We start from the raw sequence: 144,179 nt of genomic DNA on the forward strand, positions 1-144,179 counted from the left end.
CGGGAATTGCTTGGGGGATAAATTATTTGTCTGCCTAAACACTTCCGCAGGGGCGGGGCAAATGCCCCTTTGCCCCCCCCCCCCCCCATAGATCCGACGCCCCTGATCTTCCCTGGGTATGCCCATAGATGTATCCTGACTGAGTCATTAGTCACTGTCGTTTCTCAGGAATGATTCAGGAAATGGAGGGGGTTCAATATATTATGGCGATATAGTTTTTGATATTGTTTGTTTGTTTGTTTTCGTACATATTTTGCAGATGGTCCCGAGTTACTCGCGTCATAGCATGTTTAGGCCTACATGTAGGCCTATATTGACGTTGTCAACGTCTGAGCCATACCTTACAGTGTATGTCAATGTTACTTTCTTCGCGAGCGAGCGAAGCGAGCGAGCGCTTGAGAAAATTATGTATACATTTTCCTACAAGATGAAATACTGTTCAGCTCTGTTACCTGTCTGAAGGCCGGCGTACAAACGTCATGCAATATGCCAAAATTGATACAATCACATTTCTGCTTCCTCCATTTTCCCCCTCAAAATTCAGGGGGGGATGATTGTACAGGCCATCCCCCCCTCCTCCATTTCAGGGGGGGATATATCCCCCCCATCCCCCCCGGGATTTACGCCCATGGTTCGCCCATGGGCGCACATTTGTTATGTTCGCCCATGGGCGAACATTTCTGTAATGTTCTCCCATGGGAAAACATTTTCACGTAACAAATGACAGAAGGCTTAGGACCGCGCGCGCACAGTGAATTTGGCTCTGCAACACGCGAGCGAGCGAGCGAGCGAGCGAGTGCGTTGTGCTAGTGGTTGATGTTGACGTATTTAACTAACCCATATAAAATAATATAACAGATTATAACTTTTGTTGTCGGGAACATGTACCAAACGTTCCACCCCCAGGGTTTGAAATAATATTTCGGGATTGAAATGCTATTGATGGAGGCTATAAGTCCCTCGATTTCGTCTCGGGACTTACAACCTCCATCAATAGCATTTCAAACCCTTCGGGTGGAACATTCGGTATGTTCCCTCCCCGCCAGTCATCATCTATATAATGTCTCTGTGTCCTTTTTGCCTTTGTCTTTCCAAGGATCATTGGACCAAGTAGTAAAGGAATGCATAAACGACCTGAAGGAGTATTACCGCAAGTCACGACGCGAGGTCACAATGGATCCACTTAACTTTGAGGAACGTGTTAACTTGGATGAAGTTTACACACATTTGAGTCTAATAGACCAAAGTGACATAAGTAAAACACCAATAACGTACGAGGATCTATTGGTCAATGATGCGAGCGGACGGCTTTCAAAACGCCTTCTGATTGAGGGTGAGGGAGGTGTCGGTAAGACAACGCTTTGCGATAAGATCGCCTGGGATTGGTGCCAGGGAAGGATTCTCCAGGATCTGGACATGGTGATCGTAATTCCTCTTCGATATGTAACTGCGAGTAAAAGTATCGGTGGTATAATACAAACATATTTGTCTGATTCAAGCTCAGCAACACCAGACAAGATAGACGACTATATTTCATCAAATCTAAGTAAAATCCTTTTTGTATTTGATGGTTTCGACGAGTTTGACGGAAAATTAGAAGAAAGGAGTAACAAGGAGATTATTCGCATTTTAACATTAGAGCAATATGAGTCATGCACGGTAATTGTTACGTCAAGGCCGTGGATAACACCTGAATTCAAGATGAAGGAGAGTCTTTACAGAGCTTACACTTTTATAAACGTCGAAGGATTTAACAAGGAGAATTTGTCCGCTTATATTAAAAGGTACTTTGGGATTAGACAAAAGGACATTTTTGCAAAAGGCTTAATCAATTTTATGGAGGAAAATGATGTCATCTGTTCTAACGTTGCCCAGTTTCCAATTTACTGTGCCATGCTTTGCCTCATGTGGCATGAATACAATGAAGAGAGAAGAGAAGAAATGAAAGAAATGCAAACATACTCAGTGATTTTTGTAGAAATTATCTTGCTTTTGAAAAGACACTACGCAGCAAAAGTATGGGAAAGTAAAGAGAGTAGTAAAGCTGATGAGCATTATAATGTAGCTGGCAGGGCAATTCAAGCCATAAGTGAAATAGCCCTGACGGGTTTGTTTCAGAAGAATCTTTCATTCCCCGAAGAACAATTCAAAGAGTGTCGAGATGCCATGGAAACCTGCCGTCGAGTCGGGGTTTTGACAATAGAAAAACGTGTCACCAGAGGGGAGCATCAGGGCGATGTCAACATTCCATCCCCTGTTTCGTCAATGGTTTCGTTCCCCCACAAATTGTTCCAAGAATATGTTGCAGGGAAACATGTTGCACATCTATACGCTATTGATCGTGCCAAATACGAACAGCTGAGAGAAGAACTTGTCTCTCGATATCTGGAGTTCCGCTACGTTCTCTACTTTGCCTCAGCTTCAGGGAAAGAACTCGGTCTTGATATCATCAAGGGCTTGGTAAAACGTTCCGAGCGTTATTTTTGCGTTAATGTTGCTTTTGAATGTCATACTGAGGAGGCCGCTCGAGCAGTGGGAGAAGAATGGAAAGAATATGAAATTACACCAACGTCATATATTCCGTCAGAACATACAACTTCAGGAATCGTGTTCATGGTGCACTGCAACCAAGTGGTGAGTGACGCTGTTCGAACATCGACGTAAAAGTCTTAGAAAGACTACCTGAAACGTCAATGTTATTTCGAGTTTCTTATCTTGGTTTTCTTCCTTCATACTGCCCTGTAACATTGTATCCATTCAGTTCTTTAAAGCCTTAGCCGGATTACTGGGAATTGTTCTCATACATTGAGATAACGGTTTATTTTCACTTCTGCTTACTGAACAGATGTTCAATTAAAAATGAAATGGCATGTGAGGTGATTCGAAGCTAATGCCATCCGTTTGTTATAAGCCCGAATAACACATCTTGACGGGACCATTGTATAATCACAAAGACACTTGATTGAACCAAACAATACCTTTTTCTTCAGAGAATGACTAGAGTCCATCGGGAGAGGCAAGTTCAATGATGTAGGGCCTATATTCATTGCGATTTTTTTTTTGTCAAAAAGTTCTCATACTCTCGAGGCAAGAAGCCATATTTTGCAATGCATTCTGATTGAGTACATGCACTAAGGGTACCCACTAACTTGTTAATGAATTCATGTCTAGTACCTTCAACCCAGACTAATGTACAAGAAATTAAACAACTGTTCCTTCATTCTCAACCGTTTCATTCCTGAACGACGTTATCAAAGATATCAATTGAATAGAGACCATCATTTTCTCTGGTCCCCACGAGCAATACAACTGTGTGTGCATTTTCAGCCTTCCACTTTAATAAATCATTACTGGTCACTCTATCAATCAATATTCGTACCCATCAGGAATTGTTACAGATTGAGAAAGCCACCTGCGGGAGAACTGTGTCACGTGACCTAGCGGAAGGAATGTGTTCCAGCCATGTACTGCGCGAAGTGATAATAACGGACTCGAAATTTCACACGGACTTCTACAAGATCGTCGGAGACAAAGCTTCCACCTGTCAGGTATACGATAGCGCCACAACATTGCGTTATGCAGTAAAGAGTGAACTTGAAGAGTTTGACAGTGCACAATATTATGTCGGAAAGTTTTGTTTTCGGTTTCCACCTTGAAACAACTCCCTTGCAAATTATCGCCTTATTCGTTCTTTTCTTTCTTGTCTCTTTTTTTCTTACCATCAGTCAGTAAATTCAGTCGCAATTCTCCGCGATAGGTTCATGTGGATCATGAACATCACTATGTTTTGCTTCTTGTTGTTTTCTGCAACACAAATTATGAGAATCTGTTTTATATCGTGGCATGTGATAGATATGCATTCATTAAATGGCCTGGGTGTGGGAGAAAGACCAGAGACTTGAAGGGGAATTAACCCCTCCCCCCCCCCAAAAAAAAAAAAATAAATAAATAAAAAAAAAAATAAAAAAAAAATAGAGAAATAAAAGATGAAATAAAATAAAATGAAATAAACCCCCGCAAAAACACACACACACACACAAAAAAAAAACACCTGTCGTTTGAGTAAATGGAGCAATATCATTAGAATAAATAAGTGAAAGTTTGAGGAAAATCGGGCAGTCCGTTCAAAAGTTATGAATTTTTGAAGTTCTGGTGACGAGACCGCTGGATCGGAAGACTACTATGGCTCATGACAACAAATATGGACTACCATATAAAGAAAATATAAAGAAAGTGTAACCCTTTTTTTCACTTTTCTAGCATGATGAAAGAGCATTAGACTAATCTCTTTCAGAAAGCAGGGGAATAATATTGCCCTTAATATTGTGTTAGTAACAAGTTCAGGGATTGTGTACTTTTCATATGAAATGATATTTTGTGGAATTTCTTTATACTTTCTTTATCATGATTGTCCATATGTGATATCATGATCTCTAGTAGTCTTCTATTCCAGTGGTCTCGTCACCAAATTTCAAACATTCATAACTTTTCAACTGATTGTTCGATTTTCCTCAAACTTTTACTGACGTGTTCTACTAATATGATAACAATAATAATAATAATGATAATAATAATAATAATAATAATAATAATAATAATAATAATAATAATATAATATGATACTAATAAATGATATGAAATGAAATATTGATGCATTCCCTCATTACACATGTATATTTGGGGTTAATTCCCCTTTAACTGATTGTGTGTACTTCGGCGTCCAGGTTGATGCGACTGATGCAAATTATATTGTACGTACTCTTTATGTGGTTTCAGTAAATAATTATAATGATGATTATGATAAAAATTATCATTATGATAATAACGATGAATTATTCTAATAGCAATATTAACACTAAGGTCTTCTTCATCCAGGGAAGCCTTTTTATTGTTGCCATTGCTCTACAAGAGGGCTCTTCCATTATTATTACCCAAGCGTTGTAGAGGTACCCATTTTAACACCAGGGTCAAGAGGGACACGGTGGGTAAAAACATCCTGTCCGAGGACAAAAGCACTAAGCGGCAATCAAACTCGCGTCCTCCGATTTGGAAACCAGTGGTCTAATCCAGTATGCCACAGAGCCCCCATAATGTTGAAGCGTTACTTATGAAGTTCCAAATAGAAACAAACATAAACAAAGAAAACGACAGTAACTCTGTTGTGTGACTTGTAATATCAAAGTAAGTGTGACGGGACGGAAGTAGATGTGAAGTTACGTGAAAATGAAAGTGAATCAATAACTTTTCTTTGTTTTAATCTTGGAATTTTAGTAACTCTTTGGAATTACAATACTGATTGTGCCTATTGCCAACAAATGCCCGTAAATGTCACGATAGATACTTGTTCACTGCTTCTGCCTCAACATTGGCCATGTGTAGGGTCTACTTTATTTAAATCAATCTTGATTTCTTCATTTTATTAGTTCGATTTGTGTTACTCCTTGCTTTTTTTTTAATTTGTACAGATTCAAGATCTGGAGTTGTCTTTTACCAGATGGGATGATGGCTCTCAGACTCAATCCTCTATGGGGGGCGACTTGGCCAAATGGGTATTCACTATACCAAATCTTTCGAGCTTCCGTCTGAAATGCCCCTACCTGGACGGTAATTTTCTCTCAACAGCAGTCGCCTCGGCAGCATCATGCCAGGTATGTCACCTGGGACTATGCATGATTTACATTTAGCCACTATTATTTGTGTGTGTATGTGTGTGTGTGTGTGTGTGTGTTTGTGTTTGTTCAAGTATTCTCTGTTTCTAAGTTACTCATTTGCTCATGCTGACCGTCACTGATTGGGCTGTGCTTTCTTTTATGTATATGGCTCCTGGGGTACAGTGCACTCCCGTTATAACGAACACGGTTACAACGAAATTCCGGTTGCAGCGAGGTAAAATTTCAAGCCGTAATTCATTATCCGCTCTATGTGTTTTTATTGTTTATCAGCATTCTGTACGATTATAACGAGATTTCGATACTTTAATAAAATGATATCTGAAACAGAAAGAAAGAGAGAGAGAGAGAAAGAGAGTAACCATCCTCCTGTGATGATGCGTGTAAATGTTCCATGGCACATTCGCGGGCTTCACTTTTACATTAACTTTGTACGTATTAGTTTTTACATGTTACATCACTTTCACATTACATTGTACATAGTACTGATAAGAAAAGATGGATTCTTCAAATTTTACCATTTTGACCGACATTTTTGTTGGTTGGTTTCTTATTCTACAGATACAAAATCTGACGTATATTACTAACAATTGGAACACCAATGCAGCAGAATATGCGTCGTCAGTGGAAAAAGATTTTGCTGAGTGTGTGTGTACTATGCCACGTCTTTCAAGCTTCAGTTTGGAATGTAACTTCTTGCCAGCATATGATTTCTTCTCAACAGCGGCAAAACTGGCCCAATCCTGCCAGGTATGTCACTTTTAACTGTGCACAGTGAAAAGATGTATCATAATCTCTCTCCCTATCTCTCTCATTGTATTTTCCTATTTTCCTGTTTGTTATGTATTATGTATACATACGAGGGCTGCATGCAAATCAAGCATGCTTAAGCTGTAGCGGAAGATGCTCTTTTTAATGACGTCAAAAAATATATCACTTTTAGAACGCAAGGTACTGAAAATCCACCGTTCCGCTTTTTTTGGGACACCCGGTATACACACACACACACACACATATATATATATGTATATATATATATATCATATATATTAGGATATATTTTTTATTTATTTATTTATATATGGCACCAACAATATGCAGGAACCAATAAATCAAATCAAATCAAATCAAATTGTCTGACCATATATGATAATATAGCTTCCTTCTGAAAACATTGACCATCGTGGTGCATCATAATTATGGCTTTATAAGAGGCAATCGTTTGTCTCGTTGCTATATAGTGAGCTTCGTCGGGTACATTTGAGCATTTTTGTCCAAATACCGCCGTAACAAGTAAATGCATCACTCCCTGTTCATTTGAATACAGTTAATGTTTTACATAAGCTTGTAAAGCATGCATAGGTCACATATAGAGTATTGGTTCCTATAAAGTATAGGGCCTACAAGTAGAGTTTAGGTTTGCTATAATTGAAAAAAAAGTCTTTGTCTAGTTTTGCATAGTGTCCATACAGGCGAAAACATAAAGAACAATGGTGCTTTTCCTATCTACTTGTATAGTATATCAGTTGCTGTGCGTGTGTGTGTGTGGGGGGGGGGGAGGGGTGGCATAACAAATCCAATCCTGTTTGAATATCATTTACTTCGAATCACAAAACAAGCACTTTACGGTTAACCTCTTCCAAAAAAGTAATAGGCAATTAATATGCTCATCTACGTTACTAATTTGCATGAAATCAACATGAAAGATAATGCGGTCACTAATTCCAAAAGCAACGGAACGTTACACGGATCGATATAACGTGATCAAGAAATGCGTCGGAATACTCTGATAATCCCTTCATAATCTTAGCTTAGGATTAATGTTTGAACTTTCATTGCAGCCTCATACTTCCAAGTATTTCATATTAAGATACTCTAATCCAAGTTGACACAAAGTAAACAAAAACAAGAACAAAACAACAACAACAAAATCAAAACGTTTACTCCAAACTTTATGTAATGGTCAGAAAGCTTTAGTCACAGCTGCTAAATGCCCTAAACTAGAAGAAGCCCCTATACTGCTCTGATGGTAGTTCTATACTTTTTCCACCTGTAATTGTTGATTTTTGTATTCTGTCACGTCTATGGGTTGTCTCCGATTTGATTTTCAAGCAAACTCGTGCAATCATTGATTCATAGAGTGAAATGAGACCACAGTAGCAGAATAACCCCTTTCTATAATAATTATGTCAAGCTACCCATTCTTTTCTCAGGCCTTTCTTTTTTGACGGTTTCACGATTAAAAGCGATTATCGACCAGTCATTTGTTAAGTGATTTTTTGCTGCTGCAATAGTTTTAAACAGTCCTGCTGCACGGAATTTTCTAAACTAATGCCTCATATCGTTCTTGTGCCATTTTTTTTTTTTTTTTTTTTTTTAGGAGAGTAATTTTTTTTTCTCTATAAAGAAATTATGTCTTTTTTCCTTCAATGAGCGGATGAATTTTTCACGTACAAAAGTAATAGAAATACATGGCAAGGACAGGCCGGATATAAGGGCGTTTTGCTTGAAAGTGTGTGTATTTGTTTTTGTTTCTCTGTTTGTTTTTTATAGATCCGTCATCTCTCGGTGAAGATTAAAAGAGATCGGATTTCAGAGCAAGGAGCAGCAAGTTTTGCTGAATTTCTGTGCCGTATGCCCTTTCTTGAATGTGCCCTTGTCAAATGTGACACTCTCCCTGAGACATTCTTTGCGCACATTTCTTCAGGGGACACAAGCTGTAGTGTGAGTACGAAACTTTCCAATTTTTGTATTAATATGTTAAAAAGGGAACAGAGTTATTACGTTGGTAGGACTTGAAAACGACACAGAGGAATACTGCACAAGTTTTTGTGAAAAAAAATGGATACCTGTCTTCCCGAAAGAGGATATCTGAACTAATATTAACATTCTGGTGTCTGTCATGATATAGTGCTGATTGACTCACTCACACACACACACACACACACACACATACACACAAACATAGAACAAAAACAGAATACCTTTACTTCAACGGCAATTTTATACCCGGTACTTTCTGAAATTGCACGTTCCTCTCCGCTTCTACAAATCGCACAATTAATACTAGTCTCGTGTTGCGTCAAAACGTAAAAAAAAGAAAGAAATCAAATGAATTAATAAAAACGAATGCAATTGTCTGTGTTATTCCTCAACAGGGAAACAAAATGCAATGATTCCTTGTCACAATTTATCACCGTGGGGAAAAATAGTTTATTTTGTTACATAATTTATTTCTTTTTAAATGTAATTCGTTTGTTTTGCTTCTTTTTCTTGCACATGCTACAGCTTGAAGATATAATCATCAATGATAAGCCGTTGAACCAGATACTAAGTGACAATTATGACGGAGGCATGGCATAGGTAAGCACTTTATCATTTTTGACCGTACATCACAGAACCAACAAAAAGTCGTACCACTAGATTTTGCGCAAGGAATAAAAAATGGTGAAACGGGTCAACTATAAGTTCAATCTTGAGTTGTTGTCTTTTTCATATTTTCTGAAAGAGCTATTCCTCGTTTGCATATTGTTGAATTTGGGATCATAAAACGGACGAATAAGTCTCAAGCAGGTTTTTCTGGAGACCCATTTTGGTAGAGTAGTATGATTTAATACAGGCCCCATTTCATTTCTTAAAAATCCTTCGCACACTCTTCACTTTCAACTCTAATAACTTTGGAAAGGAAAATGCTATTGCTTTGAAAGTTAGCATTAATTATTGGTAGAATGTGTTCAAAGAGCATTTTAATTTCAGCTTAATCTGATAATCCCTTCATTGTTGTTGCTACAGTTGTTTACATCCGGCTTTTTGCCCCATTTATCACACAGCTGACAACGTCTTCGGAAAGAGTAAGCGCTGTCTGAGCCCAATACTTCCGAGAGCCTCTTTTCTCAGTTCACACTTTTCCAGACTGAGTGCTTTCTTTCCCATATTAAGATGGGTTAAGAGAATGCATTTGAATTTAGTCATAGCTTATTTTGAAACTTTGAGTCTGCTCTTTCAGAATCTGCCCTTGATGAAAAATCCACGTCTGGCGACTTTTTGTTGCTTTTTGTGACATTTAACACAGTCACATTTGGTGTTTTAATGTTGACAATATTTCTCAGCTTATTAGTTATAACAGAGTGTGTTTTGAGAATATTAATGAATGGATGAATAAGCTTGCAACGATCGTATATGATCTATCTATCTGACAGCCTTAAAGATAAATTCGCATACATATTGGAATAATGGCGTAGAAACAACAGTAAATAAACGAACAAAGACAGAAAACAAAAAATCCACGCCGTCCGTTAACATCGGAAAACATTTTACCGGAACATTTTATCTTCCTTTTGCAACGTTTGCATGAACAATTCTCTCTTGTTACGAATAACCAAACTGTTTTCGCCATATAAGAAGAAAAATTAGACTAAGAAAGAGGAAATAGTCTGTCGGGCTTCTTTTCTCCTACATTTTATTCTTATCCCCCAATAATTGTTCTCCGAAATGTTATCGTGATTCTTCTTCTTTTTCTCAATTCTGCATCTTCTCCTCCTGTTATTCATGTTGGGTTTTTTTTTAGAATCCTTCCTTTTTATGTAGGCCCTACCTCTGAGTGTCCAAACATTCATATGGATTAATTATTAAATGAAGACAAATTATTTGCCTCATGACATTTCTAATGTTGTTTTGTACTTGTATTTTCATCATATAAATATATTTTTTTCTTTTCTGCTTGAAGGTAGGGCTGCATCTTGGTCAAACTTTAGCACGCAGGAATATTTAAGGGGGAGGATGGTGGAGAGGGGATCACGGTTTGTAAGAAAAAGCATGTCGAGGGTACCGGATTGGGACCAACCTTGAAAGAGAATCAGCAGTAACGGTGGGGACGAAGTTTGCACAAATGTCATACAATTTAGGTCAAAGGTAATTTCTGATCATGTTTGACTTTCAAAACTCGATAATCTCTTTCTTCCCATGCAACACTACTCCACCGATCGTGACTTACTTAGCAGTGCAATAAACATCTGTTTATTCATGAAATTGTTAACGTATCTTTTATGGCGAAAAAGATTATTTGCATGCCTTCCATATCTTTATAAGTTTTCTCTATAGGGCCTATTTTCTTAATTTTTAGTTTTCTCACTCTCCCACAAATGCCCACATAGGCTCATGCAGCTACAGGGATTGCTGCAGTGCAGAATGTGAGGGAAGACACAAAGCATGCCACAGATCTGGGCAAGAAGAATCGATCCCTTCCGAGCAAACCTTGAAGCAGAGGAAATGGACGAAAAAAAACCCCAAACCAAACCAAACCAAACCAAAACAAACAAACAAACAAACAGACAACGCAGAAAGGGCGAGATGACAAGTGTCTACGCCATGAAGAGGAGAGCAACAACGACCAGGAGAATGAAGTCAAGACATCAGATGAGAACCGCCATTACCCAGACTGAACATTATTACAAGATAAATTGTCACTGGGTTGTTGGGAGAAATAAGAAGTTGGTCCGATGAGGACGATATACAATTTATGCGATGTAGCGGGGGTGGGAGGTTGGCCAAAAACACGGGCAAGGCTGTAAATGCTATATAAGTGGTCAAGTGACCGCACAGAGCGTGAAGGAACAGGAAAAAAGGATATGATCGATATGGGGCTCACACCTGTAAATATAATGGAATGTCCCTGACTGCTTCACAAAATCGTATATACCAAATATACTAGAATATAATATGAAGAAAAATAATAATTAAAGTTTAGAAGTTTAGAAATGCAGTTTGGCGAACAAAAAATGAATAGCTGTACGTATTGAGTATGAATTCTTCTACAAACTGCATTTTGGTTGGAAGATGAAAGGTTTTCTCATGGAAATAGAAGGGACTATATTTGATTGGGTGCATGTGAAGGAAAAAAGTGATTTTTTGAATGAAAAGAACTCGTAGTCTGGCTTTGCGAACCCTTGGACAGAGTTTGAGCTGAAGGAACCCCCTTGTGAAATTGATGGATGAAAGGTCATATCTCACCTTTTCAGGCTAGTGAAGATGACACACCTCATTTCTCCCTATTTTACGGAATTTTAACACACGTCTCTGAGGAAATGATTATTTACCCGTGTGCGTCCTATATGGTATGCACGTAATGCACACAAGTCAATGGAAAGTATTCATCCCATACAAGCTCTCCTGGTTTATATGTTGATCTATTCTGTCAAATCCCTCTCCCCCCTCCTCCTACCCCTCCCCCTCCCCCTCTCTCTAACTCTGCTTAAATACATTTTGTTTGCTTATTATGTTCTCTTAGTACTAGATCCTAGTACACAAAGTTTTTGAATTCATGAATAATAGCGTAGTCATTATCACACAAACTTTGAATGATAGTTGTATCTAAGTTATTTCTTTGTTTTGGCTACCACTGAAACAGTTCAAAGTTAAACTTTGTGATAAATCAAAGTCTTTTACAGTACTTTGTAGACAATAAGGTGATGATGATACCCCTCATGCAAGGATAACTGCATATATGTATCTATATTCATTTTATGTAGAACTGTATCAACACTGCAAGATTTGTTTTTGAAAAAAAAATCCAATGTGCATCATTTTCAAAAGTGTCACTTCGAGAAGCTTTACAACCCTTCAATGTGCAATTTCTCATGATGTATGGCTAAATATCATCAAAAACACATTTATGATTTTAAGAAGTCAATTTAAGAATGTGACCTCTTCTATAGGGCTCACACCTGTAAATATAAGGGAATGTCAGTGACCGCTTGACAAAATCGTACCAAAGATACTAAAATAAATGAAGAAAAAATAATTATTAAAATTCAGAAGTGCAGTTTGGCAAAAAATGAATAGCTGTAAATATTGAGTATGAATTCCTCTACAAACTGCATTTTGGTTGGAAGATGAAGGTTTTTCTCGTGGAATTTGATGGGGACTGTATTTGATTGGGTACATGTACAGAAAATAGGTGATTTTTTTTTTAATGAAAAGAACTCGTAGTCTGGCTTTGCGAACCCTTGGAGAGGGTTTGAGCGAAAGAACCTCCCTTGTAAATCTGATGGATGTAAGGGTATATCTCACCTTCTCAGGTAAGTGAAGATGACACACCTCATTTCATATTGTGTATGGACACGAGTCATGTAATATAAAATTATGGTGGAAAGAATAAAGTATATCTTAGCAATCATAAACTGTGTCCGCATGCTGTATTTCATTAACCATGGGACCCTTCAGAAATTTCAGATATCAATCCAGGACTAATTTATGAATGAATTTCAAGTCAAAATGATATAACACATCAGAAAAATAAAGACAGTCCTTTAGAAAAAAAGCTCTAACACTTAATTAACTGTAATGGAATAACAAAGAGAATCGGCAATCACCCTACATTATACAACGATTTAGTAAATTTCGTTTCATATTTGCCTCGACTGAGAATTGACTAGAAAATATTTTGATACCATTAGGAAGACTATTTTTCAAGTCAGGCCCATAATGTCTTTCATATGCTACTAACAATTTTGGATTCGTGTTTCAAGATGAAAATTTCTAGCATTTCCGAGTTGGGTATGAATGTATACTGTTATTAAAACAACAACAACAAAAAAAGATGAAGGAAGTTGTTTATTAATTTTTCTAAACAAAAAAACTGCGACGTGGTAAATGTCAGCAACTTTTAGTGTTTTCAATTTATAAAACAATGGACCCGTATTAGCAAATTAAGATGATCTTGTTCAAATGCGGACTGCTCTTTTTTGTAATAATAAAATTTGATTAACTTTAGTTATACCACAATTAGCCCGAACAATATTTCAATAATATATATGGTAATATCATGGTATTATATAACAAAAACATAGTGCTTAAAGGTTAAGTAAACTTTAGTTTAGAGTTAATTCCGACACCTCTAGATATTGAACTTAAAATATAACATATATGAGCGTTCCATCTTAAATTTTCGATAACTACTCCAAGAAATTTGGAATGTTGTTTCTGTTGAATAAATAACTTGTCCATCTTAATATTTAAAGCAGTAGTAACCGATCTAACATTGTAATGTTTAGAATGTATGAAGTGAGTTTTATCTATATTCAAGGATAATTTATTACACCTAAACCATTCAGAAACTTTCGGTAATTCCAGATTTAATGTATTAACTAATATTTCCAAGCTGTTATGTAAATAAAACATATTCGTATCATCAGCAAATAAAATGAATGATAATAAAGGTGACACATTAGATAATTATATTATTTACATACAAAAGAAACAGAAGAGGCACGAAAGTTGAGCCTTGTGGAACTCCGCTACTAATTGGGAGAAAACACGATTCTGTGCCATAACTTAATGATACATGTTGTTTTCTATTGAGAGATAATCTTGAAACCATCCACGTATAACATATGAAAGGAGTTTAAAAATCAAAATCGCACGGTTTAATGTATCAAACGCCTTGCTCAGATAAAAAAAGATACCAATCACACGTTTCTTATTCGACATAACGTTTGGAATTTTATCATAAATTTGCGATAAAGCTAAATCGGTAGATTGCTTATATCATATATGGATCATCTTTCTTATAAACTGGGATAACTTTTGCTATCTTTAATAGATCTGGGCATATACCAATGAAATAAAGAGATTAAATATAATATGACATAAAGGATCTGCTATAAAATATATAATCTGCTTAAGCAATGAAGAGCTTATTCTGTCATAAACCTAGATATTTACTCGAATTTAATGCAGTAGCATAGTATTGATGATTTCAGCAGGATTCGTATAGGAGTTAAAAAAGAGACCCTTCTGGTGGTTCAGAGAGAAAATCAAAGAAACGCACATGGTCCGTGTTGGAGATTTTACTTGCTAATTTTGGACCAATGTTACTGAAAATTTCATTAAATTGGGAGATAGAGCATTTATGTCAGCAGCTCCCCGCCTATGGAACAGACTCCCGGACTCTGTGAAAGATTGTGACTCTGTCAACGACTTCAAGAGAAAACTAGAATTGCTCATTTGGTCTACTTTCCTTTAAGGAGCAACATGTTTGCAGCTGTAGTAACTCAGATGATTATGTGATATACTGTCAGATTGTGTGTCTGGTTATTAACATTAATTATGTACCTTGAGCACCTTTGAGTGGATATTTTGCGCGTTATAGATGTCTGTATTATTCTTATTATTATTATCACTATCATTATTATTATTATTATTATTATTATTATTATTATTATTATTCTATAATCAGTTACACAAGGAATAATAGTCTACCACCATACAAAGTGAGCCCGTTCTTAGGCAAGGGATCTGGTTTATTTCCAAAAGTTTCCTTAATCAAACGCCAGGTGGAGCTGGAATTAGAAGATGCTTTGGCTAACCGTTGAGAATAATACAGCTTACGGGATTCACAAATTATACTTGTCAATTCATTACTATATTTTTGTACAACTTTGATGTAAACGAATGCAATATTTTTTGTGAGTCTCAATTTGGATTTAGGAAAAAACACTCTACTACTCATGCTGTGCTTGCTTTTATCGATAAAGTAGCCCACGCTATTGACGACTCGTCACATACTGTTGGTATATTCCTGGACCTGTCCAAGGCCTTTGACACTATCGATCACGGTATTTTGCTATACAAACTCTCGCACTATGGGATACGTGGAAAGGCCTTGGACTGGTTCAGGAGCTACCTAACTAACAGGAAACAGTTTGTAAATATCAACGGCTTCAGTTCCAACTTAAAAACACTATCTTGTGGGGTCCCTCAAGGATCCCTTTTAGGCCCACTTTTGTTTATTCTTTATATAAACGATTTCAAAAATTCATCTAATGTTTTATCTTTTCTTCTTTTTGCCGATGATTCTAATATCTTTTTTTCCCATCGAAACCCAACAACCCTTTTAGATGTAGTGAACAGAGAATTAAAGTCGGTTCAAATGTGGATCCAAGCTAACAAGTTGTCTCTTAATATAAACAAAACTGTTTATATGTTATTTAGTAATTCTGTGATCCATTTGCCTGGCGATATAGAAATGAATAATAATAGTTTGATTCAAGTTGAATCGTTTAAATTTTTAGGTCTTCATATTGACCATGAATTATTTATCTAAAATGCTTTCGAGAAATACTGGGATTTTAAATAAGCTAAAACATTTTTTTCCAAAGTATATTTTGAAAAACTTATATTCAACGCTCATTTTACCCTACCTCTGTTACGGAATACTTGCCTGGGGAAACTGTGCCAAATCATACATTGATAAAATTTTCAAACTACAAAAACGGGCTATTCGTTCAATAAATCTAGCCGATTATTATTGTCACACGAATTATTTCTTCTTTGAAAACAGACTCCTTAAGGTTGCTGACTTGTTTTTATACAACTTAGGCACATTTATGTTTCAGTTATCAGCCAACGGCTTGCCTGACGTATTTACTCATATGTTTCAGAAAAACTATGTCGTCCATGCTTACCCCACAAGACAAAGAGAATCATTTCACCTTCCACGTACTCGCACACTCCTTGCTCAAAAAACAATTGTTTTTACCGGACCTAAATTCTGGAATGATCTTCCCGCCGATTTAATCAATTGTTCTAGTATGTTTACATTTAAACAAAAATTGAAATTAATGTTAATAAATGAATATAATCAGTCTGATTAGAATATTTCAATATGTTATATGCGCAGTATCCTCGTTCAATGTATATTTCTGGTTTATGCTCCCGTTATAATCACTGCACCCGTATTTGTATTAACATTTTGAACTCATTATGAAGTTGATTATAGATAATGTGCATGTATATACTTGTGTACCTAATTATATATGCCATATTTTCATTCAGTTCTTATTCTTTGGGTTCTTGTTTTTTGTTTTGTTTTTTCACTTTTTCTTTTTATTCTCTTATTTCTTTTTCCCTTTGTACTTTGATATTTTAGCTTTCATAATCGTTTCGTCATTATTACTTTGTGTCCTATCTCCATTGATTGCATAGCAAATTTACACCGGTATTTTTTCATGGAACCTGCGTTTACAAGCTTTGCTTTTGCGGTTCCATCATATTTCACAAGTTATAGAGAATAGTCTTATGTACATTATGTATGCTGACACACTTTTTTCTGTTCATGTCCCGACGTATGACATATTTTGTATCTTACTTGGTTTGTATTCTTTTTTTGGATGTATTTTGATGTCAAGTGAAATATGAAAATAAACGTGCTGGAACTGTTCACTGTGTCTCGAGTGCAAGACCAGTGCAGTTTCAGTTATTCAATATTCAATATTCAATATTCAATATTCAATATTCAAACTTCAAATAAGATTTATAAAACTGATTCTTCGTAATAATTGATTTCATAATTGTTTTCGTTATCCATGGATTCTTAGGTTTTCTGGGATTAATTTTTGATCTTACAAATGGAAAGGGTTTTTTTTTCATAATAAAACTGAAGCTTAGGATTAAATTTTTCATAAGCAACATTCATATTATTCTCATTTAACACATCATTCCAATCTTTTAAAAATAAATTTTGTTTGAATTGTTCAATATTCCTCAAAGTTTCTTTATGATACATTGAAATTCTGATCGGTTTGGAATAACATGTATTTATCTTGTGAATAATGACTATAGGAATATGATCAGATACTTCTTAACGCATTAAACCTCCAATAATATCATTACTGTCAATATTGGAAATAATATTGTCTATAAATGAAAGTAACAGAATTCTCACTGACTCTTGTAGGTTTGTTTATATGGGAACAAAATCCATATGAATACATACTGAATAAATCTATCAGATTTTTTATTTTTTTTTATCAAGAAGAAAATGAAGATTGTAATCACCCATGAAATAAATTTACTTAATCTAATTACAAAGATTACTCAAACACGTCTCAAAATTTTCTATAAGTCGATCGAATTGTGTATTCGATGACCTATATACTATTCCAATAATCGCATTTTTACTTCCAAAATCATTCAACTCAATAACATCTCTCATTCTTCCAAAACTATATCATGTCGTACTTTAAACTGCATGTGATCTGCAACATAAAATGCAACCCCTCCTCCTCTTCTTCCTTTTCGGTCGGCTTTGATCATATGATAATTTGATAGATTGAAGAGCGGAAGAGAATCTGCATGTAACCAAGTTTCACTAATACCAGTTACTGAAAACTGTGAAAAAAAAGGTTTTGCACGTACTCAAAATTTCGGTTTAAACTTCTGGAATTAATGTATAACGAACTGAAGTTGCCTGTAACATCAGAAAATCTGTCATTAAAATCAGTAATTGTATAATAATCAGCACTTGATTTTGGTTCATCTATAAAATCATCAAAATTTATCAAATTCAATTGATCAGGGTTCATCACCATTTTGTAACAGCAAAATTACAGAGGAAATTGACAAAGGGTTGCGTGTCCCAAAGAGCGTAATCGTATACGTGTTGGGTTGGGATCGAACATGGTTTTGTGATAACGAGGGTGTGTGTTTGAGTGTGTGTATTTTCACGTATGTGTGTGTGTGTGTGTGTGTACGTGTGTATATGTGTGCGCACATGGTTGTGCTTGTGTGTGTGTGTTTTGTGTCTATGTGCAAGTATGGGTGCTGGTGTTTGTGTTAGTATAGTGCATACTACATGTCCATGTCGAGGCATTTTGATTCAACATGCTTGATAAAATCGCGTCATATCCCTACATAGTTTGCTTTCGTATATTCGGAACAATAGAATATTAGCAAACCTATTATGCATTTAGTGATTAGCATACATTCGAAAAAGAACAGGCCCAAAAATTTGGTCATGCATGTACATGTATATCTACATGCCCATTTATGTGTATATATAATATAATATAATATATATATATATATATATATATGTAGATACATGTAGATACATGTATATATATATGTATACATATAGATACATATATATATATATATATATATATCTATTCCCACTCCAAAACAACAAAAGGGCAAGAGAATATATATATATATATATATATATATATATATATATATAGACAAAATCTGTGTGTAAGTCCCAGACAAATTAAAAAAATTGTAAATTAGCAACAGATTTTACCGCGTAACTATGTCGACTCTTGGTTCATATCCAGCTCAGAGTTAACTATCTTATTAACTCAGTCTGGCGCCTTTACAGCTTATAGGCATTTAAGACAACATCAAAATGTCGTTAAACAAGGACCAACGACTACAGTCAACGTAAAAGCAACATCAACAGATTTAAGCGGAGTGAAAACTGTGGCCTTGTCAAGTTCTCAAATTTATTTCATCTGACAGATCATTGGATTATTCGTGTGTTGACCTTCTGTGCGTCACATTATTTCTTGTTCATATTATTTGTGTGAACTTTGAGTACGTTGGTCTCTTTTGCACACAAAGGGTTGATAGATGGGAAACAAGAACATGAAGAAAACAAATGAGGCATGAATCCTTAAGATGATTCCATCTTTGTCAGCCAGGAGTTATTGCACCTTGTAGAGTACACTAGGATAATGTTAAAAGGGATATTCACCATGGCCTATAATGTACTTTTAACACAGAAAGCATACTGCAATCAGCATTTCATTCACAGTTACATTAACAATTATCATATATCATCACAAATAGCGTGAGTACTTGCGCAGCTTCAAGTAATCATTACAACCAATAATTCCTTTGACTTTTCTCCCCATGGTAATCCACTATTGCCATCAGAGGAGACTTTGAATAAGAGAGAATACGCAGGCATTAATCATCAGTTGTGATCTTCATGCTTGAGTGACGACAAATCTGAAGTGAAACAAAAGGAAGAGCACTGAATGATAAAAACGTGAAGGCACAAGAGATTAAGTGAAGGAGAGTTGAAAATGAGCAAAAGGTTCATCTACGAAATTCTATCTTAGACAAACGTATTATAATTGTACGGTTATTAAACCACGTGTATGATACAAACATATACATACACATTACATAATTATTTGTGTATGCGATGGAAGTATATCTTATAATAGGAAAATGTTCATGCTATGAAAATGATCTGAAAATTTTTGTAGATGGATCTAGATTACTTCATACTCTTTGAAAAAAATGACTTATCAGCAAGTAGCATCCTGGAAAACAATTCTAGATGTATACTTTTTGTGGCATTAGTATAACTCTTGCATTTTTTCCCAATATACATATAGCTAACCTTGTCGATCTTGGTCTAGACAAGAACATTAGATTTGCACAGCTGTATGTCTTCGAAACATTATAATGATCGTTACAATCACGACTGGCACTGCAATGAAGTGGTTTTGAAGCTGTATTTTCATTTGGAGTTTTTGCTGTAAGCCCAAAAGATTTCAAACATTTTATAAACCAGCCATTCCACGAGCACCAAGATCAATTGCTGATATGATATCGTCACACACACACACACACACACACACACACACACGCACACAAAGTGAGGATTACTTCGTTTCAGTTGCCTTTAAAGACATTGTTCATCACTGGAGAGCAGTGATTTATGAAATGTAACTACATTTGATGCATATGTGTGGGTCAATTGTATCACAAATTAATATCCTACCATATAAGAATTTTGTAATAAAGCCTGAAAATCAAGGAGATATCACTATCTTTTTTTCTCAATAAACTATAACTATGGACGGTTTATTCCAATAACAGTTTGATTATAACTACTGTTCACATTTTGTATATTCAACAATACTTAACATTGAATACACCGATTAAAATTTTCACGTTGGTTGTTGGTGAATGCCTTAAATGTTTAATTTGCTTCAAAACGGCTAGTTTTTACCTTTTGACAGGTCACCCATGTGGTAAAGTTACTTCAACTTGAAGTAGACAGGGTAGTGATCGCTGACATCTTCTGCCTATATTGGAAATCGAACAATCCAATCCAACGAGAAAATGGGTAATTGTTAATAATAATGTCCCTATCATTGTAACTATTCTTACTTTTATTGTTATCATTATCATCTTGTTATTATCACCACCATTGTAAGTCATCATTTTCATTATCATTCTTCTTTTTATCATTGTTAGTGCTCTCATTATTCAGGGGCCTACTTCCCCTACTTTTAGTTTTGAAATAAGAGAAAGGAAAAGCAACGGATCTTTTAGGAAATCACATCAAACACGTGTTAAGCTTTCAAGTGAATGGCATATTTCATTCGAAATTGACGATCATTAAATTAAAGCTCAAAAATGAAATTAAAGGTCCGGAAAAGCAGATACAGCGTATAAGTAAGGGACATGACGAACAGGAAATATTAAGTGTTACATTCTGGTTCGGTGACAGGTGGTAGACGGTATCAAACTGTGTATGTAGAGCACTGAGATTTTGACAATTTCGAATGCCGCATACACAATGATCATGCCTAAAATGGTTGCCACGTGAGTTACTGTCAATCACCTGATAAAAGAGGCAAAGTTTTAAGGATGTGCTACAATATACAGTAGGATTTCCGCAGTTACCTGGCTTTAAAGTTGGCCTACGAAATGTCGGGCATTGTGCGAGTTAAACTCATTATTTCTAAGTCACATAAGTAGAAATAGTCTCCTGAACGGAAAGAAATAATAACGACTGGCTACGGATTTTATCTACATCCAGATAAGATGATGAGCGTTGTAGATGGTGCAAAAATATATGAAATCAGTTCCTATACACCGCACTCTTGTAATTGGTAAGATCATGGTGAGCACTGGCATCGTTTTGGGGAAAAAATGCCGTAAATTCGACTTCGTATATTTTTATGGTCAATCGGAGCTTTGTTACCCTAATCATTTTTTTTTGTGTGCTTAATTTGATTTCACACAGCACTTGTTTTGGGTGGTCACAGGGAGGCAGAAAGTGAAAATAATGTAAATCAGGGCATGAGTGTTTTGAGATTGTTGTTATTGTCTTAATTCTATCGGAGCTCTGCCAAGTGGGCAATTCGCTCCAGAAATACAGTCAATGATTACTTCAATAACTTAAGTTCACAAAACCTACAAATTATCTTATTAAATAACTTACTTTATTCATATTTTAAGTTTAATGTGTAGAAACTGAGTTATCACAGGAAGTAAAGTGGATAGGTTTAAGGGAAAACATCATGTCACCTGCTTACTCCTGTACCGGAGTGCAGGGTTACGCCGTTCCCGTCGGCGGGTGGATTGAAGAACCTCCCGTTGACGCCATTGAAGATTTTGTCTTTCCGGGCGACGGGCGCCTATAAGATCTTATCGACCGAGGGTTAGTACTAGCCTAAATGTTAAATATGAAACACCGAGCTAGTGTTAAATTTCCGGTGCTCATTCATGGTGTCATTTCAAAATATAAAGTTGTTGTTTGAGCAGTTTCTTTGTTACGGTTTTTTTTTTGTTGATTTTGAACTTCAACATGACGATCAAGAATTTTCCGATAAAGTACTTGATTTTTGAAAAAAAAAAAAGGTGTGAACAAATTTGTACACAACAGTAACACCAGTTGGTGTGGCCTCCTATTGAAACTGGACGGGTGTCATACCATTGAAATTGACACCAGCAATATCAAATCAACACCGCGCGGTGTCATTGTTGAATTAACACCAGCGCAGTGTCAAAAATATCACCGGCTACAGTGTCCCCTACATATTGACACTTGTTCGGTGTTAGATTTAACACCCATAGTGTTAAGTCTAACACCGATTTTTTCTTCTTTTTTTCAGTGTAGTAGGCAGGGACATCATCGAAAGAGAGGGTGATTGGAAGAGTAGCGGAAAGGGTGAAGAAAGTAAAGGAGGACAAGCAGCTGGGTTTTGAGAGTCTACTTGTTTATTATACTTGGATGCCATCAAAAGCTTTGAAAGAAAACGCTCATGCTACTCACAGAGATATGTCTATGTCAGGACTTTATAATAAAACAGATGTCGTTGCGAATGACACAGACGCATTATATCATTGATGAAACAAGCGATTTTGTCACTCACTTGCTGCTTTTACTATTATGTCGTATATGACAAGCATGCAGTCTCTGCAAAGTGTTCTAACGTTGGGTCTTTCGGACAATTTTTTTTCGCACAAAATTGAGAGTAAAAAAGGAACATGACCCTCTAACATACCAGATCGTCGCTGAGCCCATACGCTGTTTGATAATCGAAGACACCGCCTCCATAGCCAGCAGACTTCATAGCACTACCAGCAAGCACGATCCTGCAAGCAAAATTTAAACAGCGTGGATAATCTAGCTATATTAAGGTAACAGAGCAAGTGTGTCATCATTGACTAGATTCAAAAGCTCCTTTTTTGGGCAATCCGACTGATTTTTAACAAATCTACAAGTGTATCTATTTCGGATTAAAATGCATGAAAATTTGGTAAGATGGAATCGGCATCACTTTAAAAAGAAGTCGTAGGCGAGGTTTTACTCAACGGAGAACCAATATGAGTCAAAATTATTCTATTCGCTTTGGAACAGAAAGACCAAGCAGCGGCAGAATCACCTATCGTAGGCACAGTCGGTGGATTTTACTGTGGTGTCAGCATAGTCGGAGATGAGCCACTCAAAGCTTGAGTCCATCCTGATGCTGATGCTTGACCAGTCACTGGACCTCACGTAGTTGCAATCGGCGTTAAAGTCCCCCATCAGTATGGAGTTCTGTGTGGAGAAGTTAAGGACCAAAAAAGAAGAGTGCGCAGATGAGGAAGAAAGTAAAACAGAAGAGTTCCCAGTCGTAAGTTCGGTGAGAGAAATAGAAATCATAAGAAGCTTCGGCGTTCCTTTAGATTTCCCCTGTTCATTGACGTAATCTTAGCAAGAACTTATAGTGTAACATAACAAATGTAGCCTGCCTGGCAATAACCACGAAAAAAGAAAATGCTGTTAGAAACTGTCAACTTTTAGGACGTTGTTACACATGTATTCTTAATATGCATGATGATACATGATTAATGGAGAGAGAAATAGTACGTGAGCATGCTTGTTCACATTACTTTGTCGTTGCTTTGATCTTTGAGACTGTCACATTAAAAAAAGAAGATGTTAAATGAATTGTCATAATACTTCTAGAAACAGGTTTCGTTCTCGTCGACTTAAGGATTACATGAGACTATAGTCAAAAAGAGAAAATTTAATATCGTTTCTCCCGAATATGTTTTTACGTTATAACAATCTTGGTCCTATGAGTAATTTCCAATCGAGCCTTCCATCACTTCTGAGAAGAATTTGGACGAATTACTATTATATAGTTGACATAATCCTTGCTTTGAACTGTATAACACTGGATGTCAACTTTTTTTTCAGTATATTAACCCGTTCCATACGGGAACCTGGTGGCCAGTGTATTAAGTCTATTGGGATTTCAGAATTCAGTACGGGACTGGTTGATTTGTGTGTGTGGGGGGGGGGGGGGAGGGGGGGGGGGTAACATGATTCCCTTTGTTTTGTTGTTGTGTGTTCGTTTGTGTGGTTTTTTTTTTTTGTTTTTTTTTTTCTCGTTTCATATACAAATCGGGGCAATAACCCCCGGCTAAATACTGGTTAGGCATAAGGTTAGAGTAAAGATTAGGGTTAATGTTAGGTTTAGGGTTAGAGTTTGGGTTACGGTTGGGATAAGTTCCGGATTAGGATTAGAATTAGGGTCAGGGGAAAGTCTGGGGTAATTGACCCGGGAGTAATTACCCTAGACACTTATAATTCTATGTATAATGTATAATTTTTGATCTCACAGAAGAACAGCCATTCGCTGCAGTGGGTAACCGTAGTAAAATCAAATAAGCTCAAACTCAAACTCAATTGGAAAGTGGACTTCAATCTATTTTTAACGCACCTCGTTGCCGAATTTGGACTTGGCAGCCTTGTATACGTTATTCATCTCGTCGAGCTCGTTGACGGCATCGTCAGGTTTTGAGTGAAGACCGATCACGGAAAAGTCATCAACTCCTAAAGACAGATATTTTAGTTAAAACGTGGAGCTGTACATAATTATGTATAACGTAGATCTCCTATCTTTACAAAATCGTGAGTAACGTTAGATCACCATGGCGCTGAGTAGCCATCTCAGCTCTGCTTGAACGGCGAATAAAAATGAGGAGTTTATGGGTGATGATGATGGAATTGATGATGATAAGATTATATAACTAGCTAATTACATTGTTTTAAATAACACATGCAAGAAGTATCATCATCGCGGCATTAAGTTATTCTTATAAATGGTTAGGAAATTTATTGTTTGAAGTCAACAGAATGTTATTTTTTGTCATCGCTATTAAAGCAGGACTCAAATTGATAAAGAATTAAAAAAAAAGAAAGAATGATCCTTATGCACACTATTTCATTCATTGCAAGTCTAGGCTTGCAGAATAGGTAAAGATGGCGTTTAGTAATTGTTACAATGTCTGAACTATACTGCATTCTGTGACTTTGTTCTCTTCTGCCCTTTTCACTCACCTGTGACAGCCGATGTCTTGATACCGAAATGCACGACGTATGGCTCTCTCTCGAAGAGATCTCCCGGGTCTGAGTAGGTGAATGAATCCTTTACCCAGAACATGTCCGTTCTATCGGAATGAAGACAAGACGCATAAGAGATACAGCTTGTCATGATTTCCCATGCAAGTCTATAAAATATGTTTGCTATATATTTCATCATCCGACGAGACAGTAGCAAGATGGAAAAGCTCGTAGGCTGAAAAGGTAATTTCTGCAGAATCTTAACAACCGTTGAAAAGGGAAGCAAGTGCCGTATCTGTCTGTCTATCTGTCTATCTATCTATCTATTTTCTCTATCTATCTATCTAATCTATCTATCTATCTATCTATCTCTCTTTCTATCTATCTATCTTTATCTATATATCTATCTTTATCTATCTATCTTTATCTATATATCTATCTTTATCTATCTATCTATCTATCTATACATAGAAAAACATATGGACATATGCATGATGATTACACATACTTTGAGCTTCATGTTATGTGTTGCAGTCATTCACTTGGTAGCTATGGAGGAAGAGTGCAAAGAGATGGAGAGAGCCAAATTCAAAGTTGAAAATTAAACCAAATGTATCGAAAATGCTCACCTGTAGAAATAAGCATACTGCTCTTTGCTCGATGTTCGCCCAACCCGGGGGCCGATGTCCATTGCGTAAGTATTACTTGAGTGGCTGTCGGTTTTCAGTGCACAGGAGAGTGGTCAAAGTATAACTCAAACATAACTGAGGAACAATGATTATTATTTTACAATAACATTTTGTCTTTTTTGCATAAAAAGGTAACAGAACGTATGTACCTGAACGTGTTCTACGCAACAAATGCGAAATAGTCATATTGACCACATGATATGGGGGGGGGGGGGGTTGCTAGGCCCGCATTAAAAGCAAAGATTGTATTAGGCCCCCGAAAATGCAACTCATAACAAAGTTTATAACACATTGGCTCGAATGAATATAACTAAAGCTGAATCTCATTTTAAACAGAATATTTTTGTAATCATTAATTCTTCATGAAAAGAATTGTGCAGCGTTTTTTTTTAGTTATTTGAGAGTAGCATTAAAAGTAATAAGGGAATAATAACCCAACATAGCTGAATAAGCTATTTTTTCTCTTTCCCCCTCTCTCACACACATGACTACACATTTATACATTTGCTATATATGTAATTTTTCTTGATGTCTTTTCTTTCATTTTATGGCATCTTTCTTGATGTGATTTAGTATAATATTGGATAAACTTACTCATTTACTTTATCCAGTAGTTCTACAATGGCGGTTCCCGCACTGTCGCGAATCTCTTGAATCAAAACCAGATCATATCTTGAAATAATCTGGTTAAAAAAAGAAGATGACAAATGCCAGTGTTAAGTGCAAAATGTCGCGAAAAATTCGTCAACAGAATACGTTTGTTGAGAAAAAAAAGTACTTCTTATGTAATCACGAAAGTACTGTGAACCATCGTTTTGAAAAGGGTAAAATAAGATGCGATAAGTGCTAATTATGGTCTGATTCAACTTAATCCAAAAGAAGAAACACAACCCTAAATGTCTTTTAATTATTTCTCTACTCTGTCAACGTGTGTCTATGTATTGCTGATGTAAAAGGCATGATGAAATGAAATCATGGATATGATATACGTACGAGCACTTTTTGTGTCTGATTGTACTTAATACAGTTTAATAAGTTAAAACATTTGTATATAAAGAGTACCATATTGGTTGATTGATCTACTGTACGTGGCAAAGTAACGTTTAAAAAAGTAATCATTAATCTATTGATCTACTGCCCCCTCTTTTCATCGCCTTGTCTTGATACACTTCCATATCAATTGAATATGCATTTATGTAGAATTTCACTTAATTTCAGTTCATTTGTTTCATTTTCAAGGACAAAAGTGCAATGCAGTAGGCTTTTTGAATATAATAATGGCAGGGCCCTCTGGTAGAGCAGTAGCAACACTGAAGAGGCTACCCTGGATGAATAAGACATTATCATTATCATTGTTATTATTATCCTTACTTACACAAAATCAATACGACTTTGTAACGGGAGGAATTCAAATGAACGATAAAAACGTATATCAAAATTGTACTTCAGTTTATTGTAATTTTTCTCATTACATATTTTGATTTTGTGTAATTAAGTATATTTAGATATCTGTATTTTTGTATGTTGGAATTGAAATGAATGAAATGAAATGAAGGTGTCTTTGTAAATCATCTCAACCAATATCGAACCTTTTCCAGCTCGTCAACGACGTCGGGCTTGCCGATTTTGCTCTGGCCGAAGACCTGGATGTTGAAGGCCGCAATGTTAGCCACACCAAAGACAGACGACACCATTCCCAGAGTAACGAGAAATGCGAGAAGTACGGAGTGCCCCGTTGCCATGACGACGTGTCGAGGAAGTTCGGACTGTAACTGACTATAATGAGCACAGAAAGAGAATATTTCAGTTGAGATGAAAGGTAGTCTAGTGATATATGATTATCACTACTCTTGGTTTTTTTTTTCTAAAGATCAAATCAATTCAAAATCACCATGGAGTTTTAGTTGTGCATTTTCGTTTATTGTTTGAGGACTACCACCCCTAATAAATGTTTTTAGATTAGATACATGTATGTATACAAACAAAATATAAAGCAAACATCTCCTCTAAGAATGCTTATCATGAATATACATGATATTAATTTGTAAATGCGTAAATGCCTAATTGTTCACCAGATACATTTTGAGTTAACACTGTGATGGTCGAAAATGATAGATATGCGCGCCTGGCAGGATCCAAACACACAGGCTCTTCTGTTTAAACCCTTTGAATGCCAAGAATTTGGACGGTGTGTTCAAGGCTATGGGGTTTTCTGTGCCAATCGTCACTCAAGCACACAAAGGGGTAAGCGTCTAGACAGTCCTCGTCTACTATCTGAACAAAGCTGCACTGAGTAAACTTTTCACCAAAACATGGAATTGTTTTTCTCTTTTCAAAAGTCAATAACGCAGTGCTTTTTTAAGCCGAGTGTGCCATGAGGAAAAATTTGTATTGGTAATGTCAAGGTAAGGGGGAGTGGGTGAAGTGCAAGTTTAATTGTTGCGTCAGTAATAGTGTTACATTCAAAATATTTTTCCCCAACTTAACAGCTTATCCAACATATGAATAAGCTCATAAAGAATTTTGCATGCACTATACCGGAAAATTGATATGATGGAATAGCTGGTCATTATCCAGAAAGAACATATCTGTCAGTACAACGAACTAATGCCCATCAGCCAGCAAAATCATCTTGAGTTATTGTCGGAAAATTGTGACAGAGCGGATAGTATCAACCAGAACGATAAGGGATAGCAACAGGTGCTTAGTTAAACTAATTCGGACTTTGGTTTATGCTAATGGTTGCGAATACACCGATGATTTTCTGATTGTTGTCAGATGGTGATATTGTTTATAACACACCCACCTCCCCCACCTCAACCCCAAATAAATAAAATGAATAATGCTGATTATTGGACATATTTTGGTTTTCTTTTGCGTGTTAATTTTGTCGTGAATTGTAGATCTGCGAATTAGTATTCTGATTTCAACATCTAATCCATGCTGAACAATAATTTTCGATACACTGCATAAACGCATATTATATGTGAATTTATTCCCTCCAAGAAACGCTGTGATTTCGAAGACCAAGGGACGTTCTTAAAAGCTAAGTGTTTCATTATTGCTTTGTATTCGAAAAAAAAAAATCTTCAGAGTACAAGGGACATTCCGGACGATTTTCATAATTTTACATCATGTAGTACATAAATCAACAACTCCATGTATAGATTCGTGGAATTTCTTGTGGTCTTTGAGCAAAGAAACCAATAAATTGAAAATCTTCAACAAATTATACTGAACAGTGTTGATGACATCGCCTCATATATTTCAGAAATGTAGCAGTGCAATTCCATTACAATACCACTTGCTCAACAAGTTCACCTGTGAAGAATCTATGCATGCCTTTTTTGCTTTGTTCTGCTTCCTTGAACCCCAAGTCATGCATTCTTATGGTGAGGCTGCCATGTCATCATCTTTGTTCATTGCAATTTGTTATAAATTTTGAAAACATTCTCATTCCTCATCCCAATCACTATAAATTCTGAAACTCTGTACTCAGTTTAACTGATTTATAGTTGTTCAAATGTAAAAGTCTGAAAATCATCCGGAGGTCCCCTTTAAGGACTATTGTCTTCTAGCAATCCACAGGTTCTCATAAATACCCTATCATCTGCAAAACTTGCTCCCCCCCCCAAAAAAAAGGGAGAAAAACAGCTAATATAAGCAATTAGGAGTATCAGCAAGCATTGATTGACAGTGACGCGTGACGTTTCCTGAGTTGGTAACATTAAAGATACCTTTTTGTATCTTTCTGCTAGGACTAGTAATGTTTTCAAAATAAAACTCATGTATGACACAGCCACACTGGCTAACAAAAGCTTAAGAGTCTTGCATACTTCGTGTATAATCTTGGGATTGCAAAGTGTATACGCGTATAATCTGTTTATGTCTGATGAAGAAGAATACAAATGTTTGTTACCAACCTGCTCTACGAACTGCCTTTAACCTCACCATTTCATCACTTATATATTTCAAAGAGATTTGCTTTGTAAAGCATCTACATCTTACCATATAGACGCGAGTTAGACACTAATGTCAGTATTCATGAAAGACAATAACATAATGAACAATACCAATTGTGCAGTTATAGAAACAAATCTAAGAAAGATGTTGACATACTGCATGTCGCGAACAGTAACTCTGTTTTGATTCAAACTGAACAAAATTAGACCAGGGGGTTTAGCGCTTACTTGAGTTCAGCAAGTTCGCCTTCCACACATTCTTGTCCACTAATAACTAGGATGAACATAAACAGCAAGGAGGGGGGTCATGGTCCCCATTCGAACAAATATGTATTCTATCATCCTATACCATAAATGCCTGTCAAGTACGGTAAAAATGTAACTATATGTGTTTTTCGAAAAGATACAAATTGAAAAATATGGCTCTAATTTGCCACACCCGTTCCCTAGGTGCACTCTAAATTTACAATGAACAAACCTGAAACTACAGTCGCCTATCTATGCTTACTTATAACATTAACTCTATTACGTCTGGTTCTAGAGAAGAAGATTCTGAAAAGTTCCATCATTCGATGACTTAGGGTCCCCGGCGGTCATTTGAATAGATTAAGACCCTATCATCCTAGGGATGCTATGACCGTCAGGTTTAGTGAAAATTTGACCGTGCATTTTTAAGAAGCAGATGAAAATGTGATAATTAGGCCTTATTATTTGGTTTCCCAGAGAGCTCATCAGGACGGGGGTGGGGGTGTCCCCAGATCTGCCATGAACAAACTTGAAACTACAGTAACCGAACTTCTTACTCATAACATCATATTTAGATCTCTCACTTCTGTTTCTAGAGATGAAAATTTGCAGAGATTCCCTAATTTGCAACTTTGGCTCCCCCTCCCCTACTGAATGGTCGCAGTAGCTCACTTGGGTCTTTGGCTCAGGTGTCCTAGAAACAAAGAAAGGAAAAGCTAAGCCCTGATTTAGGGAGTAATCATACTCACCAAGAGCTGTAGAAGAGGAGACAGCTTCGTTCAATTGAAACGACAGGATCTGACGTCTGCAACATGTCACAAACACTTTTGATAGCTCGTCTACATAGCTATATCTCTGAATATAGTTTATTGATTAACCAAGGCATTTGATAGCAGACAGGGCACTCACCCTGAGCAAAGTCTGTTAGCTTAACTCTTTCCTCCTCAATATTATTCTCACATGACCATACAATCTATTATTGCTAAATCAAAAACTGCATCCTGGAGAAACCTTAACTGTATGGACTGCCTCTTTCATTGGACAACAATCACCAATTTTTGAAAACAAAAACAAACAGAAACAAAAACAAAATCTGAAGAGGTCAGTTCAAGGTAACACGCGAGATAGCTTTGGATATGGACTTATTGTGTAATGCTGGGAAAGACATTTTTAAAATAAGTTTGAGTCAGAATTAAGAGATGTTTATACATCCTGCACATGGATACTTGGTAACGTATCGAAAGAGAACAAATATGTATATATATATATATATATATATATATATATACGCACATATGCAAACATAATCATCTGCGTGAGCAACGCAAGCTAAAGATTGTGGTACTTATGGAGGAAAAGTGTAAAGTACTTATAGCAGTTCTAGTGTGGGTTTTTTTTTTTTGTCCTTTCACTGACGGAAATGCCGAAAGAGAATTAAGTCATGGTATATGGACAAAGATTCGCTGTTGCAACCGATTGACCAATTAAAGAGCAACACTGAATGATTGGTGCTTACTTACGTCGCTGAAAGGTAATTTGTCAATCAGTTGCAATAAAAACAACTCGACGCAGTAATTCATGAATTTGAATAAGATCCTATGTCTCTACACGAATACATTAACACCGAGGACCCATCGAAATTCTGCGACTTACTTATCTTTTTGTATGTTTGTCGATACTCTTGTTGCTAAAAGTAACCGTAACCCTTTAAGGTCATCGTGAATTCCAGTCTTCGTTTCATTAGGACTGAAATAAACTGAAATGATATGGAACCTGCATGAATCGAACGTAACTGATCTTTGAAGTGTGTAGGAAATGAAACTTATGGCTATGAAGAAACCACAACAAACAGGAAGAAATTACGTGCACTGCTGTACACTCCACCTCTCTCTCTTTCTCTCTCTCTATACCCATCTCCTCTCCATCTATATATCTTTCTAACACTCTATATCTCTTTCTATGATTATATGTAATATTATATATGTATATATATCACCAATTCTCTCAGAATAGGAAATGTAATCTTGAGTTATGTTTGCATGATTGATGATGATAATGATGATAATGGCTTCTTGTATACGGGAGGTATATCTGCCTTTGAAGGGCGTTCATGGCGCTTGATCTAAAATGTCTCAACTTAATAAGAATGAAACAATACCAATCTACACGTTCTGATATACGTCTATATGTGCAAGATTTGCTGTCAATAGATTCACTGTCCTTGCACCGCCCCGCCATGTTGTGGTTAAGTCCTTTGATGTCAGTATATATATATATATATATATATATATATATATATATATATATAACATCAATGGAATCTATACAAATATGTAGCTACTTTTTAATGGTAACGCTGATTAATATTGGCAACATTAAGACGGACTTTAGAAAGTAAAATGAAATCATGCAGGCATTTTGCAGAATTGACTACTGGTATTAAATCCATCTAAATCCGACTAAATCCATCAAATATCCTGGACAAACTCTTTGTTATTGTGTTCGTCATGTGACAAAGCATGCTGAACACATGGGAAAAGCTTCCCTTTTCATCCTGCTCATTGGCAAAGAAAATAAGTTGGCAAGGTTGATCACGCACTGAAGGAGCTGATACCCCGACATTGTATCATTGATATTTTTTTTTCAACTTGCATCGAAAGAACACCTGTTTCAAACATCAACATTTCTCATAGTTTTAGATATAGCCCTCTGATAATAGGTGGCAATGATAGCGCTATATCCATATCTGGTTAAGTACCACTATTTGTCCTTGATTGCGATCGTACAAGCACGGGCTGGCATCAGCCTAGTTAAGTCGTATCTGCTCCCGTCACATGCGCGGCTAACACTGCATCACATGTCCCGCCACAGCATCTTACCCCATGCAACCTGACAGGACTTAACTTGTAAAAAAAACAATGCACCTCCTTTTGTATACTTAATATATCCTTGTGTGAGTTGCGTTGTTTTTGCGTTGTTTTTGATGAATCATCGCTGGATATTTCGTGGATGCTTGCATATGATTTCTTAGTTTCACCTTTGAAAAGTATTTTTTTTTTGTCTGGGTCACAGTAAAATGTGTTCTGTTACATTACGTTCATTGATAGTAATATGGTAAATTATTATACATACAAGCCACTTTTTCGATACAATAAAACCATGTATCAATATTCCTGCAAGGGGTTTGCTTAATGACATGCAATATTGTAAGCATAATACATGTCCTATGCATTTTACATTACCCGTATCAATGGAGAAAAAGAGTACAATATTGTTTCCAATATTGTACTCTGCTGTCAGTAACGCACTCAAATGTTTCTTTATACGCATGCGCAGTATCGCTTGCAAAGAAAGCAAAGTGCAGTGGCATTGCGCGATGAGGTTGAGAAATGCGCGATGAGGTTGAGAAATGCCGGCCATAGGAGTAGGGTTGGGGGTACCACGTAAGGATCTGTAGCTTGTTTATTCTGAAAATATAACACAAATCCGCCTAATTCTTACCTCAAATATGCCATAAATACTGCAGTTTTGAATGTCGTGACCGTCTCGTTGATTATGAATCTCCGTTTTAAAATAGCGCAATTTTAGTGCGTGCGTTCCGTTTTCTTCGCGCAGCTAAAAAGGGAACCTTGCGATCGGCACCCCCTCCCCTCCATAGGTATACGCGTGAATTTCACAGCATAGGTAATACACGTGAATTTCACAGGCCATAGGTAATACACGTGAATTTCACAGCCATGCGTCGTTACGGAGCGGATGTGTAATTTTTAGCTTGGTCTGTTTGAGTTTGATTTTCGTTTCTTCGTTTTTATTGTCTTTATAGCTAATGACACTTAATCCCGCGCGTACATTTTCGTTCTATACCCAAACAGCCATGATACGCAGGGTGCCGATGGGAAGGTGCCCTGCCGATAGGTGGTGCCCCAACCATACACGTTGTCGTGGAAAGTGGTTTGTATGTATAATAATAATGATATTGGATTTCTTTCGTGGTGTATCAGATATATTGCATTCATCAACATGAATATTGCACTCGTCTTCGACTCGTGCAATATTCATGTTGATGAATGCAATATATCTGATATACCACTCAAGTGCATCCAATATTATATAAATATACATATAATATATTGTGCATATATACAAGTGGAAGCTATAGGTAGATTTCACTGTATATAGATGTATAATATACATGTATTGTATATAGGCTAAGTATAATATGTATATATATATATATATGGATATATATATGTGAGTGTCTATGTGTGTGTGTGTGTGTGCAATGTCTACCTAGTGTATAAAGCATATGTCGATACATTATTATGTGTAATGATAGATAAATACACAGATAGATGGAATAAAATGTCTGTTTATCTATACTTTACATTTACTATAATTCACTATCAAACTTGAGTCTTACGCATACTCGTAATGTACGTTGCATTATTATATGAGTATCTAATTTTTATTTCAAATCTCAAATGGCATGACAATTTCCAGCTTGAAGCAATCGTCATTATAACCCCTATTCCACAGAAACATTTAACAAGGTACATGAGTGAAAAGACTAACCATATACCTCTTTTCTTTGCCCTTATATTAGTACGGTTATAAATGACTTCACTGTATTATCAGAAAGGATGATATTAAGATCTGTGTTAAATAACTGTCTGTATAAATTGATGGCCAGAAAATTGTCAGCTAAAGGGTGAAAATCTTCTACAAAATTTATATCATTCTGCCCGTTCCTCTCCTCCTCTCCAGCATTGAATAGTTTGTAACCTAAGTATAATAAAGCAGAATGTATTTCAAGTCAAAATTATTATAACAACAGGTGTATATCACGTGAACTTGGAATAACCACATCTTGAGCTTAAAGGGGAAGGCTAGTAACTGATCAGTGGGAATCAGTGGAAATGCTGGGAGATGATTGTTCCAATCCTTATGGGATTCATTCAAGAGTTCATTGTATATCTATTGTTGTGTGAAAATGATTTGCTTCAGAATGGTCTCATATTCAAGTAATGTGCAGTTTAATGCTTCCAGGTTAGCGTCCCTGGTCAGTGACGGAGCATTAATCTGCACATTACTTGAATATGTGACCGTTCTGAAGCAAATCATTTTCACACAACAATATATACAATGAACTCTTGAATGAATCCCATTAGGATTGGAACAATCATCTCCCAGCATTTCCACTGATTCCCACTGATCAGTTACTAGCCTTCCCCTTTAACGAAAGAAAACAATATCTCTGTCTGACTAGATTCTGCTGGATTCTCATGTTCAAAGGGTCTTACTTACTATCTAATCATTGTTAGGTCAAGGCCACTTCTTATTAATTGCTACAATAAATTTCCTCTACCGAGGTCTTAGTGCTATTTGCTTCTTACCCTCCCCCCCCCCCCCCATGAAAGACAAGAATATTGCGAGATAATACAGATTAAGTTTATGGCACCTCTGCCTAATGACTGATCCTTCTTTAGAAAGAACTGTCGGCCAATATTCGTTGAGTATGGAGTAGCACTGCACCGTAATAAAAAAAATGAATTCCGTTGGATTTCGAAAAAAGTCAATATCATTAATTGTCGACTGTCGAGACTTAAAACCAAGTTTTAGGGGGATTTCCTAGCAATGCAACGTTCACTGCAACTCCTCCAGCAAAAGATGGCGAAGCTGATTTACATTTTACATTTGCATCAAGAAGCCCCATCTCTTCATGACAATCATGAATCATGTAATCATTATTATTAAGAATAGTATCATTATGATCATCCTTCTTATGCTTTACGTATTTGACATAATTTATATTATGACCACATTTTGCTGTTAGGAGGTATGGTGTGAAAAAAAAGCATGTCGACCACACGGCCAAGATTATCGCTTTGATCACTTTTCTTTGTAGTCGGGTGTCAGGTTGTGTCTCTCTGGTATTGAAAAGGTGTGTCTTTTTAACTTTGGCATGTTTCATCACATTAAATTGACAGAAGATCAAAGGCCTGCATTATCCGTGCCGCCTGAGAGCATGGATAATGTAACGAGTTAGGTTTGAAACTATATGTATACATGCTTTTAATTCGTTAATTATCTTTATTTTTTCATCGTACAGTCGACTTTTGTGTACCAAAGAGCATTTGTAATTTTCATTTTTTTTTTGTATACTAGTAATATGTTATAATTTTCTGTGGAAGAAAAAAGTGGAAGAAATTGATTAAACCCAGACAGTCAGGTTCCGAGACTTCAACAATGTAAGGTAACGTGTCTGAAGGATTATAACGCCTATATTACAATTCGAACGATGTTAGGTTACTAGTTCTAATTTTAGATATATTTTGCTCTATAACTATATTTACGACATCTATACGTATGGCATTTCATCGTCACATTTGTGTTCATATTTTTTCGAGGAAAAAAAGGGCAACCCCCCCCCCAAAAAAAACAACAAACAAACAACCAAACAAACAAACAAACAAATCTGTCTGTGTCAGTGAAAGTGACGATGAATTAGAAAGGAGAACGGTCTTCCGTGCAAAGGTGCACGGGTTAAAGGGATGATATAGATTTGGTCGTGATGGGGATTCAGCTTTGAACTAAGATAATAAGAAACCACGTATAATAGTAAAGAGCATACGATTAAAGATAATATAAAGTTTTGGTACTTCAAAAGTTTCCCTGAGTTTCCTTGTCTTAGTTTGTGTTTCAGGTTAAAGTACCTTTCATATAACTAACACTGTGAGAATTACTCGCCCCAAAGTGCTCTCATGTCTTAGTAATCATGCAATAATGGTTTCGTACCAGAGCAGAGCGGGCTCTGAAAAATTCGAACGAGCCGTTAGTTTGACTCGACGCGGTACCGCGACAATCAATATACACGTATTGTACGAAACCATTATTGCATGATTACTAGGACATGAGAGCACTTTGGGGCGAGTAAGTCTCACAGTGTTAGTTATATGAAAGGTACTTTAACCTGAAACACAAACTAAGACAAGGTAACTCAGGGAAACTTTTGAGGTACCAAAACTTTATATTATCTTTAAGAGGAATTCAAAGTTTATTTGATGAACACTGTTTTGAAGTGGCTCAGATACCAGCAAATCAAAACGATCCTAATGCCTTTTTTAAGGACCTCTTTGTTTTTGGCTATATCAGCCATCTCAAAACCGATTTTCATCAAATAAACTTTGAATTCCTCTTAGTATCGTATGCTCATTAATATGTCATACACGTGGTTTCTAATTATCTCGCAAAAAGTTAAAACCTGCATCCCAATCACAACCAAAATTACATCCCTTTAACTCCTGTGCGTGAATCTTCCTCTTTTCAAGTTTCAAATTTCTCCATCCAAGGTATATAAGGATATAGAAGTGTTCATTTCTCCGTCACAGAACAACTCCTTAAGTTCTGATGAGATCCTTCACGAACACTTAAACTGGAGTTCCATTGGAAGAAAGCCAGATATCCATGATATTCATGAATGAACGGACGCCTTGTACCGCCGTAATGAAGTCATATTACCTGCGTGCTCTTGGTTGTGTAAGACAACTATGCAGATTATTAATGTGAAGTGGGTGCTAAAATCGTCAAGAGTTCGCCTGAGATTATCAAACTGCGATGCGGACTCATCTGAAATACAGGACAAAGTATATTATCTTCTTTAAATAGGGCCTATACGGTATTTTGCAATCATAACTATATGAAATTATAGCATCATATCGCTTTGCCAATGTCTTTAAATTCATTATTGAGTTTTAATTGATTGAGGGAATGATTCATCGATTTAAGTATTTGTTAATTCATCAATTGATTTGGTTGTTTAGAAAAAAAAAAGTACAAACCAAAGTGTGTATTATCTTTTCAACATTGGCTTGTATCGTGTTGATAGTGACATTTCATTCTGTATGAGTGATTTATCGTTAGTCTCGAAGTTGATTCAAACCAATATAACAGAACTCTGACACTCGGTATTGGTTCTCTTTATAATAAACATACACCAATACACTTACTCTGTCGGGAGGTCTGTGCTTACATGTTACTAGCACACACGGCAGCACAGACAAAACCACATACAAACTGGCATACATTCCAAAACACCAACGTAAAATGTTCATTGAATAACAGCAGCCAAATTACTGATTCGACAATTTATGCGTTTATTCAAAACGGGAAGCAATTCGCATGAAAAGACTCGAAACGCATTTATTCTTTAAACAGACTTTTATTTAATGTTCCATTGTAGAATTATTTCATCAAAATGTCATACTGTAATGAAGCCGTCACACTTTGCCATTAGTCAGTATTATTTGTTTCGTCCGTTTCCAAACTACCAAGACATAGTGTTTGTATAGGCAAGGAGGTGAGAAGATTTTTGTCTCACCTCCCTGGTATAAGGGAGCAGTTTAACTGTCTATATTTGTCTTTTTATTATTTCATTCAGCATGATAGGACATTGTGATCGCAAATCCCTCTCAAGATTTTGTCATGACAGAATTTGTGTGCGTCATTATATAACAGTCAATATAGTCAATTTCTATGATATCTTCTTGACGCTACCAGTAAACACCATTTTGAAACTCATGGTGAAAAATAACACGATGCCAATCTACAATGTCCTTGGAAACGTAGTCTTTAACCAGTTAGCAGAGTTCAAGCCGATATAGTTGAGGACTGATTTCATATCAAGAATGCACATACCGTTCACTGCTTATGCTTGGCTTTGAACCGATGCTTTCTCGATTTTGTAGGTAGCTTTACTGAGTATGCAATCGTATGGACTGCACCTATTTAACGAATCTGCTGATTTCTAACGGCGGTAGTTTAATATATTAGGTGTGATTCAATTAGTCCCTTTAAATCGACTAATGCATTTATTCACCTACTGATTTACTGATTGATTCATTTTTGCTCACAATACTTCCCGTAGATATCTTTAATCTAGGTTCAATTCCACTGGATAGTGGTCGCTGACATCCTTTGCCTGTAATAAAAAAGAAAAGAAAATATGGGTCACACAGACAAATAATGACAAACAAAATAGGGATTAAGGACAACTAGGTGTGTTGATTAGCGAAAGTGCCCAATTCTCTGTCTCTGACAGCTAGTTAGCCGAGTGTGATTCACTTGCTACACTTCATGCCTCCTTGAATGAGGTATACCATTCTCCTATGAAAAATTAGCAAGATGCGCTTCGTCTTGCTAAATGAAAAGTGACTGTTACATGTGAAAAAGTATAAAGGAGAACTTCGCCTCGGATTCAACCCAGGTACCAAAAAAAAAAAGTTTTCAATCAAGAAAGATAATGTACATCGATCTTTATCCCTAACGCTGCACACTGCGTCTGCAAGATGTATGACTTTACAAGTTTGAACTCACAATAATTTCAATTATTCATTATTTTCAATTTCGTCTTTAGTTCATTGATATTGATATGAACGTGATAATGTGATATGTAATGTGTGTCATATGCAACAAGAACAACACCATAAGAAAACATACCTTACTTGCCATAACTTTTTAATCGATAGAAAAAGCCTTGTCATTTTAGACGTAGCGCCATAAAAAATACTAAACTTGATATAACTCAGTGAAAGAGAGGGTGGTTGAAACGTATTTTCGCCCCTGCGTATTCTTTACGAAACTGGACAATAAAAGAAAGGGTCAGACTGCGGAGTTATATGTTTTCGCTAACCTTAGTAAAATATGTACAGAGCCAATGATTCCTTTCTACAGATCACAACCAGTTCGGTTTGCTGTAAGAGAACTGCTTATATAGCTCAAAACAATAAGCCAATTCGGGGTTCCACTTTGAGCATGAGCAGAAAAAGGTATCAGCAGATCATGGCGGTATTCAAATTCACTGAGATAAGCATATTATGTGATGTAATGATAATTCAAGTGATCCTTCTGTTTCAAGTGGTGCTTGCCAGCACATCCACCTGACAATATCAATAGAAAGAGATTATTATTACATTCAATGCAAAATAATGAAATGGATGCTTTCCAAATGCCAATGGAAGGATCATTCTGGTCACCTGGTCTGCGCAAGTTTATCCTTTGTTTCAACATGACTGATGAATTCCATAAATCGTTAGGTTGGGCAAGCTTATGCCTTCTGTCGCTTGAAACTAGTGGAGTTCCCAATCAATTGAGAAAGAAGAAAGGCCACTTGTACTCATGTGCCCATGAGCTAACCCCGAACTGGCTTATTGAGCAGACATGAAGAAAAGAAAATTCAAACATCTAAGCTTCCAAGATTAAATGTTCCCAAATTGAATGCAGGAGAACAGGAGAGAATGACAAGCAACATCCGATTAGAGTAGTGGACACTCATTCGTGTTATCAGTCAAAGGACAAAGAACTCACCGCGTAGTAGTCAAGATTATAGAAGTCGTCGAACTTGAAGACGGCGGGTTGGGAATAGGAGTTACAAAGTTGGGTTCCCGCTAACACGAACCTGGTGCATGAACAACAACAACAAAAAATGATAGTAATAACTTTCGATATACACGGGGACAAAGGCAGGCGTGCTAGAAATTCAATCGATCAAGACGAACAAATTCAAATGGGGGGAGGGAGATAGAGATAGAAAGGAAGTGCAGAAGAACAGCTAGCAAAGTGATCACTAACAGCAATGAAATAAACATATTAGTTCATTAAGAATTAATGACCGGTTACTGCAAACTGTGTCATGTGATATAAGTCGGCGCACTGCTTATTAATGAGAATAAAAGATAGATTGATAAAGAGAGGCAGAGAGAGAGAGAGAGAAAGAGAGAGAGAGAGAGAATCTCTGTTATAGTTACGACTGAACGAGTTAGTGTATGTCACCCTGCGTGAAATGTAATACCGCGAGAGTGAATCAGTGTTTATTCTACAGGAATATGTCCACGCGGTTATACAAATCGGCTCCTATTGAACACCCCCCCCCCCCAAAAAAAAAAAAAACAATAAAAAACAAACAAACAAAAAATGAAAAAAACCAAACACCAATAAACCCCCACAAAAAATAAAAATAAAAACACCCCGAAATGCATAATAAAATGTAAAGCAAGAATAAAGATACATATTACATAACGTGCCTTAACGTCAAAAGGCAGCATGTACATGGAAGACAAGAAAGAGTGCACAACTGACCTGTCATACGCACAGTCGGTGTTCCCAGAGACTGTGGTATCAGCGTCGTCCGGTATAACCCACTCAAAGCGACTCTCGCTTCGCAATCGGATGTTTGTCCAGTCTTCGTCTCTGACGTAATCGCAATCAGCGTTCAGGTCTCCCATAATGACAACATCCTGAAAAAAAAGGTCAAACGAACACAAACAAAGCAAATGACACAAGGTTGATATGAAGTTCAGTTACCTTTTCCCATCCCTAGTTATAGAATTTGGTGTTATAAGCCTTCTTTCAGTCGTCCTGTGAATTTTAACAGTCTGTAACACAAACCGGCCAGTCATGAGGGTAACGTTATGGGTGAAATGATTTAGTCCTACTTACAGGGTCGGGTGAGTGAGCCTTTAATCACAAAAATACAAAACCAGATACTTTTAGTTGTCAACAGGTGAGAACTCAATATTCGGAACCTGAAATTATACTGGAGACTATTTTCAGCGTATAAGGCCTATTATAGAACACCCCGTGTTCTCTTGTGTACACAATGTTCCCAGACACAAACAAAGTGTTCAATGGGTGACAAAATTACCTTAAGAATTTTAGTGAAAAATAAATAAATGAATAATGATATTTAGTTGAATATTGACAATAGCGAGTAAAAAAAGTAAGGAAAGTCAAGTTCCATTGAAAAGGAGTGAAACACGAATCGCACGAAATCATAGGAATACATAGATTCAGAATCTTACGTTTATACCCCACTGACTGACAGTGTAGTCGTACACGTCAGTGGTTAAGTCGATTTCAGCCACGGCGTCATCTGGTTTTGCGTGCAGAGCCATCGCTGCGAACTGTCCAACGGCTGGGAAAGACACAAATTTAACATGATAGGGTGAAAGTCAGCAAGCATGAAATAAGTGAAAGTGAGCGAAAATGACAGGTGTAGATTTCACTAAAAACTTAAAAAGCCAACAGCTTGCATATACGTTTGTTATAGATTGAACATCAAATTGATATGTGAAAAACTGTTTCCCCAGCAGACCTTGTGCTCGACTGGCACTTACTAACCAAAGAAGGCGGGTAATATTTGTTGTTGTTATTTTGTATTGTTCTACGTTTTTTTATTGTTTTTTATTATAGTCATATTTATGTATTGAATAAGACGCACAATACGTCTGGTATAGGTGTCTGTTATAAAATGCTTATCATTGCTTGCAGTATACATGGACTTTTATATACTGGCGATAACAACCGTGTGCAAAAAGTTGTTGAGAAACTGGTGTGTATCTGTCACCAAAACCGTGGTTGTTTACATTACAGCGTACATTAATATGTCATTTCAAATGAAATTAAAATAATCATGTGTATACGATATGCTGTATGCAAAAGAGACGGGTGCGGAAGGCATTGCGCACTCTAGAATTGTGCATGGTGAGTTTCATGTGTGTCATGAAAAAGCATTTTGTCACACTGGCGTCTCACAGGTGTGTCAATAAACAATGAACTCATATCTGTTTCTATTGTTACTGATAGTCATATCTACTCTATTATTCTTGCAGTAGTTACTATTATCATTATATTAGTAGAGCACCAAAGTGATCGGTAAGAACATCGTGTTTTCATATTTATTAATACAATCATGGTTATTCTATGAATTATCATCTAATCACTGTTACTCTGTTTCATTAATTTTTATTGGATTGTCTTTGTTGCTATTGCAGTGGTACAATCACCAATTTAAAATCATCTTGATATCAGTTGTGTATAGCGGGTGTTGGAAGAGAAACAATGATAAAACGGTATCAACCACGTTACTGGATTATGGATGTATAGTCGCTTGCGAGGATGCTATTCTTCGCCTTGGTGTTGTTAGAACCGTTCATTATTTCTTTTTAACGAACGAGAGCTGGAAAACGATTTTGTTTGTCTACATCCGAGTTACGATTATTCGCCTCCTATTTAATTATGGTTTGCAATCGGTATAGTAAGGTATGCAAAACGTCAATGGCAAACAAGCTGTACGGATGTTAAAGATCAGTTTATTTGTGTATTTAATTTCGCTTTACGTATACTTGTTGCTACTAAATGCCATTTCATATTAAGAATAAAGAGCTTGGGACAGAGCTAGAAATGTTGATCAAGTTCGCAGGTGCTCATGGCAATATATTGGGGTGTGATAGTTGGGTGGAAAATAATACAGCTTACCTATGTAGTCAGTTGATTAAAACAGAATGAAAAAACATGAAACGTGCTTACCTGTAGAAGGCGCATCAAACAACACCACGAATGGTTCCCGCTCAAACTTATCCCCGTCGTCAGGGTACTCGAACGAGTCTACGACAGTCATATTGTCTGTTCTGCGAGAGCAACAGAGAAAGTGATAATGTTCTAAAGTTCTAATGTTTTACCATCAGCACAAATATCGCAAATATCTTTGTGACATAATGATGATGTTTTCTGGTATGTTTAAATCTAATGATTAGTCACAACACACGAAACAGTAAAAAACATAATTTTATTTAAAGTAGATAAGATGTATAATGCTCACACTCAGACATACTGGACACTCATTATGGAATTCTTTACCAGATACAGTTACAAGTTCTCCAACTACAAATAATTCTTAAGGAGAATCTTAAAAGATATTTCCTATGGTTAAAGTTGCTATTGTGGAATACACGATGATTATAGATAATTGTGTGATTTTTGTTTTCTAGGGGTATGTATGACTTATCACCATTACTTAATTTTATAACGAAAATGTATTTTTTGTGTCTGTTTTTGTAATGTTTTGATCATAAAGTAATATTATTTCCTCTTATTCTCTTTGTTGGGGACTACCCCGACAAGACCCTGGTCTTTTGCAGTTTCCATGTTTCATTTGTAGTTATCATTATAGTTATGTTATGTATTGCATGTTTATGTACTCGTTCCCTGTCCTTAGTTTGTTATTGTACAAATTATATGTTTTTTTTAATGAAACAGAATAAATTTCAAGTTCACGTTCAAGTACAAGCTATCAATACACATTATTCATGGCATCTACCCGCATTTCCATAATGAGTATTTCAATCTCAAGAGAAGGGGGGGGGGGATGGTACCAAACTGTTGATGGGCCTTTCAGATGTATTCTTCAGGAAGACATGTCCTAGTCGTTTGAAATTATACTTTTCCATCAATGTTCATTGCTGTGTTTATACTTTGCGCATACGATGAATTAAACCGGTAATGGAATCATTATTAATTAACAATGTGCCTATGGTCATAAAAGAGTTGATTTTCTTGCAAAGTAAAGGACTACGGTACTTACTTGAAGAAAAATGCATATTGCTCCTTGTATGAGCTTCGACCGGCTCGTGTGGACATCCTTATGTCATATTGCTGGGATGAAACACTGTGTATTGAGCAATGTTGATGGGATATTAAGCAACAGTTTTTAAGTTATGCACATCAATCAAAGAGCAGTGGTTAAAAGTATTACAAAGCAATGTCCATAGGACCATTTCTGAGATCACATGTTGGTGGATAATTTCTATTTACAGTCTAGGACTGACAGACACATCCTATGGCATAATTTGTTTATGAATTCAGAAAACCTCAATACATATCACTTCAGGCCTGTGAAGTTGCATTGAACACAAAGCACGGCAAATGTCATGCATGAAGAAGACCGAACTTATCACGGCCACTGAGTAAACTGATGTCTATAATCATTCATGTTTTGTTACTTCGATCATGGAAGGTATTCTTTAAATAATTTCATAAAGTCAGTCTGTAAGAGAGTGACTAATTATAGATTAGTGTATAAAACCTAACCCTATTTGATTTCCTGAAAATAATCAGTTTATGATATGTGCAAAGAACAAAAGGTTCATTCAATTAATTAATATTCCTTAATACTGGGTCTATGTATTCTTGAATTACAGGAAACAAAGATAAATAAGTGAAAAGAACAATACGAGGTATTTGCTACAGACAGATGTCTTGGAAGGCGGTAAAGTGACATGCATACCATCACAAGTCATTGTTAGGGCCGGTGTTTAGATGAAATAAATAAAGATAAAAAACAAGGATGTATGTTTGAGTCCAAGACCTTTCCAAAATATACCAAAAGCTTTGATCCAATATAAATAATTAATAGTTACTTGAAAAGATAGCAAGCTTGCTGGTGACGCGGAATCATAAACGATAACAATAAAAAAGACTCGTTTTCATAAAAAATTCTTCAATTTGTTCACTATGCATGATTCCAGCAATAACAGTCTTATCGTGTACTGAAGAGCACCGACTTTACAGCGTTACTAGAAATGCTTGTAAGAGGAGCAACAAGGATTACATCAAGAACAACAACAACAACAAACAGGTTTGATGACATTATATTCTACCTGTTAACCTCGTCCAGCAGTTCATAGATAGCCACTTGGGAACTATCTCTTATCTCTTGGATGAGAACCATGTCGTATTTGAGGATTATCTGCATCATATGAAAGCACGAGAAAGGGTGGCAAAGAAATGGCAGATCAAATGATTGTAAAGAACTCGAGAATGTGACGTAGACTGCTGTGTTGAAAATGTCACAATGGATCAGCCCCATACAGGAAGTACCAGGGGAAAAAAATCTTCGACATTCGTCTACGAGAAACATAAATCTTTCCTCCTATATCGTCTATGTCAAATTAAAACAGTGATATCGCTTATTTAAAGATCCCACTTCATTCATTCATCGCAAAGAGGAGGGTGCCAACCCGGTGAAGGGTCCCCCTACCCACCCTCACAAGAAAACGGGCGAATGATGCCGACCCCGCCTCGTGGTTCACCCCAGGTGACTTGTAATAGTCAGCAAAAGGTATCAACCGGGCACACTCTGTGCCATACGCTTGAATGAATGAATGCTTATTTAGGACTTATGTAATTTATGTCATGTAGCGGAAGCCTCACTGTTTTTTACTCATAGCCCTACTTCACAAGAGAAGACGTCTTATGATAATGCTTCACGTTTTTGCGATACGAAAGTAGTTGAAGGTGTTTAGACTTAAACGTGAAATCTAATTTTGAGAAAAATATGTTACAAAACCGTGAAAAGAATCGTTTACTACGAGATTTACAAAAAACAAAAAACTCTTCAGGGCCTTTGCAGTGGTTCCAACTAAATGGAGCATGAACAGATACATTTTTACGAAAGTAGCTGAAGGTGACATACGTCCGTCAGAATAGTGACCACTTCAGGTTTGTCCATTTTAGCCTTTCCCATGGTCTGGACGTTGAAGGCAGAAATCTTCAAGGAAGATGCCGGAGACCAGCACACCGTCCCCAGGAGGACCATTAATAGAAGGATCCTGGCCATTTTCATAGAAAATGTTGGTCTCTGAAGCAGTCAAGACTGGAACAAGAAGCCTCACAGTAGGTCCGATTCCGGCAGGAGAAAGATTTCTTTTCTGACCCAGCATAAGCCAGCGATGGCAGATATAGATGCGCTTTTCCGAATGTTCATACTAATCTTTGGAAACATATGGCGTTTTCTCATTGGTAAAGGTATGTCATATTGACACTAGGCTGTTGTGGCTGAACCCCGTGCAGATCGTTCCGCAAACACGTGTGCGACCATAAACTGTCCACACCAACTGTGTCTCATATCGTACTCCTCTCAAACAATGATAAACCACCGGTAACGAAGTTGAAACTTCATCTTTTTTTCTTTGTTATTCATGAAATGTAATTTTATATTCATAAAGTTAGATTGTAAAGGGCCTTTATGTAAAACAGCATTCACCTGCTAATCTGTTACCCTGCCAAAATATATTGAAAACGATAGATTTGTGAATTAAAAAATTATCTTTCCAAAGATGTTTGTGTCTAGTCATGAAATATCCAATCTGTTGGCTATTGTTGCTGTTTATCGTTTAGATCGCTGTGTATACTCACAGTTTCCTGTGGTCGGATTTCCTCCTGAACGTCCTAGTATGATAAACCTCTCTCTCTCTATCTATCTATCTCTCTCCTTCTCTCTCTCTCTCTCTCTCCCGTACTTATATATATATATATATATATATATATATATATATATATACAGTATGAGTATACAATCCCATGTACATAATACACACACATAATCCTGTTTATTTTCATTTTTATTCATTTAGTGAGTCCTTCACACTATATGCGGCATGATTTATAGTGCAATTCCATACCAAATTAAAGTTTTACAAGGAGTAAAAGCAGACATTGTGGACAGTCCATTGGAACACTTGCGAGACAATAACATAGGTACCTCTACTAGTTTAGGAAGTATATATACACTTAATATAGTTGTGACTTTTATCAGCAAATTATGAAAACATAAATTATTTTAAATTCCACTAATTTTTAGATGTGATTATAATCAAAACCTGTACCAGTATTGTTCGTCTGACAGAGCTTTATTTGTTCTCAACGTGATCATGGTGTGAAATATGATTTCTCGGCCATGACTGATCAGGTAGTTACTTTCAATTCAATTCAATCATAGTTTATTTCCAATCATCGAAAATCAAAAAACATAGTACAAAGTATACATGTGATGAAATATCGTTTAAACGTTTGCAAAAGATTCATGTAATATATATACGAGACAAATTATAGAACAACATATAACATGTACAATATTTAGGAAAACAACACTGTATAAATACTTCGTGGGCGAGCGGAAAATAAATTCGATTATGGAAAATAGTGATCCACTAAAAAGCTTAGCTTGTCGGACGTGGATCGCTAGACAAATAATGAGTAAATTATATACTATTCTATAACAATATACATGTAATTATTTTGAGATACACCGGTTGGGAAAAAAATATAGAATACCAATGCTAGTGCCCGGACTTTCAACTTCAGAATAATCTCCCTCCTTTGCTCCTAGGGATTCATGGTCATCCCACGAGCTCTTTACACCCATGCACGACTCAAAAAAAAAAAAAAAATCCATGAGTCTTACAACCCACGAGCGTATGAACTAGACACCAAGTGAAATTGGCCCATTATATAGACACGAGGCAATTAAGGCCCACGAACTCGACATTGGGCAAAAAAAAAAGAAAGATCCACGAGCATGACAATACGTATATTATGCCTCGTGGTGTACTGCCAAGCTCGTGGGTCTTTTTTGGTTAGTGTTGAGCTCGTTGGCCTTTTTTTTGCCTAGTATAGTGTCGAGCACATGGACATTTTAGCTTGATATCCAACTCGTAGACCGTATAGCTCGTGGGCCTACTAGTATTTTAGTTGATGTCGAGTTCGTGTGCCTTGTTCACTAGCTCGTGGGCTGTATGATTACTGGTTATTGAGCTCCTAACATGCACTCGGGATTCTTGGAGGCATTGTCACTGATTGTGTGCGGAGTTCACGAGGAAAGTCGTTCTGGTATAGATGTAATGTAGAGTGTACGTTGCCTGTCTGGCATCAGACTGTAATGTAGAGTGTACGTTGCATATCTGGCATCAGACTGCGCGGGAAGGGCTTGACGGAAGGCGCTACGACACTTTCCAACCAAGTTACGGGATATATAATTTCCAATCTCTTATTATGCAAACATTCTCCAAATTCTGTAATCATCAAACAACTATGAGTAACTCAACATATGTTTTTGCAGATTGTCATTAGTAACACCAGGGATAGGATTGAGTGTAGTCGTGTATTCATGTGTTTAAAGTTTGGATGTGATACTTATTCTTCCGATGCACTCACTTGAGAAGATGGATTATGTAAACAACCACAAATGGTCCTTTCCGTCTTCCTCTTCATCCTCTACTGCTCAGCACATAACCATGGCTTTTAAACACTGTTTGGCTTCATACAAACTCACAGATGTTTTATTAAAGTGCATAATAAGCACTTCAAATTCAGTACGCACCAGCATGGCGTCCAGGGGTGATAAAGATGGCGCAGCACCAATTAAAACACTTCTTCTGAGCAGCTTTCAAGTCCCGACAAACGCCACACACGAAAAGTTGAACAACAGTAAAACGATTCTAACTGCTTGACAACAACGTTAAGATCTGTTGTAAGAACAACGACGAATTCAATAACAACAATAACAACTATATTAAATCTGGTTGAAATAGAGATTACGACAAGTCGTTGCCTTGGAAATGTCCATGAAGAGAACTGTTAGCCGTCTTCTGTCATAATCGGCTTGCATATCCGCAGTCACATACATTGCATCATTTTGTGACGTCAAGTTATGGAATTATGCGTCTTGTTTTGATAAAATACGACAATGTACACAGCACTGTTCTGATAATGCGTACGCATAATAAACAGAAGTGTTTGCGTTAGGCAATTTAATAAGTTAGACGTTAAGAGTTTTCAAAGAATAATCGGCCATTAATACGGATGTAATCATCCTATAAAGATAGCCTTACCTTCAATGGGAAATGAAGGATGGGGTTTGCAACCTTTTTCACTTTTTGAAGCCATATAACAGTGGACTGTGATAAGCCACGTATAGTGTCCAGAACGACAATTCATCCAATCTTTTCATCCACCCTTACAAAATATGTTTAATACAACTTTACAGCAACTGTCAAAGTGTGATGCTTATTTGTCCCCCCCCCACCTTTACACACATACACACAAAAAACAACCCTAAAACTAACGAACATAATCATCTGGTATAGAACCAGTCATTGTGTTTTATCTCGTTGTCCTGGTTTCAGTTGTCAACATAATAACCAGCAGCAGTTTAAATCCATAATGTGAAAAAAAATGCAAGGGTGTCATGTTAGACTCAGAGTCAGATACCTGGTTTATCTCTCAGCCCTATAAATGTAACATAATAGAGAATGGCGTCAAGCATTAGCATGCAAACCCCATGCTATGTGACACTCCCTGTCACAAGTAATGCCCAGAGCCTTCAACGTGATGAAAATCGTGCAGTAAAGTTGTTGTTGTTTTTTCTTTCCTCTCTTTCGTCATGTTCGTCAATTACACTCTCCCCGTGCAAAAGCGAATCAATTACAACATGATATCAGTCACCGATGTCTCCAGAATTGTGCTCCAACTTACCTCCAGAAACTTATCTCACGCCATCAGTCTGAAAGACAAGAAATGCAGTCTGGCCAAGAAACAACCCTGTTATCTGTCCCAAGGACTCATACTCGTACAGGAGACAAAATCCCACTCAGCTGCTACCTCACGCCTTTAGAATCAGCTCACCTTTATAGAGTATCTGGGAATTACCAATCTCTGGCAGTTTTCCAAAGGTCCTTGGAGACTTCTCTCTTTAATCATTAATCTGTCAATCATAATATACAATTTTGTTCCTTTCCATATGTAATTTCTCCTCCTTAATTCAAATTTGATTTAGCACCCTAATTTTGTGAAGCGCTGTGATACATATTCACTCGTTGTAAAAGCGGTATAAGTACCTCATTATTTCATTGTATTGTTGATAGAAGGTAAAAGCATTATAAAGCATAAAGTTTGTTATGAAATCATCCAGACGAAATGATGTTATGTTTTAAGTGCACTAGTATGCACCTCATAAATTGCTGTTGTTTAAGATTTAACGTTGACATGGTCGGGATGTAGGAAAAATCTTTAAGACGGCGGAAACTGCACTGCTGTTCATACGTAATCTGTCAACAGTCTCGAGGCGAAACATCAATGATAGACAAATACTCACGAAAAAAAGAGTGAGAGTATGTTGTCCAGCAAATGCCAGTAATCCATAGGTATTGTGTGGGTTTTTTTATGGACTGGTGCGGAATCAATAAATGAAATGGAGAGAAAAAAAAAGAAGTTGCAGCAAAACGCAAGACTTGGGTCATCATTCCAAATAGCTTCTTCAACGATTGATTTCGCAAATATGTATTTGCGGCAAATGTTTGAATACCAGGAACAAAAATAGAACGCAGGTGCGTGAGACCACTAAAAACATCTCCCTCCCCCCTCAAAAAAAAAAAGACAGAGAAAAGAGAGAGAGAATTGAGTTTTGGTACTGTGACTGACTGGGTCGATGTATGTATGTTTTCAAACATTAATAAATACTAATCTTGTAGAAAAGCCGTTGCTCCAAGCATTCTCACCAGGTCTGCCCGCAACTAGTCCAATACAGCGACAACTAATGCACGAAAGCTGATTTATTTACTGTGTAAAATGTATTAATTTAGTTGGAATAAATGTGACTTGGATGACTAGTTTCTAGATCGTCAAGGGGAAACATTCCTGAATTCGAAAGCGTCCGTAAACCAAGCTATTGAAACAGGACAGTTCCCATCGTTAGGCACAGCATGTTGACTCATCTAATGCTCACTAATGTAGTTCTTATATACATATGTAATTATATACACTTGTATTTGTAAGACAAAGGAGGTTATGACTGTACTTTCACATTACTTGAAACATTCATCCAAGAGACTGGTCTATGAAATAAATTTATGAACGCTTTCGCCGAGTATTCAGAGTAAACATGCATCTTGTTTTTCATAGCAGAATTTAATAGGAATTACACCAGTGACGTTGTATGTTAAAAGTCGTGTTTTAGGCTGATGTCAAACGAAACTAACAAATTCTGAGATGTGATTTCATGTGATTGAATATGCTTCAGCTACTGTATATCTTCCATCTCTTAACACACAGTATCATGCGAAGACACGTAGGCCTGTACAATTGTTTACGCATACAAACAGACTAACAGATACACACATGCCATGCTTCACTGGAGCAGCGGGCAAGGGCAAGGACGTTATTGCGTGCGTGTCTCTGTGTATTTTTATATCAAAGAGATCTTACAGGCACCTGTACAAATCACTTTGGTAAATGTGAGCGCTCGCGTACACGTGTGTGTGGGTGGATGATGGGATGGAATTTGACGGTGAAGGACAGACTTTATCTTGAATATTAATTTCATTCTTTAGAAATAATTCTTGTCTGAGGAGGTATGTAAATTTGTTTTAGAACGATCGGTGGTTGTGCTCAAAGCTTTCATTTGCCTGTCTTATATACAATTAGGTCAAGGCTTATGATTTATTTCATTGCAAATTGTGTTGAATGAGATCGAATTGAAACTTAATTAAAGCCGATATATGTCCATGAGCTGAAGGAGATGATGGGGAGGATTTTGCCGGGACATATTATATCATTACTTTCATCGTTGATTTCATGCTTTAGAAATGATTTTTTTTTTCTATCATGGGATATCATGATTGATGATCGTACTTCAATTAATATTATGTCAGTTTTCATTCACCTGTTTTTGACGTCATGAGCCAAGTTTAAAGGAAAATGTCATTAGAAATTTGGCAAGGAAACATTTTTGCATTGTGTGGTAAGAGAGGATAAAATTAAACATATATTTATGAATATTACTGAAACGGCAAGGCTGAAAAATCGCAAGGTAAGAAGGTTGCTCAAATTTAGTTTTGTATATTTCTTTTCCTCAACTAAGTCATGTAAGTAGGACGAGTTTAAGGCAAACAATGACGTTATTTTGTGTAAAGAGTAGAATTGATTCAAAATATATTGATCTTTGTCAATGTTTGTACAGAGATGCCCACACATGCACGCTTATACACGCAAATAGTAACTGTTTATACATGCAAACAGTTTATTTTGGGTTCTTGAACGCCAATGAACAAAAAAGTGTGAAATTGCTCTAAAGCTCTTGAAATAATTGGCATCTATATAGTCACATTTAACTTCTGGTAAGATTTCTTCCATTCCTTACCATGCGTAGAGTGTGAGAATTAGTTACCGCTATGCTATTGCATCTACGTACATGCACATTAACTTGATAGTACATAAGAATTATGCTATTAAAGCTACCCAGGGGAATCACCAGCTTTTTTTCAAGGGGGGTGCGTTTTGACACTAAATGTAACGAGATTTTTAGGACAGACATTTGGAATATAGGAAGCTCTCAATCCCTAGACTTTTACTGCTTTTTGAGGGAAACCTAGCGGGGAAAGGGCACCGGCGTAGCTAGGATTTCATCTTGGGTGGGGGGGGGGGGGGGGGGGGTAGTGTTAGTATGTGAGGGAGCGAGCAAGGGGGGGGGGGGGTGGAAGTGCCTATTCCTTCCCCCCCCCCCTCCTCCTCCCACGGTGAGAACTTTTTGCATTTTGATGTTGTAAATGGTGCAATTTGATGCAGGCTTTTTGCGTGTTTTTATCGACTTGAAATAGTCCCACTTGTTTAAGGTAGCAGTACATTTTGATGGAAATCGTTGTTGAACAATGTGCCTATAAACCATATCATTTCAAGAAACTTCTTGTATTAGTTCTTACACTGATGTCATGAACGCGACCGAGCCCGAGCAAGCGAAGCGAGCGAGGGGGGATGAGGGTGTGGGAGGGGGCCAAACCCCTCCCACGGTTAGAACTGAAATTGCATTTTGATGTTGTAAATGGTGCAATTTGATGCATGTCTTGCTTGTTTTATCGACTTGAAACAGTCCCACTTGTTTAAGGTAGCAGGATATTTTGATGTAGATTATTATTGAACAATTTGCCTATAAAATAGTATCATCCAAATAAACTTCCTGTTTTAATATTTACACTGAATATCATGAACGCGGCCAAGCAAAAGCGAGAGGAGTGAGCGAGGGGGAGGATGTGGGAGTGAGTGTCCCCCTCCCACAGTGAGCACTTTTTAGGTGATCCGAGTATCCTTCGGATCACCTTCTGTATCTGTACGGATCCTTTCTTCTTCTTCTTTTTCTTCTTTCTCCTCAAAAGTTGTGCAGCGGTTAGCTCAGAAAGTCCTCTTCCTATCAATTTTAAAATTATACCATATATGTATTATGTCCCAAAGACGACAGATCTAATAAAATCATAGTGATCAGTCGACCGTGACGTCACTATGACGTCATTATATGAAAACACATTCTCATTCACAACTCATTAATGGAATGGAATTTCTCAATGAAATTTACGTCACATATCAAATCAAGCTGATTCTAGTTGCGTTTTGATGTTGTAAATAGTGCAATTTGATGCAAGTTTTTTGCGTGTTTTATCGACTTGAAACAGTCCCACCTGTTTAAGGTACAATGTATCAGTACATTTTGAAGTAAATTGTTGTTGAACAATTTGCCTATAAATGGTATAATTTAAATAAACTTCTAGTAATAATTCTTGCGCTGATGTCATGAACGCGACCGAGTCCGAGCAAGCGGAACGAGCCGGGGGGGGGGGGGGGGAGGTTGTGGGAGGGGGTTGTCCCCCCTATAAATGGATTATGGAATGACAGTGTGAAACGACAAATTACTGGCAGCAATACCAGGAGAATGGCATAACGACTACATGCGAGCGAGCGGAGTGAGTGAGCTTGAAATTTTTGACATTTTACAGCCCAAAAACTGCAGTTTGTACCCATATTTTTTTGCTTTGGAAATTAAGGGGGGGGGGCGCACCGGGTGCAACTGCTGCCAATTACTGGCAGCCAATTACTGGCAGCAACATCAGGTGAATGGCATAACAATTAAATGCGAGCGAGCGAATATAGAGTGAGCTTGAAAATTTTGACATTTTACAGTCGAAAAACTGCCATTTGGAGCCATATTTTTATCGCTTTGAAAATAAAGGGGGGGGGGGGGGGCACCGGGCGCAACTGCCGGCAATTACTGGCAGCAACATCAAGAGTTGCATAACAATTAAATGCGAGCGTGCGAGCTTGAAAATTTCGACATTTTACAGCAAAACAAACCCTGCCGTTTGTAGGTACCCATATTTTTTTTTTTTTTTTTTTTTTTTTTGCTTTGGAAATTAAGGGGGGGGGGGCGCACCGGGCGCGACTGCTGCCAATTACTGGCTGGAAGATCAGGTGAAAGCATAACAATTAAATGCGAGCGAACGAATAGAGCGAGCTAGAAAATGTTGACATTTTACAGTCCAAAAACTGTCATCTGGAGCCATATTTTTTCGCTTTGATAATAAAGGGGGGCGCACCGGGCGCAACTGGCGGCAATTACTGGCAGCAACATCAGGAGAATTGCATAACAATTAAATGCGAGTGAGCGGAGCGAGCGAGATTGAAAATTTTGACATTTTACAGTAAAAAAACAAACAAACTGCCGTTTGTAGCTATATTTTTTCGCTTTGGAATTTAAGGGGGGCGCATCAGGCGCAACTGCTGGCAAATATACTGGCAGCAATATCAGGAGAGCATAACGATCACACGCGAGCGAGCGGAACGAGCGAGCTTGAAAATTTTACATTTTGCAGTAAAAAAAAAACTGCCGTTCTTAGCCATATTTTTTCGCTTTGGAAATTAAGGGGGGGGGGGGGGTGTCGCACCGGGTGCAACTGCTGGCAATTACTGGCAGCAACTTCAGGAGAATGGCATTACGACTAAATGCGAGCGAGCGAAGAGAGCGTGCTTGAAAATTTTGACATTTTACAGTCCCAAAACTGCCATTTGGAGCCATATTTTTTCGCTTTGAAAATAAAGGGGGGGGGGGGGGGGTGCACCGGGCGCAACTGCCAGCAATTACTGGCAGCAACTTCAGGAGAATGGCATTACGACTAAATGCGAGCGAGCGGAGAGAGCGAGCTTGAAAATTTTGACATTTTACAGTCCAAAAACTGCCGTTTGAAGTTCTAGTTTTTCCCTTTGGAAATTAAGAGGGGGGTGGGGGCGCCCGGTGCGCCCTTCCCCCTGGATCCGCCACTTGTAGTCAAGGGTGTCGGTTTATGTTCATGACTGGAAGAGGTATGACCAGCGAGGTGGCGTCGAAGTGACCAAGCGGGGGAAGGATGTCCAAAATCTGCACTACAGAGAGCATCCCCTGTAAATTGTGCGTGTTTGTTTGTGTGTGTGTGTGTATTATATACATGGAAAGGTTAGGAATTAGACAAGGTCAATTCTTTTTATTGGCAATGCAAGACATTTTTATATAGACTAGTATGTACAGATAAAGCAACACTGCAAAATCAATGATCTAGCTTTGATATAACGAAGCGTAAGGTACAAATGTGTACATTCTACATCACACTGCGCAACATTGTAGCAACTCTTTTTGCCGTTCGGATGTTCTGAGTACACTGCGCACATCCTGCATATATGCAGAATGCCAACCAGGAATCACGCTGAATCACAATCTTTTGTCGGGTCCGGGCTTTTTGAACAATGTTTCACACTATGTACCTATTTAATTATGGGTAAAAGAAATCATAGAAAAATATCTTATTTCTTGATCACCCTTTCATTCAAAAGCAGTTTACTAACCCTTGAATTCCTATTTTGGTAAGTCTTTTTTTTGTCACCAGCGGATGGGGGGGGGGGGGGGGGCACCCCCTACCCCTCCGTAGTTACGCCACTGCTTTTGGGTGAGATAATTGGACAGATTTCTAACAAAAATGCAAGAAAATCTTTTCATCGCGGGAATTATGATTATGTGGGGTGGGGCAAATGGTGCGCTTACCTTCCAATATTTTTCTTGACAAAAGCAAGAAAATCTTCTCATTTCGGGAATGATTATGGGGGGGGGGGGGCAAAATCAAAATATGCTTGCCCCTCCAATATTGTTATGGGGGTAACTTTTTGTTTTTCTGTCACGAAAAAAGGTGAGAAAATCTTCTCGTCTCTGGAATTATGGAGGGGGGGGGCGGGCAAAATGATATGCTTGCCCCTCCATTTTTTTTTATGAGGCTAGGGCTCGCTCTTGGGCTGGCTATATGGATTGGTCAGAAGTAACGTACATAGACCCTACATACTTTTAAGTAGCACACCTACATGCAAACGTGTACGTGCTCCTTATCGTTCGGATGTACAGTACGGTCGATAAATAGTAAACACTGTATAGAATACTAGTAAATATGTATAAAATCAGTGCTGCCAGAACCAAGAGTGCGAATTGTATATGCCCACGATTTTTTTTTTGTCCCTGGTGCAAAATATAAACAAAAAAATAGAAAAGAACAATTATTTAGCGTCCAGCGTTGAGGTCGCTCGCAGATTGAAGTTTTTTTTTTTTTTTTTTTTTTGCGATCTGAAAGGGGGTGCGTTCGCACCCAACGCACCCCCCCTGGTGACGCCCATGCCTACCCCTTATTTGCATTGTTACTTCTGGGCCCCGTTGCAAGAAAGTTGCAATCAATTGCAAATAATAGCTAATTTTGAAACAACCATTCTGATTGGCTCAGGGTCTGCCCTATTAAGAAGACATGCATGCAACAATGATTTTGATTGGCCAGTGACAATCAGTTGCAAGTTGCGTTTAAACGCAAAGTTTCTAGCAACGGGGCCCTGGACCTATATTTATTAATAGAAGGGTTCTTGTTTAACGTATCTTACACCATTATGATTTGATTTAACCATAAGGATTATGGTTAAATTAACGTGTCTGGTAAAAAAAACCCAAAACATAAGGATATGGAGCATTTTGGGTTGGACATCATCATCAAAATCCACTGAAAAAAAAATATCACAAGCAGCAACATCAACACCAACAGCCAAATCTCACTCGAGTATCTCTGACGTACGGACAGTGTGGACTAACGACTTGTTATCTCATTAAAACTCGGATCACGCGGATCACTCTGGCGCTCTTTCACATTATTTCATTCTTTGGCATTTCATACTATTGATTTTGTCACGATGATTTTATGTAAGTGGAAAAATAATAATAATAACAACAACAACAACAACAACAACAAACAAACAAACAACAACAACAACAACAAATTTCCCTAAGCGGTAGCAAAAAAAAAAGAAAGAAAGATAAAAGACAGACAGGGTAACACACACATACATGCACACGTACGGACGCACATTAACAAACACATGGCGGCTCTTTTTTTTTTTTTTCCTTACAAGGAACGTACGTGTGCATGTATGTGTGTGTTACCCTGTCTGTCTTTTTTTTCTCTTTTTTTTTTTGCTACCGCTTAGGGAAATTTGTTGTTGTTGTTGTTTTTTGCAATTATTTTTTTTCTCTATGAGGGGACTGCATTCTACAAGCTCTGCTTTTTAGCAGTCCCCTCCATTTCCAGCAATATTGTTTATGCATTTACCACAGTGACGTAACAGTTATTTGTATCTCTGTTGATAATAATTTACCTGTATCTCTTTTACAATGTTATTCTGTTCATCGCATTGTGGTACTGATTTCATGACGTCTGTGTATATGAGCGTTTCTTTGTATTTCTTATTATTTGTTTGTTGGAAGTGAAATAAATCAACTTGAACTTGAACTTGAAATAAAACAAAGTGAACAAAAAGAAACTGAAACTGCAATTTTTAAACAGTCTTTATATATAATCATCTCTCTTCTTTCTTATCTACTCCCTTCTTACTATCTTTATTTCTTCTTTTGTCTCCTATCAGAATTGTCGTCAATATGGCCATATAGTAACGCTACTACTACTACTACTACTGCTACCACTTATGCTACATTTTGTATCATCTTATCGATATAACTATCATCATGTTAATTATCATAACTACTGTTGACCTTTATTCAGCATATCATCTAGTAACGTAATCTCATTAGTGTCCACGAAAGTTGTTCATCATCCCTCATTAAACTAATATTCACCGTTCATGATTTAATGAAGAATGCATGATGTATTACAACAAAACAACGATATACAAATATTATCGTGTGAAATGACCAGCCGCAAATCTAAGCTCGTTTTAATATGATTTAAATCTAATTATAATTTCACGTTTTCAAAACACTTTCTGACCACACCTCTCTTTGTCGTCTCTTTCTCAGCCTTTTCTGCTTATTTCTTTTTCCCTTATCTTCGATAATGGTCTAAAGTGACAAACAACAAACAAAAAACATATACATTGATTTGATCATTTCAATAATGCCCGCTAAGTACACCTATGTCAGCAGTAAAAACGTTGAATAACGGATTCGAAAGGGAGGCCAAAGAATGAGCACCAAAACTTTTGTAAACATGATACAAAAGTTGTAGTTATTGTCATTTTTGGATTGTCTTAACGTTTTTTTACAAATCAGTTGTTATCGATACGTCCTTCGTTGAAATATGTGTAACCACTCAATCACTCTTTATGACAATCTCCATAATCTTTAGGTAACTTTGTGAATGTGTCACAAATTGGGCAAATGACTTCTTATGATACAAGTATTAGTAAAACTATTTCACGTGAATAGACGTGTGTATTTGTTCTATAACAGTGATGTTCGGAAATTTATATTTCCTCCCTTGTCGTTTTCTGGTACAGGGTCATGTTAAATAGTTGCTGCGTCCACTATGAAATCTTAATGTTAGAAACTATTTTCTTTGCAAATTGCAATATAGGCTCCAACAAATAATGATGATAAAGTTTTCTTTTTTTAAGCCCGCAGCAGTGGATTAGGGCAAGACATTTTGAATAACATGAATGGACAGTAAAGAAAAATGTTACAGTACAGTATGAAAGCAGTGTGATCTATTGACGTTTTCTGCATCTTTAGGTTCAAAGATACCGAAATTTGGTACAATGGGAGTTACATAGATTCTGCTTTTCCTAGCGTTAGAGCTATATATATTCGGGGGGGGGGGTGGGACTTAATAACCTGTGTCAGACATAGCGATCAGTATATGAATCTCTGGCATAGTCGCTTTCATCATCTTCTAACATGAAGACAGGATTTCGTTTCGACCCATTGATGACGTAGGCGTGATTGAAGTCGTCTTCCTGGGCGTACCAAGCTAGCTTCAGTGTCCTTTGGAATGAGTTTCCTACGAGTTCTTCCGGCTGAGGGCTCTTCAGACGCCTCTGTGATACCTCCGTCTTGCTCTTCTCGAGGCTAATCATGGTGAGAATAACAAGACAGATTGATAACTCATAAAAGTACAGATTATCAGTCTCCCTTCACGGATCTAGGTCAATGTAGGACAGTGAAGACAAAATATTGTAATGAAGCAGATGTAACAAGATAAACATCTTGAGACGGAGAGTGGAAGATTCCGACGATATAACCACAGAAACGTTCTATAAATGAAGGAAATATAGAAAAGAGAAAGACCGTGGTTCGTTTTCGTTTGACTATCGTAATTATTATAACCACTTGTTGATTTTAACATTGGTACCTTTTACCATTTTCTTTTAACATAGTCAACTCTATAACGACTTTATATTGGCACGCTTGTATACGTTCTTGGGAGCCGAGATCCAATTGAACGATCTTGAAGAGTATCTGAGATAGCAAATCAATAATTGATTGCAAATTTTATCATCGCCCCCTAAGTTGGAATCTCTGTCACCATGGCAGTGACCCGGCAGATGCGTGTTTAGCGAGCAGTGTACTTATTAGAAATGTTGGGTAGGACTATGATACTGTGGTTGAATTAGATTTTGTGATAGTTTGTGCGTAATTCAGCGTGCCTTCATCATACTAGTACTCCATGAATGTATCCTGAAATGGATGGGTCCATTTTTAATATCGCTCAGGTTTTGCTGCAAAATATAGGCAGCAGGCTTTGTCACGTCATTGGAACATTCTGCTATCTCGAAGTGTGCATCACAACGGGAGTGCTGGGGGATATTTCATGAAGCGTTTTGTCCGACAAATTTGTCGGACAAACTTGCTCTCACCCAATCAGATGCAAGGATTTCGGTAGCTAATAACGGTTTTCCAGGAAAAAAAAACCCTTACAAAATGCTTCATGAAATCTCCAAGTGTGTATAAACCATGCTTTGTGGTAAGCATGGTGTGTACCCATGACAGAGATTAACAGCAGCCGTTGGATTATAGTCATTTTGTTTTGCAGTCTTCCACAACAAGAACTCAGTAAACTGCAACGTCTTCAGAGCTGTGCCACGAGATTACTTTACCTTCACGAAGAAAACAACACATATTACCCCAATACGTCGGTCCCTACACTGGCTCTCTGTCGGAAAAACGTATTAACTTCAAGATTCTTCTTTTTGTCTGCTGTACATTACACAAATTTGCCCCTGCCTACCTTCAAGATACTCTTCATCTTCACGAACCACCACGAAATCTCATCAAACTCCCAAAAAATTGCAGATACCTCAAAAGAGGTATAGTAGGGGGTTGTGCTTTCTCAATGTCATGGACCCAAAACTTGGGAACGACCTTCCAATATCTCTACGACAAGCACATCTTCTACTGATGCTTTCAAAAAGAACCTTAAAACGTATCTTTTTCATTTAAATTGACAATGTTATTGTTTTCACATGTCTATATGTACGTATATTGTTTTAATTATTCTTGTATCTTCTATATCTTTTATGATATTCTTCAGTTATAACGTACACTGTTCCACAGAGTCATAAGTATCTTTTATAGGTAGAACGGGCGCTTTAGAGTCTCTTATAATCATTTCGAATTTCCAATTGTGGTCGAAGATATGCCTCGAGAACTGTTTGCCATTTGTAATGGCATGCTACAGTATGTTCAGCGTAAGCACACACATATTCCTTGGTTGTCATGGGACCACCTACCTGTGATTTGCGCAGGCCTGGGCCACGGCCAGAGTGAGCGCCATCAGTAGGCAGATACTGAGCAGTCCTGCAATGACGGCCACGTACCAGTACTGCTCTAACCATGTCTGGAGAAAATAACACGAGCGCATATAATTAAATTCTCATAATGCTGAATGTTCATGCCATGTACAATCTCGTCTGAGTTTCTGCCTCTCTGTCTAGATGTATCTGTTCAATGGAATAACGTAAATACGAGAGAAAGTAATATGAAATAGAGAAGATCGAAAACAGGGGCGGATCCAGGAATTCCGTAAGAGGGGGCGCGTTTACAAAATTAAAGGGGGCGCACGCACCCCTCCTCTCATTGTTTCTTGTTATTTCTTTTGTTTCAACAAAAAAAATAAAGGGGAGGGGGTGGGCGTGCGCCGGTTGCGGTCCTCGATGGATCGGCCACTGGAAACGTTACATTCTTCATTCTTCAGGCCTTCTAAACACAGTAAGCAGATTAATAACTCTGCCATTTATTCACTTTTGTCGATATAACATGGCACGATCTAGACACTGCTTATTATTACATCCATAGTCCATACATCCACTGTGAAAGGACAAAAATGTCGAGTAGAGATGACACTGCAAACTATTCAATGATGCATTGTTCGCCTTAAGTTCATAATTGATTCCGTTAAGATAGATCAGTCCGTCGAGTCTTGTACTGGTGAAATCACATTTATGGACATGTTTCATCTAAGTGGTACGCATTAAATACTTGTAAATTATTGCTATGTCAGGCAATGCTAAGGCAAATATCAAGCAAACTTTCTAGTTGTTAAAACATTGAGTGCGTTAGATTATGATATGCACCAAATATCTGTTCGCCAATATGTCAGTTTAATAACTTATTCAGGGACAGGGCATGAACCCTGAAATACCTCGGCCCTAGCTGGGTTTTGCTCGACGACTTCCCCATAGTAAAACTCAAACGTAGTCTCGCCCTCCAAATCGTCCTCTATTGAGCTGGGCACTTCGTTTAGATCCTCCGACGTCAGGGCTGTTCCATTGACGTATACGACGAAGGTGACGCCACTTACTTCTTCACTAATAATGACAATAATATAATTGCAAAGTAAATTAGATCTCTGTCAACGGTTTTGCGTATATATATATATATATATATATGTATTCATTTATTTATTTATTTATTTATTCATTTATTTATAAGATAAAGTTGGCTCCGCCTCGTACGTGATTGATGCTGCATTTTAGTAAGTTGTGACGGAGGAAGAATGGCTGCTGGCAGACGTCCTTGCAGTGTTATGCATGATCACTTTCATTAAACTTTAATGTTCATTAAAAGACAAAGTGAAAATACTGCAACGTTTGCCAGCAGCCATTCTTTCTCCGTCAAACACACAGACATGCACACACACACACACACACACACACACACACATATATATATATATATATATATATACACTCAGCAAAAAGAAGAAAGTAAACTCTTTTTCAAGTTTAGATTTCTCATAAATTTGGCTGAAAGCTAATGTATTATATACGATATTGAAGGTAATCTAACTGGCTATCTACCTGGTAGGTCAACAAAAAGGGAAACTTTACGCATGAGTGAACTCCTTCGTTTTTCTCTTCCAGGGCACAAAAGTAAAAATTGCAAAACTGAACCAGTTGTCATTCATGCGTATGTGCTCTTCCATAGAACAATAACAACAAACAACAAATTTCACACAAAAAGAAACATGAATTAAATTGCAAAAAATAAACCTTTGATCTGTATGATATCTCTAAAGCCCAAAAGATAAATGAAAGCTAAAAATGATTGAGGAAAATAAAGCATCTTATGTCAAATCTAAATTCAAATAAAATTAGGGAAGAAGTAAAAAATTAACAAAAATGGTATAAATTTGAGGGTTTTTTTTTTGAAATTAGGAAATTGTAAATAATGTTTGGTTCTTGAAATTGTCACATGGATTTTAAATCACTAGATTGAAAAAAAAAATAAAGAAATTCTGCTCATTTAATCATCTTTATGCTTGTCATCCCTTTGTCATCTGAAGTTTGACTTGACAAAATACTCTTATTTTTCCACTTTAGTTTCCCACTTTGTTTTTCTTAGGGGTTATAAAGAGATAAAGAGAACAAAAACTTATTTTCCTATGTCATTCATGTCTCTCAATGTGTTCAACTGGTCTTTTGTTGTCAATGCTATCGTGAAGGGCATTTGCAAATGAAAGAGGACATGTCACTTTTTGCAATTTTTAATTTTGTGCCTTGGAGGACAAAAACGAATGTGCTCACTCATGCGTAAAGTTTTGTATTTAATCAACCTATTAACTTAATAGCCAATTAAATTACCTTTAATATGGTATATAGTAAACTGATTTTCATAAAAATCTTCTATGAAAAATATGACCTCGAAAAAGTGTTTTTTGCTGAGTGTATATGTATATATATATATATAACATATATATATATATACATAATCTGAGAAAGAAGCTCTCTAGGACACTACTAGTTCCTTCATAATTTCTTTACTCTAACAAATCAAACTTATTACAGTCAACAACTTGAATAGATACTAGCTAGTTTGAAGAGCAATGTCCTGTTGGGATAATTGTTTTCGTCCAAAAAAACACACACACACAAAAACACACATTTACTGCACATTCTGAAAACAATTGCTTCAGATTCTATTATGTTTTGTAACCACCTGCAATTTGCAGAATTGCAAAGGCAAGACTACAATTTTTTGTAATACATAAGATATTAATTTAGTTCTCGTATTCAGATTGGCAATATCACGCTGTAAATAGAGTTAGATTGTCAATGTTATATGACTATTATTTTTTCTAACTGCAATGCAGGAAATATTCACTTTTATTCGTATATATTTCTCTAGTGTTATGTATATGTCTAAAGATTTCACATGAATTTAGAAATGGGGGGGGGGGTAAGTTTGATCTGAAGCAATGACAAAGTCAGTAAAAGCTTACCCTGTATCTGGAGTGAAATAATCCGATGTTTGAGCAACCATAACTTCGACGTCCTCCCCATACACGTCAGCTAAAACATCTTCCATTTCCTCCTCAAATTTGTCCTGATCGATGTCGGAGCCAAACACAAACATACTGATGGAATTTCCTTCAAGATCTGTGATTGGATTCAGACATGATGACAAGTCAGAGGTGTGGTTTGATTCACTTTAAGAAAATCACTCCAATTGACATGGATTTTTGTTTATCATGACCTTATTTAGGAGATGTGATGAGCCCTATTGATGTATAACGTAGACGGATATCAGCTCAGAGTTTCAAGCTGTATTTTGAAAATAAACATTGACAATGTAATTACAAGAAATAGATCACGACTGGACTGTACCAATATTGGAGGTGGAATCCCGAATGATTTGCCGAGCCTGTACATATGAACCACATTCAATTTATTTTCTTTCACAATAGTAAATTCGACATGGTCGACATTCACTCTAATATTACAAAGTGATGCTAACGACAATAGGGGGGAGGGGGGAATGACATGTGATCCTTTTCGACGTATGCACAACGATGGGAAAATCCGTCATAAGTTAAAACCACATTATCGTTTCTATAACTAAATGTTCAAACTGTCTTCCGGTACTCTACAGTATGTCTCCCCCCCCCCCCCCGAAAAAAAATACAATCAAATTTTTGCATTGATAACTATCAATATGATCAAACTGTCTCAATGCTACTTCAGGGTCTTAAGATATAATATTTTAGCTATATTTTACAGAAAACCTCGTTCAATTTGGTTAAGGGGTTGCAGAGAAATGAGGATTGTTGTAAAGCATGTCATGGGCCAGATTCTTCCAAGTTTAGCACTTGGATGCTCTTGGAACTGCATAATGTGTGAAGACAATTAACGGAACTTGGAGGGAAGGGATTCCTGACATGCTCTACAAAATCCCCCATTTCTTTTTGACCACTGAAGCAAATCGAATGGGGTTTTCTGTAAGATGTGTGTAATGAGTTATTGTTTCATACCCTGAAATTGTATTTGGATTGATTTTCTGTCTTTAAAGTTATCATTGCAAAGGTTGCCGTTGTATTTTGTTTTTTTTTTTTGGGGGGGGGGGGGGGAGGACATACGGTATAATACATTCATGCCAGCAACGTGCTTACCGAGTTCACACACAAAACCACCATAGTTGTCGACGCAGCGGCACTGCCAAGTTCCGGAGAGGTCGCTTTCGCACTCCCCGCCATTCTGGCATGGGTTAGACAAGCAGGGATCGGCTACTGCGCAAGTCTCTCCAATATATCCGGCGAAGCATTGGCATCTAAGATTGTTCAAAGGTGTAAGATTTGTGAAAATATCTATAAACACACACAAATACACACAAAGTCACACATGCATACACCAATATGGGTGATTATGTATGATCTCATAGTACATATGTATATATGATTGTATTTATGTATGTGTATGTATGAGTTTCAGGGAATACCGTAAATGAAAGTACATATACCCTAGCTACGGTTGTCAGCCGTCAGACACATATCACAGAATCAAGTAGAATTCCGACCTTTCAACAACAACAACAACAACAACAAAGAGTTTACTCAACCTGGAGGTTATTCCTATTTACTTGTGCAACAATGTGCATTAGTCATACACTATGGAAATGGTGAGGTGACATGAAACAATTACAACCGTTAAAAGTTGTTACCTTTTACTTTCGATATCATCGATTTTTACTGAACAATTCAATTGCATCCTTACTTTAATCTTTATAAATTTTTCATCACCTTCCAAGCCTAATCAATGAACTTCTCATTTTGTTCTATGTTAAAAATGCACTAATGATTAATGATTAGCTGTATAAGAATTATGGATGTCATTCTATTCGATGAGGAAGGCCCTAAAAATGTTTGTGACATTACGTCTACTGATTACATGTTTATATTGACTGACTTCATTCAACACACCTGAATGCATCTGTTCCGATGGAATCACAATCCCCGTTTTCACATGGTGACGAAACGCAGGGATTTGTAACGACCTCGCAGTTCGTCCCAGCAAACCCGTCAAGACAGGTGCATTCGTACGACCCGTCGGTGTTCAAGCAGACTGCATTAGCTGGACAGGACTCTTCCAGTTCGCACTCGTCAATGTCATTCGAACAGTCAATTCCAGAGCGCCCAGAGGGACAACTGCATCTGTACTCATCCGGCAAATCGATGCAAGTTCCGCCATTGGTACAGGGACTGCTCAAACACTCGTCGATGTCGACCCCGCAGCGTTCTCCTTCAAATCCCACCGGACATTCGCAAAAATACCCATCAGTTGCATCAAGACACGTTGCTCCATTAAAACAGGGATTGCTCAAACAATTCGAAACTTGGTTTTCGCAAACGGTACCCTCGAAACCATCAGCACAAACACAAGAGAACACGCCTATGGAATCGACACAGGTAGCACCGTTCAAACAAGGCGCACTTGCACATTCTAAGATTTCAAGTTCACAAGTACTTCCTTCGAACCCGATCGAGCAGTTGCAAATATAGTATCCAATCAAGTCAATACAGGTAGCCCTATTTTGACAAGGGTTACTACTGCATTCGAAAATCTCATTTTCACAGTTAACTCCTTCATACCCAGGCGAACAGACACAAGAATATGAGTCGACAAAATCAATGCAAGTAGCCCCATTTTGACAAGGATTACTACTGCATTCCAAAGTCTCATTTTCACAGTTTACTCCTTCATACCCAGCTGAACAGATACAAGAATATGAGTCGACAAGATCAATGCAAGTAGCCCCATTTTGACAAGGATTACTACTGCATTCCAAAGTCTCATTTTCACAGTTTACTCCTTCATACCCAGCTGAACAGATACAAGAATATGAGTCGACAAGATCAATGCAAGTAGCCCCATTTCGACAAGGATTACTACTGCATTCCAAAGTCTCATTTTCACAGTTTACTCCTTCATACCCAGCCGAACAGATACAAGAATATGAGTCGACAAGATCAATGCAAGTAGCCCCATTTCGACAAGGATTACTACTGCATTCCAAAGTCTCATTTTCACAGTTTACTCCTTCATACCCATTCAAACAGATACAAGAATATGAGTCGACCAGATCAATGCAAGTAGCCCCATTTTGACAAGGATTACTACCGCATTCCAAAGTCTCATTTTCACAATATACTCCTTCATACCCAGGCGAACAGACACAAGAATATGAGTCGACAAGATCGATGCAAGTAGCCCCATTTTGGCAAGGATTACTACCGCATTCCAAAGTCTCATTTTCACAATTCACTCCTTCATACCCAGGTGAACAGACACAAGAATAAGAGTCAATTTCATCCATGCAAGTACCCCCATTTTGACAAGGATTACTACTGCATTCCAAAGTTTCATTTCCACAATTCACTCCTTCATACCCAGGTGAACAGACACAAGAATAAGAGTCAATTTCATCCATGCAAGTACCCCCATTTTGACAAGGATTACTACTGCATTCCAAAGTCTCATTTTCACAGTTTAATCCTTCATACCCAGGTGAACAGACACAAGAATAAGAGTCAATTTCATCCATGCAAGTACCCCCATTTTGACAAGGATTACTACTGCATTCCAAAGTCTCATTTTCACAGTTTAATCCTTCATACCCAGGTGAACAGACACAAGAATAAGAATCAATTTGATCCATGCAAGTAGCTCCATTTTGACAAGGATTACTACTGCATTCCAAAGTCTCATTTTCACAGTTTACTCCTTCATACCCAGCCGAACAGATACAAGAATATGAGTCGACAAGATCAATGCAAGTAGCCCCATTTTGACAAGGATTACTACTGCATTCCAAAGTCTCATTTTCGCAGTTTACTCCTTCATACCCAGCCGAACAGACACAAGAATATGAGTCGACAAGATCAATGCAAGTAGCCCCATTTTGACAAGGATTACTACTGCATTCCAAAGAGTCATTTTCACAATTCACTCCTTCATACCCAGCCGAACAGATACAAGAATATGAGTCGACAAGATCAATGCAAGTAGCCCCATTTTGACAAGGATTACTACTGCATTCCAAAGTCTCATTTTCACAGTTTACTCCTGTATACCCTGCCGAACAGATACAAGAATATGAGTCGACCAGATCAATGCAAGTAGCCCCATTTTGACAAGGATTGCTACTGCATTCCAAAGTCTCATTTTCACAGTTTACTCCTTCATACCCACTCAAACAGACACAAGAATATGAATTAATCAGGTCAAGGCAAGTAGCCCCATTTTGACAAGGATTACTACTGCATTCCAAAGTCTCATTTTCACAATTCACTCCTTCATACCCAGCCGAACAGACACAAGAATATGAGTCGACAAGATCAATGCAAGTAGCCCCATTTTGACAAGGATTGCTACTGCATTCCAAAGTCTCATTTTCACAGTTTACTCCTTCATACCCACTCAAACAGACACAAGAATATGAATTAATCAGGTCAATGCAAGTAGCCCCATTTTGACAAGGATTACTACTGCATTCCAAAGTCTCATTTTCACAATTCACTCCTTCATACCCAGGTGAACAGACACAAGAATAAGAGTCAATTTCATCCATGCAAGTACCCCCATTTTGACAAGGATTACTACTGCATTCCAAAGTTTCATTTCCACAATTCACTCCTTCATACCCAGGTGAACAGACACAAGAATAAGAGTCAATTTCTTCCATGCAAGTACCCCCATTTTGACAAGGATTACTACTGCATTCCAAAGTCTCATTTTCACAGTTTACTCCTTCATACCCAGCCGAACAGATACAAGAATATGAGTCGACAAGATCAATGCAAGTAGCCCCATTTTGACAAGGATTGCTACTGCATTCCAAAGTCTCATTTTCACAGTTTACTCCTTCATACCCACTCAAACAGACACAAGAATATGAATTAATCAGGTCAAGGCAAGTAGCCCCATTTTGACAAGGATTACTACTGCATTCTAAAGTCTCATTTTCACAATTCACTCCTTCATACCCAGCCGAACAGACACAAGAATATGAGTCGACAAGATCAATGCAAGTAGCCCCATTTTGACAAGGATTACTACTGCATTCCAAAGTCTCATTTTTACAGTTCACTCCTTCATACCCAGCCGAACAGATACAAGAATATGAGTCGACAAGATCAATGCAAGTAGCCCCATTTTGACAAGGATTACTACTGCATTCCAAAGTCTCATTTTCACAATTCACTCCTTCATACCCAGCCGAACAGACACAAGAATATGAGTCAACCAGATCAATGCAAGTAGCCCCATTTTGACAAGGATTACTACTGCATTCCAAGGTCTCATTTTCGCAGTTTACTCCTTCATACCCAGCCGAACAGATACAAGAATAGAAGTCGACAAGATCAATGCAAGTAGCCCCATTTTGACAAGGATTACTACTGCATTCCAAGGTCTCATTTTCGCAGTTTAATCCTTCATACCCAGCCGAACAGATACAAGAATATGAGTCGACCAGATCAATGCAAGTAGCTCCATTTTGACAAGGATTACTACTGCATTCCAAAGTCTCATTTTCGCAGTTTACTCCTTCATACCCAGCCGAACAGACACAAGAATATGAGTCGACAAGATCAATGCAAGTAGCCCCATTTTGACAAGGATTACTACTGCATTCCAAAGTCTCATTTTCGCAGTTTACTCCTTCATACCCAGCCGAACAGACACAAGAATGTGAGTCGACAAGATCAATGCAAGTAGCCCCATTTTGACAAGGATTACTACTGCATTCCAAAGTCTCATTTTCACAGTTTACTCCTTCATACCCACTCAAACAGACACAAGAATATGAGTTAATCAGGTCAATGCAAGTAGCCCCATTTTGACAAGGATTACTACTGCATTCCAAAGTCTCATTTTCACAATTCACTCCTTCATACCCAGCCGAACAGATACAAGAATATGAGTCGACCAGATCAATGCAAGTAGCCCCATTTTGACAAGGATTACTACTGCATTCCAAAGTCTCATTTTCGCAGTTTACTCCTTCATACCCAGTCGAACAGACACAAGAATATGAGTCGACAAGATCAATGCAAGTAGCCATATTTTGACAAGGATTACTTCTGCATTGCAAAGTCTCATTTTCGCAGTTTACTCCTTCATACCCAGCCGAACAGACACAAGAATATGAGTCGACAAGATCAATGCAAGTAGCCCCATTTTGACAAGGATTACTACTGCATTCCAATGTCTCATTTTCACAATTCACTCCTTCATACCCAGCCGAACAGATACAAGAATATGAGTCGACAAGATCAATGCAAGTAGCCCCATTTTGACAAGGATTACTACTGCATTCCAAAGTCTCATTTTCGCAGTTTACTCCTTCATACCCAGTCGAACAGACACAATAATATGAGTCGACAAGATCAATGCAAGTAGCCCCATTTTGACAAGGATTACTACTGCATTCCAAATTCTCATTTTCACAGTTTACTCCTTCATACCCAGCCGAACAGATACAAGAATATGAGTCGACAAGATCAATGCAAGTAGCCCCATTTTGACAAGGATTACTACTGCATTCCAAAGTCTCATTTTCACAGTTTACTCCTTCATACCCACTCAAACAGGCACAAGAATATGAGTTAATCAGGTCAATGCAAGTAGCCCCATTTTGACAAGGATTACTACTGCATTCCAAAGTCTCATTTTCACAATTTACTCCTTCATACCCACTCAAACAGGCACAAGAATATGAGTTAATCAGGTCAATGCAAGTAGCCCCATTTTGACAAGGATTACTACTGCATTCCAAAGTCTCATTTTCACAATTTACTCCTTCATACCCTGCCGAACATGTACAAGAATATGAGTCGACAAGATCAATGCAAGTAGCCCCATTTTGACAAGGATTACTACTGCATTCCAAAGTCTCATTTTCACAGTTTACTCCTTCATACCCATTCAAACAGGCACAAGAATATGAGTTAATCAGGTCAACGCAAGTAGCCCCATTTTGACAAGGATTACTACTGCATTCGAAAATCTCATTTTCACAATTCACTCCTTCATACCCTGCCGAACATGCACAAGAATATGAGTCGACAAGATCAATGCAAGTAGCCCCATTTTGACAAGGATTACTACTGCATTCCAAAGTCTCATTTTCACAGTTTACTCCTTCATACCCAGCCGAACAGATACAAGAATATGAGTCGACATGATCAATGCAAGTAGCCCCATTTTGACAAGGATTACTACTGCATTCCAAAGTCTCATTTTCACAGTTTAATCCTTCATACCCAGCCGAACAGATACAAGAATATGAGTCGACTAGGTCAATGCAAGTAGCCCCATTTTGACAAGGATTACTACTGCATTCCAAAGTCTCATTTTCACAGTTTAATCCTTCATACCCAGCCGAACAGATACAAGAATAGAAGTCGACAAGATCGATGCAAGTAGCCCCATTTTGACAAGGATTACTACTGCATTCCAAAGTCTCATTTTCACAGTTTACTCCTTCATACCCACTCAAACAGACACAAGAATATGAGTTAATCAGGTCAATGCAAGTAGCCCCATTTTGACAAGGATTACTACTGCATTCCAAAGTCTCATTTCCACAATTTACTCCTTCATACCCTGCCGAACATGTACAAGAATATGAGTCGACAAGATCAATGCAAGTAGCCCCATTTTGACAAGGATTACTACTGCATTCCAAAGTCTCATTTTCACAGTTTACTCCTTCATACCCATTCAAACAGGCACAAGAATATGAGTTAATCAGGTCAACGCAAGTAGCCCCATTTTGACAAGGATTACTACTGCATTCCAAAGTCTCATTTTCACAGTTTAATCCTTCATACCCACTCAAACAGACACAAGAATATGAGTTAATCAGGTCAATGCAAGTAGCCCCATTTTGACAAGGATTACTACTGCATTCCAAAGTCTCATTTTCACAATTCACTCCTTCATACCCAGGTGAACAGACACAAGAATATGAGTCGACCAGATCAATGCAAGTAGCCCCATTTTGACAAGGATTACTACTGCATTCCAAAGTCTCATTTTCACAGTTTACTCCTTCATACCCAGCCGAACAGATACAAGAATATGAGTCGACCAGATCAATGCAAGTAGCCCCATTTTGACAAGGATTGCTACTGCATTCCAAAGTCTCACTTTCACAGTTTACTCCTTCATACCCAGCCGAACAGACACAAGAATATGAGTCGACATGATCAATGCAAGTAGCCCCATTTTGACAAGGATTGCTACTGCATTCCAAAGTCTCATTTTCACAGTTTACTCCTTCATACCCAGCCGAACAGATACAAGAATATGAGTCGACAAGATCAATGCAAGTAGCCCCATTTTGACAAGGATTACTACTGCATTCCAAAGTCTCATTTTCACAGTTTACTCCTTCATACCCAGCCGAACAGACACAAGAATATGAGTCGACTAGGTCAATGCAAGTAGCCCCATTTTGACAAGGATTACTACTGCATTCCAAGGTCTCATTTTCACAGTTTACTCCTTCATACCCACTCAAACAGACACAAGAATATGAGTTAATCAGGTCAGTGCAAGTAGCCCCATTTCGACAGGGTGAACTCAAACATTCATCAATTTCTACTCCGCAAAAAGTCCCATTGTAGCCGTTACTGCAATTGCACAGAAAATCGTCGAAGAGGTCCTGACAGACACCGCCATTTTGACACGTCACGTCATCACAGTTATCTATTAGAATGTTACAGTCACTCCCTTCGTATTCTGGATAGCAGATCTTCTGGCCCGTTGTCTCGTTGCAGGAGTAATGTCCTGATTCATCGTTCCGTGATTGACAGAAGACTAGACATTCCTCACCGTAGAAATATTGGCTGCAGTACACGGTGTACAAAATGTTCAGACTTGGTGCGACATGACGTGAAAAGGAAAGAGAAAACGATATGTATTGTTTCTGCATCAAATTACGTGTGATCAGATAATTTTCGTGACATCGCTATCCAATTCATCTTGACTATTATAAAGCACTGTTCTTAGCACAGTGATGATCAATCTTCTCTACATGATCTGCTGTATACTACGCGGGCGTTGGTTCCATTGTGAGTATACTTTCTATCTTCTGGACTGACTGAAGTTGACTCATGCTAAGAGGAGGAATGTTCGTATTGACTCGATCTTAACCCGAAATCCACCTCCCTGCTTTGATGGTGTTCAATGCACATGTGATGCATGACGAGGTTACACGAAAAACTGAGCAAACTCTACAGGATAAAAGCTGCGTTTACAGCGTGTTCCCGGCGGCCACGGCAGCTCTGTTTGCCCGAAACGTAGTGCGCCGTGGGTATAGATGAGGCATTCTCCTGTTTTGCCCTTTTCGTATTCTATTCTTGTTCGTTCCAGTCCTCTCCCCAGTGAACATATAGCTACCAGGCGCTGTTCTCACGGCGTCTGGTCAGGCTAGAGTATCAATATTTTGATGCCGTCGTGCCGTCGTGTATTGTTGCGCTCACCCCGTTTTATTACGGCATATACAATGTTCGTCATTAGCATTGGGACTGCCGTGGTATTTTTTTTTTTGACAGTTCAAAGATCTGACACGGCACCGACGGCGATCACGGCCTGTTACGTTTGCTTATCCCGTCTCACCGCGTTGTTTTACGTCCATCCCGTTTTGTCCACGGTGGCCTGAAAAGTGCATGACTGCCGTGGCCGCCAGGAACATGGTGTGAACGCAGTATCAGATGTACAAAGCATGGAAATGAAGCACCCTCATTCACAACTTCGCAAACCTCCTGTAGCTGATTTTTTTTTTTCCTTCAAACTTCTATCTGTATCTCCTTAAAGAGCTATGTTTGGTGTAAGAGATTGTGTGGAACTCACGTGGTGGGAGACAAAAACTGACCAGTCCTCAAGCCTTGCAGGTTTTCAGCGGTCGGGACACTTGGCTTCTCAGATATTAAGTGATCATATGTATCTATCAATTCCGAGTCAATCAGGGCGTCGTCACTGTCAAAAACCTGGATGTCAAGTCTAATACCGGGTGTCTACATCAACGGAAGAATTATCAATACAAAAATCTTCATGTGAATGACTAAAGATTTCCAAACATATTATCATCAATCAATCATTTCGTTCAAAACAACACCTTTCAAATGACCGTTTTATCTGCTTAAGTAAGAATACATACATCCGTAAAGAGGAGGCGCCTTTACAAAATTAAAGGGGGGACACACGCCCCTCCCCCAATTTTATCTTTTAATTTCTTTTGTTTTCACAAAAAAAAATAAAGAGGGGGCGCGCGCCCGGTGGCCCCCTCTCTCTGGTTCCGTCACTGCATCCGCAACTATTAAAGATATTTTGAAAAGATAGCACTGTGCATGTTGTGTGCATAGTGCACAAGATGATAATGCAAACGATAAGGGAAAAGTAACATGAATAAAACAGTTGGTTTCAAATTAATGAAATTCTTGCGTCGAGATGATATTCTATGCAACTGATTAACAATTTGCACTATATTGACGTAAATGAGTGCGGAAGTAATCGGTGTTTAGTAGTACCCATGATAAAGAAATCATGGACACATTACAACTTGAGCAGGATTCGAACCTACGACCTTCTATACTACTATCAACACTGATTGTTTCTGCGCTTATTTACGTCGATATAGGGAATTTGTCAGTCAATTGCAGTGGGTGGTTTTCAGTTACTTTGTTTGGTTGGGTTTTTTTTTTTGTTTTTTTTTTTTGCTGTCACTTGTTGCTGCTCTTGTGCAATTTGTTGTCGGTGATTGCGGATGTTGACATTGGAAGATGAATCTGAACGTTCAACAAGAAATGTAAAAAGCAGCTAAATCTCCACTTTGACATGTATTAAAGGCATGCAGACTGAGCGAAATATTATGTTTTGTAAAGAAATATCGTTTAGCCGAAAGGGCTGGTCTCATTGACATTTCAACACCATGAAACGAACGCGTCCAGCCACCAAATGAAGTTCGTTTTGGAAAGAAAATTACTCTTAACTGAATCAACTGCATCTGAGAAGAGCTTATTGAACCGGCATACCTTATACTTATTAAATCTGACCACAACTAATATCACCAACTCTCCATCTCACAACAATTATCATGAAAAGAGAATAATACAAATGAAGCAGATAGATAGTGTAGAGATGACGCTTTAGAAGTTAGAACTTTGCTAAAAGTATAGGAGAAAGCTGTACTTACAGGCCATTGATCCAAAATTATGAGCATTGGGTTTCGTAATGAGCCAATTGTCTCTTCAAATATTATCTCATCCGTGTCTTGCTGTACTTCTCCAGTATAGTTGTTAAAATATTTACAAGATGAAGCGCTGCAAATAGAAGGCAAGTGTATATCGTTTTTCAGTGACACATAGTATACAACAAACCCGTATAAGAGGATGGGTCGTCAAAGGCAAATACTTGCCCTCTTCTTCCAATAATTGCTATACGATAATGTCTACCTTGAATCTCTTTACAACAACAACAACAATAACAATAACAACAACGACGTCGACGACCCCCCCCCCCCCAAAAAAAAATAAAAAATAAAAAATAAACAGATCACGGCGGCATCTTGTCATAGGCCTACATGAAAACTATTATCAACATTCTATTAGTAATATGAAGTTCCGTTAATAGTATTTATACAGTGTACCACAAGTTGGCTCATATGCACGGAACGGACTGCATGTATATAGCATCATAACTGTAACTGTCATTTGCGTAAATTTGATTTCATGTCTGGATTCTTTTGTGGGAACGAGCAATCTGCTCTTGACACAAAATCTACTCGTGAAAGATTGAGAAGCAGTGATACCGGCATTTATAAACTAGCAAGCAAGCTGCTGACCATACTGCCATAAGCGGCTGAAAATACTCAAAATGTAAAAATGCGCCATGACGTGACCACATGAGTAGGGTGGGATTTCACGGAGCACGCGAACGATTTGCGAAGGATGCGAATGACAAAATCCAACATTCGGAAAAGTTTTTCTCCGAATGTGTTCCGACAATAAAGCCGAAAACTATTCTTGCGCAATTTGTGCGAAGTTTCCACGACGTATGTGCGAATGTCGTGTGTATCATTGCTAAAGTACAGCATGTTACGTACACGGAGAACACGCGACGGAAATGCGAACAACGAAAAATTTTCAATAATCATGGGAGAAAATGTACCCAAGGAGAGGTGGAAGCTGTCTTGAGTTGATTTTTTTTTCTTTCCTCTATTTCTCCTTTCTTGTTCTCTCATTTTTCTATCGTGTGCTTGCCTACATTTTTTTTTTCCTAGGACCTATCTCCACTAGTAAAGCATTTGATTTTTTTTCAGTTCCTCCAACACATAATCTCTATAGTTCAAATAAAATTTTGCATACTTTAGATTAACATTAAGTATATTCTGCGATTTTTTGTATATCAAACATTTCTTTCTCTTTGTTAGTCTTTAATTTCTTTTGTTACTGTAGTTTTTAATAATTGTTTGATGTTTAGATGTATGCTAAGATTTTTATTTGTAGGAAACGTATAGGTCATACATCCCCCAAACGTGCGCTAAACGTTCGCGAGAATGTCTCAAAAGGTACGCGAACAGTTTGCGATTACGTCGTAAAATGATCGGAAAAACTTCGCAGATTTCGCGTAACATACGCGAGACATTCTCCAAAGTTTCGGAGTCTGTTTGGGGTTTCACGAACATTTTGCGAACATCGCGCGTGTCTTGCGAAGGTCTTGCGCATATGACGAGGCTTTAAAGACACTTTCGAGAACAATTCACGAGCAAATCACAACCAAGTGTGCGGAAAAGGTTCGCAAAATATTTCAAACTTTTTTGAAATTCTCACCGAAGTAAACACGACATTCGCGAACAATTGACGACGCTTCCGAACCCTCACGTTCGTTTGGCGATCTTTTGCAGACTAAAATACGAATGCTGGATTTTACCATTCGCGTCCTTCGCAAATCGTTCGCGTGCTCCGTGAAATCCCACCCTCTCTATGAGACACAGTGACGCTTTCAGTGTTGGTACTATAGTTGTAGAGGTCGTAGCATTAATAAACTTGGCAAGACGATAACGATAATACATTCCATTTATATCGCTCTAAATACTAGTATGTAAATTTTGACTAAAGTGTAAATATCCTATACTATTAGCATAAGAAAGTAAAATTGTCCCTTTAATTCCATGAATTACTCTTATACAATGCCGTCAGAGCAGAATTAGCGGAACAAAGTAGTGAACGTCTTCTAGCTGTAAGCAATCAAATTATTTCAAGGAAAATTTAGGGTAGAAATATCTAATAATGGCATAACAACACTTAAATAAGAATTGCAACGTTCAACTAAAGCACGTGGCTGCTCACTCGTCGTCGACGCAGATGTCGAATCCGGGGTCGCAGCCACGAATCCTACAATTCCCAGAGAGCCGGAGATCACAGCAGTCTCCGTTCTCTTTCTGCGAATCCCCGCTGTACGATACAAATTGAAGTTCGAAGACCGATGTTGCCAATGTGGTAGAAGTGGGTGATGTCTGATAAGAAGAAAAAAAGATATGCCCATACACAACGATTGAGGTGAAATTCTTCACCATATTCAAGTTGTCTTTGATGATTTGATGACATAAGGTATACATCAAACAAACAGCATAAAAGAGGACATTTTGTTATGTGTACTGACTAAGAAAAATTATCAGATTTCTTTCATCGAACAATAATTGTATTCCCCGTTGTACAGAGATGTTTTCTCATTGTTCACTCGTCGGAAGCAAAATTTGTTGCTTCCTGCCACCAACCGAAGTAGTTGTACCGAATCGCAGTCTGATGCATCCGACTTGTGTTGTGGACATTCTGGTCCGTCTCAGACATGTCAGGCGGTGATCCGATGAGGCAAGAGCGTCCGATGAGTATCACGCACAACATGTCTGATAGTCCACCAACACAGATCGGATTCATCGGACATGCGATCCGATATACTTCGATTGGTAGCCGGAAGCATCAAACATTGCTTCCGACTAGTGACCGATGAGAAAAATCTTTGTGGAATGGAGGTAAAAACGTGTTATTCCACGTATTACTCAAGCATTGTCAAGTAAGAATTTATCAGCGGAGACAATCACTGAGGGTCAGAAGAACAAAGAGAGCACAAGAAAAATAGCCAAACTGGAGAAAACAATCCTATCTCCATAAGTCATACCTCACGAATCGACAATATCTGAATTAATCACTTAAACGAAGTAAAGAATTGACCTGCAGAAGACAAGGGTTTGTAAGAGATCATGTTTTAACCTGTTAACGGAGGAATTGGAGAGGGGAAAGGTAGGGGGTGATGTTCGTTATTCCGATGGTCCGTTATTCTGAAACATATAATTTCCGCATACTTCGATGTTCATCAGTCCGCAAATTAAACAGAGCTCGCTCATCCGAACATTCGTGGCAGTATGGCAAAAGTTCGTTATTCCGAAGGTTTGAATTAGTCGGAAAATTAAATAAGTTTCATTATTCTGATGATTCGTTTATTCGAAAAAATAAGGACCATTATTCCGAAAGTTCATTAAGCCGAACATGGAAAAAGGTGCGTATTAGTAAACCTTCTTACTAACCTCATGTTTTCGGATTAACGATCCTTCGGAATAACGAACCATGGATATAACAAAGCTTTGGAGTAACGAACTTTACCCATCATCCCACCCTATAGTGAGACTGCACCCAATCTTTGGCGGGTAATATCATATTCATTAGAATTACAATACCGTATTTTTTCACCAAATGAAGATTACGTCATTTTCGGAATCTGACCATATTTCATTTACGGTTTAACGAACTTTTTTTTTCATCTCCGGATTATAATAACGAACCTTCGGAATAACAGACCTTATTTCTTTTTCGGATTATCGAATTTTCCAAAAAACAAAACAAAAACAAACAAACCTTAGACTGGAATAACGGAATACACAAGTAGAAGTGTGGGACATGGAAAATTTCCTCCCATGTTTGTTTGGTAATCATTAAAAGATAAACAAATGTGCAGAACATTTAAGCCAGTAATATTTTTTTTTGTACATGAAACAATTGATTTACGACTTATGCCGTATATATTTTTTGCTACCATTGCAAAGTGTGCACTGCTACCTTATGACATAATTGTCAGGACGTACATTATTGCTTCTTGCACTTCACGGCTTAAACTGCTGTATTACATTTTGATTATTGGAAATAAAGTATAATTGATTTGAAAATTACATTGCAATTGTTTACATGCAAATGAAAAAAATTTAATTGAAAACAAAATTTGATTCTTGATGATGAATTTGATACAACTTGCAGCAACGTGGAATTATGTATGTACGCTTGATCCCCACGTCAGTAAACTTTGCTCTGGTACAGAGTGCATCAATAAGAGCTTTGGAAAGTTAAGATCGCCCACTAGGTCTGTCAATACATAACGGGCTGATGGCACTATAACAACAACACACCCATCACAGGTGATAAAGAAAAAAAAAGTTAAAGGATGAAGATTATAAAATACGATGGAAAAAGCAAGAATAGAAAAAAATACTTACCGCACTTATGACGAAGAAAGCGATTACATGAAAGATGATCCAGCGATTTTTGTTGTACATGATGAAAATTTCTATCGGTGATAAAGCCGCCACGCACACGATGAAAATATGTTTACGATACTATATTCTGAGGTAAAACGTAGGGTTTTGTTGGAAGCGTTGATCAAATGGTCAGTCTTTTCCAAAATTTGATGTTTTTTCCTGTCGTTTTCAATATCACGTCAGTTCTTGTGATGGTCCGACATCACATAATGCCTCCCCGGGTGCTTGTAAGCAATGCATAAATCTGTTTACAAGACACTGAACCCGAGTTTGCGCGAATAAACCATGGGCCATGATTTGTCGTCCATATTTGCTCAAGGTCTCCAATCAGATTTTAGCTCATTATCGAAAAAGACTCCGATTTAATGCCAAAACTAAATCGTCAATGGTATTGTGGGATGTTTGCGTGAATAAACGCTAACAATTCACATTATTTTCTCGTACAACAGACTATGAAGAGGGATATATCATACTTGAGATGAGACCAAACCTTAACTATGGTTTGAACTTTTTTGTTATTAGCTCGTCTTCAGTCATCTTTACTTGCTTCTGTCTTGATAGTTATCTAATGGTATTGTGCTCGCCATTCTTGTTTTTAATTCCTGTTTTTATGAAAACAGCGGTAATGCGGTTTTAAAACCATCCTAAAGGGCAAATATTTATTCATTGAATAGGTGAGGGCGGACACCTTCTTCTAGCAGCAGACAGCGATTATAATGTCACAGTAACTGGGCTACCAATGACATCACCGCTTTGCTTTCGGTTGTTTTCTATCCTCTAACTTCCCATTTTTAGAACGGTTGTCATGCAAAATGAAGGTTAAGCGTGTAGGGCCTTCGACACCGAAGTTATAATTGTTAATTTGATTTTGTAGTTTTCTCTTTAGATATAATTTGTAGACTTGTATTTTATGAAGAGGTTTTGTTTTGTTTTGTTTTTTTGCACAACGTCACAGCGTTTGAGAGATACATTATCTCTCATTTCTTTAAATTAAGAGGCAGGAGATTAAAAAAAATACTTACCTACGTAATGTATCCATTGACTGCAAAACGTTATAGTACGCTGTAAAAAGAAAATCTTAACATGTAACAACATTCAGTAAAATAGGAGTAACAAAGAATGTTACTTAGTTATTTGTAAAGTAAAACTTGCAGGTTAACTTCGCATAATCACTTTAATCATAGCTTCAGAACACCTGGGAGATCTTCAACACGTTCTGTATTCTCCGTACAGAGCTAGCAATAGAATATTATTTTGTTCGCTGATGATTCTAATCTCTTCTCATCTCATTCAGGCCCTCGTCAATTAGATTAGATAACGAATGATGAATTATTTAAAAATTTGGCGACTTGGTTGTAAAAGAATAAATTTTCTTTGAATGACCAAAAATTTAATACATATTGTCTAGCAACACCCTTTCTGATAACATTTACTTTGACAATTATGCCATCCATCATGTGAACAAATCATCATAATCTTGTTTCACGAACATTAAATCATCAAAATGTATGATTTATATCACTCTCAACCAGGCCAACCCATGCATAAATTCAGTCATAATCATCTTCTAATGATATTATCTGAAATGTTTACCCAAAATAGTTCTGTTGGCAAGTACTCAAGACAGCCTAACTCACTGCATTTTACCTTTGTACAGTTATCTGCTGACAAAATTTTCACATATACCGGGCTAAACTTTGGATTTCATTAGACACAAGTTTAAAAGAAATATCTACTTTGATTAATTTGAAGAGACAACTTGGGAAAATATTACAAATATATTACATACATTTTCAATTCTCCTGCTCGATACCCCCTCCGCTCCCCATCTCTTCTCTCCTCTCTCATCTAAGCTTGTCTAACTCCTCTCTTCCCATCTTTCTGTCATCATGCGGAGCTTCAGTTTCAGTTTTATTTGTTATAATATATAGCTCGTAAACCATTCAGGTAAATACTCTGTTGTTGTTGTTGTTATGTGTCCAATTCACGGTTTTATTATGATGTGATCATTATCTTTATTATTATCTTTATTATCATCATCATTATTAATGTTATTATTTCTATTATCATTATTTTTTTTCTTTGGGGGGGGGGGGGAGGCTAAGTAATACGAGCAGCGCTTTTGTAGCCTCCCCCACTTTGGTTCTAGAGAGACATCTACTTATTTATATTTGTTGCTAATGTTTGTGTTTCCATTATTATTTCTACGTGAATGAAGACAAATTGTTATTATATATTCATTGTAAAATCAATCGTTTTTGTGCTTTGTTCTTGTAAACACAAAGTGGAAATGAATTTGATACAATCAATTGAAAAGAAAAAAAATACCTGTAAAGCGCGACTTTTCCCAGCCACACGAATAGGATGACCATGAAACGTAAATTTTGTCGTTGGTATACTCCATGTTTAAATTTTGTTGATTCCGCCTTAATGAATGAAGTAGATCCTATGGCAATTATATACCTCTTAATTAAGGCATTTTGCTCTAGACTCGGGTAAGTTGATTTCATTATATGATACCCAAAAATATTCACGATGAAATGGCTGCAAAAGTTATATAACATGCAAGCATAATAGCATATCATCGCATCTATATGTATGACTGCTTAATAAGAATAAAAATGTTTTAGTTGGTACGAGAGCAAAGTGTTGATGATGGGAACTATATAGCGATTGACCTAATTCTAAAAGAGGTGATAAATGAAAGAGTTCAGGTATTAAGGTCATTGATGATAGCTTGTTAACGGGGATGGCTTTACCATTGTGCATTGATGTCTTAAAGGGATGATATAGTTTTTGGTTGAGATGGAGCTTAAAGTTTCCAACTCTTTATGTGAGATAATTGGAAACCTTGCTCCAATGGAATATGAAAGAGCAAATAATTCCAAACGAAGTTCAAAGTGTATTTGATGAAAATTGGTCTTGAAATGGCTGAGAAATTCAAAACAAGTTAACCTAATAAAAGGTGGACCCACTTTTTATTGAGATCCCTTTGTTTTACTTTGTTTTTGGATATCTCCGCCATTTCGTGACAGATTTTCACCAAAAAACAAAAAACAAAAATCTCTAAATTCCTCTTACGTTGTATGCTCTTTAATGTTTCGTAAGGGGCTTCTAAGTATCTCTCAAAAAGTTTAAAGCTGAATCCTCATCTCAACTAAAACTGTATCATCCATTTAACGTCAAAAGAAAACGCGTATTTGTGCTTGAGATGTTGCTTCTTTCGTGGGCGTCTCCCTGTTCGTCGTTAAACAGTCATATCGCTGTGGTCGTAATCAATAAGATAGCTGATGGTTTGGTTTTCCGCCGGAATTCATTCTTATCTCTACTAATCTGATACTGTAGGCTGTAAGATGTCCAGGGTATTGACTCAGTGATAATCCTCTGATTCGAGAGATTAAATTCATTCCGGCGCCAGTGTCACAAAAAGAGACGTTCAAGTTTTCCATACATACATATTTGAATAAAGATAGTAACTACAATTTTTTTAAACAAGAGGAAAAGAGAGAGAAGGGGGGGGGGGGAGAGAAAAGCAAGAAAGGGAGAAAACGGAGGTGAAAGAATGTGAATATGATATTGTGTGGATAGAACACAGTCGTGGACTATAGTGATGACCAAAGACAGCGATCGTGTGAACTGTATCCCATTGAACGAGGAATACGTACAGCATCATGTGGTGCTCTCAATGCATTTTCCCTCACAGTTTATAACAACACTGGTGAATATTATTTCAGCAAGCTTTTGTCATACACGTACAGCTAGGTTGGTGTGAGCATGAGCTCTTTCATTGCGTCACCGTGAACAACTCTCTGTCGCTTAACAGAAAAAAGCTCGTGGCAAAGTGATTATCAGCACGTGTAGCATGTTGCCGACGATGTATCATTATTTAACGTCACAACTGGGTTTCTGTACACAGATTAAATGTCTTACGGTCCAATTTGTATGAATGATGTTCCTGCATTTCTTCACAGCACTCCACGAAATGGAATACATTAAAAGTGAATTATTTGCTTTTATAAAAGCTCTGCTTTTTGTGCAAGTTCCCTCCATATTCCTTCCATGTTTTTTTACTAGCGAGGGATACTTAAACTCACAGTGACTTCATAATGATCAACTACTGTATGCAAATCACGCGTAGTTATATGTGTTTGTAGGTACAGCTGTACATGTACTATACTTTATTGTAATATTTTTGTTTGCATTTGCATCAGTGCTTTATGACATTTCATCTTTTGTACAAATCGATTATGCTACTTTGCAATTATTTGGATATGGAAACCAAAAAAAAAAAATGAAATTGAATCAAATAGCGTGACTTGCAATACACACTTGGAGGTTTCTATCCTATATAATAAGTAAGCCTACGTATTAAAAGGAGGAACACAAAGACGGAGATAAGGCTTTACAGTATGTCGGTTTGGGACGTTGGAACATAAAGAAGTTTCAGAAAAGTTGTAAATAATGTGTTGTTGCTATCTCTCATCCACGAATGTATGGATGTGATGAAATTGAATGTGTGGAGAATATTGCTGTATTGCTTGAAAAAAAAAAACCCACATTATAATATCTCAGCTTGTTTCACACACTCCTACACTCACACACAAACCATCTCTATCTCAGCACCTACATGCAGTATAAGACAGGCAAACTAAAACGTACAAACACGAACACATTGCATAAACACATAGGGCATTACGCATGTACGCTGTTACAACACAGAAGAACATACAGCGAGAACAAGTGTTAGTTAATACGGGCGTTGATTTTAATGGGCACATTTTTTTTCAGACATATTTTGTCCAAAGCACCTGGCATAAAACCCTGTAATGGTTTGATTTGTGGATGGATGGGTTCTTTTGAGTTCAAAACATCTTCCTACAGAATAATGAAAGAGAACCGTACAGGCCTATCTCTTTCAGAACGCAGGGGGGGGGGGGGGGGGTACTATTGTCCCTAACACAATGTTAGTAGCATAAAGTCGATGGAATGTAGGCCTACTTTTTATTTTAAAAAAATTGAGCAAACTCTTTGTATTCTCTTTATGTCCTTTTCCTGCAGTGATGTCACGAACGGTGGCAGTTCTTTCATCCAGCGAGCATCACAATATATTCACTCCAATCCACAGTCGCTAAAGTGAGTTTGCTGACACCTGTATGGACAGACTACGTTACGACTAATGGACGATAACGTAATGCTATTACACAATTCTGATTTGAACAACTGCCATCAACGCGAGATTCACTTCATATCACAATAATGAGGACGATATCGCAGTTTTCAGATAGCTCGTTATGCCTTTTGGAGGGTTTCTCTCTCTGTGATTTAAGCAACAAGATAAACGTGAAATTAGCTACACTGCATTAGCATGGTGTTAGCATGCACTTTGGTATTGATATTAGAATAATGTGATCCAACGATTCTAACATGCTACTGAAATAGACATTCAGAAATTTATACAAAGTAAAAATAAGATTTTATACAAAATAACATGTCCATACAAAATGCAAATATGTATACAGAGCAAGGAGCAAAGAGAAATGAAAACAGATAAAAACTGAAATAACGAGTTTCAGGAAGAGTGATGCGTGTTGTCCCTCTTTTACCTTGACATTTCATACTAATTACGGAACAAAAAACTTTGGAAACGTTTACAGACAAAAACATGATGTGGTCTAAAAATAGGAAATTTTACGAAAGAGAAAAGGCTCTCTTTGTTTTTACTGATCAATACATAAGAAACCATTTGAATTGATTTTACACTCTCTTGATAATACATATTTACAACATTACTGTAACACTCTTCTTGGTTGACAACAGTTACTATCCGCGAATTTTCATTTCCGTTCGCATGAGGGCGTAGTTGTGCCCGTGTAAGTGGTACCAGACCGCTGAATTCGCCGAACCGCTGGTGTATCCTCCATTCACGTAATCGCCGTTCAAGTTGCTATGGTGACAGGCATTATGCCACCAGGCACCGCGGTAAGAGTAGGCGCAGTTGCCACCCCATGCGTCGTGGTCGGAGTCGTAAGTACTGAATTGATAGCCATTATGGTACGACAGCGAGTCGCCAGCGGTGCCCGAATAACTCCAGAAATAGCCCCTGTAACTGTGTGTGTGTGGGGGGGGGGGGGGGGTAGGGGGGGGGGAAGCGGAGAAATTAATTACATTTTTACAGATATTTAGGAGTGAATTTTATTCATTATTCGTCGTCTATATAGTTTAAGAATGAATTTATGCATGGGTCATGACAGAAAACAAACATCCAACAACCGCAATAATCATTCGAAGACCGTAATGATTTTCCTTGTTGTTTGGATTTGCTTTCGCCTTTTTGTTTCCTTATGCCTATTTAGGTCTGACACAGACTGCGTGTTTAAAGGGGATGGCTAGTACCTGATCAGCGGGAATCAGTGGGAATGCTTGGGGATAATCTAATGTTGTGTGAAAATTATTTGGATCACAATGGTCTCATATTCAAGTAATGTGCAGTTCAATGTTTCCAGGTTAGCATGCCTGTACAGTGTTAGGGCAATCGTTAACAGTCCGTTAACGACTGCTCCGACACTGTACAGGCACGCTAACCTGGAAACATTGAACAGCACGTTACTTCAAGATAACACCATTCTGATGCAAATAATTTTCACACAACAATAGATTTATAATGTAGGGCCTAGTCTTAAATAAATCCAAAAGGATTGGAAGATTATAATCTCCCAGCATTCCCTCTGATCAGGTGCTAGCCATCCCCTTTAAATCTTGCTAAAGAGTATCATGGGCAGATGGACTGAATAGATTTAATCATCTTTGATTGTTGGTTACAAGAATATTATGTATAGTAAGAAGATGGTAACTTACTGGTCATTGCTGGCGTGTATGTAGAAGTAGTACTGAGCGTAGTACCAGTTGTTGTTCCAGTCCTGTAGATCTACCCGTAGGACCACAGTACTAGACGCCAGGCGATAGAGCCTTTCGAGTCCGAGCCAGTACTCGCCGTTTACAGTCCCGAAACCGTTCACGTAATCTGACCATCCCAAATAGAAATCTTGGGAACCGTCTTGCCGTTTCTGTATTTCAATGAAACAATTTTTTTTTTTTTAAGAAACCAGCTTGACAATTTGATTTGATTCCCAACCTCCTCCTCGAAATGACAACATTTGTAGATGTCAGAAATCGACTGTTCTGCAATTAAGAGTTAGACATACATCTACATTGCATAATCACATACGGTGAGAATACGTTACGGTTATCAATTTCTCCCATCTAGGAAAGTAATAATCATTACTTCATAATCAAGCATCATGACAGCCTTATGAAAGCATGGTTCTTTTCTTTGATTTGTCCCCTTTCATTTCATCTTAGCATGCGTAGGGAAAAAGTAGGCTTAAGTCTCTCTCTCTCTCTCTCTCTCTCTCCGTTTTTACTTTAAAAAACCCAAGAAAAAACGCTAAAGACATGTTCTCGACATGACATTGATTCTCCCTAAGAAGAGTGATTCGATTTAAAAAAGGCAACACATTGTGTGAATCATGGAATGAGAAACGAAAATGAGTAGGAAAGTAGCATCCACAATTACACGTGCAACAGGCAAATTTCGTCATCTTAAGGCTCATCATCACGTCCTCGTTAATGTTTGATCATCGAATCTGAGGAATACAATGATGCAAACAAGACAAGAACAAGGAATGTCGCTAAGGTTGTTGACAGTGAACTCGACCTGAAATATGGTCCAGCCGCCCCCGTCCGTATCCATATCGCAGTAGACGTCGAACGCCCCGGAGCCGCCAGGGTTGATCTGCAGCACTCCGCTGGTGGTGTGTCCGGCGTTGTAATAATCCTTGCAGTTTGAGGCAATGCCATTGTAATGGACGGCTGTGAGCCAGTGAAAAAAAAAGATGACAGTACTATTAACTACAAAATAAGTTATTATAGGTAGATGGGAAGGTGTACGCAAATTCGACCTAGCTTATTGTCAAACACGTCAACAAACGATGTAGCATTAACGCCTGTGGGTTATCCACCTGGAATAAGCAGGAGAAACAGGTACAGACAAAAGAAAAAAACACATGATAACTTAATCATATTATCGTAAGAAGGTACTCCAAAATATTGTCTGAATATCATAATACAATTACAGAATTGAACACTAATATGAATAATAAGGTATTCTTTATCCAGGGTATAGCCTCTTTGTTACTGTTGCTATAGTTACTGCTCTACCAGAGGGCGATGCTATCCTATTACCCTAGCATGCCTAGCGTTGCCAGATGCAGGCACCCATTTAATATACACCTTCGTCGAGAGGGACAGTGGGTAAAATCATCTGGTCCGAGGATGTAAGCACTGGACGGGAATCGAATCCAGATCCTCTGATTAGGATTAGGAGTACATAGAAGTTGGAATGAACTTTATAATGTTTAATGAAAAGAGAACCGCGTGTACAAGACATGCAAGACATGTTTCGTATCAAGTCTGGAGTGCGCGAATGCAGGACATTTACACTTTGCACACGGGGAAAGGGGAAAAAACGATTAAAAAAAATCTCCTCTTACTACTAAGTCTCTGCACATGAATGTTACGGTGCTCCCATCCAAATACCTCTGATATAATTAACATAGTACTTGGACAATAATACATTAGGTACAGTAGTTTCTATTTTTTATCACATTTTTATGATTTTCAAACTTTTTACATTAGTTACTAATTTCAGCGTAATACAAAGGGAGTTGTGGGCGTATTATTTCAAGGAACTTTCAAAGAAGTGAGTATCTTACTTTTCAAAGACTTCTGTGCCGAATCTGATAAACATATTGCACAATGGAAAATACAATCATTGATTAAAATACTCTGCGTTACTTTATACCACGATCGCAAAATGTATCTAGAGTCATTGTATGAGTCATTGCATCTTGAATACGGACTACATTCTTTGTACAGATTATTTTGCTTATGAAAAGTTGCAGAAACAAATAAATCAATGATATAAAAATGACATTGAATGTTTGCTCATTTCAAATGGAAGATTAGTAACCATCAAATGAACATGTCAAACACTTTCATATATTTTAGTACATGAAATTGAGCTGAAACACAGCAGCTGTAAAGAAAGTTTATGATCAGAGGAAAGATTACTTGCTCTAACATTTTTCCCAAGAACATCTGCTTTTGCCTAAGGTAGCTAAAATAATGAAAATGATGACGAATAGAAATCATACATATTATACATACACATTTATACGTTTCATCCATTTTGATACATGAAACTTGACTGAGATTTAGGTCACATTTAAGTCATTTTTTGAGATTTTTTTTTTCTTTTAGTCGCCTTATAGTAGCTAAATTCATAAGTCAATGTATTTCTGTGCTTACAGAGAGTACACTGCTGTCCCGTGAAATCACTCGGACAGTCGCAGCGGAACCACGGCGGGTGGCAGTACTCCGTGCAGGAAGCAGAGTTGTAGCACGACGAGTCGTCCGAGCAAGTCACCTCCGTATCCTGTATTCAAATATTGATATAATATAATATAACTGATACATCGACATCTCAAGTATGTATGTATATACATATATAAACATGCTGACCTTGTATAGAGAGATAGAGACGGAGAGATGTTAGAACACACAGATGTTAGAATTATAGGCTTGCATTCCGTTCACACATGTAGCATGTCAGCCGTAATTACGCCACTTATGTAACAGTCCTCATCCAGATGCACTCGTACTCTCTCTAATCAGCGTACACAACGATATTCTCCCCAGTCATCGTCCTCCAACATGAATGTTAACAACTGGTAGTTTTAGAAATGTTATTTTAACCTTATGTCCATACATGGGCATTCGGAATGCAGAATGCCGAAGTTTTGTAACCACAGTGAATAATTTGTTCTCTTTCCAAGATGCTTACGATTATCTAAATCACACAAGAGAGTGTTACCAACGAATTTAAACCACTGTGTGAGGTTGCCAAGCAACTCTTTTTTTCCGGAACTTATGTCAATTCCTCACTTCTATTCTTTTTATAATTATTATCATTGTGTAATTTCCTTGGTACCCACAGGCCATCTGGAGCCACCTTTCATGTCACTTGCCGAAAATGTCCTGACATACTTGCATAGTTTGTTTTGTATACGTTGACTCTGGTTCCCAGTAGACACAGCATTTTTTTCTCTCTCTCTTTAGTTTCGCACATCACAGACATTCAAGATGTCAAACTCATCAGTACTGCCCTCTACAGGTGCCTTCGTGGACACAAGCAACGAACATCACGTTCACCCTTTGATCCACAATACAATAGATACAGCATTCAATTCAATTAATGATGATGACTTTTTTGATACGGCCGGGCCTTCTTTGGCAGAATGTGAAGCAAATGTCACTCAAAATGATACTTTTTTTGATAATCATGTTTCAGATAGTTTTAATTCATTGTCGCAAGAATTTGAATATGATTTTGACGTAGAAAACCAATTTCAAAGTCCATCTTCTGAATATCTCACTCTCAACCAGTTTAATAATGTTGTTAAGGAGTATGATGATACCACCTTTTCTCTTATACATTTCAACATTAGAAGTATTAATAAACATTTTGAAGAATTGCAGTTGTTTTTGAATAAACCCATCAGGCAAAAATTCTCAGTGATAGGTTTGACCGAAACCTGGCTTTCCCAGGATTCAAGTCTTCCATACGCTCTCGACGGATATGATTTTGTCGTTAACAACAGGCAACATCGGGTGGGTGGGGGCGTTGCGTTTATACGTTTCACAAATGCATGATTATGTACTTCGTGATGAGCTTAACAGCATGACTGATTCGATTGAATCTCTTTTTAATGAAATATCTGTTCCTGGCAGTAAGAATATTATCATAGGTGTAGACCTCCTAATGCAAACACTAAATCATTTTTAGATTATTATTCGGATTTGGTGAAGAACCCAATTTTTGTTCACAAAAATGCTTAATAATGGGAGATTTTAATATAGACTTATCAAAACAAAATAATATGTCACAAGATTTTTTGGAAATATTTTTATCTGCTTCTTTTTTGCCTTTGATATCTAAGCCCACACGAATAGTTAATGAATCTGCCACTCTTATTGATAATATTTTTTGTAACATTCTTCCTCCTCCCGATTCCCTTATACTACTTTCAGACATAACAGACCATTTCCCCATCTCTACTAGTTTCTCTTTAAATGATAGTATTGATAATAAACATGGTTGTTTATTGAGACGAAGAATCACTCATGAAAACATAGCCAGTCTAGGTGCTAGTTTAGACATGACAGACTGGTCTTGTATCTTTGATACAAATGATGTAAATTTGTCTTTTGAATATTTTATGCAGAAGTTTCTTCGACTCTTGGATATCCATATTCCAAAACGTAGACAAAAACAATCTGATTATAAAAAAATACCTAGGCTCCCATGGATCTCTAAATCACTTTTACGTTCAATAAACAGAAAGAATAATTTATATTATAAATTTAAAATGAAATCTACTGAGCAATTGAAACTTGAATATACTAGTTATAAAAATACGTTGACGAAAATTATACGCATAGAAAAGAGAAAATATTATACCAAGCAGTTATATTTGTATAGGCACGATATGCAAAACACATGGAAGGTTTTAAAGCAAGCAATGAATATATCAAATGATAAATGTAATATTACTAAAATTAGGTTTGAAGATGAAATCATTGAAGATTCTCATCAGATTTGTAATATTTTGAATAATCATTTTTCTTTAATCGGGGAAAACCTTGCAAGCAATATACCCCATTCAACGAAACATTTTTCAGAATTTTTAGGTCCACCAAATTCTAGTTCAATGTTTCTTAGTCCAACATATAAGCAGGAGATAATCAATATTGTTTCAGATTTTAGTTCTAAAAAAGTGCTGGACATGATGACATCAGTAATTTTCTTTTGAAGGGGGTAATATCTTCAATTGCGGATCCTTTAGCTCACATATTCAATTTATCTCTTTCCAATGGCATTGTCCCTGAGAGCATGAAAATAGCAAAAGTTATTCCTTTGTTTAAAAAAGGCGACAAATTAGATGTTAATAATTACCGACCGATTTCTTTGTTATGTACATTGTCAAAAATTCTTGAAAAAAATCGTTCATAAAAGAACTATTACTTTTTTAAAATTCAATCATATACTTTCAAATTCTCAGTTCGGATTTAGAGAAAAACACAGCACAACACATGCATTATTAAGTTTTGTAGAAAAAGTGGCACACGCTATTGACAGATCTTCGCATCTAATAGGCTTGTTCCTGGACTTCTCCAAGGCCTTCGACACCATTAATCATGATATTTTACTTGATAAATTACATCATTATGGAGTGCGTGGGAAGGCCTTGGAGTGGTTCAGGAGCTACCTCATGAACAGGAAGCAATATGTCTCTTTGAATGGGTATAATTCACAAATGTTGAATATCAAATGTGGGGTCCCACAGGGAAGTGTATTAGATCCGCTTTTGTTTCTTGTTTATATAAATGATTTTTGTAGGTCATCAGATGTTCTTTCCTTTATTCTCTTTGCGGATGACTCAAATTTATTTTTTTCGCACAATAATCCTCTTACTCTTGTAAATACAATAAACTCTGAATGAGAAAATGTCGCCGAATGGATAAAGGCAAATAAATTATCTCTCAATCTTCAAAAAACAAAATATATGTTTTTTAGCAGCTGTATAGAGAAACCACCTGTTGACATTGTTTTTGATGGGACTCCACTGGAAATTGTTTCCCATATTAAATTTCTGGGAATAACAGTTGATAATAAGCTTTCATGGAAATTCCATATTGATAGTATATGTAAAATTATTTCACGAAATATTGGTATAATCAACAAGGTTAAATTTTGTCTTCCTTTGTCGTCCCTTATTACATTATATTCATCTCTCATATTGTCTTAGATAAATCACTTTTATTACAAAAGAAGTCACTCCGTATTATATGTCATTCTGCATTTCTGTCTCATACTGACCCGTTATTTTTTGAAAACAAAATAATGAAAATCAAGGATTTGTATCTGTATAACCTAGGACAATTTATGTTTAATTATGATAAAAAAAATCTTCCAAATATATTTGAAACAATGTTTCCAAGAAATCAGTCCGTCCACAATTACCCAACAAGGCGTTCGAATGAGTTTCATTTGCCCTTTTTCAAAACTCTTCTGGCTCAGAACACCTTTATTTATGATGGGCCAAAGTTTTGGAACTCACTTCCTAATGATATTGTAACAGCACGAACTTTGAATTCTTTCAAGAATAAATTGAAATTATTTTTATTGAAATCTTATAACATATTACCGAACTAGGTTTGTTTCATTAACTCAATTAAGTTATCACTTATTTTTATGCATTAATCATTACACATCAATTATTTTCTATCATGAGAGTAAAATAATCTGTCGAATATAAGTTCTCCTCAAATATGACAGTCATCGAACAATGCATCATTGTGTCTATTGTTTGCTTTTAATATGTCCGCGCTTTTGTAGTTTTTCTGGTATATGTACCCAATCCTTATATTCACAATATCATTCAAGGGTGCGTATTACTACTCCTATACATCCTGGAAATCTGTTTGCTTGTGTCCACGATGGCGTGTGTTGCAGTTTCATTTTTTCCCCATTTTTCTTTTTTTTTTCGTTCTTTCCTGTTATTTCATTTCTTGTCAGTTGACATTGGTTTCTTTGATTTTGTTTCATATATTTGTTTGTAGTTTCATGAAGCCATTATTTGCTTTTTATGTATTTCTTAGGGTCCCATATCGTACAAGCTTGGCTTTTTAGTGGGACCCTCCATTTCCATTACCATTCGTGTAATATTCATATGTATATACCTTATAAATGCAATTATGTCGTTACTCATCATCACATGTATCTTGTTGATGTACGGTTATCGAAATTACTACAAATTTGTTTTGTTTATGCATTGAATATAATTTCTCCTGTTTATTTAATGGAAATGAAAATAAAGTTGAACTTGAACTTGAACTAGAACAAGGGATGGAAAGCAAGTGTATGTATATAATAATGACCTTCCATTTTTTTTTTGCTTGATTTGTGTGTTTAATAATTTCTTTAAGTTAGGAAATTAAGTCAGCATTCTCATCTATTTTAAAAGTGCTTCTTTTTCTTTTATCATTTTTTATCGTGTCGTAGTGCATCACTCGAATTAGAAATTTGGGATCACGTATCTGTTTTATACCCCAAACAATAGCTATTGGTTCATTGTAAAATTCGCATTTCTCTTAATACAAATTCCTAGGTAAAGTTGTTATTTTTTCTGTATTAACTCCAAACTCCTAACTGGTGTATACTTATTCAGGTATTATTTTTTTTTTGTCTAATGTAATGATTTGGTAATGATTTCGTTTCTGTCTCGTTATATTCCCCTCGATTTGTCATTGTCGGTCAAATTTAATGACATTGAAAACACTCGGACGTTTACGTTATTTAATGTCTATATTTTTTTTTTTTTTGCTCTTTCAGTTAAAATACTGGAGAACTGTAAAAAAACCACATCGTCTAGATGTTGTTATCCAGGCCAAGCGAACTAAATATCTCCTCCGCCTTTATCTCTTTGATGATATTATATGTACGCATACTATATACGTAATTATATATTTCTTTTGAGTACGATTAGTGATAGTTTCATATGAAAATTGTTTATTTTGCCACAATGATTTCATTTGCATAGGCATCAGTTGAATAAGAGCAAAGAAATCTGACGAATAAACAGTAAAAATCAAAATTGGACATATTGATGAGACAGCTATCGTATCTCTAAGCTTCATGTGGTAATGGTGGTATGATATTTGGCAAAAATAGGGACAATGGTCTCCACTTCTGAAATGTCATTGTTGCAAACGTCTAGTTTTAGTTTGCATTTGTTGCTGGTGTTGTCTTGTGCTTCAAATTAGAATGGGCAAATACGTACACGTAAACTTCTACTTTCTTTACCTTCTTTGCAACTTGTATATAAAAATGCGTGTCAATTGTGAATTTAAAAAACGTTAACCCCCTCCCTCCACTTTCTCGGGAGACATTATTGATGGCAAGCTTATTCTTTTTTTTTTCAATTTGCCTATACACATAGAACGAAAACGTCAACACAACAGGGGATTTAGGGCGCTATAATATAATACATAAAAGAAGAAACAAACAAATATACGAGGAGTATCAATCAGACTTATTTTATCATGTATTCCCAAGAGAAATAAAAGTTGTTATTCTGATCGAGACAGAGTTTTTAATTGAATGTAATATGGGTGCAACGGGATTACGTTTATTGGTCTATTCATAACTCTTTCTCGACAATATCTAATTGCCACTTAAAGGTGCACAGCACAAAACAAGTTTCCATTTTCCAATAGCTATACTGGAAATATTACCAGCCAATGAGCCGATGACGAAGGACCGTAGTAGTTGAAATCGCTGTCGGACACGAAGTCGTTGGGATGATCCGATTTAGTGCCGTCGTTGACATGACAGACACGGAGACTTGAGGCGAAGTTGAAGGACTGACAGTTAGCACCCTGACGAAGACAAATCGCCAGGCACTCCCCGATCGACCGCACTCCGGTGACATTTCTTACGAGATGACCAGAAAGCATCTTACCTCGGTCCGAGCTCGTACTGCTTTCCATGTAGGCATACGATGATTCGCACTCGTTGCCATCGACGAATTGTAGAGACAAGACAATAACGACGACTGCGAAGAGTGAAACCTTTCTAATCTCGGATATGACGGCCATTTTGGAAGCAGCGATGAAGAGATGCTGGTGTAAAGTAAGTTTTAAAGACGTCATGCAAACACTTGCCACCTATTGATCCTATACCGCCCCATAACTGTTTGCGGTGGATAGCAGTAAGTCGCTGTTAGCAGAAATCAATAAATGTTATTGTCAGCACCTCCCGGGGTTACGACGAGAATAGTCCATGTTCTTTGTAATAACATGCACCTATCAATACCTCTTCGTCTTCCAGTCTTTTAATCTTCATCCTAGTCTTTTCACCCACCCACTCACTCCTAGGCCACCGCACCCTATGCGACTTTCAGTCGCACGACTAACCGACTTTGGATCTGAAATAAATCAGAAAAGCCTCAGAATAAACAAGCCTGTTTGTTTCAGATCCAAACTCGGTCAGTCGTGCACTCGAAAGTCATATGGTGTGCGCCCTCACCTATATTCTATCTCTCCCTCTCCTCCTCCTCCTCCTCCTCCTCCTCTTAATCCTCCTCCCTGGCACCCCTCTTGTCTGTCTCCTTCTCGACCTCGTTTGCTCTCCTTTTCTGGTTCTTGTGCATTTCCTTTACCGCGATTCTGCTTCTCAGTTAGCTTTGCGCGCATTGAAAATGCGAAGATTGGCAGAGTTCGAGATGAACGGAATTTTTCTGTCTTTCAGAACGTTAAACTTCTATACTTTCTCTTTCACGTATTGGTCCTAAACTTAAAGTCAATGTGTGTTCGTAATAAATATATATGTTATAGGCCTATATCAGTAATTGCATCGTATGTATTATGTGCATGAGAAACGTTTGATGCAAATAAGTTGATAATTCAAATGTCTCGATCATTCATGATTAAAGTTGTAATCTCCAAGTGTAATTGTTATCACACACACACACACACACACACACACACACTTACACACGCACACACACACACACACGTGCGCGCATACAGACAAACGAACAAGTTATTTTCGCTTTACTTTTTTATGAGTTAGTGGGGGGAAATGGCTGATCGCTCACACTGCTTTTCTCTCCAAGAAAACTGGCTTCTTGAGTCAGTAATCGCTGTCGTAAAGATTAGCTCGACAAGATCAAGAATCAAACATACATGACGTAGTCATAAATATACCATATGAATTTATACAACTATACACTTTTATTCATCCAACAAGACAATAAAATACAATTTTGACTGCACATTAAGTAACTTCTTCATGAAGTATCATACTACCATAGAATACAGGAAAAAAAAAACCCAAATTATCTCTGCAGCATTGAGTTGTTCTTTTAATGTCACTGACTATACTGCAAACATACAGAATTGATTTTTGATTGATGATACAAAAATAAAAAACGTTTGCATGACAACATTTCTTTTCACTGAATTGTGGATCGCATATATATTGATTGTAACGGCGACTTTTATTTGTCGAAGATGGGCAGAATACAAATCCGATTCTGTAAATGTCCCAAAATAAAGTCCCGCTATGTTGAAGTTTATTGTCAAAGGATGCCGAGGGTCACATAGAAATTACAGTTGTCAGGCAGAAATCACGGTTAAAGAAGTTTATTGTGGTGAATCACTTGACCACATTTACGGCTAGAGATGGATATTGAGAATGTCTCGCCAGGCATTAGAGGTGCGATGCGGTGAAGAACTTAGACTAACTAATACGAAAAGCTAACATGACTGAAGACCGTTTCTGGACTGGTTGACTCTTTATCTCTTTCGTTGGTCACTCTCTCGCTGTTCAAACGCGCGGGTTCCACTCTTAGCGGACACACTCTTCACTCCATCTCCCAAGCAAGTGAATCTCTTCAAGCAAGTGACTTTTAGATAAGCATAGAGGCTGTCTTATATACCGCTTCCAAACAAGCCCCTCTTGTTCGAGAGAGATAGAGAGGACCAGTCATGAAGGTCGCGAGAAAGACGTTTACAGCGCTGCGGAAAATATAGGAGAAGGACGTCTTTGAGCACTGGAGCTCAAAGTCATAACGAGGAGAGGATACAAGGACAGGAGAATATGGCAAGCCGTTTGTGTAAAAAGTCGATAAACACTGTTTTTCACTGATAAACAGAGTTTATCAGTGAAAAACAGTGTTTATCATCTGATAAACAGAGTTTTTCTTTGATAAACTTAGTTTATCAACTGATAAACACAGTTTTCTGATAAACTGTGTTTATCAGCAATAAACTCTGTTTATCAATTGATAAACAGAGTTTATCAATCTGATAAACTGAGTTTGTCAGAAAAACAGTGTTTATCAGTTGATAAACACAGTTTATCGGAGAAAAACTGTTTATCAGTTGATAAACTCTGTTTTTCAAGTGATAAACAGAGTTTATCACAAAAACTGTGTTTATCAGTTGATAAACTCAGTTTTCTCTGATAAACAGAGTTTTTCTTGAAAAACAATGTTTATCAGTTGATAAACACAGTTTTTCTGATAAACTGTGTTTATCACTTGATAAACTGTGTTTATCACTTGATAAACTCAGTGTTTATCGACTTTTTATACAAACGGCTTGCCATAGGAGAAAATCAAGATAAGAAGCAAGCACAAAGGGCTGAAGGACAGTGAAAGTCAGGGGGAAAAGGAGCAAGCTGACAAGGCTGAAGGACATTGAGTGTCAAGGTCGTAGGGAGCAGGCTGAAAGGCAGTGAGAGGCAAGGGCGAAGGGTAAGGGCAAGGACTCTGAAAGTCAAGACAAGGTTGAACTGAGGAGAGCAAGGCAAGAGTTCTGAAAGACAAAGCAAAGTCAAAGTGAGAAGGGACAAAGCGAAAGTACTGAAGGTGAGAGCAAGATCCAAGCGAGGGAAGGACAGAATGACATGTGAAGGTCAGAAGAACAAGGTTAGTGAGCACAAGGTCAAAGTGGTGAAAGTATAGAATAGACATGTGAAGGTCAAAAGAACAAAGAAGATGGGCAAAGAGAGTACTCCGCTGTATGCAAAGCAAATGGGATTGGGCTTGCTAAACTAGTAATTTGCAATAGCGCTAGCGAGACATACTTTACATAGACTTGTACAATAATCATGAAAGCAAGGAAAAACATGTATTGCTATATACATATTACATCATATATCTGAACCAAAATGCGTGACAATATATTGTCGGATGTTTTAAGTAGTCCTTCCTCTTTTTGACTATATGATGAGATTTAAACATTAATATTGAGAATTCTTGTGTGTATTTAAAGTCCTCTCCATCTCTGATCTTTCAAGCCTTGCACTTCCCTCCAGTTAATCACGGTAGACTGAGACAGCTCCAATAGTCGAAAGGCCATCTTTATCGGCATTCATCACGGATGGCAGCCGGAGGGTCTTTCATTTCCTCTCTTCTCTCACACGAGGGGGTAGCTGGCGTTAGTGGCTATACCACACTGGTTGTCCTTGTTCCTTGACATCCAGACGTAGCCCTTCATCCCCCAACTGTTGCCGTAGCTGTGGTGGAGAATAATGATACAGTCTTTATATCACCTGTAACAAATCAGTGTTTCTGATTCACCAGAGGGCCTAATCATCATAATAACTCCCATTATTACTCCAGAATTGCTATATACACATATCTATGTGCCTGTTTGAAAAAGGACACTTGTAATTAAACAAAAAAAAAGAAGAAGAATATTGTCCAAGACTGACCTAATCGGGAGGTTTCGAAACTAGGATTTGCTGTTTAGAGATCAGAAGCTTTAATCACTATACCACTGTGCTCCCAGATGATAGGAAGTTGTATACGGAAGCTCAATTTCAATTTCAACTTGTATTCAATTTATCATTTCATAATTTATTCTAAAGTACGCAATTAAAGGAAAACAAACAAAACATATGTTTAAAACAGTAAGGAGTGAGATTAACTTCAAGATGACAATTTGAAATAGAGAAATTTAATGGAACCTGAAGGGAAGGCAGCTTGTTGAGCTACAGGTCTCAAAACAAGTTGAATAGCAAGGAGAAGGGATAAGTACCTGCTGCTGACCAAAGCAAATTATCAATTTTCCTCTTTGACTGATATGATACACTTCAGCTTTAACATCATAGTTATTTGTAATTTTTCAAAACAGCGCTACTTTTTTTACAAAGAAAAAAAATTGATTGCACATTATGAACTAAATATTATTAAGAAATTCATCCTTAAAGGGGTATATCGATGCGTATGGATGTCAAGAAGTGACGTTACCTGTTCTTAACGATCCAGTAGTCCTTGCCGTTGTCGGAGGAGTAGCCAACGGCAAGCACGCCGTGATCGAGTATCTCCGAGTTGCAGTCGGGTTCGTTGTAAACGCCTGTCGTCATAACGACAAAGTCAACTCAAATTATCATGAAGTTTTGTTCTGTCAAACGTTTTGATATCAAGCAAGCAATCGTCACTGCCCGCGTCACTGTCATTCCCTTTAACTTTTCCGCAAAGGCCTATTTTTCCTGCGAAATATCTTTTTCACAACTGGAGTTAGTCTTTTGCAAAGGTATAGCTCGCTATATTTGAGGACACGCGCACAGACCAATGGACTCGCACACACAGTCCGCCCCTCGCTGTGTGCGAGTCCCATGCGAGCTGCCTTATACGGATATATGAATATAATAGAGAGAGAGAGAGAGAGAGAGAGAGAGAGAGAGAGAAGGACAGAAGTATTGGAACGAGTTCACGCGGTTGACTGCAGGTTCATCCGTATTTATCGCAACTCTGAGTTTCATTCAACCTCCATGAGGTGCATGCAACCATCAGGCAATTCCTGCAGTCAACCGCGTGAACTTGTTCCAATACTTCTGTCAAAAGCTCTTCCTTTGAGGATATGGAGCACTCTTCATAGAAGGATAGAATCACCAAGTGTATAATATATCATGCATGCACATTTCAAATTCTGCAAACAGATAACGTTCTCATATATTTTCTAATCAAAGGAAATGCTTTAACATGGAGCGACATAAAGTTTGTTTGTAACTAACAATACAATCTACAATGTTTACAGTTTTAATTGAATTGGGTTTGTACTGTAGGATAATGTTTCTTCTTTTTTTTGCACAGTTATAACTTTTTTTTTCGTCACTGCCATCTCTCTCTCTCTCTTTACAAATTAATTTTACAATTCAGTTAGAAGAGACTACTAAAATCTGAAATCACAAGGTTACGACCAATTGATGTCACGGAAGGGGGGGGGGGGGGGGAGAGTGGCACCAGAGGCTACCATACCTGACTCGTAGTGCTGAAAAGACCTGTGACTGGCATCGATGGCGACTGAAATGGGTCCCACCGTAGCGACCGCTTCCTTCAGTGCGTTTTCGTCACCAGATGCGATGTCAGTGTATCCAGTGCAGGTCGCCCCCACGTTCGACTTGCTGAAGTGGCATCGACCATCCTATATTGTAAGGAGAATGCAGACGTTGGAAAAGCAAAAACCTTACTCCAATTGCCGAGTTTATTGTTTGGGGAATTAAAAATGTTGCAAATCTAATTAATATCCACTTCACGTACAATATTGACAGTAAGCAAAGTGACAAAAGACAGTTTCGATGATAAAATAAGACAAAAAGTGAGGAAGTATTTTTTTTTTAATCATTCTGCCCTATTATTGAATGTAAATTAAGGTTCGATGGAATGGTACTCACTTTGGCCTTGTACGGATAACTCTCCTCGGTATCGATGCCATTGTGATCTATTACGTATTGGAAGGCGTTGTTCATCAAACCGCCCATGCATCCACCGTTACCCTCAGGGCCAGAGCAGTCCACCAGGTTCTGCTCACTGAGACTGACCAGCTTACCAGTCTTCTTGAAGTGCTGTCCCTCCAGGGAGCCAGTGGCGCTGAAAGCCCAGCAGGACCCACAATCTTCCTGGAAGGAAATTTACAAAAAGCGCCTTCTCATTATTGTAGATGTTTGTTTGTAGGAGAAGCCATTAGAATTATTTTCATTTTCCTTTGGCACGTATCAATGGGAATAAAAAAAAAAATCCACTGCTGAAAAGTGGCATCCGTTCCCAGAATGCAGCCCTTTGTTCTTCAGACCGCTGCTAGACTTTTTGGCCCGAATTCACGAAGGTGATACAATCTTTGTCCATGGTTTAAACCATGAACAAAGACCGTAGTTTTGTATGGGGCACCAAGTGTCGCATGGCCTATTTCGTCACGAAATGAACATGTCGTCGACGAAATGACTGATTTCGTGACGAAATAGGCCATGCGACACTTGGCGCCCCATACAAAACTATGGTCTTTGCCCATGGTTTAAACTATGGACAAAGATTGTACCACCTTCGTGAATTCGGGCCTCTGTGACAGATTACATATACTATGGCGATTATGCTGTCCTGTGCATTCTTGCTGGAAGTATAGATTTGTTTACATGCCAGGTACCCTGTTTACCACGTGGATCTTTTTTCCCTTCTTGTTGCTATGAATTATAGCAACATTTTATGGATTCTCATAGGGCAAATTAGATTGCAGTGAGATATACACTCTCACCTCTAACCGAAGAGATTCTAAGCGAGCACTTGCAAGAATTGAGAGAAAGGGGTAGGGGAAGGGGGCGGGGGAGGGGGAGGGAGAGAGAGTGAGAGAAGCAGACAGACAGACAGAGACAACAAGAGACAACTCTCAGTCAAACAAAATTATTATTCCAATTTTATTTGACTATGAACATAAGAGGTATACGATAGCTTTTTCATTGCAAGTAATGCTCTTCAAAAAAGCATGGCAACTCCATCATAACTGCCTTTTCCTTGGTCATTATTGACGCTCCTTGCAGGTGAAGAAGGATATAATGTGCTGCATAAGCATTTTATCTAGGGACATAGTACTAGTAATAGACACACTGTTCGCATCCAACAGATTAAGTTGAATGTGAATTCAGCGGAGACGCAAATAGAATTGTACATCCACACATACAACAATGTCTAAAACTTACCTGGTTCTTCACGTTTGTGACGTATCCTTTGGTGCGCCAATCAACAGAGTCCGGAATTTGAACATTCTCGGGGGCCAGAAAAACGGAAGCAGATTTTGCCTTGCTAGTAATGTTGCGTCGGTATCCATTCATTAGTCCCACAAACTCGTAATTTTGCTGTCAAAATAGAAGGAAATTTATCGTCAACAGCGTGCAAATACAAAACTGTTATATAATATGACACATTATTCCACATTAAATGGATCGTACAGTTTTGGTTGAGACCTAATTTCAGGTTTCTAAAATTTTTTGGGGGGAGATAATGAGAAACCTCTATGAAATATGAAAGATCATGTAATTCCATGAGGAATTCAATGTTTATTTGATGAAAATTGGTTTTGAAATGGCTGAGATATCCAAAAAAGAGCAATTCCAATAAAGTGTGGGACCCACATTTTATTGCGATCGCTTTGTTTTACTTTGTTTTTGGATGTGTCTGTCATTCCACACCCGATTTTCATCAAATAAACTTTGAATTCCTCTTAAAATGGTATGCTCTGTACTATTTCATAAGTGTTTTCTTGGTATCTCGCAAAAAGTTAAAAGCCCAATTCTCATCTCCACTAATACTGTACCAGCTCTTTAACATGTAATATAATATCATTTTACATTCATTGTGTAAGGACAAGTAAATCAACTACTAAAAAATGGATATCTTGGCCAAAGCATTCGGTAAGATATGGTTTAGTGTGAGTAACCATGCAAGTAAAGCGGGCCCACAGCCTACAAGTTTTCCTTTTTGGTGGGTCCGTCCATTTTCGAACTTTGTGTATTGGTTACCTCCCTCTGATCACTTAGTTTTCATGACATGACAAGGTTCCACAATTATTGTACACTCTTTTCATTTCACATAGTTTTACCTACCTTGTTTTCTATTACCAAAGAAAGTGATGTCTGTACATTTTTGTCGAAAAATGAAATAAAAACATTGAATTGAAGCAATCAAGTGGTCAGAGTGTAATCAATAATGATTTGTATCTTGCTATTTGATATCGTTAAATCTTGTTTAACATTTTCTGCAGCAATATTCGTCGCGCTGACATACGCGTATAATGCCGTAAAGTGCACTTCAGCAAAACTGTATTTGGAGAATACATCACTGTCGTGTTCATGCATCATTCACTTCATATAAGAGAAAGCAAAATAAAAATATCAACTTCAGTAGTGTTTTTTTTTGCGAAAATGTTTCATAATAAAATATATATCTACATTCTTTCACAATAATAGTCTTCGTATAGGTCTCAATTTTTGATAACGATAGCCTTGTGTCAGTTCCTTTTGTCGAGCTAAATACAATGCCTATCAGAAAGACACAACGAACTGAAGGAATACTGGTAGATTTTTAACGTGGATAATGTACGTGTTACAATTCACAGTAATCTGCACAACATAGAATTGCTGTACAACTTCGTACGTACTTCCTTCTCCTTTCTCACCAGGCAGGTTTCATGTCTTCTAATTACTTATGCATCAGTAACCTTTGTTATTGTTTTGCTCTTTTTTGTTCATTTCCATACATTCCCATGTCAAAATTTCCATGCTTCCATTGTATTTAATGGCGCAAAAATCTATTGAAATCAATCACAGCTCACTACGTAGAATTTCTACCCTTTATTACGTCAGCACACCAAAATAACTACAACTAAACAACACATATCGAGAAATATGATGTGAATTGTGCGCAGAGATCAAGGGTTATCATGGAACAATAAACTGGCGTCACATGAGCGCTCCCGAAGAAGTCACTGTTTGCACTGTCAAGATCGGCGTCCGTGTTCAACCTCGTGACTATAATGGCGGCCAGGGAACTTTGTGCACACTTAATGTACAAACACGACACCCCATATGCCCTACATCAGTAGGAAGAGATTTGTATTTTTGTGTATTATAGTAGCCTATCTGGTAATAGTAAGAGATGTGCTTTCAATGAAATAAAAATGTATTTCCCAAAAATCTAATCCTTTCACGACGTTATTCTACTAGACAAACCAATGGACTTCATCTTCCTCTCCTTAGAACATTGTTAACCCAGAATATCTTTATTCACACTGACACTCGATTATATGAAACACATCTTGAGAAGGATATCAAATACACCCGTATGCACTCAATTCTTTGAACAGTAAGCTCACGAGGAAAAGGTATCTTTTTCTTCTAATGTTGTGAGATATTGTTATTCTTATGAGAAGACCCCTATATAAGCATTTGCATTCCATGCATGTACACGTACATTTCGCAAATGCATTTTTCAGCATTTCAAAATTCTACACGTTTCAGCTCCCTGTCTGATCCCTGACCTCAACTCGCCGACTATAGAGTATGATGTACACTGTATATAAAATGTAAAAATATAAAAATAATGAACGTTGCGATTCTGCCTCTCCTCTTTACCTTCTCACAGCTGTTCAGTGATAGAACATAGTTTTTATTTCGTGACTTAAAGTCTCCCTACATCGATCACATGCTGACACCCATGCAAATAAGTCTACAGCTAGGAAATGCATGGACTTTAATCAATCAAAATTCGTATTATGAATTCTATCTTCTTTTCTGTACCAACTAAGCTCCATAGCCTAAAAAAAAAACTTGCTTTAGAAACAATGATAATAATAGCAGCAAAGAAATCTTGATGTCATAAACAATGAATCAATGCCTCACGTTATGCTCCTCTTTTCTTTTCTTTTTTTTTCCTATTTAGGATGAGATTGTGATGAGGAATACAAACTATAAGGTATCAACGACTCTGAAAAGACTATCAAGAGCTCTTCCATACAGCGAGGTGTGTATCATAAATATCCATCCTGTCCTACCGCCATGCAAAATACATTCAACTAAAGCGGGCATGAAATCCGATAGAGATTAGTTGTCAAACCAGAAGTCGAGGAAATTAGGAAGTTTTAATTGTCCCCTGACTCTAAACATATTTGAATGAATCAAAATTATTGAAATTGAAATAACATTCGAGCATCTGATGCAGGCATATTATAATAATCTGGCTTTTACAAAAAAAAATGTCCAGTCAAAATTCGGTCAAAAGTGACAGAAATGAATTCTGAATGGGTCGTCTCACCAAGTCGGCGTATTCGTTAATGCCAAGCTTGAAGGTGAATTCACCGAGGTCGTATCGGATGTTGTGCTTGGTGATGTACGCTAGGTTATCCTGCCAGATCGAAGATCTCTTCGACTCCTCAAAGTCGTCAGCGTAGGCCTTGCCGTACTTCAGCTTCCAAGCCGTCCATTCCTCCTCAAAGGCTCCGAACACGCCCATGAGACAGGCGGACAGGATGAATGCACTCAGGTTTTTCATTGTGAGGGCCTTAATATCTGACAACAGAAATGATCTTTACCGACTTATTTCAATCATACATCCATTGTTATGAGGACTCGATAACTAATTTCTTTTGTGTGGTCTCCCGTTCGGGACACTAAAATCTTAAAATCTGAAATTTTGTTGGCCTAAAAACGAAAGATATTGACCCGATCGAGCTACCAAACGATAGCCTTTATGAAAATTTGATAGCCCGACATCATTTTTAATGGCCCCCTGACTATTAATGTCGAACCCTGCATATACTGTACAAAGTTGTACTTACACCATTATATGCCCTAACACACTTATGATACTGATACATACAAACACGTGCATACATTATACAATGCCATAAGAACAGAAATTCTTTGATATGGAGATAATAACTATCAAAACGAAATGATTGTTACATAATCCAATTTATGCTGTAGCAAAGAATACATAGTATAGAAATCTCTTTCATAGCACTCTCCTTCAGTTATTCTGCAGGAAGTACTTTCGACTCTTCGGGGAGGGAGTGCATGTCTATTGCTCATCCACAATTTTCCCCCCATGTTTCCACAGTAGACTACTCATTGTATCATGCTATAGACGTACTAGTTACGCGGAGAAAAGGGTGTAATAACTGCTACAATTCTGTTGAAGCAGAATGCACACATGCAGAAATCGTTCGATTTAAACGTCACACTTCCTTATTAATTTGGAATCGGTGGACATAATGCAGTTTCAACATCCTTATACTATAAGACGAACCTTAAAAAACACGTCGGCTTTCACCTTTCTCGATTCATGCAGTCTAAATCACTGACTGATTATTTTCAGTGAAGCTTGTTTAATGGGGTTTTATGACGAATGGCTAGCTGTTTGCAGATTCTGTTTAATCGCGTTGATGGATAATTGAGTTTATGGCAACTACAATCATCAATCAAACATATCATAAATGCATAAAGCAGTTTTCTCAGTACTGCTAAGCACGGAAACTATAACATCTCGGCTTATTGCAAATGCACAGTTCAGCTAAAGCACAATGATCAAGGAAGTGTAAACTTACCAAGACTCGTGTGTTGAGAAGGGAGACTGCGTATGAAATGCCACCGGCGAGGTTCCCGACGCAGTTTTAAAGAAACTTGTCACAATGCAACTGCATTGTTTGGTTACACCACAGAACCCACTTAAAGTGTGATCAAGTAGGCGTACTCATTTGTTTGAAATCACGAAGCCTGCAACATTGTGATACCAGGGAGCAAAGATATATCAGGTAATGAATTACAGAAACTAAAAGACTAATGATCACGGGTTTGATGGGTCAATATTGACATAGTCTTCAGACAATGTCAAAATTTCAATGAGTCATGCCTATTCTTTTGTAATAGGCCATGTGTACACTGAATGTTCCTTTATTCTAAAACGTGGGTGTGGTACAAGTATGTTCTTTTCTTTCCTTGCATTTTTTTTTTTACATCTGAAAAGGTTTTACAACAAAAATGAAAACACATAGACTGCAACCTATATACTCTAAGGCAGTGTATGCACATAACGCAGAGTTTTTCATTGGGTTACCAAATTCTGTAGAAAAGACGATATTGGTTATTGAGAAATGATAGAAAGAAAGGAAGTGTATAAGGAAATGTTTAATCTGTAAAAGTACATAAAGAAAAGTATCACGAATGGATTGGGAGAGAAGCCCGTTGAAGAAAGAATGCTTAGATGTCGGAGGTTCATTTTTTTAATGACTAACCACATTTACTTGTGTTAAAATGAAATGGTTCTCACATGAATTCCATGTACAACGATTACCTAACTGTATTATAATTATAGTCCTCTTTGAAAGTCACAATATAGATAATCAAGACGTGTGTAGATGGTGATTTCATTAAACAAATAATGTCCTTTCGTTGGGTACTGACTGGGGTAAACTATGTCACAGAGGGACATACTATATCGATAGAAAGCTCTCTACACGTCAGCCTTTTCCACGTTTGCTTGAAGAAGGTTTGAAGAAGCAAGATGGTGCAGTGGACAAGACAACGGACTCTTAAACGCGAGGTTTCTGGTTCGGGTGCGCTGTGGAGGTACAGATAGCGGATTGCAAGACAATTCATTCTCAAGGCCTTGTCCAACGGAGGGTACTGTAAGTCGTCCGTCCCGTGGAGCTGTCTCAGAAGTATTTCGGTGCTTCCTTTATTGGTGGCAGGTGGACTTTTTACAAACACACACACGCACACACACACACACACACACACACACACACACATACACAAAGTATCATTCATTTCAAACATTATTTATTGGATAGTTGTCATCCATGGCACAAGCATGTCTCTGGCAAAATATTCTTTGTGTATTCCAAAGAAATGTAGTAAATTGATTCAAGTTTTGTTTTGTTGGTGTGTTTTTTTTTAAGACAGAAGATCGCCCTCACCTATTAAGCAATGCCCAACATAACTGTCGTGACCCAAATTCTTGATTACTGACTTTTCTCTAATCAATGCCATAACTTGATTCAATATCATAGATTCAAACATCAGCACACATGTCATCATAGCAAAAAATAAGAAATGATACAAAATCTAAGATCGCTACGACATTCTTATACTGGTTCCGGCTCTTATTTGAGATGGATATCATGGAACCCATTTACTCATATCCTATACGATAACATTATCATGTAGTAACAGGTAATAAACTACAGTGTACATGCTAGTTCACACTTGCCTTTCCGCCTTGGCAAGCTTTAACGAGTCGCCCTATATCCTTTTCTATTTCTTGTCATCAACAAGACACTTAGAAAATGGCGTGTAAGTCACCCTTCTCCTTATTTAGTCCCAAATAATCCACAATATTTAATACAGTATACGAAGCAGAAACGATTTTTTTCTCTTTTTTTATTGGCTTTCGCTTTTGCTTTTGCTTTTTTCTACAATGATCCCCCTCTCTCTGTCTCTCTCTATCTTAAAGGGATGGTACAGTATTGGTGGAGATGAGAATTGGGCTTTTAACTTTTTGGGAGATACCAAGAAAATACTTATGATATAGTACAGAGCAAACCATTTTAAGAGGAATTCAAAGTTGATTTGATGAAAATCGGGTTTGGAATGACGGAAACATCCAAAAACGAAGTAAAACAAAGCGATCGTAATAAAGTGCGGGTCCCACACTTTATTAGAATCGTTCTTTTTTGGATATTTCAGCCATTTCAAAACCAATCTCCATCAAATGAATGTTGAATTCCTCATGGAATTACATGCTCTTTCATATTTCATAAGAGGTTTCTCATTATCTCACCAAAAAATGTTAGAAACCTGAAATTAAGTCTCAACCAATACTACACGATCCCTTTAATAAATATCATGTATATAGGTCTCTTTCCTTCGACGCAGAAGAACGAAAAATGGCTATCGTTGTTGCTGTTTGCATCAGATTGAAATAATTTCTACCTTTCTCGAATACTTTCTGAGGGTACACTGTTGTGTTGGGGTATTCTCCCTAAATTTAAAGTGTTTCTACTTTTTATTAGTACATTGTATTCTTGTACAAGTCGTTTTGACGTAGTCTTTTCTTCGAGTGTACATCAAAGAAAATACATGTATTGACCGTTCCATTGCTATTGCCCACAACTTCACTTTTGGAAAACTAGTGCTAATCTACGACAGCCTGTCACAGATTGATATTCATGACGAATTGATGCAACTTTTTTTTTTAAATTCATTTGAAGAAAAGATATGAAATGATATAGAACAAATTTGAATTGAGTCTAAAAATCACCTTACCTTATGAGAATGACTCGATTTCAAACTTCTACATGAATTTCAATGGAAACGCTTGGAAATAATTCTATAAGGTTGTTGACCTTTGGTTCTGATATACAAAATTGTTGGTTCATTTTCTTTTGATTGAAAGCGATGCATGGTGATTAATAGATTCACCGGTTGATGCATGGCGTCTAGGACTTCTATAGTCAGGGGTCCTCGAGTCCTCACACCAAGGGATAGCTGGGCATAGTAGCAATGCCGCACTGGTTGTTCTTGTTTCTTGACATCCAGATGTAGCCATTTATTCCCCAGTTTGTGCCCCAGCTGTATAAAAAAGCAAAAGCAAAAACAGAACTTCGACATATCAGAGTGTTAATGGTATCGTGATTTCATTGATAAATGACAATTTCTTTTTAGAAGTTTGCTGACATAAAATGAAAATACATTACAATGCTGACATAATAAAAACATAGAGTTACGAAAGATGCTTATGGAAAGACACCATTATCCTGAAATCACACATTTGGCTGTTGTAAATGTACATACGTGTAATATATAATGATGTTTATGCTTTTATCAGAAAGAAAAGCATTGCCTGAAGCAGGTTCCTTGCTGAAATTGAATAAACTGAACTGAATTTGACACGTAACACCCGAAGCAGTGGACGTGGACATCACGATTTTTTCTGTTTTCACAAAAAAAAAGAAAAAATAAGCAGATTCACCGTGCTTCTGACGCTACGAATTAATCAGAAGATGCTGATTGCATTGTAAAATACATGGACTGTAGCCATCAATCCATCTATTTCATTTATCATATCATTAGACAATTAGAATCTGTTCTTGTTGTAAAAACAAAAATGATTTTTACACAGCACATTCAATGCCACTAATTTTTGAAGTTCAATTCTTCCTATTCAATTCAAAATTGTGAAGTCAAAAGTCACAATCAACATGATAAATGACCAACGATTCAATTATTTATTGGTCAAATACACATGAAAAGCTCCAATTCAGTAACTCATTGCCTTGACAGAATCGCTGTCGAGGTGAAACATACGAACTTATTACGTTCGAGTAATTTAACACACGACCTTTTTAAGCTTCATGTTGTGACAATACGTATGTTTTCCATTAGGCCCCCCCCCCCCAAAAAAAAAAAAATGAATTGTTGTATTGGCGTAACCCGCCCGACCCTAAAAAAAAAAACAACAACAACAAAAAAAAAAACGACCCTGAACTTTTCAAAAAAAAAGAAGAAGGAAATGCATCGTTTTTACCGAGAGAGGGCGCGATACGGGTTTGCGAATTATCAAAAACAACAACAACAACAACAACTGCTGGTGTCGGAAAATGGGGGCGCAGTACATCGTGTTGGCGACCGGCAAGTCCGGTTCGAAGATATTATTTAATATTATTTGGAGAATCGATTTGTCTGTGGCGCTGGGTGATTTAGCCCAGGAATTTGTTCGTGAATTTGTTGTGACGGCTGTTAAAGTGGGGAAGGCGGAAACAGGTCCGTTCAAAGATGTCCTGCTGAGAGTGCCATTCTGTTGGATATGGGGTACCGGTATATGGTTTGCTACTACGAATACGATGGAGGCGAAGAAGTGCGGGTCGCGCCAGTACAAAACGCTCTATCAGTGTTGATGGCGATTTCATTGGACAACTTTGAAAAAGTGGTCCAATGAACGCATCTCAAATTAAACCACCCCATGGCTTAAACCAAAACCACCTTCGCGAATTTCACCCCATCCCCACCCCCTATTTTGGGTGGACGCCTATACTTGTTCCCTATTTTCAAAAGACCCCCCCCCCCCCATCTAGGGAAAACATTCAGAAAATGACCCCCCACCCCCTATCTACAGAAACTGACAAAATACCCCCCCCCCCCCCCCTTCCCCCTTTTCATAAATTTCTAGGGAAAAATCTTCTGGAGATCAGTCCCAATTTTTTTTTTTTTTTTTTTTTTTTTTGGGGGGGGGGGGCTCTGACCCCCTATCTACGGAAGATTTTTCAACAGACCCCCCCCCCCCCTCCCCCCATCTACGAAAGAATTTTCAATGGACACCCCTATCTACGGAAAAGACTAAAAAACACCCCTCCCCCTCCTTCATAAATTTCTAGGGACAAATCTTCCGTAAATAGACGTTGAAAACGGGAACACGCATGTGGTCTCCTATGGGTTCGAGTGGGGGGCCAGGGTGTTTTTCCATGTCCAAAATATGATTCTCTTTTAATACTTATTGCTTTTAAACCGGTGATATAACAAACTCTGGATGTAACAGACCCTCTCTATCGAATGGGGTTTTGTTGAATATGAGATTTACACGTAAAATACAGGTAGCAAAAAAAAAAAAAAAAGAAATCCGCCCGCCCGACCCTATTTGAAAATATCATGTTACGCCAATACAACATTTTTTTTTTTGGGGGGGGGGGGGAGGGGGTCTTATTGAATAAATTACAATCAATCATTTTTTCTTTTTTTGAGAGAGAGAGAGAGAAAGAGATAAAGGCTTTAACATCTGTCATCTAAAATGAGTGGAAAGAATATGACGTTCAAGTTCAAGTTGATTTATTTCACTTCCAACAAACAAATAAGAAATACAAATAAACGCTCATATACACAGACGTCGTGAAATGAGTACCACAATGCGATGAACAGTATGACATTGTAAGAAAAATATAGGTAAATCATCAACAGAGATACAAATAACTGTTACGTCATTGTGGTAAATGCATAAACGATATTGCTGGAAATGGAGGGGACTGCTAAAAAGCAGAGCTTGTAGAATGCAGTCCCCTCATAGAGAAAAAAATTGCAAAAAAACAACAACAACAACAACTAATTTCCCTAAGCGGTAGCAAAAAAAAAGACAGACAGAGTAATGCACACATACATGCACACATACGGACGCACATTAACAAACACATGGCGGCTCTCTTGTAAGGAAAGATTGATGAGAGGATAGAAAGATATAGTAGTGAAGAAGGTAGTAAGTCCGAGGTGGACAAGGGGGGGGGGGGGGAGGAGAGGAAAATGGTGGGTCATAACCAGGGCACTGGAGGCACAGAAGCACGGGCTCGCTGATGAAGAAAGTGTAGTGAGAATTACGAAGCAACAACAACTTTGAAAATCAAAAGTAAAAAAAGAAAAATGAATTATGCTGCGTACGAAGTTTTTAGATAATTCTTTAACTTTAAAGAGAATTTATAAAAACTTAAAGCTTCTTTCATATTATTATCCAGAGAATTCCAGAATTTTGGTCCAGAAAAGGAGAGTAAAGATTTTGCAAAAACCGTCCTAGTCAAAGGCAAATGATATTCATGGGATTGACGGGTTGAATATGCATGAACAGTTTCATTCTTTAAAAACATGGAATCAAACACAAGGGGGAGAGAATGGTTGGTGAGTTTATACATGAATTGTCCTAATTGCAAACGATAAAGATCATAGATTTTCACAATATTATTTTCATGGAATAAATTAGTTCAGTTCAGTTATGTTTTTTCTTTTGATTTTCTCAAACATAATCAATAACATAATATGCACAGTATACCTGAAAGAAAATGATTGCAACATAAGTAATCAATAAAGGGGAGGGGGGAGTACATTACACTTTAGAAGGGGATTATGCAAATAAACCCTATAGTAATAAATTATTGGTGCCCTCCATAGTCCTTGGGCTCCGTAGATGGCTATTGGTGCTGCACACCAAGGGCAGAAAATGCTACAAACCGTGATTTTACTGTGCACCTAGTAGTTACCCACCAGTTCCTGACGATGTAGTATTCCTCGTCCTGAGCGGTGCTATTGTAGCCCACGACCAGGACGGCATGATCCACAGCGGTAGAGCTACAATTAGGCTCGTTGTAGACACCTGAAGACGAAAATTGACTATAATTACTTACATACATACACACACACACGCAAGCACACAGACAGACATACATACATACATACAGACAGACAGACAGACACACACACACACACACACACATATATATATATATATATATATATATATATATATATAACAGCAATAATTAGTTTCTGCTCGGAGTCCTAAGAAAGTATAGATTTACAACAGTAGGTCAATATAAACTCCGTTTGAGACGTAAATTCGACGAATTTTCGCCCAATTTACGTCTCTAATGGAGTTTATATTGACCTACTGTTGTGAATATATATATATATATATATATATTTACGTATGTATATGACATATGAGAAAGGAAGGAGAAATCGGTGCATAGCTTTGACATCATTATTCCTCTTACTGTTCCTCTTTTTCGGAATATATTAGATATACATATCATATATATACATTGTATATATATATACGCTTTAAACAATTTAACCAGGCAATGTTACCATGTCACAACACCTATATATATATATATATATATATATATATATATATAGATTTGACCTTATTTGATTTATTTCTGCATTTTTCACAAAGTATATACAGCATAACAAACAATTTCCCAATACTATTCATATCTTATCCAACACAAGATGAATAGAAATACAGTCATAATGTACCAATAATGAATATTGTATCTCTCTTAAAAAATCGAGTGAAAATATTCACTCTTGAAGGAGTGAATACAAAAAAGAGTGAATTTAGAGTGAAATTGGAGTGAATCCAGAGTGGAAATGTTCATTTTCACTCTTTTTGGAGTAACCTCAGGGATCACTCCAAAATCTTCGAGTGATCCCTGAAGTCACTTCAAAACGTTTCATTCGTTCTTACCAGATTCATAGAACTGCATAGAAGCCTGGCTGGCGTCGATAGCCACAGAAATAGGGCCAACGCCAGCGATGGCCTGCGTGAGCGCCTCCTCGTCCCCAGACGGGATGTCTTTATAACCGGTGCACGTGGCGCCCACCAATGATGCTTTGAATCTGCAACTCTCATCCTGTGGGCGTGACGTCACAAAAGGAACTGTCTTTATGTTTGAGAGTGCACTTTTCAAATAATGCCAGCCTGCACATCTTTTTTCCCACTCGAAATAGAACATTACATTAAATATTACAACAAGCTGACTTTCACGTTTCGTTTCAATTTTGCCAGAGAGAGAAAAGACTGGAAAATGTTTGTTTGAAATATGCTGCGTATTTCTATGTTGTTCTTTAATATGAAGACTACGTCATATTGAATTGAATTGAATTGCATTGAATTGAATTGAACTAAAGAGTATTGGTATTATCATTATTTACCTCCTATGTAAATCGATTTGAAGAGAAGAGTTCATTTTGGTCTCGATTTATTCTTACGACCATATGCATTTATAAAAGCAATCATTATATAACAAAGCACGATAAAAATATGCTGTTTTCATGAAAATTTAGATGTTCATCTTTAGTGGATATTAACGTACAGTTACAGAAAAAAGCTCACGTTTGGACTTGTTTTATTTGAACGAGCGTACTATGCATAAAAAAGGCAATCGATATAAACGCACGCGATCAAAGATGTGTTATAGAAACTTAATGACATTTCATCAAAATGCATAATGGTCATGATGAAGAGCAGTGCCTATATGAGAGCATGAGCTTACAAGAGATAATAAATTCCTTTATAAAATGGGTTCAAGAATGTAGCCAATTGGAAGTGCTGAAATGAGTCACGTTAGCGTGCATTATTTTCTTACTAACATGCACGACCTGACGTCACAATGTTTACACTAGCAGTGCGCACTCAATCAGTTGTTACAAGTGCGTCACGCACTACTATACGCGCTGTCAATCCTGTAAAGAACTTCTAGTTCGGGCTGCCAGCCGGCCTTTCTTGTGCGCATAACATGTGGCGTACGTATACTCCACCACTCTTATACGTACAGTACTTATGTGCGGGATTTCCGAGTGCGACGTGCGTAAATGTTTGGGACGAACATCTTCGGACATCTTGACTTTTGAGCGAGTGCTACATGTAGCTGACTGGTATTGACCCACAAAGGCACCTGAAAAATGATGTTAGTTTTCGACCCATTTTATAAAACAAATGATGCACAGGATTATTTCGTGGCGTTAGTGAAGGTGCGGCACTCGAGAGTATTTCAACATGCACGAGGCGCAGCCGAGTGCATGTTGCACCATTGTCAATACTCTCGAGTGCGCCGCACCTTCACTAACGCACTCTATCCTGTGCATCATTTGTATAACAGTGTGAAGAAAAACAACTATAATGAGGAAGGTGAAAATCACTGTTTGCTGGTACCTGGCTGGGAGAAAAAATATAAAGAAAAGCGTATAGAATATAGAGAAGAAGAAGGAGGAGGATTAGGAGTTACACCCTCCAACCATAAGCACAATCAGTCATGATCAGCCTGAAAAGGCTCAAAATGTGTCATTGGACTGCTGACCTTTGCAACGTACGGATAGCTGGCTTCTGTATCGATACCTTGATTATCGATCACATACTGGAAGGCAGCGTCCATGAAACCACCACTGCACCCGTAATTTCCCTCTGCCTGCGAGCAGTCCAGTAGGTTCTGGGCGCTAAGACCGACAAGCTTGCCTGTCTTTGCGAAATGTTGTCCCTCCAGCGAACCTGTGGCGCTGAAAGCCCAACTGGCACCACATTGTAACTGAAAGGAACCAAAAAAAATAATAATTGTAATATGTGCATCACATTTCTCAATATCCAACATGTAAAGTATTATATTAGACACACTGACAAATTCATCATCTGATGATTTCTGTACATCTCTCGAATCAGTGAGCAAAATACTTCATAAGCCGAAATGCCAAAACCATATCTACATTTTATCTGGAATAGTTAATGGTTGTTAATTTTTATTTTAAGACATTGAATAATACGCATTCTGACTCAGCAAAAGACGAGCTTTAGAAATGTGCAAGGTGCTTATCGTATTCATATTTGACATTTTCCCTATGGGAGCTTGGTGGATGTTGCAAGAAGTCTATTAAGATTCTAAGAGCTTGGTGGGCGTAGAAATACCCTTCTTTTGTGGACTGAAATGTATTATTCACCTCGTTCTTCACCGCCGTTACGTAGCCCCGTTTACGCCAGTCGACAGACTTGGGCAAAGTCGCCTGTCCTCTTGTGCGGGAGGTTGGTCCAGTCCCACTTCGATTGTAGGCGGTCTTAAGATTACCAAAGGATGCCGCAAACTCTTCACTAGTCTGTATTAGACATTTTAAGAGAAGAATACTGTGTGATACTGGACCCTCAGCTCTTCCTCAAATGTCCAAATGTAAAAACAAGATATGGGATGGAAGAAGGAGAATTATCATTTACAGGTGCATTACGGGTTTGAGGTATTAATATCCACCTCATTGTTGTAAAGACACGTATATAATATTATTAAATGTGCATACAATACTTTTATAGTTATGATACATTTATGCAATTTTTAATCAAAATGAATTACCATATCTCCGAACTCGTTCATTCCAAGGCGGTGCGAGTGGAGGCCTCTCTGATGCTCGAGATTGTGTTTGACGATCATCTCGACGTTCTGTTGCCATGTCAACCGCTTCATTGTCTCCTCTTCAACACTGGCGTAGGTCTTACCGTAGAGGGCCTTCCACTGGTCGAACTCGAGGTCGAAGTCCTGAGTGAAGAGGCTGACGGCCATGCTGCCAAACACGCACATGGCTAAAACGATGACCTGCAGCAACTTCATCTCGAAACAATACTGGAGTGACCTGACAGGTCAGGGGTTCAAACGAAAATGACGATAAAATAAAGACCAGCAGAAGAGGAAATCCAAAAGAAAGCTATTATAGAGCAGGTTATCAGAAAAGAAAAATAAAGAGTTAATGACAAGGACGTTCTCCAGTGTAATGAGTAATGCCCTTGGATTGCGAGCACAATGAACTCTGAGTTAACCTAAACGTAGGTGCAGATCGATGAAACTACAAAAAAAAAAAGGTGTCGTAAAATCACTGGTCGTTGGATTCACGCAGATCTGACAGGTGAACGTAGCGCCACTTTTACAAATGTGTTCTTGCCAAGCCAGTCAGTGCACAACGAAGCCGAACAAGAGAATATTGCTTACTGGTCTAGGATCTTTGAGTATCATCATCTAATGCAAAGAATGAAGCTTCAAAGTTGCATACAATTGAAACACTTTTGCTGTTGTTGTTGTTGTGTTTTTTTTGTGTGTTAAGTTCAGGTAAAAAATTAAATTGCAGCGCATGAGTCTTTTCCATTTCATAAAATTCGCCCATGGATTTGACTAAAATCGTGAACTGTCGGTAACATTCTACCATATGATCAGGGATAATAAAAGATGGCAGTCAACGTGACTACATAGAACTATGCACAGCGCTAGATAACAGTCGGTCACCTGATCTTACCCCTGACAAACATTCGATATGGCAGAGCGGGATGGTTTCCTCCCCTTTTAGTTCCCCTCTATGCAAACATAGGAAAACTCATGTGACGGCTTTTCACTGAGTATCAGGTAGACGGCGTAGACGATCAGCTGTCTGCAGGTTGGTACTTTGCACTGCTAAGATTTGCTGAGTGCGCGATTGTAATGATGAAGCATGGCTCTTTAGTCACATGATTTGAGTGTATAGGAGAACGTGAACCTTTGAGCGCACACACGTTCTGTGCGAGAAATTTGAATAGTGAAGGCTATAAATTTGAAAACGGGTAATCTAAATATTGATAATCACTCAGTGGTGCACGATATACAGACTAGAGCAAAGTTTTAGAGGGATTTTTCTTTCTTTGAAGAAACGTTGGTAACAAAAAGAAACTCCTAGATTACCAAAGTCAACGTTATGGTTAAGGTACAACACCTCCCCCCCCAAAAAAAAACCCAAAACAAAACAAAACAAAACAAAACAAAACAAAACACGAAATCATGGTAGATGTGGAATTCTCTGTATTTTTCCTTAGCCTTATTGGTTGTCGATAAAATTAGATTACCTCTAAATGGATGTACCAAAGAATATTTCCCCCGACGACATAAAAATTAAAGGTAAATTCTTTTCAATCAAGTTTCTAGATTTGATTCTTAATGATAATTCCACTCGGAATCGATAGAATTGATTCTACATGTCGCACTGTCTCCAAAAATATTAGTGTATAAATAAATTAAATTTTGTCTTCCTTCATACTGTATCTTGTCTTACCTATATAAAGAATAATATTAAAGAAGAAAGCTGTTTGTATTATTTGTAACAAGTCATATAGATACCACACTGATTTTTTTATCTTATGTTAAAGATGAATGATTTGCTTTGTTTGCATTTAGGATAAGCTATGTGCAAACTCGCCAACCATTATCTCCCTCCCCTTCGATTCCATGTTCGTTAAAAACGAAACTGTCCATTCTTAAACTATACACTCGGCAATCCGATGAATTTTACTTACCTTTGACCAGGACTGATTTTGACAAATATTCTATTCACTTTTATTTTCTGGCTCTAGATTTTGGAATTCTCTTGATAATAGTACAAAAGAAGGTGTAATTTAGAAATTTTTTCTTTAAAATCAATCAATCATGTTTTGTTTTTGGGTATTATCATAGGCTAGAGTCAATTATACTCTTTAAAACCCTAATTTCAAGCCCCCCTTTTATTATTATAATCGTTTATCGTTTTTTATGCAGTCTCCTCCCTACATCTCGGTGAGCCCAAGCATATCATCGGTTTTGACCCTTCATTTTCCCTTCCTTCTCCCTTTTCCCTGTCCATTTCAGTCCTGTTATTCCTTCAACTCTTAACTCTTATCTCTTTTCTTTCTTTTTTTTTTCGAGAGAGAGCTGCATAGCGTGTGTGTTTGTCTGCGTGTGTGTGTGTGTGTGTGTGCATTTTTAATTTTTTTTCAGACATTTCGCCAAGTTCTGTTAGCTTAGTAATTGTTTTTTTTTTTTTTAGGAGACTGCAAATTGAAATCCATGCTTTTTAGCAGTCCCTTTCATTTCTATCATTTATCACTTCACACTTATTCCTCTATCACACACAACATATATATAACGCATGATTTTGTCCACTCACGCAATGTCATTACATTAATTTTGAGGAAAGTTCATTATTGAATCGACATAATTGTAAGAACATTGTGATGATAAGTGTTTCATCCTTCTTTCAATGCTTTCTTTAAGTATTTATTAACAATTTCTACAGATAATCTGTGTTACTTCGGACTTCTGGTCAGGACACTACAGATACACTCTCATATATATATATATAAAATAAAAAAAAATTATACACACACACACCCACTCACGACATCTCAAAGCACACATCACATAGGCCTACACACGAGCGCTTCACAAGTATACACGTGAATATTATTGATAACTGCAGGGGAAAGGAACAGCCCTATATATATTTGCTATGTATACTTAGGCCTATAGCATTTTTTCCATAGGTAACCTATAATTTCCGAAGAGAAAGCCACACTATAAAAACCCTTCGCACAGCAGCTTCCTGTCTTACACCAGCTGTTTATCCCGCGGGATATTTTTACCTGTATAGACCTGTTGCTACCATAGATCAATACGGAGCCACAGCAGAGCTGATAATTCAGTAAACAGTTCAATAATACAGTGTTATCATATTATAAATACTAATTGTGATCCTGAATCACAAAACCAACAAGAAGTTACCAGACATTCATTTTTAGTTAAGGGCAGATACTGAAGGAGCAGATTCTAAGCTTTAAAATGACGTATGACACATTTCAAATGGACTCTCCTAACCTATCTAAATATTGGAAAGAAAGTGCACACATTGGAAAAGTGTGAACTAAGAAAAGAGGCTCTGAAATAAAGGGTCTATTCAAGCACTTAATCCTTCAAAATCATGCTGGCTGTGGGATGAAGGAGACAAAAAAACAAAAACAAAAAACAAAAACAAAAACAAAGAAACAGGAAGTTTTTCCAGACAGGTTTCTGAAAATCCAAGAAGTTACCGCATACGTTACGACCGTGATAATTAATTCACTTATAACATGGGACCTACTTATCATGATGTCAAGTTTTCAGTAGACCATTCATTCAAACCAACATTGTCTTCAAATGAAAATTAAATGAAAAGGGAGACGAATAAAGGTGCGATTAAATCGTTTATTCAATCAATAAGTGACATTTCTTTTCACAATAGTGCAAATAACCTGTAATGAAGCTGTTGCTTGAACTTAGAACATTTGATATGTCATGTCTTATGACACTTACCATAAAAACGAGTTATTGGAGGTAGGTAATGAGAAGAAAAATTACCGTTAGTTTTGACATCTCATAAGTCAGATACTTGAAGATAAGTGCTCTAGAATAGTCATGGATCCCAAAAAGAGTTCTTATTGTAACGTTGCAAAGATATTGCAACGAAGTCCAAATTACATAGATGAATATTGCCCCTTTGCTATTTTTATTTCACAAGCTTAGGAACGAAATGAGCATTTTCCCTTTTTAACACTCAAACCTCTTGTCAACTCATTCAGCATGAAACAGAACATAATTACAAAATGCTGGGAAAATAGATATGCTACGTTCCCTTTATCAAGTTATTGGTACAGTCTCACTCATACTCAATCAAGAAACACGTTAACTGTATTTTGACAGCAGTAACAGCATTGTTTAGACAGAATTACATTGCACTGACAAGATTTGGTACAAAATATACAAAAGGAAGAAAAGATGCTTATGAAAACTATATAATTTTAACACGTAATAGTACTGCTCGTTTTCAGGATTGATGTAAACAGAATGAGAGACTATCGCATCGGTAATGTACCAGGGGCACCTAGACAGGAGACATTAAACCGAGAGCTTCAGGGAGAGCCTGGGAGGGACTCGAAGATCGAGAATTACACCAGGGGATAGCTGGACATGGTAGCAATACCGCACTGGTTGTTCTTGTTCCTGGACATCCAGATGTAACCCTTCATTCCCCAGCTTGTGCCCCAGCTGATTGAGGACAAAAAGATGAGAAAACAAAGACACAACATAAGCAAACCATGACAACAAATAATTGTCACAAATACATCATCAATTTATGTACTAACTAATTTGCAAAAAGCAGGCAAAAAGTTAAGGTTAATAGATATTCAGGTTCAGGATCAGGTTCAATGACAATAGTTTCAACCAAATATAAATGGCATCTCTATTCTCTCCTGTTCTAAATATGGAATACAAGATGCGTAACAAGATGATACTTGAATATATGAAAACAATATGATCTTATACTATTTTGGTGCTCATTCAAATTGTAAGTACAGTTGAAATAGTAAAGCGGCGGTGATATTACTACGTATATGTAGTTAGTACAAAGTACTGTTGCCAAATAATACCTTAAATCATGAAATCAATCTTTGGCATTCTGCAATGTCTTTTGGAACCCACCTGTTCTTCACGATGTAGTAATCCGTTCCATCGGACGTGGAATCATAACCGACAGCCAAGACGCCGTGGTCCAGTTGAGAAGAACTGCAGGCGGGCTCACTGTATACACCTGGGAAAAAGAAAATGACATAGAAACCTAGGGTAATGGCGGATCGCACGATATCCCTACAGCTATACCAGAGATATATCAAAGTGTTGTTGTTGTTGTTGTTGTCTCTTGTTTCGTTTCGCTCACTTTGTGGTGAGAAAAGGGAGACATATGAAGAAAAAAAAACCATTTGATTAGGAGGAAGTGCGATTCTTGGTAACGGAAGTGCAGATGGAGTTGATAAAGGTAATGAAGATGTGAATAGAGATAAAGATATAAATTAACCTATCATAAAAACAGACACAGAAAATTCCTTATTTTGACTACTTCAAAGATGTGAATACTCTACAAACATGAGAGTAAATTCGGTCTCTACAAGTGTTGCAATAACCTTCAATACACAATTGTTATTATTATCATCAATATTATTAATATTATATTTTTATTATCATTACTACATATCATTATTATCATCATTATTACTATTATCATTATCATCATCATTATTCTTATACCCGAAGAATGGATGTTATGTAATAGAGATAATATTTATACGACAGAATGCAATGATATGCTTTTCCTGTATCAAACGGTTTTAATTTGCCTTTATTCACTACTAAGAGACGGAATGGACCTTCCACAAGTTTCGACTGCTTGTTCTTTACTTTCGTTGTCATTTCTATTAGTTCTGAAAGAAATTTATATGCCCTAGTAATGTTATGTGTATTTCCTGTGCATTACGGCTAAGAGTTAGCTTTGATACACAGTTCAATTTTTTTCGTTGTTACACATTAATGCAGTTAACAGTATCTTTTTTTAGTTTCCTGTTTACTGTTTTGTCATCATAGAAGGAGATCGGTGACAGCAGAAAAAGAAAACTTTCAGACACTTTTTTAATCTGAGTCACAACTTCTTTTCCTTTTCCCCCTCTTCAGAATGAAAGACATTGTTGCTCATTTCATTGCTGTTTTTTTCTATGTATTTCCCTTCATATACAATTGAAATAGCCTCTTTCGTTTTAACCACTGTTTGAATCATCGAGAATCTTACCGGATTCGTAGAACTGGAAGGACATGTGACTGGCGTCGATAGCCACGGAGATTGGGCCTTGGCTGGCGATGGCCTGCGTGAGGGCCTCCTCGTCCCCAGACGGAATGTCTTTGTAACCTGTGCACGTGGCGCCCACTGACGATGCCTTGAAATGGCAACTCCCATCCTGTGGGCGTGACGTCACAAGAGAAAATCCATTCTTTCATTTTATCTTTCATTCTATACGCATGCAACACGAGAAATTATTTACTCTTATACAATTGTACGCCTACACTTTGCGAGGAATGATGAAAATCCTCACCTCCTTCATAATGTCCTCAGTCTAATGTATTTTACATCATGCTTTCATTTAATTGCTGTGACGCCTTGTCAATACAGAAAAACATGAGTTGTTTTTTTTTTTTTTCATTTACTTACCTGACCAACGTACGGATAGCTTTCCTCGGTATCGATACCGTTGTTATCCATAATGTACTGGAAGGCCTGGTCCATCAAACCACCCTCGCAGCCATCGTTGCCCTCGGGTCCAGAGCAGTCCACTAGGTTCTGCTCGCTGAGACTGACCAGCTTACCAGACTTCTTGAAATGCTGTCCCTCAAGGGAGCCGGTGGCGCTGAAAGCCCAGCAGGATCCACATTGCAGCTGAGAAAGACATAAAAGTTTTGTTTTGTTTTGTTTTTTAAAGATTGAGACATGTGATCACCATAAATAGCATCACCGTCAGTCCATGGAAAGTACCCTCTTTCGAGTCATTACACTTGTCCCTTTCTAAAAGTGGATACTTTCGTAGTCATCATAGTCATAATAATCATGTTTTTGTGAGGTTGAAGCTAGATCTATCTATATATATACACATTTTTTTTACTGTATATAGTGATTGCTTCCTTGTTGTCACAAGTACTTTCGTGCACACATCCCCGCATGTGCGTGCATGTGTGTGTGTGTGTCTATTTTTTTTTGTCCTCAATCTGAGGGACTTTATTTAATAAATTATTCAGAATCATGCATACGTTAATACAAACATAAAACAATTGTAGCATAGTTCAATTTACATCAAATGGAAATTCTGTATGTAACGAATTTTATCATCGATTTCTCGAATACTTCTTTTTTTAGAGATGTTGAACAGAAACTCATATTTGAATTCTTTTACAATAAAGGATGCATCAAATCGCTGGTTTCTGTATTCTTCCGTAAGATATACCTTATGAATTGCATAAACCATGAAATCAATTATTGCGTTGATAAAGAAATAATTCTTCTCACAAATCTCATACCCGATTACTATGATTTTCTCATCTATGATGATATTTTTCTTGAGCATTCAAAAATAAGGGTCACTGGTCCTTGCCCAGATGGTTCTTATTCTCGGACAGTATAACAAATTATGCATTAACGATTCGTTTTCATTACACTGTGCATTGATGGTAATTTTCCATTTCAATAGATTATCCTTAAAAGGTACAATATTGTTTATCACTTTGAAATTAAACTGTTTTATGTGTGTGTGTCTATATACGTGCTGGTGTTTGCTGATGTGTTTAATATGGACAAATAGTTATATCTGTATTTATAAAGGGAAAATATATGTAACTTTGACATTAGAATATATGAAAAAAAAAGACTTTTGTAAATTGAGCACGGAAGTTTTATAAAAACCATACAAAGCACACAACAGAATCAGAGATGAATCATACTTGAATTCGAACATAAATCGAGGAAGAAGTGATAATAAGAGCTCTAAACAGTACATAAACAAATCATGGAAGGAACTAGATTGACAAAGTACTAAAGACAATGGAGTTACTACTGTCCATTGCCATCTGGGCGTATTTCTGATTAGATTTTGTGGGAAAAAGCAAAGGTGAAAATTAAAGGACAAATCCACCTTCATACGTAGTATGTGGATTCGATGAAGGCAGCAATACTGCATAGTAAAACCCATCACTGAAAGTTTGGCGAAAATCAGATAATCCGTTCCAAAGTTATGAATTTTTAAAGTATAACTGCGCAGCCACTGCTAGATCAGAAGAGTACCACAGTGTATGATGTCTCATGCGTAGAACGATATAAGGAAAATAGAAAGAGGATTTTTTTAATTATATTTTTAAAAAGTGCAAATTTCTTGGACTTGCTACTAACATAATTATACTAATGGTGATATCATTCCCCCTGCCTTCTGAAAGAGGTAAGTCAAGCGTTCTTTTATCATGCAAGAAAAGTGGAAATATTTTTTCTAATTTTGTTTATAAAAATATTAAGCTGTAGTTGTCTGGTCATCCAGCAGTGGCTTAGCAAAAAAAAAAAGACACTTCAAAAAATCATAAATTTTGAAGGGATCGTCCGATTTCCCTTCAACTCTCATTGATGTGTTCTTCTAATTTTGCTGCATTCACTCAATCCCCGTGTCTATGAGGGTGGACTTGTCCTTTATGTCGGAAGATCAAATCTACCCCAGAGCATTGTCGATCTAGACACCTACCTGATTCTTGACGCCTGTGACGTAACCCTCCTTGCGCCAGTCGACTGATTTTGGCAAGACGAGGTTTGCTGGGGCAAGAAATGTTGATCCGCGTTCACTTTTGTCAGTCATCTTCAGGCCATTGAAGAAGGAGACGAACTCCTCATGTGTCTGTCGTGTAAAGTGATGACAAAAACAAACAACTTTAATCACTTTTTAGTATTATTTATTTATTATCATTTTATAACAATTTTCTTCACAAGCTGTAGAACAATGGTGCTGATTTGTCAACAATTATAAGTTTTGATGTCAACAAAAAAAGATATGGATGAATATATCTTAAGTGTATTGATGAAACAAGACATCAGATGATACTGGTGACATGACAGATGGGAACTCATAGTCCGCTGATGGACGCCTCGTAAAAGGATAATTGGTATGTTTTAATGATAATGCTGTCGAATAAAATATTCTCCTCGAAGGAACAGTTCTAGCATGATCCCGTCCTCGATTATAGTGATGCATACCAACTAGCTGTATGGTCCTCGTGTTATACCTATCATCGACAAGGAAAGTATCATCAGCACGAAACACGTGACACGTCAAAGAGATGAGAATATATCGGAGATTTGCATGGAAACTGTGCCGGTACTTCCCGCACCGATAAAGCAATATACCTAGAGGCTTTAGGGCCAGGAATACACTACCAGGCTCAAACTGAGCTGAATGAGGCAGTGCTGTCTGGTGATACCACTTATCTCAGCTTTTTAAACTATCACAGCTCACTTCGAATGAACAGGTATAATAAACTAGAGGGGAGGTAGACATCTAGCTTATTGCTACTTTTTAGCAACAGTATTGTCAGACAACACAGTTGCCAAATCCAGAATGATGACACCTTTAAAGGGATGGTATAGTTTCGGTTGAGATGGGGCTTTAACTCTTTTTGTGTGTGTTAACGAAAAATCTCAATGAAATATGAAAGAGCATCTAATTCTAAGAGGGATTCAAAGTTTATTTGATAAAAATTGGTTTTAAAATGGCTGAGATATCCAAAGCAAAGGAGTCCTTTAAAAAAATGTGGGACCCAAATCTATAAGAATCGCTTTGTCGAACTTTGTTTTTGGATATCTCCACCATTTCAAAACCAATTTTCATCAAACAAACTTTGAATCCCTCTTATAATCACATGCTCCTTAACACTCCATTGAGTGGTTTCTAGGTATCTCTAAAAAAGTTGAATGCCGAATCCTCACCTCAAGCAATACTATAAAAGCACTTTTTAAGCTACGTCACAATTTCAGATCGTTATGAAAGGCATACCATATCTCCGAACTCGTTCATTCCGAGGCGGTACGTGTGAAGGCCTCTTTGATGCTCGAGATTGTGTTTGACGATCATCTCGAGGTTCCGTTGCCACGTCAACCGCTTCACTGCCTCCTCTGCAACACTGGCGTATTTCTTGCCGTGGAGGGCCTTCCACTGGTCGAACTCGATGTCGAAGTCCTGAGTGAAGAGGCTGACGGCCATGCTGCCAAACACGCACATGGCCAGAACGATGACCTGTAGCGACTTCATCTTGACACGTTGGTTTGGTTGAGGACTAGATCTGTATAGTTAAAGAATCAATAAGGGGTTATGGTTACATTATGATCAGAACAGGTTGTTAGACGCACATACTAGAGAAAACCAGAGACGCTGTTAATCGGCAAAATAATACCCATAGAAATGCCGATTATTGATACTGTCATTTCTGCAAGACAGAAAATGTAACAATACAAATAACTTTCCTATTTTCTCTAGACCAATTCTTTTGACTAAAATCAAAGAAACAAACATCCTAAAAAAAAAAACCAACTTTACTCACATGAAATAGGATCCAAACGTTGTAGAAAAGCCACGACATTCAAGACTGACTGCGGGACTCGAGGAGAGGCCAATTTATAAGCTCACGTCGCAATCTTATCTTCGTTCCTCGTGATCACGAGGTTTCGTGTTTTATTATGTGACGTCACATCAACGTCAACTTACACAGAACTATACAAATTTGATAAGTAGTGTATCTTTATGTCCTCAAGCAGCATAGGGAAAATCATATGGAAGGAAAAAATAGGCATAGGCATAAATAGAAGAAAGGAATCAACGCAGCCATTTCGTGCTGCTGTCATAACAAGGAAATGCAATTGGGAAATTATACTATGCATACCTAATCAATTTGTGTTGACTAAGTGTCAATTTTACTCTCGGTATCCTAGTACGTATCTTTCCAACAAGGTGTACAATTACCTATCTATAACAGTTTCATAATTTTATGTCATATTTGTCTCTCTCCTCACTGATTGTTCTATATCTATTCCAATATATAACGGTCCCCTTATGAATATAACTAGTACGACATTACTATCAGTAGTGGAGTAAATCATGTGATTTAAAAGCCTATTATATTCAGGGGCGTATCTTATGCCAAGAAAAAAAATAGATAGTTATATGTGACGAAAGAAAGCCATGGAGAACCGAAAATAACATGAACTGCATATATAAAACAGGAAAATAGAACTACAAGCACTGAAATTTCTGTTCAAGGTTTATTTTCACTCTGGTGATATCATTGTATACTGGAATACAATGATTATTTTTATTATCATTTACGTCAGATCTCATGTACTTGTACAATAAAACTATAGCCCCATAAAGTGTACCGAAAATAAGCAAAATGAGCTGAGACAACAATGATTCCCAAATTTCGAGATGCAATCTAACAAGTTGACATTACGCACTGCCGTTACAGTATTATATGCTGAGTGCGTACTCTGCTTATCTTGTAATATTACTGTTTCCATGCCAACAAAGAATCAAGACGGATGAACAGACATGAATATTAAAACTGAATTCAATTTCAGCTCCAAATGCATTGAACATTAATTGTGACCACTTGGGAAAACGTTATATTAGCTAAAAGTGAGAATCACATGAGCCGCAGAGATAAATAAAACGTTTTGATATGATGATCATTATTGAGGCACTTTTTTAAAGTCATCATTCACATAAATTTTAATGCGACGTTTGAAAATCTTGTGACTTAGAATAGAGGATGGACTTTGAATAATTGATATTTATTCTAGAGTGCAGTAGTTGTTTGCTTGCTTTGCCGTTGAATATATTGTGCTTTTAATGACATTATTACATGCAGTAAACCATTGAAAGTACATACAATTACGTTCTATGAACCCTGCAGGGCGACGGTTATTGGCCAGTTAATTATCGGCTTTGCCGTCACATGTTCACTTCTTATCAATTAGAGTCTCGTGACAACTTTGAAAGCATCCCACCTATCTATCACGCAGAAATTATGCTAACTCATAGCACATAATACTTTTGTTCCTTTTGCTGTCTCTCAAAAGAAAACATATTCAAGAGTTTAAAACAGCATAATCTTGGCACATGACCTATAGCCTTAAGTGAGTGAAATTTCTTATACCACGAATTTATATAAAAGTGACCACCTTCCAAAAAATCCACCCTATACTAACGCTATCAGCGGTATTTTAGAGTGTTCTTAGCACATGCACTACTAGTATGCATGTACAGACGACAGGGAATGATGCTGACGTGAATCTACACCTGAGTGTGTGGCCCATTTTGTGTCTGGGTTTGGGAATCGCATTTTCATTTTACCCTGACACCGTAGAACTATGAGTTGGACATCTTGGACAGAAAATCGTACCTGGACAACTCTTGCTACGCAATCATGGTGTAATCATGACTTTGGTAAATTTGCTTAACAAGTAACTCTTAGGCCACCGTCCCCCGACATTTGTACAAAGTACTTGCTTTGTTCTTGCATGGCACGTGCATGAGTTTACAGATTTGTGAAGTGATTGTTCGTAATCTATGTACGTCAATCAAAGATATGCATTAATTCCATATATCTGATATTAATTTGAAGCACATGATCCCTGTACATGCGTCAGTCCGCGAGACTATAATCTTAAGACAGATAAAGAGCTACTAATCAAATCCTCTTGACTTGTATGCTTATCAAGTTCGTTGAACTTCAACCAGTCGTAATATCAGCACCAACCTCGTGAGCTCTTAATAACTTTGTGTAAATTTGCACAGGACAGTGAGAAAGAAAAATAGATATCAAATTTTTGCTTATTTACTCAAAAATTCGAAGGCACCTGACGACATCTCATGATGATTTTTTAAGTAATTCCTGTCAAGTCCCTCCATGGCCCTCAAGACAATCGCTTGAATAGGCTATGCATTGTGTGCATGACCTGCAAGTTGTCCCATCACCCACAACTTGACAATAATTTGAAGGTAAATGCTCATCTATATCGATAAATAAGAACTTGAACAGTTTCGGGAGATACAAAGAAAAGAATAGATTTTAATTGTCTATGATCACTAAAGGGTAACAATTTCAAAATGATATCTGTGACAATTTTTTGTAAAGATATAACAGGTCAATTATGATTACATACGACACTATTTAAATACCTTCAAAATAACTCATGAAAGAAAGTAAATCAAGATGAGAAAAAGTCGAATTTGCATTTTCTGTTCACAAAATGAATGAAATGTTGTCCATGATAATTATGGTCAAAATATAATTGTGATAATTTATCATAATAGATACACTTTCTTAATGCTTTACTTTCTAACTTTCATCATCTCTTTTAAAATCGTAAAAGGATTTTATAAGAATAACTTGATTCGAAAGTTTGGGTTTCCTTGAATGCAGGAAACTATTTTCTATCTTCTCCATTGAAACAAATTTGTTGAATAACTTGTCAACTAAACATAATTATTTTATGACACAGGAATTCAGGTATAAGTTTTTACCTGTCCTACATATTACGACCATAATTTCCAGGACTGGATTTAGGAGAATTTCTAACAGGGGCGTCGATCCAGACTGAGGGGGGGGGGGGGGGGGGGGGGGAGTGGCAGAACCCCCTGAAAATGTTGTTGGTGAAAATGTGAAAATATGTGCGAGATGTCGAAGATTTTCTTGCTTTTTTGATAGAAAATTGTCCAAATATTTCACCTGAAGTGTGCTCCAGATCGTGGAATTTTAGTTCTGAAAATGTAAAATCTCCTTAGCTTGGGAGTGAGATACCCTCTTTTCCACATCCTTCCCGTTTGGTCCCTTTCCATAGACTAAGTGCACATTTCAGATTGACAAATTTCCGAATATTTCATCAAAAATGTGTACCACATTTGTCACTTCAATTAAAAGATGCACAATTTCCTCATATACTGTATACGAGAGTTGCTCCTCTCCATACACAGATGGCTACACTTTGGGGATTGACAATTTTCTAAATATTCCACCTAGAGTGTACACTAGATAGTTGAACTGCAATTATAAAAATGCAATTATACTTCCTCGTGTGTATGGGTGCGCTGGGTCTCTTTTACAGACTTACTAAGCTTCTCTGATCGACGAATTTCCCAGATATTCCACTAAAAGTGTGAGTCAGAAATGTTGAATTTCAGTTATAAAAATGCAAAAGCTACCTTCTTTCTTCTTTTTTTTTCTTTATCAGAGCAGCGTCTTCAGTGTTGTCACTGCTGTATCAGAGGGCCCAGCTATTAGTAATACCCTAGCGTTGCCAGATACCCATTTATGCACCTGCGTCGAGAGTATCATTGTGGGTAAAACATATTTTGTCCAGGGACGTAAGCACCACCCGACCCTCCACTTGCTCGGTCCCCCTCCATAGACTTGGCACCCTCTGGGGATTGACAATTTTCCTAATACACTGTATTTCACAAAAAGTGTACATTAGATCGTTTCATTTAAAAAATGTAATAGCAGACGCGGAACAAGAGCTGAGAGATACCGGGATTTAACCATGCACATCTTTTTTTTCTTTTTTTTTTTACTGTTTTCGTAGGGGAAAAAAAAATCTAATTTCTGATATAAACATGTAAAATTCCCCTCATGTATCCCCCTCCTAGCTTAAAACAGCCTGATCTGTCCACGAAAAACTGGTTACCACGTGGTCTGGGTGATATTGTTTTCAAAATTAGTTTATGTGTACTCTCTTCTATTCTTCTATATGTTCTGCATAAACAGGCGATTTTTACTGAATTGAAAGGAATTTAACTGATATTGATAAAATTAACTGGAATAGAACATTAAGATTACTATGGCCACAGCGACAACCTTACAGTCTTAACACTATGAAGGTACTGAAAGTAAGTACTCGTAAACGTGATGAAATGAAAAAAAGAAAGGAATTTGACCAACTAGGTGAATATGCTTGTTTTGCGGTTGTTTTTACTACGTTCACAGTTGGTACTTTTATTACATTGCTGTATGAACCATGCACCAACTGCTGCAAAAGAATTAATTTCTAAAGATAGAGCCATCATTATGAAATTCTACCTATTCAAAAAGTCATACGCTCTTTTACAGATAGATGTCCTAAAATTGAGTTTGCAATTCGTCTCATTGATTTATGCCTGAAGTTCTCTAAACAGTTCACTAAATAACACCATCAGTTTTATGGAAACTTATAGGTAATATTCGAGTGGATTATTTCAGCTCTTCGAAATTGTCTCGTTATCATGTTACATTTTTCTGTCAAAACGATACGAGCCCACGTATTCCTCATTCCAAGGTGCACGTCACGAGACCGACACCCACGTCATACAGCCCACGAGTCATACGACCCACGAGTCATGCAACTCATACAGCCCATGAATTATGCAGCTCACCAGTCATACAACCCATTAGTTCGACACTAAGCTAACAAGGCCCACGAGACCTACACATTAAGCCCCGTGTTGTATCTGTCGAATTCGTGGGCTGTTTACTGTATACCTAGTGTCGAACTCATTTTGCCTAGTGTCGAACTCGTGGGCTGTATTACTCGTGGGTGTCGGTATAGTGGTACGACCCTGTTCCTCAGCTATGAAAACGTACTTCAGGCAGATCGTTCTGGGATGATGCCTGTGATGACACCATATTGTTTGAGGGGTCGCAGGAATCAATCCATCATAGATTTTATCTTATGTCGTAAACCTTATTCCCTATACTGTAACAATTATTTTTAAACGCTTGAAGTGAGAGTGAAAAAGGCCGAATCACGCCATCAAGTAACGGATGCACTTTCATTGTTTATTTTTGCCTCGTTGGACTCCTCTGTGGTAATGTAAACTTTCGGGTTACTCTCTACAGTCTTTCACAGACTCACGTCACCTTTTTATATAGTGTGTATTGTCATTTTATTTAACCTAGACACCCTGAGTAAAGGAAGCACTTGCCTCTACATAGCTGTCTATGCACAATTCTATGATGAATATACACTCAGCAAAAAAGAAAAATGAAAGTAAACACTTTTTCGAGTTAATATTTTTCATAGAAGATTTTGATGAAAATCAGTGTACTATGTACCGGATTAAAGGTAATTTAATTGGATATCAAGTTAGTAGGTTAATATAAAAGGAAACGTTCGCATGAATGCACACATTCATTTTTGCCCGCGAAGGCACAATAGTAAAAATTGTCAAGTTGTCTTTGATTTGGCAATGCCCTTCAAGATAACAATGACAACAGAAAGCCAGTTTAACGCAATGAGGGACATGAATGAAATTGGAAAACAAGTTTTTGCTCTCTGTATCTCTTTGTAACATCAACAAAAACAAAATGGGAAACTAAAGGGGAAAAAGAATTTTCTGTTAACTTAAACTTCAAACGACACAGGGAGCAATGACATAGAGATGATTAAATAGACAGAATTTCTTTGTATTATTCTTTCTTGTAATATAAGGATTCATGAGATAAATTTAAGAACCAAATATTATCTACAAGTTTCCTAATTTGAAAAGACATTGAAATTTCTACCATTTTTGTTAATGTTGCTACTCTTTTTATTTCATTTGAATCTGGGTTTGACCAAAGATTCTTCACTTTTCTTTCTTATCTTGGCCTTTAATGATATTTTTGGCTTCAAAGATATCATAGAGATCAAAGGTTTCTTTTGGCAACTTAAAGTAATGTATATGATTGTGTTAAATTTCTATTTTGTTCTTATTGTTACGTAGAAGAGCACTTGCACATGAATGGCAACTTGTTCATTTTTGCAATTTTTGCTTTTATACCTTGGAAGAGAAAAAACAAATGTGTTCACTCATACGTAAAGTTTCATTTTTTTTTTTGACCTGCTAGGCTGATAGGCAATTTAATTACCTTCAATATGCTATACAATACATTAACTTTTAGCCATATTTTCTATGAGAAATATGAACTTGAAAAAGTGTTTGCCTCCTTTTTTTTTTTTTTTTTGCTGAATGTATTTATAAACGGGAGAAAACATTAAGCCTGACGACAATCTATACAAAGCGTGAGTAAACTACCTTGTGTCCAGAGCCAAACGCTTCTATCACACCAGACTCATCGAAAACTGCGGAGATGATCATAAGAAGCTTTTCAATGTCGCCAATCGACTTTTGAACCGCAAACAGTCATCTCCATTGCCTAAACATGTCGATGGCTGTGCCATGGCTGAAACTGTTAGTCAGTTTTTTCATTCGAAAGTTGAAAAAATCCGAGATAATTTCAATTGTAATGTTGTACTATCTGAATCTGAACCTGTTACCTCTTCCACACTGGAAACCTTCCAACATACAACTACTAATGAAATACTTCTCCTTCTTCGTAAATTGCCTCCTAAATCCTGTCCATTGGATCCGGTTCCAACCATTCTCTTAAAGGACTGCGCACCCACGTTTGCCCCGATTATTTCTCAAATTGTTAACCTCAGTATCGAGCAAGCTACCGTACCCTTATCTTTAAAGAAAGGTCTGATCCGTCCTTTGCTGAAAAAACCTTCATTGGATAAGGAATCATTCACAAGTTATCGTCCTGTATGCAATCTTTCATTTTTGTTCAAGATTTTAGAGAGAGTTGTGTTTTCGAGACTCTCAGACTATATGCTGGAACATGGTCTATTCGATCCTTTACAGTCGGCTTATCGCCCTCACCATAGTGTGGAGACCCTTTTGATAAATGTTTCTAGTTAAATGGATTCCGGATCCGTCACAGCAATGGTTTTGTTGGATCTGTCTTCGGCCTTCGACACTGTAGATCACAGAATTCTTGTCAATACACTTAGAAGTTTGGGTATCCAGGGACAAGCTCTCGAATGGTTTAAATCATACCTATCACACCATTCACAGTCTGTTCTTTTGAATGGTGTCACATCGTCTTCAAAGCCATTAGGCTGTGGTGTACCTCAAGGCTCTGTTGGCGGGCCCACCCTTTTTTCTATCTATTTGATCGGTCTGCGGAAAATATTTCAAAGGCATTCTGTTCGGTATCATCTATATGCAGACGACATACAAGTTTTTGTATCTTTTCCACCACATCAAATCCAAGCATCTCATGCACTGCGCTGTCTAGAAAATTGCATCATTGATATTGATGCTTGGATGAGGTCTAACTCATTGTTTCTAAACCACAGCAAGTGTGAATTTATCCTTTTTGGTTCTAAATCTCACTTGAATAAGTTGGATATTAATTGTATTTCGATTGTAGGTAATGATATTCCTCTGTCAAAGTCATGTCGCAATCTGGGTGTTATGTTTGACTCTCACATGGCTATGTCCGATCAAATCACCAACATTTCTAAATCAGTCCGTTATCAATTGCGCAATATTGGTATTATTCGCAAGTATTTGACTCGCTCTGCCACTTAAAAACTTGTTCATGCACTTATTTCTTCACGCCTTGATTTTGGTAATGGTCTGTTTTTCAATCTACCAAACTCGCAAATTGCCCAATTACAAAAGCTACAAAATGCCGCTGCACGTATTGTTTCTTTGTCAAGTAAACGCAGTCATATCACACCTATCCTGAAGAGTCTTCATTGGTTGCCTGTACAGGAGCGTATTCGGTTTAAGATACTTCTTTTGGTTTATCATGTTATTGAGGGAACAGCTCCTGATTACAATGTTTGTTTGTTTCGTCAATACCAACCTTCACGAACTCTTCGATCCTCAACTTCAGGTCTCTTACATATTCCGTTTTCTAGGAAATCTTGGGGGGAACGTGCTTTCGCTCACGCTGGACCAACACTGTGGAATTCACTTCCTCGTGAGCTGAAAGACTCAAGCTCTATAACATCTTTCAGGAGTAATTTAAAATCCTATCTGTTTAGCAGTGCATTTTGAAGACCAGTGTCTTTTGAAGACAGACTTTCATGTCTTTTTTTTCTGCTTCTTCATCTTCTTCTATTACTGTGATGTACTTGTATTTTCAATCTGTTTGCTTTGATGTACCTATTGTAAAGCGCCTTGAGCATTTAATCAAAGTGGAGAACGGCGCTATAGAAATTGTCTGTATTATTATTATTATTATTATTACAGCAATTTCAAAGTACGTCGCCATGATATTGAGTAAACGGATTTTTTTCCCTCAAAGGAATAGAAGGGCCTACAAGGTAGTTTTGTAGCACAAATACATGGACGCATAATCTGATTGGTGGTTGTAGGTCTATCAATGGGCAAAACTGGCAGTTCTAGGGTGACGATAATGGCAGAGCTATTTTGGAATAAAGAGAAGAGATATTGAGACACACACAAAAACCACAAAGGCATGGATGACGTGGAGTATGTTATTGGTGCCCCCCTCTATCTTTGATTCTATACATATATATGAATATAATACATATATATACTTCCCCTTTTTGGGGTTTAATTTTTATTTTTTAAAACATTTTCTCATTAACTCCTAAAATATCAGTTGTATGTCATAATGAATGCTAAGGACAACCATCGGGCTGCTTCCATGCAGAAACTTCAGGATTGTTTCATGGACATTAAGTCATGGTCTTCGCGTAGCCACCTCAAACTGAACGATGCCAAAACTAAGTTGTTATTCATCTCATCCCAGTTTAGGCAGCAACCGGGATTTTAGCCTTCTGTGGATTTGACTGGAGAATGCGTCTCTTCCTCTGACTGTGTGAGGGATCTCGGTATTACTCTTGATAAGCATCTCATTCTCACTAACCACATTTTTTTTTGTATTCTTGCATTCAAAGTTTATTTCATTTTTTCGACAAAACATATAAGTTACACTTCTTTTGACAACAGAGAATAAGGTAAACAGAATATTATGTATCGAAAAGAATATAAAACAATTGAGGAGGACCACATAGTAATTATACATTGTAGTAAAAAAAAAACAGAAGTGACATTCGGAATGTCTGCAGATCGGCTTCCTTTGGCATTGCTAAAATTGGGAAAATAAGGAGATTCCTTAATGAGTCGAGTACAGAAAAGCTGGTACATGCATTTGTGTCTTCACACATGGACTATTGCAGCAGCCTCCTAGCTGGTCTTCCTCGCTCCTGTCTTGCTCCGCTACAACGGATCCAGAAGTGCTGCACGTCTCATCACACGCACGAAGAAGCATGAACATATCACACCTGTCATCAGATCACTGCACTGGCTACAAATTCACGACCGCATCATCTTCAAAGTTCTACTCCTCACCTACAAGATTGTCAACAACTTAGCACCATCCTATCTTCATCATTTGGTTTCCCTCCGGACTATATCTACTTCCTCAACAACCAGACGCCTTCGTTCTCACTCCGCTGCACACCTTCAACTCACATCGGCACCGCGCACCCGTACCCGTTATGGCAACGGTGCAACAGTGTTATTGCACCTACACTATGGAACAACTTACCCATCCACGTCTGTGAAGCTCCTACAGTAGACTCCTTCAAAACATTCCTGAAAACTCATCTGTTCTCACATGACATGTAATCTGTATTGATTTATACGTTCGTTCTATGTATTTTGTATTGTGTTTCATCGTACTACAATTAGTATCTACTCCATGACTGAATTTCTCTTTTCTGATTTTTTCTTCGAGACGCTCAGGGCTAAGAAACATTGTAATAAGCGCTTTATAAATGGTACTTATTATTATTTATTAAATAAGCTTTATTTTTGCAATGCGAGTGTTTTTAGCAAATGCGATTCCGTGTACGATTAACGTATGCATTATGCAGTTTATGGAAAAGTAAGAAATTAAATGTGCCTTGTATGATCATCTTAACCTATAAATACCAGGCACACAAACACACTCACAAACACACACACACACACACACACACACACACACACACACATATATATATATATATATATATATATATATATATATATATATGTATATACATGCATTTTGATCAACGCACTGTGCTTCGGCAAAAATTATTATAAAAACACACTACATCACGGAACATTCAACCACAAAGAAAAATAGAAGACGATTACATGACATACTCTTAAACAAATTGCATCAATTCGTAATAATTTTATTAGTGCTTTTCAAATATTATAAAAAAACACACACACACATCACGGAACATTCAACCACAAAGAAACACAGAGGACGATTACATGTCATACTCTTAAACAAACAAACAAACAAACAAACAAACAGACACACTTATGACATGTCCCTGATACGTCTTTGGTTGTTTGCCGTTGTTAAAGAGCGAGGGACTATATTCTAATCATCATGATTTACCGCTTTACAAAACGGACGGATGATTTTCTTTCTTTTAATGTTACTATCAAAGGTACACAATTAAATCACTGCATCCAAACGGCATCGACACGGAGTCTGCACAGACCGGTAACAACGTTTTCCTGCCACCAAACCAGACGATCTGATGAAGAGTCCACGATCGGACATAAAACCGTCCTCGGAATTTTAAACAGTAAGTTCAGATGCAGTAGTTTAATTTTGTATCTTTAATGAACATTACCACCATGAATCAAAACTCACATCAATTCAAGCTTGATTGAGATTTAAAAAAATAGACAAACCTGCAGAGGCTTTCAATATTTCAGTCTATTTTCCACTTTATCCATTGGACAGAAATCACTCTTGAATTGGTAAAGGATACTTAGAATGCAGATAAAAATAATGCCGTTGGGTGAGGTATCAATATTGATATGAAGGTATCTCTTAACATAGATACTAACTTATATTCACTTTTCTGCTATTAACAATACTGATACATTGTACATCTATTCTAACACTGCATAGGGACATAATATTCCATACTCTTGTTTTCTTTCTATCAAAAATGTGCACATTCTGTTTCTTTGTTTTTGTTTTCTTACAATTCAAGTTAACCAGCAAATCAGTAGACTGAAAAATAGCGAACACGTATAACATGACGGTTTTACCCAAAGAACGGTCGAGTTGAAATCTTATTTCAGCTTTTACTGGCGGTAAACTGTTTGATCCCAGCATGTGTGTGACCTGATGTTTAATCTACCCTTCAAGGGTTGCAGCATTAAATGCATCATTAGGGAGTCTGTACACTATGAGTTTTACACCTTGTGGGTCTTCCATTTATTTCGTTCTCATCAGATATAGATTATCCGCGTCACCATGGTGATAGCTTAGACCAGAGGATAGCTGGCGTTGGTAGCGATGCCACAGTTGTTGTCGTTCTCCCTCGACATCCAGATGTATCCCTCTTGGCCCCACTCAGTTCCCCAGCTGCACGAAAGTAGACAGATAGACAGACAGACAGACAGACAGACAGACAGACAAAGACAGAGAGACAGACGGAAAGACAGACAGACAAAGACAGAGAGAAAACGAGAGAGAGAAAAAAAAAAAGATATCCAGATGTGAAAAAAAAGAGAAAGAGGCGTACGAAAGTGAAAAGAGAGAGAAAGACATTGGAATATAAAAGATGGTATTGAAATGACAAAATTTGATTGATATAAACTTCCAACAATTTGATTTATCTCTTTCTCAGAATATCCATACTTCTCTGCTTTGTCTGTAAAACTCATGATCAAAGGTCTTAATTTGTGCTGTGTGGAGAAGTACCCACAGAAAACAAATTAACCAACTTTTAAAACTAATTGGTGAAAGTAACTTTTTAAACACCGGGATTATCCTCAGTTGCGCCTGTGCACTCATAAAGGGGAGATCAATCAGATGATCGTGTATGAGTTTTCGGCCTCACCCATTCATATAACTTATAGATGTATTAACACCAACAATTCCAAGCCTATAGAAATCATTCCCTTATTGTTCAAATATTCACTGATAACCAACAATAATACTTGACCGTTAATCATTCTGTTTTAATTAACATTGTAGTGATGATATATAATGCAGATTCATTACAAACGACGACTTCAAGCAACATGAACTATATGTTATATGAAATTTGATCAGTTTCGTCGAAAGAAACCTACAGACACAACTCATTTGACACTTAGAAAATGATACTCAGCCAGCTTCGTCAGAATTATGTCTAGCAACACCAGTGTCGACGCAATGTAACAAACCTGTTCTTCACGATGTAATACTTTTGTCCGTCAGCAGTCTCGTCGTAGCCAACGGCGGTAACACAGTGATCTAGGGCTTCTGACGAACAGTCAGGCTCGCTGTATACACCTGCAGAAAGGGAATCACGGGAATTTCAGTTCTATCACACACTTATCTTCAGGCGACTTGATGTTTGCACCACAGTTAACTACTCAGCTCTAAGTGGGATTCATCCCTTCTTCTTTTTTCTTTATGTCTGCTTGCACTTTGTGCGTTGTTCCATGGCGCGGTATAATTTTGTAAAGTATATAAGAATCACGTTGTAGGATATTTGCTGTGCATTAACTGTTCAGCATTTTTTCTAAATTGATGAGACATCAAAATAATAATTCCAAAACTTTAATATCATAGTATCTTCTATTCTGTTACTCTGTTATCTGTAAATGTTAACTTGAAGTTCTCTGCGTCTGCCAGCGGGAGAGGCGTCTTCCTACATGGATATATGGCTTGCTCATATCTACCACTGCTTCTTAACTACACAATGGCAATAAGGGTATCGGTAGATATGCGACTGGTTCCCGAATTATTATAAGAACTGGGTTAGGTGGTAAAAACTGTGCATGACTACAGTATCTGAGGCATTCACCAGTATCGTATCAGCATTTCTTCACTAAAGAGTAGATATTGATAACATGGTACTGGAAGTATGATAATACTCCTTTATTTACAAAGAGACGCACCTGATGTGTACAGTTGGAATGATGAGTGAGCAGCGTCAATACACACAGAGATAGGACCAACGTTGGCAATGGCCTCTTCCAGAGCGTGTTCGTCCTTCGCCTCTACTTCAGTGAAGCCGGTGATTGTGGCCCCGACGTCGGACGTCATGAAATGGCAGCTTTCGTCCTTTAAATTAATAAATTCAAATTCAAACTTTATTTTCACTTTTTTCCCAACAGAATGTACTAGAAACAATATGATACATTTTTGACATGCGAGTCGTTGATAATATACATAGCCAGACAGGGCTAACAACATGTTCATGTCTGCATGTTTAGCACAAAACAAAAGCATACACTCTATTTATACACTCTGTGAAAAAAAAGTGGAGGTACCCACTCAAAAGATTATGCTTGTAACATGTGGGTACCTCTGAGGGAAAGGGGGGAAGGGGGAAGAAAAGGGGGGGGGGGTGAAAAACTTACAACTACAACGAGTGCGGGAAACTTGGAAAGTCGGAAATAGAAAAAAAGAAAGCAAAAGTGTGAAAAAAGGGTACAGAAAATAGGGAGAAGAGGAAGAGAGAGAAAGAAAGAGAGAGAGAGGGAGAGAGAGAAAACCTAAATTATTTCGATGCATACACCAAGGGGCAAAGCCCACAGACACATATAGCCACGCGTTTTCGAGATAGGAAGGGTATAAAGAAAAGGAGTGAGCGACTAGGCTGGTATAAAGCTTGGTGTTGCTAGAGACATTACGTTGAACATTTAAAAGTGGCGCAGTGTATTTACTCTTCGTTTTGTTCAGCTGTCTTTGAGGTAGATAAGCAAGATCATCCCCTAAAATTACTAAATGTTATAGTGATTGATTCATATTGACCTCAGATGAACTTGACAATAATAAAAGTGAGAAAGATGTACCTATCACGCCAAATCGTACCGCTTTTACCAATGATAATGATAATAGATCTTCAGTCTTAAACTAGCGCTGGTAGTTCGATTTTCATTAATTACAGCGCTTGCAATGATGTTTCGGTCTTTAAAAGGTTAGAAATGTGTGTGTGTGTGTGTGTGTGTGTGTGTGTGTGTGTGTGTGTGTGTGTTTTGTTTGTTTGTTTCTACAGGGACCGCCATCGTGTTAGCCCGAAATTACCACATGGATGCAAGAGTGACATAATCCTTATCCAAGGACTAATTGGACCAAGAAGATAATATATTGAACCCGGAACCTCCCATTCAAGAGTCCGGAGTATCATAGGGAGCCTTATTACCTCTATCGTGATTCTCTCTATCGAACTGCAATGTGATAACCGTTTTTTTTTTTTTTTTTTTTTTTTTGGTTTGAGCTTGATTTTACGTCATTTCACCATGGTTCACTCACCCGAGGTTTTTTTCTTTTTTTCCCCATGAGTTTTGTGATAAAATTAGCTATTATATTGCTATATTGTTGACATATTTTTATATTAGTATGGATGATAAGTGGAATACCGCTGGCGGACGACCTTACAGCTTTGGTGTCAAAGTTAAGAACGACAAACAAATATAATGTCAGAGTTCCACTCGTGAAATATAATACGGCATGATCGAGTAGAAGGCGTCAGTATACTTCAGAGGTGTGCTATATGCTAAGTGCATGCGTGAATTACGCCTGGGGAGGGTTTTTTTTTTTTCGGTTCCCTGCGGGACGATGCCTATATTTTTACCACTCGTATCCCCTCTTCATCCCTTTCTTTGTAAGACGTTGTTATCTATCGCAATGGGGGAAAGCTAAGTGTGTGGAAACATCGCAAATCCTCTGGCATGTGAAGACGCCATGAACTCACCACACCCACGTATGGGTAGCCGCTCTCCGTGTCAATGCCATTGTTGCTCTTGATGTACTCGTAAGCCCAGACAGGCCAGCCGCCCTCGCAGCCATCGTTGCCCTCGGGTCCAGAGCAGTCCACTAGGTTCTGCTCGCTGAGACTGACCAGCTTACCAGTCTGCTTGAAATGCTGTCCCTCAAGGGAGCCGACAGCGCTGAAAGCCCAGCAGGATCCACATTGTTCCTGCAAAGAACAGTGCCGAGGTTACTGCATTTAGCCATCTACGGCCGCAGACCAATCTTGCACAAACACAATCAAAGTTCTTTGCTCGTTATTAGCAAAGGTAGCCACCAATGATTATGTGCACTCATTTCAAGTACGCGAAGGCATTTAATAGAACAGATGATTTGAACAGAGTTCATTGTGAAGTCTTCAGGGTAGAATTTCCCCAAATCTTAGTGAAACTGGCCTTTAGTCCCATACCTTCCCCGTGGAGCACCTTTGCGTATAACTGTGACATTTTGATTTCAGACATTTGCCATTGATCGCTTTCTGTATTACTGTTTCAAATGTGTCACTAAAAGGTCTTTGGCATAACACAATAACACATGTCATGAACCATTTCCGATCATGTCCCTTTTATCATGGAACGGACATAAAGACTGCATTTCCTGTGAACATACAGATATAAAATGGGTAATTACGAAACGAAACATTTCAATGTATAGTCACTATTAAGCAACCTATATCAATTTTCAGTGTTATTTAGGTTGATGTTGAGATCGCCTGATTAAAGCTACCCCTGAGGTTATTCATTAAACACACCTTTCCTTGACAGAAACTTCTTCACCTTTGTAACTCGTCGACCCCACAGACCGTACTGATCACTAACAAGCGCATGTCCTTTATGTTTCCATGGCACTGTTTAATTTCAGAAATTTATGTGTCTCTGAACATAATATGCCTTATTGACAAGATTCTATAACAAGTATAGGTAACTACTATTCAAGATTGTAGCACGCCTCTCTTTTTCTAATATTCTATATAAAGCGTAATCTCATTTTTTTTTTGTCGTTGTTGTGAAGGCAGATATGAACTACAAGTTTGCCAACCATGCCAACCTATTAAACTGAAAAAAAAAAAGATGTTGAAATGGATCAAAGAACAAGAGTGCTCTATTGCTCTTCTCAACTGTGAACCTGGATTATTTTCTTGCCTGGTTTTTGACGGGTGTGACGTAGCCCTTTGTTCTCCAGTCGACTTTCTTGGGCAATGCTGAGAAGTTGGGAGGCAAGAACGTAGAGGCACGCATGTTGGATTTGGGTGTTCCCTGCTTCAGACCAGTCCAAGAGGCTACAAATTCCGCGTTTGTCTTTATCATAAGAAAGGATGGAGAAGAAGAGATTAAGCGTCTTCTTACAGATTTCCTTGAAGCGAAATATAACATCCTTCCTTCACAGAGCAATTCATTTGCTGAATAGTTCAATATC

General features: G+C 37.5%; 8 protein-coding genes across 8 annotated transcripts in view; all 8 read right to left on the minus strand.

Moving 5' to 3' along the window:
- Positions 1-20,503: 20,503 nt before the first annotated feature.
- Positions 20,504-27,523, minus strand: LOC139722583 (deoxyribonuclease-1-like). Its single transcript, XM_071633885.1, has 8 exons — positions 27,371-27,523; positions 26,376-26,464; positions 25,722-25,805; positions 25,090-25,199; positions 24,470-24,582; positions 23,144-23,298; positions 22,763-22,853; positions 20,504-20,551 (listed from the first exon to the last, which is right to left on the minus strand). The coding sequence occupies exons 1-8, from the start codon at positions 27,521-27,523 to the stop codon at positions 20,504-20,506; spliced, it is 843 nt and encodes a 280-aa protein (XP_071489986.1).
- An 11,395-nt stretch (positions 27,524-38,918) lies between these two features.
- Positions 38,919-46,494, minus strand: LOC139722512 (deoxyribonuclease-1-like). The gene is made up of 8 exons (XM_071633799.1): positions 46,296-46,494; positions 45,481-45,569; positions 44,406-44,489; positions 43,352-43,452; positions 41,845-41,957; positions 41,123-41,280; positions 40,352-40,442; positions 38,919-38,966 (listed from the first exon to the last, which is right to left on the minus strand). The coding sequence occupies exons 1-8, from the start codon at positions 46,443-46,445 to the stop codon at positions 38,919-38,921; spliced, it is 834 nt and encodes a 277-aa protein (XP_071489900.1). The 5' UTR covers positions 46,446-46,494.
- Positions 46,495-59,605: 13,111 nt separating this feature from the next.
- LOC139722584 (uncharacterized) lies at positions 59,606-78,450 on the minus strand. Its single transcript, XM_071633886.1, has 9 exons — positions 78,324-78,450; positions 75,272-75,333; positions 74,399-74,562; positions 66,460-73,392; positions 65,653-65,810; positions 64,486-64,642; positions 62,407-62,572; positions 61,496-61,602; positions 59,606-59,834 (listed from the first exon to the last, which is right to left on the minus strand). Exons 1-9 carry the CDS (start codon positions 78,448-78,450, stop codon positions 59,606-59,608), a joined length of 8,103 nt encoding a protein of 2,700 aa, XP_071489987.1.
- Positions 78,451-85,173: 6,723 nt separating this feature from the next.
- On the minus strand, positions 85,174-96,662 carry LOC139722513 (microfibril-associated glycoprotein 4-like). Its single transcript, XM_071633800.1, has 5 exons — positions 95,547-96,662; positions 89,499-89,625; positions 87,847-88,001; positions 86,988-87,196; positions 85,174-86,238 (listed from the first exon to the last, which is right to left on the minus strand). The coding sequence occupies exons 1-5, from the start codon at positions 95,961-95,963 to the stop codon at positions 85,953-85,955; spliced, it is 1,194 nt and encodes a 397-aa protein (XP_071489901.1). The 5' UTR covers positions 95,964-96,662; the 3' UTR covers positions 85,174-85,952.
- Positions 96,663-98,391: 1,729 nt separating this feature from the next.
- LOC139722560 (cathepsin L-like peptidase) lies at positions 98,392-107,357 on the minus strand. The gene is made up of 7 exons (XM_071633850.1): positions 107,196-107,357; positions 105,905-106,158; positions 102,796-102,951; positions 101,500-101,724; positions 101,084-101,249; positions 100,073-100,178; positions 98,392-99,336 (listed from the first exon to the last, which is right to left on the minus strand). Exons 2-7 carry the CDS (start codon positions 106,139-106,141, stop codon positions 99,237-99,239), a joined length of 990 nt encoding a protein of 329 aa, XP_071489951.1. The 5' UTR covers positions 106,142-106,158; positions 107,196-107,357; the 3' UTR covers positions 98,392-99,236.
- A 2,763-nt stretch (positions 107,358-110,120) lies between these two features.
- LOC139722586 (cathepsin L2-like) lies at positions 110,121-117,554 on the minus strand. The gene is made up of 6 exons (XM_071633887.1): positions 117,300-117,554; positions 116,899-117,051; positions 116,268-116,492; positions 114,656-114,821; positions 113,668-113,776; positions 110,121-110,220 (listed from the first exon to the last, which is right to left on the minus strand). The coding sequence occupies exons 1-6, from the start codon at positions 117,552-117,554 to the stop codon at positions 110,121-110,123; spliced, it is 1,008 nt and encodes a 335-aa protein (XP_071489988.1).
- A 4,020-nt stretch (positions 117,555-121,574) lies between these two features.
- Positions 121,575-127,721, minus strand: LOC139722514 (cathepsin L-like peptidase). Its single transcript, XM_071633801.1, has 7 exons — positions 127,698-127,721; positions 127,154-127,439; positions 125,852-126,001; positions 123,787-124,011; positions 123,370-123,535; positions 122,232-122,340; positions 121,575-121,796 (listed from the first exon to the last, which is right to left on the minus strand). Exons 2-7 carry the CDS (start codon positions 127,406-127,408, stop codon positions 121,697-121,699), a joined length of 1,005 nt encoding a protein of 334 aa, XP_071489902.1. The 5' UTR covers positions 127,409-127,439; positions 127,698-127,721; the 3' UTR covers positions 121,575-121,696.
- A 10,437-nt stretch (positions 127,722-138,158) lies between these two features.
- The window catches only part of LOC139722561 (cathepsin L-like peptidase), an 11,495-nt gene continuing 5,474 nt past the window's right edge, over positions 138,159-144,179 (minus strand). Inside the window, exons 3-7 of the mRNA XM_071633851.1 lie at positions 143,906-144,061; positions 142,708-142,932; positions 140,906-141,071; positions 140,186-140,294; positions 138,159-139,379 (exon numbers count right to left, since the gene is read on the minus strand). Of these exons, the coding sequence (XP_071489952.1) occupies positions 139,280-139,379; positions 140,186-140,294; positions 140,906-141,071; positions 142,708-142,932; positions 143,906-144,061 (756 nt within the window). The 3' untranslated portion in view covers positions 138,159-139,279. The remainder of the gene's footprint in view (positions 139,380-140,185; positions 140,295-140,905; positions 141,072-142,707; positions 142,933-143,905; positions 144,062-144,179) is intronic.

The sequence above is a fragment of the Diadema antillarum genome, unplaced genomic scaffold (genome assembly GCF_040938485.1).
Source record: "Diadema antillarum isolate AM-2024a unplaced genomic scaffold, OU_Dant_1.0 scf00000167, whole genome shotgun sequence".
In the NCBI taxonomy this organism is placed as follows: Eukaryota; Metazoa; Echinodermata; class Echinoidea; order Diadematoida; family Diadematidae; genus Diadema; species Diadema antillarum.

What these genes read in the sequence shown, in the direction of transcription:
- LOC139722514 (XM_071633801.1), bottom strand. Translation starts at nt 127,408, where the DNA reads ATGAAGTCGCTACAGGTCATCGTTCTGGCCATGTGCGTGTTTGGCAGC. An exon ending in GCTATCCGTACGTTGGTCAG is followed by an intron (nt 123,536 to 123,786) that starts GTAAGTAAATGA and finishes TCACGCCCACAG; the next exon opens with GATGGGAGTTGCCATTTCAA. An exon ending in TACTACATCGTGAAGAACAG is followed by an intron (nt 121,797 to 122,231) that starts GTGGGTTCCAAA and finishes GTCCTCAATCAG; the next exon opens with CTGGGGCACAAGCTGGGGAA.
- LOC139722586 (XM_071633887.1), bottom strand. Translation starts at nt 117,554, where the DNA reads ATGAAGTTGCTGCAGGTCATCGTTTTAGCCATGTGCGTGTTTGGCAGC. An exon ending in TAACGGCGGTGAAGAACGAG is followed by an intron (nt 116,493 to 116,898) that starts GTGAATAATACA and finishes GGTTCCTTTCAG; the next exon opens with TTACAATGTGGTGCCAGTTG. An exon ending in TATGCAGTTCTATGAATCTG is followed by an intron (nt 113,777 to 114,655) that starts GTAAGAACGAAT and finishes TTTCGTCTTCAG; the next exon opens with GTGTCTACAACGAGCCTAAT.
- LOC139722513 (XM_071633800.1), bottom strand. Translation starts at nt 95,963, where the DNA reads ATGACGTCTTTAAAACTTACTTTACACCAGCATCTCTTCATCGCTGCT. An exon ending in GCGGCTGGACCATATTTCAG is followed by an intron (nt 87,197 to 87,846) that starts GTCGAGTTCACT and finishes ATTGAAATACAG; the next exon opens with AAACGGCAAGACGGTTCCCA. An exon ending in ATACACGCCAGCAATGACCA is followed by an intron (nt 86,239 to 86,987) that starts GTAAGTTACCAT and finishes ACACACACACAG; the next exon opens with TTACAGGGGCTATTTCTGGA.
- LOC139722560 (XM_071633850.1), bottom strand. Translation starts at nt 106,141, where the DNA reads ATGAAAAACCTGAGTGCATTCATCCTGTCCGCCTGTCTCATGGGCGTG. An exon ending in TTAACGAATACGCCGACTTG is followed by an intron (nt 102,952 to 105,904) that starts GTGAGACGACCC and finishes CTATTTTGACAG; the next exon opens with CAAAATTACGAGTTTGTGGG. An exon ending in TACTGGATCGTTAAGAACAG is followed by an intron (nt 99,337 to 100,072) that starts GTAACGTCACTT and finishes TCTCCACCACAG; the next exon opens with CTACGGCAACAGTTGGGGGA.
- LOC139722512 (XM_071633799.1), bottom strand. Translation starts at nt 46,445, where the DNA reads ATGAAAATGGCCAGGATCCTTCTATTAATGGTCCTCCTGGGGACGGTG. An exon ending in CTGCTGGACGAGGTTAACAG is followed by an intron (nt 44,490 to 45,480) that starts GTAGAATATAAT and finishes CTCAATACACAG; the next exon opens with TGTTTCATCCCAGCAATATG. An exon ending in ATAATCTTGACTACTACGCG is followed by an intron (nt 38,967 to 40,351) that starts GTGAGTTCTTTG and finishes TTTTTATTACAG; the next exon opens with GCAAAGGATGTCAGCGACCA.
- LOC139722583 (XM_071633885.1), bottom strand. Translation starts at nt 27,523, where the DNA reads ATGGCAACGGGGCACTCCGTACTTCTCGCATTTCTCGTTACTCTGGGA. An exon ending in AGTCCAAATTCGGCAACGAG is followed by an intron (nt 23,299 to 24,469) that starts GTGCGTTAAAAA and finishes TTCTCCACACAG; the next exon opens with AACTCCATACTGATGGGGGA. An exon ending in ACCGACTGTGCCTACGATAG is followed by an intron (nt 22,854 to 23,143) that starts GTGATTCTGCCG and finishes TTTTGCTTGCAG; the next exon opens with GATCGTGCTTGCTGGTAGTG.
- LOC139722584 (XM_071633886.1), bottom strand. Translation starts at nt 78,450, where the DNA reads ATGTTGTGCGTGATACTCATCGGACGCTCTTGCCTCATCGGATCACCG. An exon ending in GATTCGGTACAACTACTTCG is followed by an intron (nt 75,334 to 78,323) that starts GTTGGTGGCAGG and finishes TTGAACGTTCAG; the next exon opens with ATTCATCTTCCAATGTCAAC. An exon ending in AAAACCCAGCTAGGGCCGAG is followed by an intron (nt 61,603 to 62,406) that starts GTATTTCAGGGT and finishes TATTTTCTCCAG; the next exon opens with ACATGGTTAGAGCAGTACTG.